Here is a 118,749-nt window from a genome sequence, read left to right as displayed (position 1 = left end):
TCTGGTTGCAAGACATATGGGATCTCAGCTCCCTGACCAGGGATTAAACCCATGCCCCCTGCATTGGAAGGTGAAGTTTTAACCACTGGACCACCAGAAAAGTTCTGATAACCAATGTTTTAGTTGCCAGCTCCAATTCTCTGTCAAACTAGTGCTCTAAGGTGGGTATCTCTCTGCTCATTGTTGGACATCATAGGCTCCAGAGTGAGTTCCTTGGTCTGAGGAAATGACAATTAGCCATCCATATTGATGCAGTATTTTCTCTTCCAGTTCTTTCATAATGCTGTTAACATTCTCATCTACCACCAAGTAATCAAAGCCCAGTCCAGAATCCGAGTCTATTCTTGTCAGGACCCATCTGCTGCCCCCAGGGTTACCAGCATCCACCTGATTTACCAGCTGTGTTTACCACCTTCCCGCCAGGGAAGCTGTCACAACACCATCTGCGGTCTCTTGTCTCTTTTGCTGGCAGACAGAACAATCTTTTTGACATTTTATGTCTTAGAAGGTGTGATACAAAGGAGTCCCCAAATGGAGTCATCTTTGTTAGGTTCCCACATCAGCAAACCAAGACTTAATACATCACTAATTACAGTTTCAATCTTCCCCAGGAATTCAACCTTTAACCAGATAATCTGGAATTTCCTGGTCAGCATTAGGAATAAATCTGCTGATAAACTCCTTCTGTTCCCTCTTAGAAGGATGATGATGATGATGAAGTTGCTCAGTCGTGTCCAACTCTTTGCGACCCCCGTGGACTATAGCCTACCAGGCTTCTCCGTCCATGGGATTCTCGAGGCAAGAATACTAGAGTGGGTTACCATTTCCTTCTCCAGGGGATCTTCCCAACCCAGGGATCAAACCCAGGTCTCCCACATTGGAGGCAGACGCTTTAACCTCTGAGCCTGACCTTGCCTAAAACAAGGCTTTTTTTGATGATAGTTTCCTTTTTTCTGTTCCCTCTCTGACTTTGAAACCTTTTCTTATCTGCAGCTTGACGGAGCTCCTTTCTATTGCTACATGAGATGCTGACTGATTCACGAATTTTTTTTCCATTTTAAAAGTTTTTAATGAAAGCTATAGACAAGATGACTTTATTCCCGCATCTTCTCAATTGTTTCTTCCTTATATTAATCTTGCCTTGTGTTCAAGGATCTTTGTGTGATCCTTGCCAGTTTTAGTCCGGTGATAACCACCTTGCTGGGGTGAATGCCCACATGGACAGTCTTGCCACTAGCCTTCTCCCACTGCACTTGCTCAGTGTAGATGATGTATTTCTTCCTGTAACCCTGGACTAGTTTGCCAATTTGCTGCCTTTTGTAGTGCCCTTATATAGCCTGAACTTCATCATCCTTTCAGATGGGTATGGATCAAACGTTGTACTTCCGTCTCAGCTCTTAGAAAGAGAAGACATCATCTTCCTGAGAATGTGGGAAGGTGCACTGAAATGCCTTTTTCAGTTCTTACTTCTGTCAGAAGTCACGAAGGGATTGAACTTCATTTTGGTCATTTTAGTGAGGCCTTAGAAGGGAAGAGACTCATGAATCATTTTATAAAGTCATTTAGATCTTTAAATTTTACTTGTTGGAACTTTTGTTATTGAACAGGTACAAAAACAGGTCTAGATTCAGCCCATCTCTGCATTGATACAGTGCTTCCTTGGTGGCTCAGAGGTGAAAGCGTCTGCCTCCAATGTGGGAGACCTGGGTTCGATCCCTGGGTTGGGAAGATCCCCTGGAGAAGGAAATGGTAACCCACTCCAGTATTCTTGCCTGGAGAATCCTATGGATGGAGAAGCCTAGTAGGCTACAGTCCACGGGGTCGCAAAGAGTTGGACACGACTGAGCGACTTCATCATCATCATCATCATAGAAGGGAAGAGACTCATGAATCATTTTATAAAGTCATTTAGATCTTTAAAATTTACTTGTTGGAATTTTTGTTATTGAACAGGTACAAAAACAGGTCTAGATTCAGCCCATCTCTGCACTGATACAGTGCCCTCACATCCCCTTATTTCTGGACCCAGTGGCCATCTCAAGAGGTCACATGGGGATATCTGCTTGTCAATTACAGTCACTTTCCAAACTTGGAAAGTAGTTCTTCCAGTGGGCATAGACATATCCTGATTTAATGCATTCCTCCAGTTTTCATAGAATCACACCCCTTATGCTGCTGCTGCTGCTGCTGCTAAGTCACTTCAGTCGTGTCCGACTCTGTGCGACCCCATAGACGGCAGCCGACCAGGCTCCCCCATCCCTGGGATTCTCCAGGCAAGAACACTGGAGTGGGTTGCCATTTCCTTCTCCAATGCATGAAAGTGAAAAGTGAAAGTGAAGTCACTCAGTCGTGTCCAACCCTCCGCAACCCCATGGACTGTAGCCTACCAGGCTCCTCCGTCCATGGGATGTTCCAGGCAAGAGTACTGGAGTGGGGTGCCATTGCCTTCTCCCCAGCCCTTAGGAACATCCCTTTAATAGTCCAGGTTTCCTTTAACCTACCACCTGACCAAATGGATAGGCCATTGACCACTGCCTATGAGGCATTAAAAACCCAAATGATGGTCCAGTGGCTAAGACTCTGCACTCCCAGTGCAGGGGGCCTGGGTTCAATCCCTGGTCAGGGAACTAGATCTCACATGCCACAACTAAGACCTGGCACAGCCAAATAAATAAATAAATATAAATATTTGTTTTCTTAAAAGAAAACAAAACAAAAACATAGGGACTTTTAACATGGGTCAACTCCTCCATCACTGCCTGGAAAACAGCATGCAATTCAACATAACATGCTGATTTCTTTTTATCTTCTTCAATCAGACTGGTAGCCTTCCAACAAGAATCTTGTCCATTTACCTTGGAATGGACATCCACAAACCAAAGAGCTCTTTGTCTGTCAGTGGAAAGCTGTGTATGGGGCACTGCCCAAGTGATAGCAGAATCCATCAGCTCCTCACACAGTTCCAGAGTCAATCCTGGAGCAGGCGGGGTGGGGGAAAGTCTCCCTGCTGGTGAGTATCTGTTTCTTCCTTGTATTCTTCCCCAAACTGAGACCCTAGATAAGCAATTTCCATTTCACTATGAAGCTATTCCAAACTGGGAAAGGAGTACATCAAGGCTGTACATTGTCACCCTGCTTATTTAACTTATATGCAGAGTACATCATGCGAAATGCCAGGCTGGATGAAGGACAAGCTGGAATCAAGATTGCCAGAAAAAATATCAATAACCTCAGATATGTAGAGACACCACCCTTGTGGCAGAAAGCAGAGAAGAACTAAAGAGCCTCTTGATGAAAGTGAAAGAGGAGAGGGAAGAAGCTGGCTTAAAACTCAACATTCAAAAAAGTAAGATCATGGCATCCGGTCCCATCACTTAATGGCAAATGAGGAAACAATGGAAACAGTGACAGACTTTATATTCTTAGGCTCCAAAATCACTGCAGATAGTGACTGAAGCCATGAAATTAAAAGATGCTTGCTCCTTGGATGAAAAGCTATGACCAACTAGACAGCATATTAAAAAGCAAAGACATTACTTTGCCAACAAAGGTCTGTCTAGTCAAAGCTATGGTTTTTCCAGTGGTCATGTATGGATGTGAGAGCTGGACATAAAGAAAGCTGAGTGCTGAAGAACTGATGCTTTTGAACTGTGGTGTTGGAGAAGACTCTTGAGAGTCCCTTGGACTGCAAGGAGATCAAACCAGTCCATCCTAAAGGACATCAGTCCTGAATATTTATTGGAAGGACTGATGCTGTAGCTGAAGCTCCAATACTTTGGCCACCTAATGTGAAGAATTGACTCATTGGAAAAGACCCTGATGCTGGGAAAGATTGAAGGCGGGAGGAGAAGGGGACGACAGAGGACGAGATGGTTGGATGGTATCACTGGCTCAGTGGACATGAGTTTGAGCAAGCTCTGGGAGTTGGTGATGGACCAGGGAAGCCTGGCATGCTGCAGTCCATGGGGTCACAAAGAGTTGGACACGACTGAGTGACTGAACTGAACAGAGGCAACTATCCTGGGCACTGCCATGTTCATTAGATTGTTTTAACTCTCTAGGCCTAAGTCCCAGTAGGCATTGCTCATAGGGTTTTGCCATAAGCCCCAGCTAGGTTCCATGTAGGGTTATCTCACACAGGGCTATCATAGGGAGAATCCGTCCCCACCAACACTCTGGCTTCTGTTGTATGATGTGTGGGCTCAGGGAATCTTCCTGGTTTCCATTTAGCATGTCCAATTAGCATTGCTTGAAGGGAAGATTTACATGTCTTCTATTTTATACAATACTAGGTAGGGGAAATATTCCCATGAGATTCAACATGGGAACACCACCCTGGAATATAATCAAGTATAAAAAATGCAACTGGAAACTTCCCTGGTGGTCCAGTGGTTAAGGATCCACCTTCCAATTCGGGGGATGCTAGTTCAGTCCCAAGTAGAGGAACTAAAATCCCACATGCAGGTCAACTAAACCTGCAAGCCGAAACTACAGAGCCTGTACACTCTGGAGGCCATAGGCCACAATCAGAGAAGCCTGCACACTGCAACAAAGATCTCGTTTGTTGCAAGTAAGACCTGACACAGCCAAATACATACATTTTTTTTTTTTTAAAACAAGAAGACTTCCCTGGTGGTCCAGTGGTTAAGAATCCACCTGCTAAGGCCAGGAACACGGGTTTGATCCCTACTCTGGGAGGATCCCGCATGCTGTGGAGCAACTAAGTCCATGCAGCACAACTACGGAGCCCATGCTCTAGAGCCTGTGAGCCGCAACTAGAGAGTGGCCACCACTCACCACAACTAGAAGAAGCCTGGAAGCAGCAACAAAGACCCATCACAGCCAAAAATGAAAAAAAAAAAGTAATCACTATAAAGACTGTTCAAACCCACCAATTCTCCTACAAACTTTTACCCTACATTCCTTTTGTTTTATTATTATTGTACTTCACTGTGCATTGCAAATATTGAAAGGGGTTTTTTTGTTTGGTTGTTTTTTTTTTTTTTTTTTAACAAATTGAAGGTTTGTGGTAACCCTGTGTGGTATATGTTTATCGGCACCATTTTCCCAGCAGCATTTGCTCGCTTTGTGTCTCTGCCTTACATTCCTAACTGCAGCCTCCATTAAGACTCCATCCACCACACTAGATAGGAAAAGTGTTCTACTGCCAAAGATAATATCCAGTGCCATAGAGGGAGACACAGCTTCTTTATGTAAAGCCTGTTTCAGCATTCCAACTTTCATAATCCTATCAATCATTACATGTTTACATTCTCATCATCTAATTGCTGCCTGTGTAGGGGCTTCACCAATGGATGTGGCTTCCCTCTCAAGGAGTCCTGGAAACTTCTCCACCCTCTGACCACTTGGCCCACTCTTGTGCCAAAGGCTTTTGGTCATCAGTGAGGGATTGAACCAAGGCCCTTGTGTCAATCTTTACCCTGATAAACCCATCTAACCACTGTACCAAGCAATGACTGGCCAGGTTTCTCATCATCATTCCTGCAATCTGACTTTTGCCTTTTCCCCTATTTTCTCTTTTTTCATTATTTAGAGAATACTTTGTTGGTTTCTGTAATCAAATCCATATAGATAAGACCTTACATATTTAATACAGATGGAAAAATTTATGTTTAATGTTTCTAGGCCAGATGGCTGCTGACTTTTTCAATTTCTCCAAAATCTAAGGATTTCCTTCTGCTGGGACAAGTCTCGTGACTCTCCCCTTTCTGTTTCCTCTTCATTTTTTTCCTATCAATATTTGCTTATTCACCTTAATTCCTAATAGCCATTTAAAATGTTTCACTCTGTTGGGAAGTCCCTTGAATCTCCCCTTGGCCTCTTCTCATTCTCTTGTTAATTAACTTAATATTTTTATTACCATCTGTGAAACTGAGTCTTCCAAATTCCCTTTCCAATTATTAATCTCTTAATGCAAAACTTTATTCCCCGTTTCGTGCCCTCTAGGACTTAGTGACTAAAGAGAGAGAGAACCTCAATTCTGTGCTAACTGAACACGAATCAGCCAGAGTCACATGACTAAAATTTGGCTGCTGTCGATAATGTCGTTCATGTACTTAAATTGTTATTGTAGATAAAATCATCAATGTACAAACTCAGGTTGTTTCTTTAGGGCAAGATAAGCTAACAGACTCCCGAGTCATATGGACCACCTGACCAGAGAATCCTACACCAGAGACATCCCAGCTTCCAAAACTATGATTAAAAAGTGTCACAAGGGCTCAGTGGTAGGAAACCTGCCAGTACTGGAGACACGGGTTCGATCCCTGGTCTGGGAAGATCCCACACAGCACGGGACAATCAAGCCAGGGCGCCACAACTACTGAGCCTGTGCTCTAGAGCTTGGGAGCTGAAACTACGGAGCCGTGTGCCTCAATTCTTGAAACCCACATGCTCCACACCTGCTTTGCAACAAGAGAAGCCACCAAAATGAGAGGGCTTCACACACAACTAGAGAAGTGAGCGTGCAGCAACCAAGACCCAGCACAGCCAAAATAAATACATTTTAAAAATTATTTTTTAAAAAAGAAATGTCATAAGAATTGATTAATCCCAGCCTCTTTGTTACTTACCCCAGGAAAAAAAAACGAAACCCTTTAACTCACAGACCAGGTTGGAATGGATCCGAGGCTTGTCTGCCATTCCCTTGCTTGGCGCCCTGCAATAAATCCTTACCTTGCTGCAAACGCCTGTTGTCACAGCGTGGCTTTCTGCGCCTTGGGTACCTGAGCCCTTTACTTGGTTGCATCTGTAAGACCTATGAGGAAAAGCTGAGACAGGAAATTCAATAAAGCTTCCTGCACTGTTTTGGGGTTTTGCAACAAATGCATTATATGGGGTCCCTTCTAACCACAGCATTTACCATGACCTGGGTAATGGGCATGTTCATCAGGTAAATATCTCAGTCATCACAAAGCCCGCCCCACATGGTTTACATTCATATATATCAGCTGCTTCATTTGGGGTATTCATTTGGCATCCATGGGCTTCCCAAGTGGCTCAGTGGTAACGAATCAGGCTGCCAATACAGGAGTTGCGGGTTCGATCCCTCCACAACTACCAAGCCTGTGCTCCAGAGCCCGGGAGCTGCAACTTCGGAGCCTACATGCTCTAGAGCTGGTGCTCCATAATAAGAGAAGCCACCACAGTGAGAAGCCCGGGTACCACAACTAGAGAAAGCCCGGGTGCAGCAACGAAGACCCAACACAGCCAAAAATGAATAAATCAAAAAGTAGTGATTGATTATGTAAGTTTAAGACTGCTTTGCTGGAACTTTTTATAAGGAACTGCAAATGGACTTTAAAAAACTCTCGAGGTCAGGAAGGTCAAGCCAAAGTCCAAGCAGTCCTTCAAGCTATCGGGTCACAGCTGAGCCTATACCGGGCCATAGCTGAGTCTATGCATCTCTCTCTCAAGTGTATTTATTTATTAGCTAAGCCTTTGGGTGTCTCAGAGCCACACCAGTACCTAAAAGGATATGCCACTTGGTTGGAGATCAGACAGTATTTAACAGTTTGCCTCACTGCATAAAAATTTTCTGGACATTTTGGCAGGTGACCTACTGTCAACCTAACTCATTCTGTGACCAACTTATCCTGCCACTGTGACCCTGGGATCTTTGAGTTAGGTGGCAGGAAACTGCTTGATCCCTTCCCACCATTTTTTTTTTTTGCAACTTTTTGGCTTCTGAGATTGCCAGCAGTCTTTATCTCTTGTGCTCACTGACAGAAACCGACAGTAACTGAGGACCTAGAACTGTGGACACTACCAGTAGTCAAAAGACCAGGGACTGGTGAGGGGACTTTCCTGGTGGTCCAGTGGTTAAGAATCTGCCTTCCAACACAGGGGACACGGGTTCAATCCCTGATCAGGGAACTAAGATCTCACCTCCCAAGGAGCAACTAAGCCTGCTTGCTGCAACTAGAAGACCCCGTACAGCCTTTTTTTTTTTTAAAGAAGCATTCTTAAAAAAAAAAAAAAAATAGGGACTGGGGAAAGGGTTGAACCAGCAGTCTTCAAAGAATGGGGACTGCAAACTGATTCCAAACAAATGGGGAACTAAAGACTAAACTGCCAGCAGTTCCCAGCATGGAGTCCGAGGTCAGAATGAAGGGCTGAGTTTAGAATGTACTGCAGGCTGGCCAACCCTGAGCCTCTTTTAATCTCTGGGAGACTCTGGAGCTGTTTGAGCCCAAGTGGCATCAAGGCCATGCCCCTTCTGGGGGGAGGGGCACTCATCCCTCCAGCGCTGACCAGTTCATGTTCACGAGTTCCAACATGCAGACATTTCTTTCCCAACTCACTTCCGGAAATCTGGACTCAGATTCTCAGCTGAACCGCTTCCTTTCACCTGTAGAAATGAAGGTGACAGAGAGGCACAGAGCAGCTTATGCTGTGTGCTCCAAAGCCAGACTTTTAGAAAGAGAATTGGATTTCTAACATCAAGCTGGCGAGTTCAGAAGTTACACTTCGAGTGGTGGGGAGCCGCCGAAGATGGATGAAGATGCAAGCCTGGCTCGGTACTGTATTTTAGAGAGGTCATCAGTGGTTAGCAGACAAACGGAGACTGGAACCTGAGGCTCTCATCCATGGATTTCTAGGTAGAAATTCCAAGTCAGGTCCTCAGGGGGCACAGCAGGGATCCTGTCCTGGGATTTCCAGTTGGAGCCTTGATAAGACCAATGCCCCTCCAAGGCATTGTGCAAACACAATGCATCGTTCCAAAGGCAGAAAGCGGCTGATCCCAACTCCCCTCGCTTGGAATGCTTCTTCCCCATCAGGCCTGACGGGTGAGAGTAAGAAGGCCAGGGAACCTCTCAGGGCAGAGCAGATCCCAAGGACAACAGGAGGTAGTTTCTTATTGTACAACTTGGGGGTCTCCTGTTTCATTTTCTAGGACAGTCTGTCCGTTTGCTCTCTTCATTATTTCCTTGTACTGACGTTTGAAGAAGCCAACCTGCTAAGGGAGGAAGGAGAAAGAAAATCGCTGGGGTCAGTGTAGGAACCTCACCTGAGGCAGTCCAGGCCCATCTGGAGACCTAGTGACCAGCCTGGCCCCTCCCTGGGTGGCTGGTCTCACTTCTGCTCCACTCACTCCTTTGCCAACATTATCCAAATTCTAGACCCTCAGAAGGGCTCCCCCAGACACCTCAGCTTGTCCCCTGAGTGCCCCCACCCAGAGAGTCACAAGTGAACAATACCACTGAGCCATAGAGTCACAGGCATGGTGTGTCCCGCTTGTGGGTCCCCTGCAAGCAAGTGTGACAACCCCAGCACACACACCAGCAAGCAGGCTCCCAGCTTGCACCTGCCTGGGCTGAAGGGGTGTGCAGGACTGAAGGAGAGTGTGAAACCCTGGGCAGGAGGATGTCACCCAGGAGGCCCATGGGTGGGAACAGCGGTGGGGGTAGGGGGACCCGGGTTAAGCCACCTGGGCCTGTTTCACGTCACGAGTGCATAGATCTCACAAAAGCAGGGGTTTGCGTCTGGTGTTGATGACAAATAGGGGCCCCAAAACTCTTTGCTGAATGACAAGTGAATTTACAGCAAGCCACAGCACCCTTCCTGGAACACAGCAGCTACTAGGAAGGTATTTGTTGAAGGAAGGTGTCTGCTCAAGCCCCTGACTTGACTCCTTAGCATCACACACCATGTGCGCCCCTCCCTGGGCAGCACGGAAGCCCTTTTCCTTTCATTAAACTTTTCCCTGATCCCCAACCTCTGCAACCAGCAGGTCATCTCCTTCTGTCCTTCCCAAAGGAGCCTGGGAAAGAAAGGATGGGTAGTTATAAATACCCCGCAGGGTGTCAATCTGTTCTTGGGATGAGGAATCATCCTGCCCAGATGCCAAGGGTTAAGCCCAAAGCCACGGACCTGTCAATGTTTAGCTGAAGCCTCCCCACCTCCATGACAGGAGGCCCAGGGACCCCCTCTCTGCCTCCTCGGAAACTCACACATCCTCAGGACACAGAACCTCAGGGAGGCCCCTGATGAGATTCTGCTTTGTATCAGGGTAACACTGCTCTCCCAATAAGGCTATAAGAACCTTGAAAACAAGGTCACATCTCATGTGTCTTAGGGGACCTGGGACAATCTTGAGGCTTTTTAAAAAATACTGATTTATTAGTTTGGCTGAACCAGGTCTAAGTTGCAGAAGGTGAGCTTTTTATTTGTGGCATGTGTGATCTAGTTCCCTGACCAGGGATCCAACCCGGGTTCCCTGCATTGGGACACAGTGTCTTAGCCGCTGGACCACCAGGGAAGTCTAATCTTGAGGCTTTTAAGAAAGGCTTCTGAGAACTTCAGCCTCTAATAAATGTAGGATGTATTGATAATAATTTCACAATTATTATTATCATCAATAGCCCATAATAAGCACTCGATTGATTAGTAAGTGCTTCTAGTACTGTCAACTACCAATTGAGAGCGTGGCAGGAAAACTTAAACTTGGCTGATGTTCAGCTCCTACAGAGAGAGAGAATTCCCCACGCCGCACAGCCTGATGGGTGAGGACCCCTTGCAGGTCGTGGTGTGGCACCCGCTGATCACGGCATAAATGGCATACTTCACGGGGAGCTCCAGCTGGAAGGCGGTCTTGCTTGTCTTGGGGCTGTTATTCTCACTGGAAAAAGAGGAGGATCCCAGCTGGCAAGTTCCCCAGGGGAGGAGACTGAGAGGGAGGGGGCGCTGCCCTGGGCCTGGCCCAGCTCACCTGCTCACATTGGCGGCAAGAAGCAGCTTGTCTCCCAGGGTGGCCGTGGGAGAGATGTGAAAGGTGATCGTGAAGGTGACCTGGGGAGCAGGCAGAAATGGGAGGAGGTCACCGAGGAGTGGGACCATGTTGGGGCCGGGGAGGAGTGGGCAGAAGCGAGGCTGACCTGGGCCACATTTACTTTATATCATTCCAATCTTAGCCAGTCCTGACCACACACAAAATGCCTTTTCAAAGATGTCTTTTTCATAAATCTTTTTTTACTCAAAACACACATCCTACTTTTCTTGCATACAGAGATGTTTTCTTTATTCTTGTAGCTTTAATCACATATATTAGAACTTCTAACCTTTACAAATCTTTAATTTTTACTGAAAATTAAAAGGTAAGCAATCGTGAACTGTCTTCTCCGTTAGCATTTTGTGGATTGGCAGGCTTATAAGTACGTTTTATAATTTCTAGAAACAGGTGCTTTCTCATAGAAAAGTTCTCAGCATGGCACCCAAATATCATAAGTTTTTATGTAAAAGGAAGCCAGAAGTATATAAACCTGTGTTCAATAATCAATGTTACAGTATTTTATCTTATTTGAGAATGATCTAGATAGTCAATGACTAGCCATCACTTAGAATGATGGCAGAACCCACCTGCCAATACAGGAGACATAAGAGTTCAATCTTTGAACTAGGAAGATCCTTTTGAGGAAGGCAAGGCAACCCACTTTAGTATTCTTGCCTGGAGAATCCCATAGACAGAGGAACCTGGTGGGCTATAGTCCATAGGGTTGTAAAGAGTCAGACATGACTGAAGCGATTTTGCATGCATCCATCATTTGATTTAACTTAGCATATCTTTCAGAGAAGGCAATGGCACCCCACTCCAGTACTCTTGCCTGGAAAAATCCCATGAACGGAGGAGCCTGGTGGGCTGCTGTCTATGGGGTTGCACAGAGTCGGACACGACTGAAGCGACTTAGCAGCAGCAGCAGCAGCATATCTTTAAGGTTTCAAGTTACCAAAAAGATTTGGGGAAACTATTTTAAAAGTTCACCTAGAAACTTTTTGTCTCATTGACAACCATTTAGTTCATCTGTTTAGATTATCTATGTAAATATTGTCATACCAAGTTATTTTTCTTGCTGACAAATTTTGTTACAGAGAAACATGAACTTTTTTGATTAATAAACTCAGTTGGAATAAAAGTTGTATGTCTACATGATACATGTTGATCATTGTTGATCACTCTACAGACATGCTTGTTTTAATTTAACCAAAAACCATAAACTAGCTTTTGTTTATTCAAGATTAATCCCAGATCATGTAAACTTGAAAGTCATTTGGGCAAGTTTCCGTTAAATTTAAACTCATGTTAGTGCTTGTTTGTTTTTAAACCAATTAAATAGAGCTCTTTTACAAATTAATTTTAGTAATACCAACTGCAGACGAAAAATAGCACATATCTACAACACATATACATAGATACTTATGAACACACAGACATGCAAAAAGAGAACTTGCAGTTTCAGTTTAATATTTTAGTCATGAAACAGGCATAAGAATATAAAGTGTACTAGTTATAAAACAAGTTAGATCTAAGTCATTTTTCTATCAGATAGAGTAAGTTAAGATTACCAGCTCAGATAGCTAAAGCGTTTCACTAGTATCTGTGGAGAAACACTTAAAAGATTTTTTTTATTACCTCTCTTTCATTCTGTTCTCTTTCTGATAAGAAGTTTCTCCCCAGTTTTCATTTCAAAGAATTGGCTATCTGGTCCTAGAGAAAATGGGGCCAAAAATTTATATTACAAAGGCATAGAAAAAACGTCCAAGTTTTCTTCAAGAAATTTCGGGATTTATTTCCCTGTTGTCAAAGTCGTAGAGTAATTATTATTTAAACTTTCCTTCTTTTCTTAGTGTAGGCCATATTCTGTCTCCAGTGACCCAATCTTTTACAGTGTTTGTAAGCATTTACAGATGACAGACTTCCCTGATGATCCGGTGATTAAGACTCCACGCTTCCACTGCAAGGGGTGCACGTTCAGTCCCTGGCCCGGGAATTAAAATCCCATGGACCACTCAGTACTGCCAAAAGGTTAAAAAAAATAAAAATAAATTAATAAAAATGAAAAAGGAGACTTTGAGGGATGGTAAAGTTTTCTAGAGTTGTATTCACAGTTTTATAAAGATGTGTAAGGTAAAGACAGCTTCTTTCACTTTATCAAGGATTTAGCTCAGGCGGTAAAGAGTCTGCCTGCAATGCAGGAGATCAGGGTTCGATGCCTGGGTTGGGAAGATCCCTTGGAGAAGGAAATGGTAACCCACTCCAGTATTCTTGGCTGGAGAATTCCATGCACAGAGGAGCCTGGTGGGCTACAGTCCATGGGGTCGCAAAGAGTCAGATACGACTGAGTGACAAACAGTTCACTTCACTTAAATGACATCATAGCTTGATAAGCCCACCCAACTTGCTCTACTCCCTCTGGGTATATAGCTTTATTTTAGTTTAGGGGAGAAGGCCTAAAAAAATTTCCTATCAGCCTCTGAATATCAGCTTCCAATCTCTGGCAACTTTAAAAACATATTACTTTTAGTTCCCACTTGGCTGTTTTAGAGAATAATGTAGCAGTTTACCAGAAAATCTCTCAGGGTCTCATCAACTCTGGATGGGAGTCCTCCTTCAACACCACTAGCTTGGTGGATTTTTGTTTATGGCCTTGTAGTCTCTTCAGAATGGAAAGACAATTCAGATAGAGGATTAGAATGAGATAGCAAATTAAGGAGGAAAGGGACTCCCCTGGATGGTCCAGTGCTTAAGACTCCGTGCTTCCACTGCAGGGAGCATGGGTTAGATCACTGGTCAGGGAACTAAGATCCCACATGCCACTTGGCCAAAAAAAAATTAAAGGAGGGGAAAGGGGAGCAGTAGGATCTATCTCATAATCTTTTAAGTACATCTCATTTATTCAATATTTTATTAGTTTCTTGCAATGAAACTTTCAAGGAAGCTATTTGAGGATTTCAAAGTATTCTTCTGGGAGCATCTGTATACCAATTAAAATAGGTATTATATTCTGTTTGATTTAAGAACTATTACTTTTTTTAACACAATTTTTAAAGGTTGCACTCCATTTACAACTATTACAAAATATTGACTCTATTCCGTGCCGTTGTAAAATACACTCTTGCAGCCTTATAGCTAGTAGTTTATACCTCCCACTCTGCCACCCTTGTATTGCCATTCCCACGTTCCCCAAACTGGTAACCATTAGTTTGTTCTCTGTATCTGGAGTTTTACCCTCATTTGCAGCTAGTCTTGCTTGAGCAGAAGGCTAGTGTGGTCAGCTGACTTGTGTGGTCAGTTGCTCAGTCATGTCTGATTCTTTGCAATCCCATGGACTGTAGCCCACCAGGCTCCTCTGTCCATGGGATTGTCCAGGCAAGAATACAGGAGTGCCGTTGCTGTTTTCTCCCCCAGGGGATCTTTCCCACCCAGGGATCGAACTCATGTCTCTTGAGTCCCCTGCATTGGCAGGCAGATTCTTTACCACTGAGCCACCGTCTCATTACGTAGACATGATGGATTAAATCATTAGCCATTGGTGATTGAACTCAATCTCCAGCTCTTATCCCCTCTTGAAGCTGAAGGATGGGGCTGGAAGTTTCAAACCCATTATCACGTGGTTGGTTCCAGTGGCTACCAGCCCCCATATTTAGTTGCTTTCCAAAAGTTGCCTCATTAACATAACTATCTTTATCTCTCACTATCTTGGCACCCACAGTATCAGGCCTGGCAGAAAGTACTTCCATGGCAACGTGTGGGTGGCAACTCAAACAAATATTTGAGTATCTTTTTGCCAGTTGCCCTAATTGTTGTTTAAAAATGAGTGAGAAAACAAGACTTCTGCTGATACAAGTGAGAATACATTTGAAGCAAAATTGGAAATTTTACAGTTGCTGGAATAGTCAATTAACCTCAAGCCTTGCTTGTGAAGACAAGTCTGAAATTAAAGGTGACATATAAAATGTGATACATTCAAGAATGTTTCTAAAATATGAGGTGTGGTGAAGATGGAGGAAATGAAGAGAACTTTAGATTTTTGGATTGAGGAGAATTGTCAAAAAATCATCTTTGGACTTCCTTGGTGGTGCAGTGGTTAGGAATCTGCCTGCCCATGCAGAGGACGCAGGTTCGATCCTTGGTCCCAGAAGACTTCACATGCTGCGCAGGGCAACTAAACTACAGCGTCTGCACATGCTCTGCAGCAAGAAAAGTCACTGTAATGAAAAGCCTGCCCATGGCAACTAGAGAAACCCTCGAGCAGCAACAAAGACTCAGCACAGGCAAAAATAAATAAATAAATTCATGTGAAAAACTTAAAAAAAATTAAATTATTTTTGTGGTTCCAAACACAGAGAGAAGTTCCCAGGTCCGCAGAAGTGATGACGGGGAGCTGTTTGTTACTGACCCCTCAGCACAAGAGGGAGAAAGCTATTGCTCAACTTGGCCTTGACCATCTTTGTAGGAAGTAAGTCAAGCCTCAAAGTCAGCACTCATGATCTTCAGCCCCATTCCCTACAAGGGCATCACCAATGCCCTTCTCAGCATCTAATTAATTTCTTCTGACTGTTAAATGTCAGCTCAAGTAAATAAAGCTAATATTTTTGTTTTGAAAACTATTTGATATTGTCTCTACAGGATTCCTCATATCCCTGGGGGTTCTGTTCCAAGAACCCCATGGTTGCCTGCAAACTTGTAGAGTTCTGAGCTCCCTGTATTGTATGTTTTTCCTACCCTTACATACTTGTTGGGCTTCCCTGGTAGTTCAGATGGTAAAGAATCCGCCTGCAATGTGGAAGACCTGTGTTCTGTCCCTGGGTTGGGAAGATTTCCTGGAGAAGGGAATGACTACCCACTCCAGTATTCTTGCCTGGAGAATCCAATGGACAGAGGAGCCTGGCAGACTACAGTCCATGGGGTCGCAAAGAGTCAGACACTGAGAGACTTTCGCTTTCACTTTACATACCTGTGATAGAGTTTAATTTATAAATTAGGCCCAGTAAGAGATTAACAATATTTCCCCCACTATATGCACAGGACCTCATCAATCTTGTGCCCCAGTTCATGGGGGTCTGTCCAAACATTAGATTTTTAATCTTTGATAGTATGATATTACAAAGAAATTGCTTTTCTTCTGTTATTGTTCGGCTCAGGCATCTTCACACATGCTTAAACCTCACTAGTCATTTGTGTTATTTCATTTTCTTCTGTTTATTTTTTTATTTTTTTTCTTGGAATAGCAATGTCTTTGTTACTGGTTTCTAAGAACTCATTTATTTATTTATTTTTAGGGTTTTTTTTTTATGTGGATCATTTTTTAAGTCTTCAGTGAATTTGTTACAATATTATTTCTATTTTATACTTTGATTTTTTGGCAGTGAGGCATGTGGGATCTTAGCTCCCTGACTAGGGATCGAACCCTTACCCCCTTCATTGGCAGGCAAAGTCTTAACCGCTGGACCACCAGAGAAGTCCCATAAGTCCCATTTATGACTGAGGATGTTAATCATTTGTCATGTGATGCAAATGAAATACTGTATTTAATTGCCATCCAAACAGAGATTAACAACAGTAACTAATAATAAAATAGAACAATTTTAACAGTTATAATAAAAGTTATGTGAATATGGTCTCCCTCGCTCTCTCAAAATACCTTATTATCAAGATTTAATGCCTTATATCCCCTATGATAATGTTTACTGCAATGTCATTTATCCTGCAAAAGTGAGTGTAATTTCTTTATTGTGGCTTATACTTTTCATCTTCATGATTACTTTTATCTCATATTAATGCTTTGTCTTAGAACTTCCCTGCAGCTCACAAGATAAAGAATCTGCTTGCAATGCAGGAGACCTGGGTTCGATCTCTGGGTCAGGAAGATCCTCTGGAGAAGGGAATGGCAACCCACTCCTGTATTCTTGCTTGGAGAATGCCATGGACAGAGAAGCCTGGTGGGCTACAGTCCATGGGCTCACAAAGAGTTGGACACGACTGAGGGACTAAGCACACGATGCTTTCTCTTAGGGTAACAGAACTTATATTTTTGTTTGTTTGCACTTACCAACTTCTTTCCTATAAGTCTTTTGGAGTCATTTTATTTGAAACATAGCTTTTATAAAGAAAACATAATGGTAAAGCAATTTTTAAAATTCTTTTTATTTATTTAATTAATTTATTTGGCTGCACCAGGTCTTCAGTTGTGGCATGTGGGATCTAGTTCCCTGACCAGGGATTAAACACAGGCCACCTGCATTGGGATCACTGGAGTCTTAGCCACTGGACCACCAGGGAAGTCCCTAATTGCAGAGATTTTCCAAAAGCCTTTTCCATCTTAACTAGGGACTTACCATGCACCATGACCGTAATTTTTGCAGCTGGAGGTGCGACAGCAAAACTAACACAAATATTTTTTTCGTTTTTCACAATTTCACAGGTAGAAGAGGTGTACTTGTTGTAGGTTTTAGCAGCCTCAGCATATGATTTTTTTTCTTCCTTTACTTCGTCAAGAATGTTCACCTTTTCACTTAAAAAAGTACTTTACAGCTTCTCTTCGGCACATCTGAATTGCCAGTGTCACTCCTCTTGCACAATAGGGCCATTTTTAGTAAAAAAAAGGTCACTTGAACCCAAGCACTGGGATACCTCATCAATCTGATAACCGAGCTGGCTACTATTAATAAGTGACTAAAGGGGAAGATACGCTGGACCACTGATGATTCACGTCCTTTGCGGGTTGCAGTAGATGGTAGGAGATCCCGTCACGTAACTCAGAAAAGGGTGCAATTTCAAACATATGAATTATTTCTGAAATTTCTTATTTCATATTTTCTTGGAAATCGAACCAAGGGTAAGGGGTGTACTACTGTACTTGACATTTAGTCTACATTTTAAGTGCTTCAAATGACTGTCACATATACACATGAGATAGTATGCCCCAGTTAGGGATTTTTGTCACATATTTTAACCTTCTAGGTCTCCTCCTGGGCTTTTATACATTGTACCTTTTGAGAGATATTCATTTATTGTGGAATATTAAAGACACACACAGGAAGTTCCCTGGTGACCGAGTGGTTAGGATTTGGTGCTTTCACTGCAGAGGCATGAGTTCAGTTCCTGGATGGAGAACACAGCCTGGCCAAAATACAAACACACACATGCAGATTTGGTTACCAAAGGGGAAAGGAGGGGAAGCAATAAAATTAAGACTTCAGGATTAACATATACACCCTACTATACATAAAATAGATGACCAACAAGGACCTACTGTATAGCACTATAGGGAACTATAGTCAATATTTCATAATAACTTATAAGGGAAAAGAACCTGAAAAAAAATAGATGTCTATGTATGTATAACTGAATCATTTTGCTATACCTGAAAGTAACACAGCATTGTAGATCAACTATACTTCAGTGAAAACACATCAGAGAGAGAGAGAAACCTATAGAGAAAATAACAACCACCCATGTATTTACCCCTCCCCAGTGTAACAGATGTTAAAATATTGTGTGTTGAATGTTAAATTTAACACGTTAGACATCCCCACCCCTCGAGAAGCCATCACTCTTCTGATTTCCAGATTCCTAGATTAATTTCACCTGTTCCTACAAAAGGATTCATATTATACAGTTCTGGTGTCTGTCTTCTTCTGCTTATGACAAAGTTGAAATCCATCCATGTTGTTACCCATATCTTTGGTCTGCTCTCTTTTATTGCTGACTAGTAAGTGCTCTGTAGGAATTTACCAGTTTGGTTGTCCATTCTCCTCTTGCTGGGCTGTGCTTCTTTATTCTTTAAAAAAAAATTTTTTTTTTAAGTATTTTTTAGCCGTGCCGCCTAGCGTGTGGGATCTTGGTTCATCAACCAGGGATCGAATCCTCACTCCCTGCATTTGAAGTGTGAAGTCTTAACCACTGGACCACAGGGAACTCCCTGGGCTCTGATTCTTTAAACAACACCCTCAGCCATGCTCCAGCCCCCCCAAGTACCCAGGCAGTGGTCTGCTCTTCTCCAGGCTCATGTCCATGCAGAGGGTCTTCTGCAGCCCTCTGTCCTGCCTCTTCCACTCATATGTAGCCCGATTCCTGAGGCCCCAGAGAGTTCCCAGGACCCTGGGCATCAAGTGGGTCTCAAGGGCCAGGGGAGGGTGGTCTGGGACAGCCAGGGAAGCCAACTCCCTGGACGTAGAATGGGAAGGAGTATGGGGGCTTTGCCCCAAGGTGTCTTTGGCCCCCGCCTTTTTATAAATAACCAAGTACTTCCTCACTGAGCCTTCCTCCTGCCACGTCAAGCCCTGACTCGTTATTTTAACTCCCCCGGAGACACTGAGCACCCTCCAGTGCTCTGCTGCCAGCCCTCCCTCCTCTTTTTCTCTGATGAGCTGCTTGGGGATGGCCTTTGCAGTTGTGCTGTTCCTGACTGGTGAGTGGGGCTCCTCGGGGCTGTGAGAAGCCTTCTTGTGGGTTGGGCGAGCAGTGGTCTCTGCCTGGTAGGCCAGGCAGGAGGAGCTGAAGTAAAAGGAGAGGACTCCTGTCCAGTCTGGTGTGGTGGGAGGAATGGCTTGGAATCTGGGGAGGGGCAGGAGCTGGGCAAAGCTGAGGGAAGTAGGCTCACAGGTTATGCTTGGGTGGAAGGTGAGCTGCTCTCCAGGTTGCCCATGGCTTCTGTCTCCCTTCCTCTCCAGAGGAAGTCTCGCTTCCAGACTAGGAATAGAATCACCCTTTGTGAGGAAGATGTCGGACGTGAGGCTCCCTTGCATGTGGCCCCAGTAAGGACCAGCACCCTAAACATCTGGCCTCTGCCCAGAGCCCCAGGGTTCAGGTGTCTGGATCCTCCTTGTCCCTGCCTGTGCTGATGCCTGGTCTCCTTAAAGCTTCCCTACTCTTGGGGCTGGAGGCAGCTCCTCCATCCAGAGACAACCAGGCTTCTAGGACGAATGGAGAGGAAAGGTGATTGATTGGGAGAGAAGGGGTTGGGAAAAGCTCTTGAAATGTAAAGTGTCTTCCCCTGGGGCTTTCTAGCTTAGCCACTGGGACGAGTCAAGAATCCCAAGGGAGAGGGAGTTGGAATCCTGGCTGTGTCAGTGACATGTTGTGTGGTTCAGAGTCAGTCAGTAAATGCTAAAGTCACCTGCTTAGGGCTGGGCACTGTTCCAGGTGCCAAGACAAGGCAGGTGGGGCTGTCCTTGTCCTCCTAGAGCCTGGCACCAGGAACAAGGACATGGAGAATACAAAATGACAAATAATAAATCACAGAATTCTAAGTCTGTTCCCCAAGCCTAATGGGAAGATGGAGCAGGACAGTTTTTAAATGGAATGACCATACACCCTAGTTTGCCTGGAGGCAGTACCAATGTCCCTGGTGTAATTATTAATGGTGCCCCCTCCCCTCTTGGGAGGTCCCAGTTTAGACAATAAATTGTACTGGTCACTTTATCTTTAAGGGATATTCTGCTCTGTCTAACCTACCAGGAGGTGACTGGCCTAATTTCAGACTGTGGGTGAGGGGCATTTCTCTGGATGGTTGCCCTCTGTATTGTAATTAGACTATTTTTAAGGGAGGAGGAGACATGGGAACCACATGGGTGGCAATGATAAGAATGCCTTTCTCCCGGGCAGATGGGGAATCAGGGCTGAGCGTGGTGGGTGTCAAGACCCCGAGAAGTCAGGGGTCCAAAGGAGAAGGAGCTTCTCTGACTGTTCTCCCCACCCCCATCTCCACGTATTCCTCAGGCCTGGCTTCTTATCATGGATTCAACTTGGATGTGGAGGAGCCCCTGGTCTTCCGAGAGGACGGAGCCGGCTTTGGCCAGAGCGTGGTCCAGTTTGACAGATCTAGGTAGGCCCCGCCCACTTTCCTCAACTCCGCCCCCTTGGCCTGCAGGCTGGCATTTTGATTCCTACTACCTGGAGGAAGGGCAGCGTGGGCTACAAACCTGTCCACAACACCTGCATGAGGCGGGCAAGGTTAGGGTCTGCTGTACCTGGCTTGCCCAGCCTCTAAGGATCTATGCTGTATTCCTGGTGTATGAAGGAGTGTGACACTAAATAGCAAATAGGAAACACCAGGACAGCAGAGAGGGCCTGTAGAAGAAAGGGAGATAAAATCTTTTTTCCAAGAACAGGAGGGAGGCCTCATAATTTTATTTTGCATTGGGATCAGCAAATTATGTACCCACGCTGCCTCCAGAAGGGCACATTCTTGGGTCCCAGAGACAGAGACCCAAGGAGTTGAAGTCACAATGTGATGCAAGCATAACCAAAGTCTGGGAGCCACAGGAAGGGAGATGTCAAACCCAGGACGGAACTCCAGGAGGACTTCACAGAGGCAGTGGCACTGGCAATGACCCTGAGAGCACAGGAAGTTTCAGTTAGCCAAGAAGGTCAAGAAGCACACAGAGGTCACTGAGTCCTAAATGTACATCCCTCCTCCTTCTTCCTCGACTGGCAGGCTGAGGACATGGAAGCAGATGTCAGGCCCTAGAGTTTTATTTTCTTTGTTTTGACATATAACACAGAGATTGATATGCACGAATCTAGAAGGTCCAACTCAATAAATTTTTCACATATGTGTATCCAGGTAACAACCACTTAGAACAAGATGTAGAATCTCTCCAGCACATCCCCCCACTGGCTTCCCTTGAGCCCCACACGACCACACAACACCCAACAAATCCAGACAGCTTCTGTCCCACTTACCATCAATTTGTGTTCAGGCCCTATTTTTTTCAAAAATGAAACTTGATTATCTGCTGTTCACCAGTACTTTAGTCCATGGGGTCACAAAGAGTCGGACACAACTGAGTGACTTTCCAACCAAGTATATAATATATATTGGATGACATTCTGATTGCTACAAAGCTACTGTTTTTCCTGGTTTCTGCTGAGTGATAATGAAAAGGTTGAGCTGACATGTAAGGAATGGGTTGGGGTAAAAAAAAAAACCCTGTAGGTCAATAGTTTAAGACTAAAAGTTTATTTACCCGATTGTGCCAGAAGAAACCAAATGGCTACATCTCCAACCACCTGATTCAGTGTCATCCTCAAGTCTTAGACAAACAAGGATTTCAGGTTTCCATAAGGGAATGGTCCTCTAGAATGAATCTTTAAATGCCAATTCAACAAGTCTTGCATGGCTAATCAGTTAAAATATATTAGTATTTGTCTAGTTCCCTCATCTGAATAGTGAGCTTGTTGGTAATGAGAACATTTTTCCAAATTAAAAAATTCTCTCCTCCCAAGGTGTTTTGCAAATAAATAGTTGCATTTATAAATGAATATAAATGATATGAAGCAGTTTCTGATACAGCTGCTTTAAATTAAATTGTTTATCATATTTAAATTATCCAGTTTGGGAATTTCCTTGTGGTCCAGTGGCTAAGGCTTCTATGCTGCCAATGCAGGGGACCCAGGTTCAATCCCTGATCAAGGAACTAGATCCCACATTGCTGCAGCTAAGACCCGGAGCAGCCAAATAAATAAACAAAATTGTAAATAAATAAATAGTCCAATTAATTACAGAATTATCTATTGGCTTCAGGACATTTTTCCATTTAACTTGAGGTGACCTATTTCTTGGAATAATGGCTCTCTCAGAATGATGGCTCCTAGGAGACAAACTGCACTGACTTGTGGTTGGGAAATGCTATTTTTTGTTCTGAATAGTTTTATTCTGGGCGAATGTTAAAACACACACATACAAACTCCACAACTATTTGCATACACAAATACACGTATATTTATATACATGCACATGTACCCAAACAGGCAAACAGAAAGCCCAGCATGGCCTTTCAGCCTCTGTGGGTTAGGCTCAGGCCCTGATTTTGAGTAGCCTCATACAGTCCCAGGCCGAGAGCTCCCCTCGTGAAATCTCACTTCCCCATGACACTTCTTCACCCAAAGCACCCCATGCCCCCACCCCTCCTGCGACTGTCTGTCCTGGTTGTACCTCCAGACTCGTGGTGGGAGCCCCCTTGGAGGTGGTCACAGTCAACAAAACAGGACGTTTGTACGACTGCACGCCTGCCACCCGTCGGTGTCGGCCCATCTCGCTGAACAGTGAGTGACTCGCCCCAGGGATTGGGTCCTTCAACCCTCCTACACAGGACTGCCCCCTCCTCAGCCTCCAGCCCGGACTGTGCCCCCAAGTGAGGGTGTACCCATGGGTGTGACCCTGTGTGTCTGCCCTCTCAGCCACCTCAGAGGCTGTGGACATGTCCCTGGGCCTGTCCCTGGCGGCCTCCACCCATCTCTCCCAGCTGTTGGTGAGTGTTTCTGGGTCCTGGAGGGTCTTGAGGGAGAAATAGGTTGACAGGGGGTTGGGGGGGAGAGGAGGCTGGGGCTGAGGGAAAAGGCGGGGGAGTGTTATGGGGGCCCCCTCACCCACACAGGCCTCTGCCCCCAGGCCTGCGGCCCGACCGTGCACAAAGCCTGTGGGGAGAACATGTACCTAAAAGGCACTTGCCTCCTGCTGAGCTCCCACCTGCAGATCATCCGGACGGTCCCCGCCGCCCTGCCAGGTAGGTCCCCCAGAGATGCCAGTTCTGGGTGGAGCGTGTACTGGAACCACTCATGCGAGCAGAGCATGAAACTTGGGTCTCCACCTTCTAGGTCTTTGTTTTCCTGCGCCTCTTGTGCCCCGGGCGCCCTCCCAGAGGGCTCAGCAAGCTCAGCAGGGGCTGGGGGCACAGTCTGGCCCAACAGGAAGTGTAGTTGCAGCGGGACCCCCTAAGCTGGGCGAGCCATGATGACTCTGACGGGGCAGGAAGGAGCCTCAGGGTGCTGCTGCAGGAGGCATGAGGGTCCCACATCAGCCAGCAGGTGCTGGGGTACCTCCTGGTTTCCAGAGGAAGGGTTTTGGGTGGTGAAAACGTGAGGTGAGGACCATAGATCCAAGAATCCAAGAGGGAGGCAGTCCTGGGGCATTCTGCTAGTCTGCCAAGACACACCCAGACTCACTCTTCCCCTTACAAGGGCAGAAAAGGACCTGATCACGGGGAGTGTGAGGCACAGTTTTGCCAGCACTGATGTCTCCCACAGAGAATGGTGCCTAGGCGGGCCCTGCAGCAGTCTCTCTCTCTGAGAGTCAGTCTTTTTTTTTTTTCCTTTCTTTCTTTCCTTTTTAAAAAAATTATGGCTGTGCTGAGTCTTCATTACTGCACACAGACTTTCTCTAGTTGTGGTGAGCAGGGGCTACTCTCTAGCTGCAGTTGGAGGGCTTCTCATTGTGGTGGCTTCTCTTGTTTCAGAGCACGTGCTCTAGAGCACATACAGGTCTCAGTAGTTACAGCACAGGGGCTCAGTAGTTGCAACTCCCGGGCTCTAGAGCATATGGGCTTCAGTAGTTGTGGTGTATGGGCTTGCTCCGAGGCATGTAGAATCTTCCCAGACCAGGGATTGAACCCAAGTATCCTGTATTTCAAGGCAGATTCGTAACCATTGGGCCACCAGTGAAGTCCTCTGAGGGTCAGTCTTTACAAGTTCATCTTCTGTGTCCTTGAGCAAGTGGCTTCATTCCCTGGGCCTCAGTTTCCTCATTGGTAAAATGGAACTTAATAATTGAGGTGGTTATTAGGATTTAAAAGATTTAATATACATGTCTAAGTGCTTAGACTCCAGCCTGGCATGTGTATGTGATTGCCTTTATGACTGATTTTCTAACTGAAGACTATCTGTTTGGACCAGGAGGAAGGCACAGATAAACAACCCTGTGCGTGGCATCAGAGGAAACAATGGGCCCCCAGTGAGAGCCAGGGACCGCACAAGGCACATGTTTTGTTGCTGTTGTTTACTTATCTATCTATTTATGGCTGCACTGGGTCTTCATTGCTAAGCAGGCTTTCTCTAGCTGCAGTGAGTAGGGGTCACTCTCTAGTTGTGATGTGTGGGCTTCTCCCTGCAGTGACTTCTCTTTTTGCGGAGCATGGGCTGTAGAGCTTGGGCTCAGGAGCTGCGGCACACAGGCTTAGTTGCCCCACAGCATGTGGGTCTTACCGCCCCGACCAGGGATCAAACCCATGTTCCCTGCATTGGCAGGCAGATTCTTAACCATGGGACCACCAGGGGAGTCCCAAGGCATATGTTTTGGCCCAGAGAAAACAGAAACCCAGACGTCGTGGGCTTTTAGCCAAAAGTGAAGCAGCAGCAGTAATAGCCCCCAGACAAAGTTGTGAGAGCAGAGTCTACAGAGGGGACAGAGAGAGTGGCAAAGACTCTTGTGGGTCCCAGGCCCCACCGGGGATGTCTGTGCAGCAGGGCAGGAGAGGTGGATTTGAACGCTAAGTGGTAAATGTCTTCTCTTAGTTGTTTCTGGGGCTTATGAGTGTGATGTCTGATGAAAATGGGACATACATGTGTAAAACTGGTGCAGACAAGGCAGGTTTGAATAGATGTGGAAGGACTGTGCACCAGGCAGTGCTGGGTACTGGGTTCTGGGTGTGCATCCCCTTCTAGGTCCTCATAAGATCCTCGTGGAGGCCAGGATGATCCCCATTTTATAGATGAGAAGACTGAGGCTCAGAGAGATGAGTTTCCACTTTAGGAAGTGGCAGAGCCCAGAGCTTGAACCAACCTTGCCTGACTGGCTTGGTTCTTTTTCCAGAAGGCAATCAGCTACAGCCAGGTGCCTGCTGTGGGATACAATAAAAAGAGCAAGAAACAGAAGTGACATTTCAAGGGCACTGGCCACAGGCCTGGTCTGAGAGAGCATGTGGAGGGGGAGGAGGATTTTGTCATGCAGCTAAAAAAGTGGGTATGAGTACAAGATATGGTTACAGAGAACACCAGCTACCCAGCTTGGGAGCACCTGAGCACACACTCAGCCTGCCCTGTGGGTGGCTGGATTTCCTAGTCTCCAAGGAAGCGGGGAGGAAAGTGACCTTTCATTCTTCCATTTCTTTTCAGCACTGGTGATACTGGTTGAGCAGGCAGGGTGGGGGAGGAGTGAGGAGCTGGGAGAAGGCATTTTTGCTTCAGTGACCTGAGGCCGGCTGCCACAGCTCTGCCTCACACCTCAACATTGTGGTGGCCTGATCTCTTAGCACCCCGAGACCAACACAGGATGTGGGGTGCTGGTAAAGGCATCAGCTGGGTTTTGCACGGAGACCACAACCCCCTACGTAAGTCTGGGGACAGCCTGAAATGTCTTATTTCTTCATGTGCATATGCTGTGTCTCTCCACTACTGTGTGGACTCCACAAGGGCAGGAATGAGATTTTTTATAAAACTCTGGCCTTCAATCAGATTTCCCTAGAGACGGACTCTGAGGCTCCGTTGAGAATATTCTCAGGAGCAACCCCCATGAGAGTATGAGGGAAGCAGGACTGAGTAGTAGATGGAGAGGGTAGACTGTGAGAGGCCTCAGCCGCCCCACCGGGAGCTTGGAGCATGGCTGGGTACAGGTTGCCCCCTGGAGCAGGAAGTGTAACCTTGGGCAAGACACCTCCCTTTTGAGTAGGGTGACACTAGGGAGGAACTCCATCGGGAGCCATTGACAGCCAACTCCCTACAGCTGGGAATGAGCACGTCCATCCTGATGGGGGACAGGTCTTGGGAGCACACCTTAACATGTGTTCCAGGTGTGTCCTTGGGCACAGAAAAATGCCTGGTATGTGGTGGTGATGGTGATAACACCTATCCCTTATGGGGCGCCAAGCCCTGTCTTAAGTACCTCAGGTCCGTATTCATTCCTTTCTTAAATTGGAGTAGGACTCCTTTACATTGTTGTGTTAGTTTCTGCTGTACCACAAAGTGAGTCAGCTGTGTGTGATCATATATCCCCTCCCTCCTGAGCCTCCCTCCCGCTCCCCCATCCCACCCCTCTAGGAGCTCCCTGTGCTGTATAGGGCACAGCACGGGAAGGAGAGGGTGGGACGAATGGAGAGAGCAGCGCTGACATATCCATTCTTTTTATCTTTGCGATAATCCTGTGTGGGTGCCCAGGTGGTTACATGGTAAAGAATCCCTCTGCCAAGCAGGAGACAGGGGTTCAATCCTTGAGTCAGGAATGTCTCCTGGAGGCGGAAACGGCAATGTTTAAGTATCTTGCCTGGGAAATACCATGGACAGAGGAGCCTGCTGGGCTACATTCAGTCCATAGGATCGCAAAGAGTTGGACACAACTGAAGCAACTTAGCGCACGTGTGCGTGCTCACACACACACACACACACGAATGCCACAGTATCTCTGACATGTGTAATCAATAAATATTTATTGACTAACAGAGTGAGGAGCCCACCCCGCCCCCATGCTCTACTTCTTTCTCCCCTTTTGTAAGCCTTGTGGGAGGAGGGGAGAAACAAGGAGTCTGCTAAAGGGAGAAGGGGCTGAGACAACAAATTTGGACCTCCTCTGTGGATAGTGTGGGGATTGGTCCCTGTGCCAAAAATGGCCCCTTGACTCTGTGGAGCAGAAAGGGTTTCTGGGCCCCAGGAAGTGGCTGGGACCCACACATGAGTTTCTTGTTTTTAAATTTATTTATTTACTTTTGACTGAGCTGGGTCTTTGTTGCTGCGCGCAGGCTGTCTCTAGTTGCAGCAAGCAGGGGCTACTCTGCAGTTGCGGTGTGCAGGCCTCTCGCTGCAGTGGCTTTTCTTGTTGCAGAGCACAGGCCCTAGGGTGCATGGGCTTAGGAGTTGTGGTGCACAGCTTAGTTGCCCCGAGGCATATGGAATCTCCCCGGATCGGGGATCAAACTCATGTCCCCTGCATTGGCAGGCAGGATTCTTAACCACCGGACCACCAAGGAAGTCCCCTCAAACATGTGTTTCTGATTCCTCTCCCCCTCTCTGCAGAGTGTCCAAATCAAGAGATTGACATCGTCTTCTTGATTGATGGCTCTGGCAGCATTGACCAAACCGACTTTAAACGGATGAAGAACTTCGTCAGAGCTGTGATGGACCGGTCCAAGGGCACCCACACGCAGGTGAAGACTAGGTCCTCTGAGGCCTGGGGAGTAGGATGGGGGAGGGTCTACCTCTGGGAAGGTCAACCTGGGAGGCTGCCTGGCGTCACTGGGGGCAGGATCGATAGGCCTGTGCCTTGAGGAAGCTACGGTCCAAGGTCAAGGCATGGTCCCCATGCAGGGCCAATTGGAGACCTGACCTGAGAGGAGGTTCCTCCATCACATTTACTATGTCCCCATGTGTCACAGGAAATAGGTTTTTGCTATTTAAATACATTGAAAGGAATATCTAATAATTTTGCTGTGAAATTTGACTGAAGGTAACTTGGCCAAATAATTGATGATTTCTTTATCATGTTTTCCATATAACTCATGATTTATCTTATTATTTTATTTCCCAGTAACCAGTGTGTGTGTATATGTGTGTGTGTGTGTGTGTGTGTGTGTGTGTGTGTAAATTCTTGTTGCCCCTCTGTCCATGGGATTTCCCAGGCAAGAATACAGGAGTGGGTTACCATTTCCTTCTCCAGGGGATCTTCCCGACCTAGGGATCAAACCAGCGTCTCCTGAGTCTCCTGCATTGGCAGGTGGATTCTTTACCATTGAGCCACCTAGGAAGTCCATTAATTCTTGAGAAACAAGGAAATATAGACTTCAAATTGATTTTGCATATTATAAAAATTTTTTTAATCTAAATTTAACAAATATGGTAGTCGGCAAGGTTATTCTTTGTAAACCATGAAAGAAGCAATATTTAGCTTTGATTTTCCAGTTTTCTTTTTCTGGGTTTCAATATATACTTGTCAGGCCTCAAAATCACATGGAACATGGTTTCTAAGTGCAAAGTTATTCCAAAATTTAAAATTTACTAAAAAACACACACACACACAAAAACAACTCCTGAGCTCCAGGGCCCTTTTCTTGGCCTTCACAGTTCTCGCTGATGCAATATTCAAACCTTATGAAGACCCATTTCACCTTCAACCAATTTCGGACCAGCCGGAGCTCTCAGAGCCTGGTGGATCCCATCGTCCAGCTGAATGGTCTGACCTTCACAGCCACCGGCATCCGGAAAGTGGTGTAAGCTCCGACCCCGCTACCTGCAGATAAAATGCTTCCCCGCCGCTGTCTGGCGCTGGGTCTGCCCAGCCCTTTCTAGTGTTTGAAGGAGGATCTGGAGAAAGGGCTCACGGGGAAGCGCAGGCGGAGTCTTCCTGGAGTGTTTCTGGTCCCCTCGCTGGTTGCAATCCCCTGAGCCAGGGCGAGGACTCCTTTGCGGTGTGTTTCCTCTTTGCCTGGCTTTGGATTGGCTGGACTCTGAGCCCACTTGGGTTTGCTTCTTGGTTCCCAACCTAGCTCCCGGCTTGCTACCTGGGTCACCGTTGGAGTAATAGGCTTTTTCTAAGTCTTGGAAAACTGTGAAATGAGGATAAATTCACAACTTGGTTGGAAGGATTAAACGAGATAACAGCGCAGTGCTTCTGCCCAAGAAGTCGGAGATAAACGGCTGTGGATTTTATTTAAAAAAAAAAAAAAAAATGCAGCTCCTCTTTACCTCCCTGGACTCAGGAATTATTGCCAAGTGTCTTCTTTGGGCCTTTCTCCCCACTCAGCTACTTTCTCTTCCTCATCCCTCCTCCATTCTTGCTCTCTATGTACTACTGCGTGCCTGCCCAATACTGGGGATCAGGTGGCCCAGGAAGAAAACGGCTTAGATGCTGGGGCCAGTAATTTTTGTCACTATGAATCGATGACTTAACATGCCTGAGTCTCAGGGTACCAGGCCTCCGCGGTCTCTCCAGAGGAGCTTCTGGTGCTGCAAATGAATGCTTCCCAGAATCTCAGTAGAGTTATCCCCCTTTCTTCCTTGACAGGAGAGAACTATTTCACAGTAAGAATGGGGCCCGTAAGAGTGCCAGGAAAATCATCATTGTCATCACAGATGGGGAGAAATTTAAAGACCCCCTGGAATACAAAGACGTCATCCCCGAGGCAGAGAAAGCCAACATCATCCGTTACGCTATTGGGGTACGTGCCTTCCTCCTGGCTCCCCCAGACTCAGCCTTCACCTCCCCCAGGTAGAAGGGCTGGCGGGCCCCTCCTCCTCATGTGCCTCTCTGCCACAGGTGGGAGATGCTTTCCAGGCACACGCTGCCAAGGAGGAGTTGAAAATCATTGGCTCCATGCCTTCGGAGGACCATGTGTTCAAGGTGGACAGCTTTGCAGCACTCAGCAGCATCCAAAAGCAGCTTCAGGAGAAGATCTTTGCAGTTGAGGGTAAATGGGGAGTGAGTTTGGGTGTCGGAACTGAAAGAGCCGAGATTCAGCTGTCCCCCACAGTCTGGAGGATCTGTCCCTACCCGTGTTGTTGTTGTTCAGTAGCTCCGTCATGTCCAACTCTTTGCGACCCTGTGGACTGCAGCACTCCAGGCTTGCCTGTCCTTCACTATCTCCCGGAGCTTGCTCAAACTCATGTCCAGTGAGTCGGTGATGCCATGCAACCATCTCATCCTCTGTCGCCCCCTTCTCCTCCCGCCCTCAATCTTTCCCAGCATCAGGGTCTTTTCCAATGAGTCGGCTGTTCACATAGGTGGACGAAGTATTGGAGCTTCAGCATCAGTCCTTCCAGTGCACGTTCAGGGTTGATTTCCTTTAGGATTGACTGGTTCGATCTCCTTGCAGTCCAAGAGTCCTCTTTCTGGATCCCTACTCTAGCTCGCCCCGAATCGTTACCCAGAACCCAAGCCCCAAACCACGTTCTCCTCTCTCTGCTCTGAATCCTCACCGTCTCTAGGTCTCTGGGAGCCTGAATGACCCATTTCCCCCACAGGAACACAGTCGAGGACAAGTAGCTCCTTCCAGCATGAGATGTCTCAAGAAGGCTTCAGTTCCATCCTCACAATGGTGGGTGGAGCGTGTGCTTGATTAAGAGTTTCAGGCACCAGCCTGGGGCTGGGAGCCGGGACTCAGAATAAACAAGAAAGTGGACTCAATCCTCAAGCTCACTGTCTAGTCTGGGAGAGACACGCAGGCAGTGAATATAGGTGCTAGAAGCACAGCAGAGAATGGGATAGCTGAGGTCCCTGCTTTCCTGGAATGCATAACTAGTGGGAGGAGATGATAAAAAAACAAAGAAATGAGACTTTCAGATGGTGCTAAGCACTGCAATAGAAGAAGAGAGGTGATCAGAGGAGGGCTAAGGAATAACTACTGAGGCTGAATGATGAGAAAGGGTGAGGCCTGGAAATATCTAGGGAGAAATTGCTCCAGGTAGAGGAAACAGCAGGTGCCAAGGTCCTGAAGCAGGAATGGGGTTACTACACTAGAATGAGAGAAGGGCCAGCGCAGCCAGAGCAAAGGGAGCTAGGGGCAGCATGGAGAGAGGGCTGAAAGGTTGAGAAAGACCAGACCACAAAGACCAGAGAAGTGACGATCAGTTCAGTTCAAAATAATGATAGAGACAGACAGTTGTCTGAAAGGAGGTATGTGTTCAAAATATCCAGAAGGATATTATCCAGAATAATGTTTATTGGTGTATTTATTTGGCTGCACCAGGTATTAGTGGTGGCATGTAGGATCTAGTTCCCTGACCAGGGAATGAACCCTGGCTCCCTGCATTTGGGGTGCAGAGTCTTAGCTCCTGGACCACCAGGGAAGCCCCTTACCCAGAATAATTTTGAGGGCAATTGAGGGGGACAGAGAAATGGAACTAGGTTTGTCATGAGTTAATCAGTGATGCTAGGTCACGGGTACTAATGGGTTCATTACACGTTCCTTTTGACTTTTGTATATGTCCTAAGTTAGCCATAATCAAGAGTTTGAAAAGGCAATAAACAAAGTATTCAGAAGAGGAAATGCCTAGCACTTTCTGAGGGAGCCAGGAACATCTCACAGACGTAACTTTGAGGTTGACTCCTCCAGAGAGAGGAGCTGAGTCCCAGAAAAAGGAGAGAGGAGTGTCCAGGTCAGAGGGTTGGTGTGTTCTGGAACACAGGGTAACTCCATAGACTTGATTGCGAAGGATGCTAAATGCCACCCCCGGGGGTTTGATGACAGGGAGTCACTTTGGTTTGCCAGCAGGGTAGTGGCTGCACATTTAGGTTTAAAAAGCCCAACTCTGGGACGGTAGATGAAGCAGAGGAGAACAAGCGAGGAGGCAGAAAGGACAGTGGGTGAGAGGCGCTGGGGTGGCGCTGACAGTGGCAGTGGGGATAGACTGAGAGATGTAGGAGTCAGGGACACGAGGCTGCTGATGAGAGCTAGAAGTGACAAGAGAGAATTCCAGATGAGTGGGCGGGGTCAGCGGCAGGCATTTCTTCAGAATAGGCTGTCTTCTTCCCACCTGCTCACCCCTGGAATCCTTTCTTTTCTCCCAGGATGGACCAGTTCTGGGGGCTGTGGGGAGCTTCAGCTGGTCTGGAGGTGCCTTCCTGTACCCCCAAAATAAGAACCCCACCTTCATTAACATGTCCCAGGAGCACGTGGACATGAGGGACTCGTATCTGGGTGAGACAAGGCTGTGGTTGGGGACTGGGCAGAAGATGGGCTGCCTGGGAAGGACAGGGGCTCCGGGGGTGGGGGATGAGGGGACAGGGGTGGGGAAGTCTTGGTGCTGACCCTGGCCCCTTCAGGTTACTCCACAGAGCTGGCCCTTTGGAGGGGGACACAGAGCCTGATCCTGGGGGCCCCCCGCCATCAGCACACCGGGAAGGTGGTCCTCTTCACCCAGGTGTCCATGCAATGGAGGCCGCAGGCTGAAGTCACAGGGACCCAGGTTGAGTGTGGAGGGGGTCTCCAGGGGCAGAGAAGGAGGAGAGGAAGGGGTGCAGGGCCTCTGGGGGAGGTGTTGGTGTCTGGGGAGAGGCAGGACTTGGCCCAGGGCGTGACCCTGGCAGAGGGCAGACAGGATGACTCCCAACTCTGCCTTCCAGATCGGCTCCTACTTTGGGGCCTCCCTCTGCTCCGTAGATGTGAATGGAGATAGAAGCTCTGACCTGGTCCTCATTGGGGCCCCTCATTTCTACGAGCAGACCCAGGGGGGCCAGGTGTCCGTGTGCCCATTTCCCCGGGGGGTGAGTAGTGATGAGACCCGGGCTGGGTGGGGTCTGGCTGTGGGTGAGCCCTGACACCATTCCGTTCTGCAGAGGACTAAGTGGCAGTGTGATGCTGTCCTGCGAGGGGAGCCTGGCCACCCCTGGAGCCGCTTTGGGGCAGCCCTGACAGTGCTGGGAGATGTGAATGGGGACAGGCTGGCGGATGTGGCCATTGGGGCTCCGGGAGAGCAGGAGAACCAGGGTGCTGTGTACCTGTTTCACGGAACCTCAGAACTGGGCATCAGCCCCTCCCACAGCCAGGTGAGGCTCCCCAGCCTTCAACCTGTTCTGTTCATCCCCTCTCCCGTGTCTTAGGTTCACTGATGCCACCTCCTGTCCCAGTCTTGGCAGTGACCATTCCCCTGCTCCTTTTAGTGTTTTATTTCCCTGAATTGCCGCTGGCCCAGCTAAGCACAAAGGCTCTCTCTTCTCTCCTTTGACTCCAAACAGACTTCAAACTGTGTGGGCAGCTTAGTGGTTAAGAGATCACAGGCCCCAGGTCAAATGCCTGACCAGCCCTGTGGGCTGTGCAGGTTTAGGCAAGTGACTGACTTAACCTCTGTGAAGCTTGATTTCCTTCTGTGAAACATAAAAGGATCAGCAAATTCCATTGACTTCTTGTAAAGATAACTCGAGGACAGCACTAAGCTGTCCATTCCTCCAATATTTATGAATGAACGTACAGAGGACAAGTAAATGAATCTGTTATGCTGTCTTCATTATGCTTTGATTTTGTCATTAACTTGCATCCTCAAGGTCTTCACTGGACCAAAAGTGCTCCGATCTCTGTCTGGGGACCCTGGGGACCTCATTTTGTTTGCTCTCCACTCCTCTCCTCTTTTTTTTAATTTTATTTTTTATTATTATTGTATTTTTGGCTGTGCCCTGTGACATGTGGGATCTTAGTTCCCCACCCAGGGATCAAACCTGTGCACCCTTCACTGGAAGCGTGGAATCTTAACCCCTGGACCACCAGGGATGTCCCCTCCCCTCTCTTTAACTACTCTATTCAGTGTCCTTTCCAAATTTTCCTTCTCAAACCTTTCCCATCCCCTTCCCCTAACTTGCACTTCTTTTTTCTCTCTCTGGCCAGCGGATCGCAGGCTCCCAGCTCTCCCTGGGGCTCCATTATTTCGGGCGTTCGCTGAGTGGGGGTCAGGACCTCACACAGGATGGACTGGTGGACCTTGCTGTGGGGGCCCAGGGACATGCGCTACTGCTCAGGTGACAACTCCCCCCTCCCCCCTTGCCTGCCGCTTGCGTCTGATTCACCAAGCTGCCCCCTCCTTCGTTTTCCCCGCCGGAGGCCAGAGGCCGGTCCTCAGCCCCTCATGCACCCTCAGGAGCCTGCCGGTGCTGAAGGTGAACGTGACTATGAAATTCACACCCCCGGAGGTGACAAAGGCTGTGTATCAGTGCTGGGATGAGCTGACCACCACCACGGAAGCTGGACAAGCCACAGTCTGTCTCACCATCCACAAAAGCTCACAGGATCGCCTAGGTGAGCTTCCTCCTGGTAGACCAGACCCTTACCTCCCAGAGGCGCCCCTACCCAGCCCTATCCTCAGGGCAGAATGGAGCCAGGAACCCCGATCTCACCTCCACATCCACCCAACTGCTCTTCTCCCTCCCTCTTCCCACGCCCAGGCCTTTAGGTTCCTTCTCCAGGATACATCGGAGGTCTGCCCTCTTTTCCACCTTGCCAGAGAACAAGGCTTCTCCATCCAGCCCACTTTGAGCTGTGTCCACGGCTATTCTTGCTCCCTCCCACCCACTCTGCACTGGGTGTAGTTACCCTGATTGGTCCTGAACACAGTTCACCTCTCCTCACCCGCTCCCATGTTGCATTTATAAAGACTAAAATTCTTGCCCACTGTGACCCCACTAATTTGGCCCCTCTGCCTCTCCAGCCTCCCTTACTCCAAGCACTCCCCACCCCCTTTTTTTTCTGGCCACACCAAGGGTCTTGCTAAATCTTAGTTCTCTGATCAGGGGTCAAACTCCTGGCCCCCAGCAGTGAAAGCATGGAGTCCTAGCCACTGGTCTGCAGGGGAATTCCATCCATACACTTAAAAATTTTTTATTTATATTTGGCTGTGCTGGGTCTTCCTTGCTGTGTGGGCTTTTCTCTAGTTGCAGTGCAGAGGCTTCTCTTGGTGTGGAGCACAGGTTTTAGGGCATTAGGGCTTCCGAAGTTGTGGCGAATGAGCTCAGTTGCTCCACAGCATGTGGGATCTTCCAAGATCAGGGATCAAACCTGTGTGTTCTGCATTGACAGGCAGATTCTTCACCACTAAACTACCCAGGAAGCCCTCCTCAGTATAGTTTTTAATTAATGTACCAGCCTCCCTCTCCCTTCTGGTCTTAGCCACTGTTCCCCAAATATGGGATTTTCCCCTCCCCACTTTTCACCTGACCCCTGCTCATCCTCTAGGTTAGAGCTCAGACAAGGTCCATCCAGGAAGGCATCTCTGATCGCCAGATCTGAGTTAGCAAGCCTTCTCTGGTACCACTGAGGATCTGGCCCTTGCAGGGATCACACTATGATGTTATGTCCTTCGTGCTGGTCTCCATTTCTAGGCTGGGAGCTCCCGAGGGCAGGGACCATATTTCTTCATCTTCTCCACCTGTATCCCAGCACCTGGTACAGTTCGTGGCCCACAGAAACTGCTCAGCGAATCTCCATTGCATGAAAAAATGAAAACAGAATCTTCGCGTTTCTCTCACTTTTCGTCTTCCATCCCTTCTGCTTCAGGTGACGTCCAAAGCTCTGTCACATACGATCTGGCATTGGATCCAGGTCGGCTGATTTCTCGTGCTGTTTTTGGTGAGACCAAGAACTGGACTTTGACTCGAAGAAAAACCCTGGGGCTGGGAGAGCACTGTGACTCCATGAAGCTGCTTATACCAGTGAGGACTGTGGGTTCTGGGAGAGGGAAGAAGGAGCCCAGGGCCAGCCTCTGACACCTCCACTCCCTCTTGAATGAGGCAGGAAAGGCGGGGAGCCTGGGGTGGGAGAGGAGAAAGTTGGGGCTAGGGAACCGGCTTTCCACGGCGTGGATGTGGTGGAGGAGAAACCTCACCGGGGTAGCCAGTAAGGAGGAGGAAGCAGGTTCTTTAAAGCTCCTTCTTCTCCAGGACTGTGTGGAGGACATGGTGAACCCCATTATCCTGCGACTCAACTTCTCCTTGGTTGGGGAGCCCATCGCCTCATCTCAGAACCTCCGCCCCGTGCTGGCTGTGGGCTCCCAGGACCTCTTCACAGCCTCTGTGAGTCTTCCTAGGAAGTCCCAGGGACGTGCTGACTCTTGCTGTGTCTCTGTGTGCTGAAGAACCTAGGGTGGCTCCCAGGTGCCCACGAAACCACATCACATCTAACATGCTTCCGCCCTGTTCCCACAGCCCGGCCCAGCATGTAGCCTTACCCACATCTTGGCTGATTATCCACTTTGCCCCAACATAAACTCTCTGGTTCTCATTCTGCAGACCCTTTGAACTTTTTCTTTTATTTTTTTAAACCCAAATTTTAATTTATTTATCAATTTTTTTTTATTTTGACTATGTCACTTGGCCCATGGGATCTTGGTTCCCTGACCAGGGATCAAACCTGCACCCCCTGCAGTAGAGTATGGAATCTTGTTTGTTTTTTTTTTTTTGAGATATAGTTGAATTGGGCTTCCCAAGTGGCTCTAGTGGTAAAGAACCTGCCTGCCAGTGCAGGAGATGTAGAAGACGAGGGTTCGATCCCTGGGTTGAGAAGATCCCTTGGACAGGGGCAAGGCAACCCACTCCAATATTCTTGCCTGGAGAATCCCATAGACAGAGGAGCCTGGAGGGCCACAGTCCATGGGGTCACAAAGGGTGGGACACGACTGAAGTGACTTAGCACGCACACACACACACAGTAGAATTACAATGTTGTGTTAATTTCTGCTGTACAGCAAAGCGACTCAGTTATACATACATATGCATGTTTTTCATATTCCTTTCCATCATGGTTTATCACAGGATATTGAGTATAGTTCCCTGTGCCATACAGTAGGACTTTGGTGTTTATCCATTCTGTATATACCAATTTGCATCTGTTAATCCCAAACTCCAATGCAACCCTCTCCATTCTCTCCCCCTTGGCAACTACCAGTCTGTTCTCTATATTCTTGATTCTGTTTCTGTCTCGTAGATAGGTTCACTTGGGTCATATTTTAAACTCCACATATAAGTGATATCAGGTGGTGTCTGTCTTTTTCTGAGTGACTTCACGATCATCTCTGCTGCTGCTGCTGCTAAGTCGCTTCAGTCGTGTCCAACTCTGTGTGACCCCATAGATGGCAGCCCACCAGGCTCCCCCATCCCTGGGATTCTCCAGGCAAGAACTCTGGAGTGGGTTGCCATTTCCTTCTCCAATGCATGAGAGTGAAAAGTGAAAGTGAAGTCGCTCAGTCGTGCCCGACTCTTAGCGACCCCATGGACTGCAGCCTACCAGGCTCCTCCATCCATGGGATTTTCCAGGCAAGAGTACTGGAGTGGGGTGCCATCGCCTTCTCCGCAGGATCATCTCTAGTCAGATGCAAATTTTTAAATTGGAGGATAATTGCTTTCCAGTGTTGTGTTGATTTCTGCTGTACAACATGAATCAGCTATAAATATACATAGATCCCCTCTCTCTTGAGCCTTCCTCCAGCCCTCCCATCCCACCCCTCTGGGTCATCACAGAGCACCAACCCGAGCCCCCTGTGTCATATAACAGGAGGCATGGAGTCTTGACCATTAGACTGCTGGGGAAGTCCCCCAACTTTTCTCCTTTCTACCTCTATGTCTTTGTCCATGTTGTCTGTCTTTCTTTTTCATGTTACAGTTCCTTTCTGTTTTCAAGAGGAGGCCCTGTCAAGTGACTACAGATACCTGTAATTGCTCATAGTGTTCCTAGTAAGGGCAGCATAATAAACAGATGAAGACATGGTTTGGCAGTTGATTTCTATATCCTTCCTGCATGTCATATTTCTTATTTGGAAAAACATCTTCTCTCTACCTGAAAGATCTCGTCATCCCCAGAGCCCCAGTCTTATCTGCTTCTCTTTCGAAAACCACTGCTCAGCACATCACTTCTTCTCTGGCCTCCTACTGTGTCATGGTGATACCAGGCCAAATACCACGTGACTGGACTGATAGCCATCTGCCTCTACTTCTGTGGATCCCTCGGGATTGTAGGTTCCTTGAATGTAAGAAGCACCATGTCTAATTCACCTGCAGTTGCCACCTTTCTGAGTGCAGAACCTGTCTCATTGTTGACTGTTAATAATGTTTGCTGAACGCTTGTTCCAGTTGAATTTGACTCCTCAACTAAACGTTACGTTCTTTGAAGCCAAGGACCTTGTCTTCTCTTTCTCTTATATCCTAACTGCCCCTTTCGCATTGTCTGCCCCACCTCCTTGCCAGAGTCTAGGACAGTGAGTGCCAGGACAGAGTCTAGCACAGGGTGGGCGCTCAGTAATGCTCAGTGTTGACTGGTATTCCTAATGAGACTGGGGATGGATTGAGACACGGATGGGAAGAGAATGTACTGTTTTGCTGCAGCTCCCCTTTGAGAAGAACTGTGGGCAAGATCACCTTTGTGAAGGGGACCTCAGTGTCAACCTGAGCTTCTTAGGGTGAGTGTGCTCTGTCTCCTTTCATAGCCATACACTAAAGCTTTGGAGGCTCCCATCCTCATAGGATGGGAAGTCCCTGTGTTTCCCTTTGCCTCTCCTTCTAACAAAGAAGTGCTTTTGACGGGAAGGTCATCAGCAAGTAGCTCATGCGTTCCCACAGCCCTGCCCCCACTCCTGATTCAATTCCAACCTGTTTCCTCGGAGTCTCTCTTCCAATCTTGTCCTTCCTTGTTCAGGCTGGAGACCCTGGTGGTGGGGAGCTCCCTGGAGCTCAATCTTGCAGTGATGGTGTCCAATGAGGGCGAGGATTCCTATGGAACGGTGATCAGCTTCTACTATCCAGCAGGGCTGTCCTATCGACGCACGTTAGCAACCCAGGTAAACAGCTCCCTTGGGCTTCAGTGGCTGGGACCTCTCTCCTGCTCCAGGTTATAATAGGTTCCTTTAATTTTTTCTATGATGAAATATACAACACACACAAAGAGAGAAGTGCACAGGGCATATGTATAGTTTAATAACTAAATATTAAGCAAAAATCTGTGCAATTAACATCTAGATGAAGAAATAAAGCACTCCAAAGGATTTTTTAAAATAATAATAAATTTAAAAGATGGGGAGGATTTTCCTGGTGGTCCAGTGGTTAAGACTCTGTGCTGCCAATGCAGGGGGCAGGGGATCAATCCCTGGTCGGGGAACTAAGATCCTACATGCTGCATGGCAAAGTCCAAAGATTAATAAAAAGAAAAAGAAAGAAAAGAAATAAAGCACTTCTAGCACCTCCAGAAGCCCTTTATATAACTTTCCTCATCCTAACCTCATACTCTCTGCAAAGGTAATCACTATTCTGCTTTGTAATACTCAATTCCTTGTATTTCTTTACCACCCATAAATATATCCCTAGCTTACGCTGTTGAGTTTTGCCAATATTTGAACTTTATATAAATGGAAACGTGTTCAGTTCAGTTCAGTTCAGTCACTCAGTCGTATCCGACTCTTTGCAACCCCATGGACTGCAGCATACCAGGCTTCCCTGTCCATCACCAACTCCTAGAGCTTGCTCAAACTCATGTCCATCGAGTCGGCAATGCCATCCAACCATCCCGTCCTCTGTCATCCCCTTCTCCTGCCTTCAGTCTTTCCCAGCATCAGGGTTTTTCCAATGAGTCAGTTCTTCACATCAGATGGCCAAAGTATTGGAGCTTCAGCATCAGTCCTTCCAATAAATATTCAGGACTGATTTCCTTTAAGATTAATTGGTTTGATCTCCTCGCAGTACAAGGGACTCTCAAGAGTCTTCTCTAACACCACAGTTTAAAAGCATCAATACTTCCGCACTCAGCTTTCTTTTTGGTCCAACTCTTACATCCATACATGACTACTGGAAAAAGAATAGCTTTGACTATATGGACCTTTGTTAGAAAAATAATGTCTCTGCTTTTTAATATGCTGTCTAGCTTGGTCATAGCTTTTCTTCCAAGGAACACGTGTCTTTTAATTTCATGGCTGCATCACCATCTGCAGTGATTTTGGAGCCCAAGAAAATAAAGTCTGTCACTGTTTCCATTGTTTCCCCTTCTATTTGCCATGAAGTAATGGGACCAAATGCCATGATCTTTGTTTTTTGAATGTTGAGTTTTAAACCAGCCTTTTCATTCTCCTCTTTCATTTTCATCAAGAGGCTCCTCGCTTTCTGCCATAAGGAAATATATTGTATGTTCCTTTTTTCTGAAACTTTTAAAGTACTGTTGATTTACAATCTTATATTAATTTCCGGTGTACAAGATAACAATTCAGTATTTTATAGATTACATTCAATTTAAAATTATAAAACACTGGTTATATTCCCTGTGCTGCATAATATATCCTTGCATCTTATTTATTTTATAAATGGTAGTCTGCATCTCTGACACCTGATCTGTATGCTCCTCCCTTCATTCTTCTCCCCACTGGGGACCACGTTTGTTGTCTAGATCTCAGTCACTACAGCGTGTCTGACTCTGCAACCCCATGGACTGCAGCACACCAGGCTTCTCTGTCCTCCACTATCTCTGGGAGTTTGCTCAAATTCATGTCTGTTGAGTTGGTGATGCTATCTAACCATCTCATCCTCTTCTACCCACTTCTGCTTTCCCAGCATCAGGGTCTTTCCCAAATGAGTCAGCTTGTCATATCAGGTGCCCCAAGTATTGGAGCTTCAGCATCAGTCCTTCCGATGAACATTCAGGGTTGATTTCCTCTAGGATTAACTGGCTTTCCTTCCCTAGATGGTCTTAATTTGATTGTGGTTGATTTTTATCAAACTTTTCCTTTGTATTTAGTATTTTATGTGTGTATCATGTTTAAGAAGTACTTCCCTACTCTATGGTTATAAAGACCTTCCCCTCTATTATCTTCTAAGAGATTTATGATTTTGCCTTTTACATTTAAGTTGTTAATTCAGTTGGGATTTATTCTAATGTATGGAGTGAGGTAGGGATCCAGTGTTTGTTCGTTCGTTTGTTTGCTTGTTTTGTATGGGCCAGTTTTCCCAGAACCATTTACTGAGAGCTTCCCCTACGGCTTTGCAATGCCACCACTGTTTTGCATCCAGTCTGTATATGCATGTGGATAAGTTTTTAAAAATTCCTTCTCCTCTGAAGCAACCTGGTCAGCGTCCCCTGCGCCTGGCATGTGAGGCAGTACCCACCGGAAACGAGGGCCTGAAGAGCAGCAGCTGTAGCATCAACCACCCCATCTTCCGTGAGGGCATTAAGGTCAGAGCTTCCTCCAACTCTCATTGCTCTTCTCCCTCTTCCTGACCCCATTTCCTTCCCTCTCTCCACCATGGCCTTCCCCATCCTCAACCCTTCTTTCTTTTCCCTCAGGGCACCTTCATAGTCACATTTGATGTCTCCTACAAGGCCACCTTAGGAGATAAGTTTCATCTCAGTGCCAACATAAGCAGGTGAGCTCAGGCCAGGTAGGGTGTGTCTCTCTCTCTCCTGTTCCATGCTCCAGCCAGAGACTCTTCCTGGGTTCCTTCCCAACCAGACACCCTTCTCTCCCTCCAGTGAAAATAATAAACCTACATCCAACAAGACCACCTCCCAGCTGGAGCTCCCAGTGAAATATGCTGTCTACACAGTGATCAGCAGGTACTTAATCCCTGTCCTCCCCTTGGACCTTCTTCCAAACCTAGTACCTCCTCCTGCAAGCCAGCCTGCTCTTTTGAGGATGAGTAACTAAGCTAGCCCCTCTGATTTCTCACATGAAAATTCTTGTTGATCAGCTATATCCTTACAGCATAGCACCATAGCTTCCCTGGTGGCTCAGACGGTAAAGAATCTACCTGCAATGCACGAGACCTGGATTTGATCCCTGGGTTGGGAAGATCCCCTGGAGAAGGGAACAGCTACCCACTCCAGTATTCTTGCCTGGAGAATCTCATGGACAGAGGAGCCTGGTGGGATACAGTCCATAGGGTCGAAAAGAGTCCTACACAGCTGAGCAATTAAGCACACCATGTCCCATAATTCTTTTTTTTTTTTTTTACTGCTATATTTATTTGCTATTTGTTTATTTATTTTTGGCTGCACTTGGTCTTCTCTGCTGCCTGTAGGCTTTCTCTAGTTTTGGACATCAGGGGCTACTCTCTAGTTGCTGTGGGTTCTCTTGTTGCAGAGCATAGGCTCCAGACAAATGGCCTTTAGTAGCTGACACACAGGGGCTCACAGGCCCTAGAGCGTGCAGACTTCAGTCATTGTGCCTCACGAGCTCGAGAGGGCAGGCCCAGTAATTGTGGTACTCGGGCTTAGTTGCCCCAAAGCATGTGGGATCATCCCAGACCAGAGATCGAACCTGTGTCCCCTGCGTGGGCAGGCAGATTCTTATCCACTGCACCACCATATCCCATAATTCTTGGTTCTCCTCTGATGAATTGACCTGCTGGTGGGACACACACACACACCTTGCCACCCCTATGCATCCTCTCTTCCCTCTCCAAGGTGTAGACTTCCTTTAACATGAAGCCAATTCTAGCCTTTGTGCCAAACACAAATACGCTGAACTGGATCTACTAGATTAAGAACTGAGGCTTTTCTGAATACTCTGAAGTGGGGAGCTTGTCTCGAACAGGATATGGTCTGTGACCACACAGAGCAAAGAAAGGTCTTTGCTTTCACAAAACTCAGGGGAGAACAGAGATGTGCGAAACTATAGGGGTGGTTTGTAAGAGCACAAGCCTCAGCAGGCCACAGGAAAGGCAGGTGAACGGCTGCTGCTCTGGGCTCTGAAAGTGGAGGTGGAGGGAGCAGGGACAGACCAGACCAGAAGCAAGACAGCCTCACCTACCTGGCTAAACTCCAGAGACTTTAGAGTTGGTCATAAGCTTATAATACTGCCATGGGACAGAGTTTGCTGCTGCTGCTGACGTACCAATTTTTAGCGGAACTGGGAGGGGGGGTCAAGCAATGTCATTGCCCTTCCAAACTCTGTGTGTGAATTTCCCCTTCTATCCATGGGAAAACACTAAAACCCACAATAAGAGCTTACATTTATAAACTTATGACATGCCAGGCCTTGTTTTAAGTACTTTACCTGTATTTACATAACTTAACCCTTCTATTAGTAGCAGTGTTAGTCCCTCAGTTATGTCCAACTCTTTGTGACCCCCAAGGACTGTAGCCCACCAGGCTCCTCTGTCCATGGAATTCTCCAGGCAAGAATACTGGAGTGGGTAGCCATTCCCTTCTCCAGGGGATCTTCCCAACCCAGGGGTTGAACCTGTGTCTTCTGCATTGCTGGCAGGTTCTTTACCATCTGAGCCACCAGGGAAGCCCAACCCTCCTATTAGGTCTATGATATGGTTATTGTTATACCCCCTCTTTAAATATTTATTTATTTGCTGCACAGGGTCTTAGTTGTGGCATGCAGGATCTTTCAGTTGCACATGTGAGATCTAGCTCCCTGACCGAGGCTAAAGTTGAGGCTGCACAGGCACGTGGGGACCATCACCGATCCCCTGGGTCACCTGCTGGGCCCCTTCCCCAGCAGGTGCAACCAAGGATGGTCCCCGGGCTGTTTTTCACCCATAAGCCCTCTCTCTCTCCAGGCAAGAAGAATCCACCAAGTACTTCAATTTTTCAGCTTCTGACCAGAAGAGCAGAAGAGAAGCTGAGCATCGATATCGTGTGAGAGGCCAGGGAGTATCCACGTCTGTCCCTACTGTGGGGATGTAGGGAGCTGGTGGGGGAAGGATGGAGAAGAGCTGGAAGCTGGAGCCAGGAAAGGGGAGGGACTTGGGATGCTCCAGGGACCACAGTCATGTTTTGTCTCTGTTTTCTGCAGGTGAATAACCTGAGTCAGCGTGAACTGGCCATCAGCGTTCATTTCTGGGTCCCCATCCTGCTGAATGGTGTGGTCGTGTGGGATGTGGCATTGGTGGCCCCTTCACAGGTGCCTACCTGCCTTCCGTCACTCCCTAGAGTCTGATCCCACTATGCCCATACCCTCCAACCAGCGGATCATCCTGTAGCTATTTCTCTCTTTCCCTAGAGTCTCCCCTGTGTGTCAGAGAGGGAACCTCCCCAGCAGCCGGACTTCCAGACCCAGATGCCAAGCAGTCTTGTGCTGGTGAGAAAGGTCCCACTGCAGGACTAGCTGGGCACTGGAGGCTCCCGGGAAATGGACTGCTAAGCTTCAGAGCCATGTTTATGTCCTCTGATGGTTTATCTATTCCCCATCCCCAAATCAGCTAGATTTCATTCTCGCTTGTGGTTCCTGCTTAAGTGAAGATCCTCTTCAACTTCACTCTTCTCCTGTTCCCAGGACTGCTCCATCGCTGACTGCCTGAGGTTCCGCTGTGACATCCCCTCCTTCGGCATCCAGGAGGAACTTGACTTCATCCTGAAGGGCAACCTCAGCTTCGGCTGGGCCAGCCAGGTACATCCTTCCTCGACTCAGATGGGGCTTGAAGTGTCTGTGCCCCCTTAGGCCAGGGTGTTTCTCTATCCCTGAGCTGCCTGCGTGCCCCCCTGCCCCCTATAGAGCTAGTTCCCAGCTCTCTCTTTTGCAGTTGCTGCAGAAGAAGACATTGGTCGTGAGTATGGCTGAAGTCACATTCAACAGATCCGTGTACACCCAGATTTCAGGACAGGAGGCATTTTTGAGAGCCCAGGTAATGACCGTGTGGTAGGCAGTGGCTGGGCTGGTCAGGGGGCTCCTGATGCTAAATCTGTGATGCTGAGTGGTTGGGGGGCGGGGCAGGGCTTGCAAGTTTGGAGAGAGGAAGAAGGGATGGAGGCCCCTGGATGGGACAATCGTCCCTAAGCCCATGAGGGCTTCTGTATGTCACCTCTTAAGGCAGAGCCTGATGAAGGAAGGGAGTTAAGGACTGGGAAACTGAGGGACTTCCCTGGTGGTCCAGTGGTTAAAACTCCACACTTCCAATGCAAGGATGCAGCGGGAGAGGGTTCAATCCCTGGTCGGGGAGCTAAGATCCCACATGCTGTTGATGCAGTCCAAAAAAAAAAAGGGAATGTGGGAGGCCTGATACTTTCCGACCCCCAAATCCCCAAATCAGGTAGAGATGGTGCTAGAAGAGTATGAGGTCTACAGCCCCATGCCCCTCCTTGTGAGCAGCTCCATGGGAGGACTGCTGCTCCTGGCCCTCATCACAGCCTTACTGTACAAGGTGAGTGTTTTCATCCCACTCCTGAGACGACCAGCGTCCAGCCCTGCCCTCCCACAGATAGGATCGTATAGAGGGAAGAACTCAGGCAATGGAGTCAGGCTGGTCTAGGTACACATTTTGGCTCTTACTCGTTTAATGTCAGGCAAGTTGCCCAACCTCTCTGAGCCTGTTTCCTCATTTTTGAAATGATAACAATGCCTATATCACAGAATGGCTGAAACAAGACAGACAAGAGGCCAGCGTATGCAGAATCTATGAATGATGTGTACAGATCAGAGCTCGGCACACAGCAAACACTCAGTCGGTGGTAACTGTTGTTCACATAAGTATCCTAGCACACAAGTACAAGGCCACTTAGTTCCCTTCTGTCTCAGCTTCCTCCTACTCCCAACTTCCCATTCTGCCCCTTTATCCAGATTTTCTGATTTATTTCCCTTCATAGTGTGGCTTCTTCAAACGTCAATACAAAGAAATGATGGGTAACAAGCCTGAAAACACTGCTGCACTCAATGGGGAAGATATCCACAGTGAGACCCCAGATCCACCTTTGTCTGAATAATCCACTTTCTCATTTATGTCTATTCCTATTGGCTGACCTTGGCTTCACCTACCAATCCACTTCCGGGAAAATAACTTCTGTGGGGACAGGCCTGAGCAACTTACCAGGTGCCAAGTCATCTTCCCAAGGGGTCAAAAGATTTTTATATTTTCCCATATCCACCAGACTTCTTCGGTGATGACCCACTTTTCACAGAAGCGGGCATGATGCCAATGTGAATTCTCTTATGTATAAGAACTGTCACATTAAATGAGGATGCTTATAAGATAACTATGCTGTAAGGAAGAGCGCTAATCCAGGAACCTCAGCGCTGTTCTAGGAGGGTGGGGCTGCTCGTGGGTAGAGATGTTTCTTACTCTCTCAGTTGACTGGGACCTGTGAGCATAAGTACACTGTAAACAGTGTTAGAAGAGGAGGCCAAAAGTAGTTCTGTGTGTGTGTGTGTGTTGGTCATGGGTTTCCGCTCAGGCTCCCTTGTAATGACAAGTGAGCTGACTGTCCTAGAAGGTGAATGAAATATCCAGAGCGTGAACCCTTGAATGGGGTCCCCGGAAGCTAGGAGAATCAGACTTCCAGAAAAGAAGCATCTCACTTCCCCCAAATAATACAGAAGACCCGCGAACGATGGTGTAGAGCATGACTGAAATATTCCAAATCCAAAATTAGCTCAAGAAGCCTCTCACATGGGTCTGTAGATCTGTGTTTGAAATCACTATCGTCTCCACACAGCGGGAACTCAGAGAGGCCCTCAGGGCGTGTCAGGCAACGCGGGTTACTTCAGGGCCTGCAGCCCTGAGTTCCCACCGGGCCTCTGTGAGCTGCCTGAATTTCAGTCATTTAATCTCTGAGCATCTCAAATTCCTCCTCTGGAGAAAAGAGAACCGAAATTATACCTTGCTCTCAGGGTTATCATGAGAAATCAGTGTATGTGAAAGCCTTTTACAACCTAGAGCCTTAATCATGAATAGGTGAAAGGGGAGGGGCTATCTCCTACCTGTCCATCAAGGATGCTCCCTGGAGTCCCTGGGGAGTCAGGCTCTCCGGAAGAGCACGTGGAGCACCCACTGCACTGTGCGCATGCGCCCAGCTCGAACCAGCCCCGCCCCGTGGTCCCCAAGGAGCCGCGGACACACAGCTTCCACAATTTTATTGTGTCTGGGGGCATCAGCCAAGCCTCAAGGCTTTTCGTAGCCCGTGGGCAGAGGGTTGACCCGGGGATTGTGGAAAAAAGTGTGGTTGCCGTCTCCCCATGAGAAGGGCTGTGGAGAGAGAGGGAAGGGGAGCGAGATGTCAGTATGGGGGTCCCCCATCCCCTGGCTCACCCGCCCACTCGCGTCCGCAAGGGGTCGGTGTACCTTGGTGCGGATCCGGAGGTGATGGTAAGGAATGAACGCCGGGCGCTCGCGGTGGCCCGAGTGGAGCCAGGAGTTGAGGGTGCAGAGGGCCACGCTCGGGAGCGCCAGCCCGAAAGTCAGGAAGCGCCAGGTGCGGGCTGCAGCAGAGGGTGGGGGAGGAAGCCAGAGGTGAGAGAGAGATAGGAGGGTCGCCAGGACGCTGAAAGGCCCCAGGAGCAGGGGGTGAGGGGGAAACCAAGGGACAAGGTCAGGAAGCCACAGGGTCAGGCCCCAGCTGCACTCACCTCCTGTCCCGCCATGGTCTCCCTTGGCCGCACTGGCCAAGCCCCGACTCAAGGACTTCAGAGGCAAAGCCATGTCGGTGGCAGAAGCTGGGGACAAGGGCACTGTCCTTTCCTTCTCCTTCAGTGAGGCCTCGGTTCCCCTCCCCTCTGTTCCTGCCAATCACCTGTTGAGTCCCTTGAATTGGTGGCTATTTTTAGGGGGGTTCTATATTTAAAATGAGGCCTGACTGGCAAGAGGTCTTTCTCTCCAGGAGGCTTGCTCTACTTTGCCTCTTATTTTGGTAAGGGGGCATTTAAAGTACAATATGCCTTTCTTTTTATAGTTGGAGGGAATTAATTTTGCTCAATACTCTAGACCCAGTGATTGGCACAGAGTAGGCCTTTAATAAATATTTGTAGAATGAATGAAGTGTCTTTTTGGATCTCAGGTCTTTTCAGGTGTATACTGTATAATAATTTGTACCTTAAATGATCTCAGTGAAGTTTAAGTAAAGTAACAGAGGAAGTTTTAGTAACTTGTTGAACAGTTAAATGTTATGTATAGTATTGCTAAATTATTCTGGGGCCCTCACTGAGCTATAATGAAATTCTTCCTACAGTCGCTTTTTCCCAGTTGGACTTTGGAATTGCTACTGAGAAGACGGGGCCCTATTTCATTTACAGTTACTTGATTTCTTTGTCCACACGCAGTCCAACTCTTAAATCTCCTCCCTATTCAAGATTATGGCTCTTGGTAAAAACAAAAAAAGGAGTATTTTTACCCGAAAAAGTCCTAGGTGCCTCTCTCCCACTCAGAGTTTTGATGGTCATCACCAAACAATTCCTTGGGGATTCCCATCCCTTAGTCTCACCCTGGAAAATCCCACTAAGAGCTCTTCTGTCTGGTGCTTGGCCATTGGCCCAAGGGCTTCTAGCATCCTCTGCTGTTGTCGCCCTCTTGTGGCGCACATGCTCAAGTACACCTATTGCAGAAACTGATGAGACCATCCTGGCAATTTGTGATAATCTCATTACTACAGATGCTGGGCTTCCTGGATGGCCCAATGAGTAAAGAACTTGCCTGCAGTGCAGAAGACACAGGAGACGTGGGTTTGATCCCTGGGTTGGGAATATCTCCTGGAGGAGAAAATGGCAATCCACTCCAGTATTCTTGCCTGAAAAATTCCATGGACAGTGGAGCCTGGTGGGCAACAGTCCAAAGGGTCACTAAGAGTCAGATACGACTGAGCAACTAAACACAGATGTGTGGGAAAAAGGCACTGGGCCCAAATAAAAAGCACTTTTTAGTTGCTTTTCTATGTTATTGCTATAGAAATAACCACGATCTCATTGACTGGCAGGCAAAGCGACTGGGAAGATTTAATTACGTGTGGTCACTTCGTTGGTCACTTTGGTTAACTTTCCAAGTGTGTCCACATTGGAAAGAAAGCAAGGATAAAAGAATCTGAGTTTGGGGACTTCCCTGGTGGTTCAGTGGCTAAGACTGTGAGCTCTCAATGCAGGGGGCTTGAGTTTGAGCCCCGATTGGGGAGCTAGATTCCACATGCCACAGCTGAGAGTTCATGTGCCACAGCTAAACAGATCCTGCCTGCCGCAACCAAGACCCAGTGCAGCCAATTAAAAAGAAAGAACCTGAGTCCTGGCATAAGTGATTGCTTGATTGAGTTAATATTTATTGAGCGCCTACTGTGTCATACACTAGGCCAGAGACTCTGGGGGAGTCAGACAAGTGACCTGATGTCGTGATGATTCCTAATGCCAAGAAGCAGACAACACATTGAATGTGATAGGAGAGTTTGGGAAAACTTTCAGTGGAGCTGGGGTTCATATAATTAGGACATTAGGTGATAGAAAAAGGGGAAGGGCATTCTGGGAAGTCAGAAATAAAATAAGTACAAAAGCATGGAGGTGTGAAAGGCCAGTAAAGCTGCAGAGGTGGGGCAAAGCTAGGGTGAGGATCTATGATGTTCGTGCTGGAGCATTTGACTCTTGCGCAGGCCCACGCTGGGGGTGGGGCTTAGGCACAGATGCTTTGAAGCAGGGGAGTGACCTCAGATTTGATGTTGGAGCCTGGGGTTTAAGGGAGTGCTATCATTGGTGGATTATACAGATGATGAACCAGAACACAAGGACTAGATGCAGGGAAGGCTGATGAGGAGTCTTTTGCAATAATGCAGGCAGGTGATAACAGCAATAGGCATGTAAGGTACTGGCAACAGCAAGGAAAGGATGGACTTGAAAATCTTCCCTGAGTAGAACAAAAAGGATGGGGACTTCCCTGGTGGTCCAGTGGTCAAGAATCTGCCTTCCAATGCAGGGGACATGGGTTCGATCCCTGGTTGGAGAACTAAGATCCCACATGCTGTGGGGCAACTAAGCCGGACCTCACAACTAGAGAAGCCTCTGAGCACTGCAACTAGGGAAAGCCCGAGCACTGCTCTGAAGACCCAGAGCAGCCAAAAAATGAATCAATAAAATAAAAAGGATGTGGTGCCTGAAGGAACTTGAGTTGGAGCTGCAGAACTACGGGAGAAAGAGGAATCAAGGACTCGGGTAGTAAGCCTGGAAATGCAATGGGCAATGCTGTGAGGCATCTCTGTGCAGTCTGAATTCTCACTAGCTAACTGGACTTTTTTTATGCTAACAACACATTGTTAGGAAAACCAACAAATAATTTTTATAAAACACAAGGGAAGTCATTTATCACTGATGTTGAGACATCATTTAATATTACACTTGTCCATACCAAGAAGATATGGTTTTCAGTAACTTACCTTTGCCTACCGCCTCTCTAAATCCTTTTGTAAACTGTGAAGTTTGAGGGACCAGAGAGAAGTTGTTCCTTTTCAATCTCAAAATGATGTTAGACCTCGGGACTTCCATAGTGGTCCAATGGCAAAGACTTCACGTTTCCCCATGCAGGGGGCAGGGGCTCGATGCAGAGTGAGAGATCTAGATCCCACATGTCACAATTAAGAGTTCGCGTGCTGCAAATAAAGATTACACATGCCACAGCTAAAAAACTAAAATATACCACACATACCACAAGTGCAACAAAGATCAAAGATCCCATGTCCCGCAACTAAGACTCAGCTCAGCCAAATAAATATGTATTTTTTAAAATAATAAAATAGTTAGCACTTACAGAGTACTTACTATGAGCCAGGAGCTGTTCTGACAATTAACCGAGAGAGAGGCTTTCCCACTTTACAGATGACTAAACTGAGGCACTGAAAGGTCTTAACCTTGCTCGTGGATCATTCATGTGATAAATGGCAGAATCAGGACCCAAAGGGTCTGGCTCTAGAGAGTTTCCTCCTAATTCCTCTGCTACAAATGCCTGTCTCATTAGGACAGTTTTGAAATAGAAACTCCCTTTTGTCCATAATTCCACCAATTCTAACACTAATACCTTCACATTTTCTTCAGCACGTTTAGCACTAATACCTTCAGCATGTTTATTCAGGCTTTGCCAACACACCTTCATATTTAGACTCTACAATCACAGTTTAGCTACTGAACAAGAGAAAACTACTATGAGTCTAAGTTTCTTTCCAAAAAGAATATGTGCACTCCTTTTATTTTTAATTCTGTTGTACCAGGTCTTAGTAGCAGCCCCAGGAATCTTTAATCTTCCTTGCTGCATGCGGGATCTTTAGTTGTAGCCTGTGGGATCTAGTTTTCTGACCAGGGATCAAACCTGAGTCCTCTGCATTGGGAGCACAAAATCTTCCCCACCAGGGAAGTCCTTGTGCACTCTTTTTTTAACTCGTGAACATTTTCTGGCTCATTCATATTCTTTTATCATGATATTGTAATGGCTACATACAATTCTTTCATTTAAAAGACCACATTTTATTCATCTCTTTTATTATTGGAATATGTCACTACTATAGAAAATGCTGGAACGAGCATCTTCACACCATGCACAGAGCTTATTTTTTGAATCTCACATAGGAATCATCATCAGGAGCATAGCTGATGCCCCATGTAGGCAAGGGCCTTTGGTCTTCATAAGGGAGAAGTTCTTATAAAAACATGAATGGCTGCAGTTCAATTTGCTCATGTCTGAGCCTGAGCCAAGCTTGATGACTCTAGCCTGTTCATGGTCTTGGGAGCCCTAGGTAAAGCTCAGCAGCTCTGGGAATGCTCCTGAGTCAGCAGGGACATAGCTAGTGCAGTCAGCTCTTCTGACAATTAAAAGTGTCACAGGTTTGCAAGAACTTTGATCTAGTTAGCCACCTTAATCCATTACTCTGTGACTATCACAGCTGTCTCCTCCTATTGGGTTGGCCAAAAGATCATCAGGATTCTTCCGTACCATCTTACAGAAAAACCTGATTGAACTTTTTGACGAACTCATTACATTCCCCATCTAGCCCAGGCTTTCCTTTCCCCTTGCTGGGATTAGTTTGTTTCCTACTTGGCCTTTCTCCCAATTGCCTTACATAAGGCTGTCAAATATATTTCTTACTACAAGGCAGAGCTTCCTTTTCGCACAGCCTGGGACACATACAAAACGTGAACAGTGATTTGTGAACCACACTGGGATAAAGGGTGGAGGCTGCTCCCAGCTGGAGGTGCCTGGCCCAGTGCTTCTGGCCATCCCAGGCCCCACCCATCTGCCCTAGGAGATAAAGCAGTGGTCTCAACCCTGGCTGCACAATAGAATTACCCAGAAGTTTTGCAAAATTCTTTAGAAGGCAATGGCACCCCACTCCAGTACTCTTGCCTGGAAAATCCCATGGACGGAGGAGCCTGGTAGGCTGCAGTCCATGGGGTCGCTAAGAGTCGGACATGACCGAGAGACTTCCCTTTCACTTTTCACTTTCACGCATTGGAGAAGGAAACGGCAACCCACTCCAGTGTTCCTGCCTGGAGAATCCCAGGGACGGGGGAGCCTGGTGCGCTTCCGTCTATGGGGTCGCACAGAGTCGGACACGACTGAAGTGACTTAGCAGCAGTTAGCAGTTTGCATACATTGCACCCGGGGATCAAAATGACATACAGGTGGCTCAGACCGTAAAGAATCTGCCCACAGTGCAGGAGACCCATGTTCGATCCCTGCATCGGGAAGATCCCCTGGAGAAGGAAATGGTAACCCACTCCAGTATTATTGCCTGGGAAATCCCATGGACAGAGGAGGCTGATGGGAGACCATGGGGTCGCAAAGAACTGGACACAACTGAGCAACTAACACACACATAAGGTTGAGAACCTTTGAACTAAAGGAGTATCTGTTGGTCCTCACTGCAGTGCTTCCCTTCTGAGCCACGGGTCCAGGGTATTAAGAAACTAAGATCATGGTCCTGAACTCGGGTGTGCACAGCTCTCAGTAGCTGGATTCAATGCCACATGATGATAAAATTTAACTTCACCAAACCATCTAAGTCTAAATGGCTGTCTCCCTGCTGGGGGTACCCAGTGGCCTTGTGGAAAGTTGAGAGAGAGAGGGTCCTGATGGAAGGCGGGTGTTTAGGTAGGTGTGAGGGGTGTGGTGGGTGAAGGCAGTACTCGGCTGGAGACCTTAGGAACAGTAGTTCAGTTCAGTTCAGTTCAGTCGCTCAGTGGTGGCCAACTCTGTGACCCCATGAACCCCAGCACGCCAGGCCTTCCTGTCAATCACCAGCTCCTGGAGTCCACCCAAACCCATGTCCATTGAGTCGATGATGCCATCCAACCATCTCATCCTCTGTCGTCCCCTTTTCCTCCTGCCCTCAATCTTTCCCAGCATCAGGGTCTTTTCCAATGAATCAACTCTTCGCATGAGGTGGCCAAATTACTGGGAGTTTCAGCCTCAACATCAGTCTTTCCAATGAACACCCAGGACTGAACTCCTTTAGGATGGACTGGTTGGATTTCCTTGCAGTCCAAGGGACTCTCAAGAGTCTTCTCCAACACCACAGCTCGAAAGCATCAATTCTTCGGTGCTCAGCTTTCTTTATAGTCCAACTCTCACATCCATACATGACTACTAGAAAAACCATAGCCTTGACTAGACGGACCTTTGCTGGCAAAGTAACGTCTCTGCTTTTTAATATGCTGTCTAGGTTGGTCATAACTTTCCTTCCAAGGAGTAAGCGTCTTTTAATTTCATGGCTGCAATCACCATCTGCAGTGATTTTGGAGCCCCAAAAAATAAAGTCAGCCACTGTTTCCCCATCTATCTGTCATGAAGTGATGAGACCAGATGCCATGATTTTCGTTTTCTGAATGTTGAGCTTTAAGCCAACTTTTTCACTCTCCTCTTTCACTTTCATCCAGAGGCTCTTTTGTTCTTCTTCACTTTCTGCCATAAGGGTGGTGTCATCTGTATATCTGAGGTTATTGATATTTCTCCCGGCAATCTTGATTCCAGCTTGTGCTTCCTCCAGCCCAGCGTTTCTCATGATGTACTCTGCATATGAGTTAAATAAGCAGGGTGACAATATACAGCCTTGACGTACTCCTTTTCCTATTTGGAACCAGTCTGTTGTTCCATGTCCAGTTCTAACTGTTGCTTCCTGACCAAGAGGCAGGTCAGGTGGTCTGGTATGCCCATCTCTTTCAGAATTTTCCACAGTTTATTGTGATCCACACAGTCAAAGGTTTTGGCACAGTCAATAAAGCAGAAATAGATGTTTTTCTGGAACTCTCTTGCTTTTTCGATGATCCATGGGATGTTGGCAACTTGATCTCTGGTTCCTCTGCCTTTTCTAAAACCAGCTTGAACATCTGGAATGGTAGAAAGATGCCCGGATTATAAAGTGGGTGGAGCTGGAGTTGCTTAAGGGACTACTGGGAGATGAGCTAATGGAATAACAAGACTCCAGGAAGAGAATGGAGGGTGGGAAGCTGAAAAGGGCCATGGAGGTGCTCGTCCCGCCCCTGATAACACCCATGTGCTTTCGGGTCTCAAGGCGCGCCTCATCAATGGGGCTCGGCGGAGGCGAGTGTTCAGAATCGCCCCCCTGCTCCGGGAAAAGGTGGCTGCCCGGGCGGCTGATCGTCGCACCCACGTGTCTCTTGCATGACACCCGAGGGTGCAATGAGCTAAAGTTGTTCGTCCCCAGCTCAAGGAAAGCCACCCGCTGCGTGGCAAGGGGCGCTACTCCACATGGCAGAACCCAGAGGGAAGCCGGAGGGGAAGACTGCGAAGGACGCCGCCAACTCTCCAAGGCCGGCAGCCTCCGCCGGGCCTGCTGGGAAATGTAGTCCGCAAGGTGACCTGGGAAAAGGAGGTGCGTTGACCCCCTAGTGCCAAAGACCCCGAGACCCGGATGCGGAGGGTCCCGGGCATCCTTACTCAGCCTCCGGCAGGGGGCGCTCCACCCACGGCCGCCCAGCTTGCTTAGCACTTCCCCACAAACCGCCCCGCCTGTCCCACAACCTTCCCAAGATGGGCTGAAACGGTCAGAGCAATGAACGCACCACAGAGAACCGCGGAGAAACGGCATCCCAGTCCCTAATTAGAATGTGAGAGGAAACGGCTAGGAGCGGTCTTTCCTCAAGCGAGAGATTTTTAGATGTCACCGCACCACGTTAAGCCATATCACCTTGGCCAGGGCTCGCTCCCCTGGGCGTCCCAGTCGCGCGCTTTTGTTTCATTTGCTATACAGTCTATTACTGGAATCACTGGTGTAATAAGGTCCGTTCATTAGATGATAGTACTGGAGCATCGATAATTTCCTGACTTTGATAATGTCCTTGTTTTTAGAAAATACACATTATTTAGGAATATAGAGCGATATTAGCATTTTGAACTGGGAGGAAATAAGAGAAAGGGCCAGGGTATCCTGAATCCTACGGAAGAGAATCGGCAAATCACCCGGGCAGTGATCAGCCCTTTCTAAAGTTGATTTGCCCCTGTCCCATGTGGGATGCAGGGACTCAGCAGACATAGAGTTCCTGTTCTCCCGCAATGTGACTAGCGAAGGGACGGAGGGAGGAAGGGGTTGTGGCTTGGGGCTGCGGTGCTGTTCCCATCCCCAGTGCACGTCCAAAGCACTTGCCAGCCACTGTTGAGCTTCTACGTGGGCGGGAGTCCAGCTGCCAGCCTATGGCATACCCAATACATAGCACCAGCCTCTGTACCGCCCATGAGGCTCAGACGTGAAACCTGGATCCCAGGAGTGGATGAGATCAGAGACAGAACTGGATGGAGTCCAAGCTCATGTCCAGAACTAAGCAGAAGCACAGCCAGCCCAGGGGAAATGGTATTACTGACTCCCCCTCCCTCTGAGCCCACTGGGTGTCTCCACACTTTCTTGCTTCCCAAAATAGCCCTTCCAGGGATGTCTGCCAGGGGTGATTTCCCCCACGAGGCTCACAGGGTCCAATACTCACCCTCTGACCAAGGCACACGGGTTTGCCTTGCCTTGCCAAATCTGTAAGCTCTATCCCTATTCCCTCGCAGATATGGAAAGGAGTTTCAATATTGGAGGGTGATATCTCAGATGGGGAGACAGAGGATTCAGGGGAGGAGGGAAGAGGAGAAAAAATGATTGGGGGAGGGGGCAGGAACGGGTGACGAAAAAGAGAAACTGCCTCCACTGCATGAAGAGTCTTGGTCACCCATGAAAGTGTAGGGTGGGGATGGTCACCCCCAAACGCCTTTCTGTAGCAGTTAGGCAAGTCATACAAATGAAACACACTGATTCAGGGATACAGCATGGAGCAGCGTGGACTGTCCATGTCCCAAGCAGACATTACTCGACCCTGTCAAGAGCTGTTGCTGGAGAGAACCAGTGTTGCTGAATTTTCTGATCCTCTCCCCTCTCCCCAAACCCCAAGCCAGAAATTTAAATCGGGAGATTTCACATCACAATCTAGAAATGTTGGCTCATGGGGATTCCCTGGAGGTCCAATGATTAGGACTTCCTGCTTTCCCTGCTGAGGGCATGGGTTTGATCCCTGGTCAGGGAACTAAGATCCCTCAAGCTGCACAAGTGCACACACACGTACACACACACACACACACACACACACAAAGTTGGCTCAATAGTTTACACACACACACACCGTGAAGGCCAAAACTAACGTGTTTGCCATCCCTGCCCTGAGCACTGGTCACCTGCCTGGGCAGTGACACTGCCTCCCTCCCAGCTCAGGGCACAGTGAATGCTGAATAAACATTCCTGTTTCCAAGGTCCGGTCTGCCTCCCTGCTCCAGGAAGAACCTGTTTCTACAACTGAGAGGAGGAGCGCAGGGCTACTTACATTAAGGTGAGAACCAGCCTCAGTTGATGGAAAGGGATTTTGCAAACAGATCCCCCTCCCATGCCCATCTCCACCATGAACCTCACGACCATCTGCACCTACAATTTTGCAGAGAACAGAATCCAGCTTTGAGGAAGCTGAGGCCCCAAGGCCACGAGTAAGAGTATAAACAGGAGCTGATCATAACATCCATTTATTGAGTGCTTACCATGGATGTGCCCAGCTCAGGCCTCCCGCTCAAACCCTGGTTTGTGCTCTTTGAAATGGTGTCAACAACGGGGAACATTCCAGAACCCTTCCCTTCATCACAGACCCAGATTGAGGAGACAAGTGGCATCCATTAGATGCACCTTCATGAAGCCTCTTAGACTCGCTGCAGGTGATGCCCTTTCTCCAGCGCCGGAACTGGGTTCGGGTCCATCTCCTTCATGACACCATGCTACCCCAGGACTGGGGCTATCTCACTCATTTCTGTAACCTTCAGGAGGAGGCAAAAAGTGCACTGGTGCAATGCCTGCAGACTGACACCCCCAGTGACAGGGTTGGCAAGCAGAGTTGGCAGCCGAGTTTTGCCGAGTTACCTCCTCGACCCAGGTGTTTCAAGTCAGTGATCCCATGGGAACTTACTACCATCCTGGGAGGCAACCATCACCCTCAGTTTTACAGATGAAGAAACTGAAGCTCAGAAGAGGCAGACCTGTCCAAGGTCATGCAGTTAGGAAGAGATACTCTGTGCTAGAAGCTCACATCCCTTCCCTTTGGCCCTTATTCTCTGCGGTACAGTTCTAGATGCACCGAGCTGCTAAGAGGCAAGACTTTGGGACAAGGCACCAGAGGCGTGGGTCTCATGATTCCTTGGGGCAGGCACTAGGCCTCCCCCAACCTCAAAAGGGCTGCGTTCCGTGCCCCTCCCAGGAACAGAGCCGGCTACAGGGAGGACAGCAGAGCCTCACAGCTTAGCCTCTGCTCTGGGCACACATTGTGTTGTGCTTCGAGAAGCCTCCCTCTGGCTCCCACAGACTGTTTTACCAACAGAAACACGTTTGTTTACATAGGCAGCCCACCCCAGTGGTCAGACTACAGTGCTATGTCCAGTCCCCAGTGTCTGGGCACACTAGATTGTCACCATTTTCTCCTCTTTGACGGATCAGAGAAAGAACCTGGGAAACCTTCGAAGGAAGAGGCTAAAGGAAAGGAAGGGGCAGATGACCAACCTCTGGTCTTTTGCCCCCGCCTAGAAATGCCACCAGGCTTCCTGGTCTGTTACTTTGGTCCTGGGCCCCACCAGTTTCATTTCACCAGTGTATGATCAGAGAGATCATATATCCCTGAGCTCACCTAATGGTCCCCAGTTCAACCTCTCTGAGCCCTGTGCTAGGACACACCCTTCCTTATGGTCCCCTCTGGAGGTGAGGCCCTCCCCGACCTCCTTCTTCTCCACTGTCTTCCTCATGGGGGTTTGCCTGGCATCTGGCCCCATTCTTCTGGGCGGAGGGGGCCACAGTTCCTGTGTAATTCGCCCCCTCACTCCCTGGACCTGTGAAGGGATCTGATCAGCAGCTGCCAAAGGTGCTTTGCATCTCAAAGCAACCTGGCCAGTTCAGTCCATCCCCAAACTCTCCCTCCAGCCGGAGTCCCATCTCCAGGGCCTCAGAGAACATGCCCAACTTTTCTGTCCCAATTCCTCCAGCCTGGGCTTCCCTGATTCAGCCCACAAATCAGCAGCCCCGGAGGAGCAGAAGAGGCCTGCTGAGAAATTCTGTTCCCCTCAGTCTCCTGAAGGACTGCACCAAAGTCAGAGCTGCAGTTTGGGCTGCAACTTAAGCCAGGGGTGTTGGCAGGGGCTGCCACCCTGGTGCATCCGCTGGTGCTGGCCCAGATAGGGAGCTGGGGGCAAAGGCCTTGTCACTCTGCCGGCAGACGGAGGGTTCTCTCCGCGGTGCGCCACCCGGTGGATGAGCAGGGGAGAGCTCTGGCGGAAGCTCCTATCACACTGGCTCAAAGCCTAAGGTTTCTGGCCCGAGGGAGTGTTGGTGCGGCAGCAGATTTGAACTGTCTACAAAACTCTTGCTGCAGCTGAGTTTGGTGCACTTATTTCTTGCCTGTGTGCGAGCACTGTGTTTAAGAAGCTTGGAGCTGTGGAAGAAGGTTTTGCCACATTCTGGGCAGGCGTGGGGTCGTTCGCCCATGTGGACTTGCTGGTGCTTGGTGAACTGGGTGAGCTCCTTAAAGCCACGGCCACACTCAGGACACTTGAAGGGTCACTCTCCACTGTGGGTGAGTTGGTGCCTTAGGCAGCCGGAGCTGTGGGTGAAGTTCTTGCCCCTCCTCCATGTGCGATCACTGGTGCTTGAGCAGATAAGAGCTGCACCCAAAGCGGTCACCACACCAGATACAGAGGTAGGGCTTCTCACCGGTGTGGCAGCGCTGGTGCTGCGCCAGGTTGGAGCTGAGGCTGAAGCGCTTGCCTCAGTCCCCTGCAGCTGTAGGGCTTCACCCCCGTGCGCGTGCGCTGGTGCTGGATCAGGCTGAAGCTAACACAGAAGTCTTGCCACATCCGGCACAAGTGTCAGGCTTCTCGCCCATGTGCCCCCGCCGGTGTCCGAGCTGCGGCCAATTATAGGCTCCTCGCACTCCAGACACATATGAGGCCGGAGGCCTGAGTGAGAGCGACGGTGTCGCATGAGGTTAGAGCTCAGGCTGAAGCAACGGTCACACTGGGGACAGGGGGACGGTTTCTCGCCGGTGTGTACCCCGTGCTGCTTAGCCAGATCTGAGCACCGTCGGAAGCTTTTGCTACACTGGGGACAGCAGTAGGGTTTATCACCGCCGCTGCTTTGGTGATGATTGAGATCGGGGAGGTAGGCTGCAGTCAATCCACACTGCTGGCACTCGAAGGCTCCAGGGACCGCAGGAGAGTTGGTCTTGGCAGGAGTTAATCTCTCCCCAGGGCCAGAGACTGACCTACGTAGGTACCGCAGGCCCAGCATCATTTCCCAGGCGGCCGGCTGCCCCGGCGACACCAAGGGCCGCTTGTGTGAAACAACTCCGCAAAGGCGGACCTTGGGATTTCCTGGGATCCAGACAACCGGTTCCCCGGCTGCTCGGCGCCATCGGAGTCCTCCCTTGCAGTTTCTGGAGCCCGCGACTCCATAGCCGGAAGAGCGTCCCGTTTCCTAGATACCAACCACTCAACTCACAAGCACAACCAGAGCTGAAGACTCTCGGGACCCAGGAATCCAGCACCGGAAACGGAAATGTCCACTAGCTCGTGCCATTCTAGGAAGTGGTAGCGAACGGTCTCTGTGGGTTTAACCCTCTCGTTCACCTGGCGGAGCAAGTGCTCCCATCTGCAGCCGCTATCAGGAACTTGACACTTTACTCTTGGCTGGAGGTTCTGAGCCCATCGGCGCAAACTTCAGTGCCCCGGCCACCGCTGGGGGGCGGCAAAACGAGCTGTCGTTGCCAAGGACACGCTGGGGGCGGAGTAGACACGTCACCTGGAGTAGCACCTTACTGAGATGCCAAGGTCGGAGGTACTGGTCCACCTGAGGCCCTTTAGAGTTTCCCATCCATCCTAAGCTAGGCGTGTTAAACTTGGCGCAGACTACATATCCCAGCATGCACCGCAAGCGCCTCTAGTGCACTCACAACGATCAGATAGGTAACCACTACTCTCAACATTTTTTCTGCGACTGTGCAAGTCAGAGCACCAGGATCGAGAACTACAACTTCCGACCTGCAGAACAGCTGCGGCGCTATTTAAAAAGCGTCAGAGAGGCGGTGCCTGGCCACTCCCCTCTTTTCCAGTTCCGCTCACTTGGACGAGCTGCGAGGAGAGGGGCGGAGCGTTAGGCCTGAGCCAAGATGGCGGCTGCGAAGTCAACCCCCACGGACTCGCTCTCGTTCTGCCTCGCGCAGCTCACGGCGGCGGCCGGGGAGGGTCTAGGTGGGCGAAAGGACACAGCTACCAGCGAGACACCCTTGGGCCGTGCGCTCTTATCCCTCCGTACGCGCCACGTCAAGGCAGCCGGGGGAATAGAGCGCTTCCGGGCACGCGGCGGGCTCCGCCCCCTTCTCGCGCTGCTACGGCGAGCGGCTGCAGCGGGTCCCGCCCCGTCCCAGGCCGGCGCAGGCTCCGCCCCCTCGTCGGTCGAGTCAGCGGCTTCTTCTGGCCCCGCCCCTTCGCCGGGCTCCGCCCCCTCTGCTGCGTCACCAGCGACACCCTCGCCACCAGCGCGCCTGCGCAAGACGCTGGACTTGGCGCTCAGCATCCTGGCCAACTGCTGTACTGAAGGGGCGTGCCGGGCTGAAGTGCGCAGACTCGGAGGCATTCTCCCATTGGGTAAGTGCTCCGCCCTCACTTCCTAAAAGGTTTCCACCCATACCTCTGTCTGGGCCTGGGCGGAGTCTCGAGTTCTTTGTGCTGCAACCTGGAGGGTTGTGTTTTAGGACGGCGCAGCGCCCTCTGTTTTCTTGTCGTCGAGATACGTGACGTCACTTCTCTTTCTAGAAATTATATGCTAGCCCTGCTAGATCCGATAATTAAAGCTAATTACCTGGGTATTGATTAAGGATCACCTCTGTCGCATCTGGGCTAATGGAGGCCAAAAAGTTATTTGGTGACTTTGAAATGATTCTTAGTCTTCATTTATGTTCATAGCAGGCACTCAGTGCCTGCTGTGTCTAGCCTTGTGCAGAGCTCTGAAATCCCATTTGATGAGCTAGACTTCAGGTGTAGTGCTTCAGAAAGTGGGCTCTGCAGTCAGCTAGACCCATCAGAGACTAGGATTGTAAAGTGGGGTAATAATAATTACCTGAAAAAATTGGAATAGGGAGAAAATAAAATACAAAGACGGAGCACAGATACTCAAAGTATCTGTGACTGGGTACTCCCAGTTATTGAAAACTAGCACGTTAAGAACAAATCCTGGAAATCCCTGGTGGTCTAATGGTTAGGACTTGGTGCTTTCACTGCTGGGATCCAGGCTCCATACCTGGTCGGGGAACTGCAAGCCTCCAGGCACAGCCAAAAAAACTAGAACAAATCCTAAGCCAGTGTTATAACTATAAATGGAATGTAACCTTTAAAATTTGGGATGAAAGTGGAGAGTGGAAAAGTTGGCTTAAAGCTCAACATTCAGAAAACGAAGATCATGGCATCCGGTCCCATCACTTCATGGGAAATGGGGAAACAGTGGAAACAGTGTCAGACTTTATTTTTCTGGGCTCCAAAATCACTACAGATTGTGACTGCAGCCATGAAATTAAAAGACGCTTACTCCTTGGAAGGAAAGTTATGACCAACCTAGATAGCATATTCAAAAGCAGAGACATTACTTTGCCAACAAAGGTTCGTCTAGTCAAGGCTATGGTTTTTCCTGTGGTCATGTATGGATGTGAGAGTTGGACTGTGAAGAAGGCTGAGTGCTGAAGAATTGATGCTTTTGAACTGTGGTGTTGGAGAAGACTCTTGAGAGTCCCTTGGACTGCAAGGAGATCCAACCAGTCTCCAGGCTGAAGGAGATCAGCCCTGGGATTTCTTTGGAAGGAATGATGCTAAAGCTGAGACTCCAGTACTTTGGCCACCTCATGCGAAGAGTTGACTCATTGGAAAAGACTCTGATGCTGGGAGGGATTGGGGGCAGGAGGAGGAGGAGACGACAGAGGATGAGATGGCATCACTGACTCCATGGACGTGAGTCTGGGTGAACTCCGGGAGTTGGTGATGGACAGGGAGGCCTGGCGTGCTGCAATTCATGGGGTTGCAAAGAGTCGGACACGACTGGGCGACTGATCTGATACTGAACTGAACTGATATTGTACATGTGTAATTTATATAGTGTACATTTTTAACTTATACAATAGTGCTTCTTAGGTGGCTCAGTGGTAAAGAATCTGCCTGTCAATGGAGGAGATGTGTGTTCAATCCCTAGGCCCGGAAGATCCCCTGGAGGAGGAAATAGCAACCCACTCCAGTATTCTTGCCTGGAAAATCCCATGCACAGAGAGGCCTGGCAGGCTGCAGTCCCTGGGGTCACAAGGAGTCAGACATGACTGAGCAACAGAGCACGCAACTTATATAGTATTGTGCATTATCTACATTTTAGTTTTTCAAATAAGAACAAACCCAGAAGATAGCAAGCTTTTCTGTTTACCAGCTAACTTGGCGCCTTCTAGTGGCAACATTGTGAACACAGCGTTCTTCATTGCCTGCCAGCTATAAACTTAGGCCTATTTTTATGAAATCTTTATTGTTTTGATAAAATAAAACATTATTTTCAGTTTTCATAAAATGTATCTGGACCATAATGTATTTGACAAGAGGCCTGGCACATTAAGTCCTCAATAAATATAAGTTTTGTTGTTAGTGTATAACCCCCATCATTCATTCACTGTTCTGTACTTTAAATATCTCCTGAATCCATCCCACTGCTTTGCCTTCTTCCATCACGTGCCCAGAGACTGTGCTGGGCTGTGCTGGTATCTGGGTCAACCCATCTTCTGCTCCTTCTGCCTTACTGTTTTCCCCTGTAATCCATTCTCCTCATGACTGCCGGTTTAGATCATGGCCTGTCCATTCTTAGAACCCTGTATGGCTCCCAGTGCCCTCACATTCAAGTCCTCATCTCTTGACCTGATAAGGCCCTTTGTGAAGTCATAACATAGACACTAGATCTCACTTTTGGGCCTTTGCAAAGGGTGCTACCAAACGCGAAATGTCCCTTAACACTCCCATCCACCGTCCACCTAGCAAACACCTACCTATCGAACTTTCCAGATCCTGCAAGTTTTAGGCCTATTCTGGAGGCCTTCCCTGACTCTCTGAGGCCACATTCTTTTTTTTTTTAATTAATTTATTTATTCTAATTGGAGGCTAATTACAATATTGTAGTGGTTTTTGCCATACATTGACATGAATCAGCCATGGATGTACATGTGTCCCCCATCCTGAACCCCCCCTCCCTCCTCCCTCCCCATCCCATCCCTCAGGGTCATCCCTGAGCACCCTGTCCTGAGGCCACGTTCTTGAGGTGATTAACGAGAGAGACAAGAAGGAGTAGAACCCTCAAGAGGCCAAACTCTCTTGCAGTGACTATTCTTCAGTGTGTGAAGACAGACAGCATCCAGAACCGAACCGCCCGTGCTCTGGGGAACTTAGCCATGGAACCTGAGAGCTGCGGGGACATCCACTGTGCTGGTGAGCGGGCTTTGAGGGTGGAGCCAGCTAGGGCTTGGGAATTAAAGAAGGGATGGGTGGGCCAGGGGCTGTCCTCACTCGCCCTCCATCTCCTCCCCCACCCCCAGGTGCTGTTCCCCTGCTCGTGGAGAGCCTGACGGCTTGCCAGGACTCCCAGTGCCGCCAGAGTGTGGTCCGCGCCCTCCGCAACCTGGCGGACTCACCCCAGCACCGCCTGGCCCTGGCCCAGCAGGGAGCAGTGCGCCCACTGGCTGAACTTCTGGCTGCAGCGCCAGATCCCGCGCTGACCTTGGCCTTGGTCCGTGCCCTCCTAGAGCTGAGTCGAGGCTGCTCCCGGGCCTGTGCTGAGCAGCTCAGTCTGGGTGGGGGACTTGGCCCACTGGTCAGCCTGGCCTCCCATCCCAAAAGAGCCGTGCGTGAGGCCACCATATTGATCCTCGCCAACCTGTGTGCCCAGGGCCTGGTGCGGCCTGCCCTGGGCAATGCTGGGGGCGTGGAGGTGCTGTTGGGTGAACTCCGGCGGCGCCGGGGCCTCAACGGGGCAAGCCCAGCCTCCCAGCAGCCCCTGGTGCGGGCCGTGTGTCTGCTGTGCAGGGAGGCTATCAACCGGGCCCGGCTGCGAGATGCTGGGGGCTTGGAGCTGTTGATGGGCTTGCTGCGGGATCCCCGTGCCAGTGCCTGGCACCCTCGTGTGGTGGCTGCCCTCGTGGGCTTCCTATATGATACAGGGGCCCTGGGCCGGCTTCAGGCTCTGGGATTGGTACCTCTCCTGGCTGGGCAGCTGTGTGGTGAGGCTGGCGATGAGGAAGAAGAGGGAAGAGAAGCTGCCTCCTGGGACTTCCCTGAGGAGAGGACCCCAGAGCGGGCAGAGGCCGGAAGCTTCCGAAGCCTCCAGTGAGTTCCCACCTGATGCTATGGGGTGGGGCCTCTTCACTACCCTCACTCACCCCGCCCCCACCCATTCTGTCTTTGTAAGACTTTGATTCTGACTCCTAATACCTTGTTCTCACTGAACATGACTGCCTTCCAGACCCCAAATATACCTCTTCTCTCTTGGAGCCACCTTTTGTTTGACCTTGGCTCTCCGCAGGTGGCACAGTGGTAAACAGCCCACCTGCCAATGCAAGAGATGCAAGAGACCTGGGTTCAATCCCTGGGTCAGGAAGATCCCCTGGAGGAGGGTATGGCGACCCACTCCACTATTCTCACCTGGAGAATCCCATGGACAGAGGAACCTGGCAGGCTATGGCCCATAGTGTCGCAAAGAGTCAGACACGACTGAAGGGACTTAGCATGCATGCACACGTGCTGGGCCTCTTTGCTTACTGTTCCCTGTGCCCAGGGCACTCCTCCTCTGAGATGCCGTGATTAGAACTTAGGTTCATGGGGATTTGATTTAAAACGTCAGCTCTTTCCTTACCACCCCCCTCCCCATGTTTCTGTTCCCTTTTATTTTTTCTCCACACATATCGCTTCACAACACGCTGAACAGAAACTCTAGAAGGTCATGATCTTTTTTTGCTTTTGCTTCTCTGTAGTACCTGAAATGCACTTAGCATACACTAGGCAATAGGCAGTCAGGAATTGCTGAACGGGGTTGGGGGGGTGGGTGTTGGGATTCCCTTTTCCCCTGTCCTCCTCAGGCTGCCTTCTCTTCTGGCCTCAGTCACCTCTTGGAGGACCGCTCTTTTGACCTGCTCCCTCCCCTCGGCTCCGGGTTCCATATCCTTTGTCCCCCCTGCAGGTCCTGGCTGATCTCCGAGGGTTATGCTGCAGGCCCGGGAGACATCTCTCCCGACTGGTCCCCGGAGTGCTGTCCGCCGCCGCCAGAACCGGCCGATCTGACCAGCCCCACCTCGCTGCGGACGCCCCGCGCCCTGCGCCCGCCCGGCCGCAGCCCCACCGCCTCTGCCGCCGAGGAGCCCTGGGGCCGCGAGGGGCCGGCACTGCTGCTGCTGTCGCGCTTCTCCCAGGCTCCCGACCCCAGCGGGGCGCTGGTGACCGGCCCGGCCCTGTGCGGCCTGCTGGCCTATGTGACGGGCGCGCCGGGCCCGCCGAGCCCCCGCGCGCTGCGCATCCTGGCGCGGCTCACCTGCAACCCAGCCTGCCTCGAGGCCTTCGTGCGCAGCTACGGGGCGGCGCTACTGCGCGCCTGGCTGGTGCTCGGCGTCGCCCCCGACGACTGGCCGGCGCTGCGCACCCGGCAGGCCCGCCGCAGCCAGCACCAGCACCGGGAGTTGGGTGGGTCCTGCGCCCTTCTCACCCTTCCCCTCCCACTGTGCCTCAACTGCTCTCTCACTGCCATCCCTGGGAACAACAGCCACCAAGTGGTGGCCGGGAAGGACTCCCTTCTCCATTGCCCCCACACATAGTTCTTCAACCTCTGACTGTGTCTTGGGGCCCAGGAACCCCAGCACCAGGCTTGGCCTGAACAACTTAGAATCTGCCTCTCCTTCCCCAGTCTCTTCTCATTTCCCCGTATTCCTAACTTCTGCACTGTCCTTGACTCCACTGGGCACACTGATGTGAACTGCGGCTCAGGCACCACGTCTTCCCAGGCTCATGTCCTCCGAAAGTCCCCTTCCAACCCTGCCAGGGACTGCCCAGTCTTCTGTGCCCTGTTTTGGCCCTCAAGGGCCCAGAGTCATTCCCTGACCATCCCACTTCCTGTTCTGGCCCTTAACCTTCCAGTTCCTAGGGTTGGGTTGCCATCCCTCCAGGGCCTGAGGTCATCACCCTCTGCCTTGCCCTGAGGTCACCCCCTCCTTCCTCTCGGGGACCCAGGGGCCTCTCTTGCCCACCCCTACCCCCACCCCAGCTGCCAACCTGACTTGCCCTGCCTGCCCCTGCAGGTGAGATGCTGCTGCAGAACCTGACTGTGCAAGCCGAGTCACCCTTCGGAGTGGGGGCCCTCACCCACCTGCTGCTCTCTGGGAGCCCGGAGGACCGTGTGGCCTGCGCCCTGACCCTGCCCTTCATCTGTCGGTGAGGGAGACTTGGGTACCTCGTGGGGGCAGGGGACGCAAGATTGCTGTTCTCCAGCGCTGCCCTTTTCCAGCTTCTGAAAGATTCTCTTTTCCCCTCAAAGGAAGCCCTCTCTGTGGCGCCGGCTACTTCTGGACCAGGGCGGCCTCCGGCTCCTCCTCTCGGCGCTTACCCGGCCCGCTCCGCACCCGCTCTTTCTCTTTTTCGCCGCAGATTCCCTTTCCTGCCTCCAAGGCCTGGTGTCTCCCACGGGGAGCCCAGCCGTCCTACCTGCAATCCCCTTGGACCTAGACCCACCTTCCCCTTGCCTCTATGAACCTCTGCTGGGCCCAGCCCCCTTGCCAGCCCCCGACCTCCACTTCCTGCTGGACTCAGGCCTCCGGCTCCCTGCCCAACGAGCCGCCTCAGCCACTGCCTCCCCCTTCTTCCGCGCCCTGCTGGCTGGCAGCTTTGCCGAAGCCCAGATGGACCTAGTGCCCCTCCGAGGCCTGTCGCCCAGCGCGGCCTGGCCCATCCTGCATCACCTGCATGGCTGCCGGGGCTGTGGGGCCGCCCTGGGGCCTGTCCCTCCGCCAGGCCAGCCCCTGCTGGGCTCCGAAGCCGAGGAGGCTCTGGAGGCTGCTGGCCGTTTCCTGCTGCCAGGGCTGGAGGAGGAGCTGGAAGAAGCCGTGGGCCGCATCCACCTGGGACCCCAAGGTGGCCCAGAGTCAGTGGGGGAGGTGTTCCGCCTGGGCCGGCCGCGGCTGGCTGCCCACTGCGCACGCTGGACCCTGGGGCCGGGGCAGTGCCCCCGGAAGCGGGCCCTGGCTCTTGTGGGGCTTGTGGAAGCGGCCGGCGAGGAGGCTGGGCCCCTGACCGAGGCCTTACTGGCTGTGGTGATGGGGGTGGAGTCAGGGGGCAAGGGTCCCAGCCTAGACTGTTGATGTACCCTGGGGGGAGACCCAGGGATGAGTTAGCTAGAAGGAGGTCTCTCTCAATGGGAGGAGGCTGAGCAGAAGAAGTCACTGTTGAGGGCCCATGAGAGGATGGACCTGGAGCCCGGGGTGTCTGAAGACTCAGGAGTGAGAAGCCAAGGCCAGGGTCTGGGCATGGGGCCCTCGAGGTGGAGAACAGCCCAGGGCCCCAGGCACCTGGCCTGGCCCAGCTTTATGGATTTGGAATTAAAAGCTTTGGAGTCGGCTCCCCCTGTTGTATGGTGTCTCTGCTTCCTTTCCTGTGGGAGTACCTGCACATCTTAACCCATCCAGCAGGGTTGTGTCCAGGTGTCTGTGGCTCAGTGGGCCTCCCTGGTGGCTCAGCGGTAAAGAACCTGCCTACTCGTGCAGGAGACGCAGGTTCAGTCCTGGGGTCTGGAAGATCCCCTGGAGAAGGAAATGAGAACCCACTCCAGTATTCTTGCCTGGGAAATCCCATGGATGGAGGATCCTGATGGGGCTCGTAGAGAGTCGGACATGACTTAGCAATTAAACAACAACTGTGTCTCAGTACAGGCCACCCTTGGCGTGCAGGAGTTTAATAAATAACAATGTGCAGGTTCCTGGAGCCCTGGGATATGCTGCAGTTGCCAGGCTGCTCCTGAGGATGTGGTTTTGGGCCCCAGGGGAAGCCTGCTTCCTGCTCAGGCTACTTCATTGTTCAGCCACCCACCCAGCTGGACACAGACCTGGATTGAGGCTGAGGGGATGTGTGGGTGGGGATGGATGTCCAAGACCTTGGCACTATGGTTTCATCACCCATCACCCATTGTGGATCTTCTGTCTCTGGGTCCATTTTCATCTCTTGGTCAAGTGTCCTGCTGTTTTTCTGAGGGAAGACCTATTGTGTTTTTCAAGTCCCTGAGGCCACTATTCATGCCCAGAGGGAGCTGGAGCCCTAGGCTGGCATTGCTTTGTTTGCCCAGGCGGGGTCTCCATAAACCTGGCTCCCAGATCATTGACCACTTAGGTGGCAGCCTGACTTTGAGGACAGGGCCTGGACTGGGGCTGTCCACTAACTTCTGGGAAGCCAAGGGGGTCCCTTGCTGCCTCTGAGAGTATCCAGGTCTTTGTTCTCATGATGTCCTTTACAACCACCCAGAGAGCTTTTTTTTAAATGGAATATATAAATATTTATGTAAGGACTTACTCGTTTCTCTCTCCAGCTTTTTTTTTTCTTTCTTTTTGGCTGCATGGACGGCTCATGGGATCTCAGTTCCCTGACAAGGGGTCCAATCTGTGCCCCCTGCAGCTGAAGCTTGGAGTCCTAACCACTAGACCACCAGGGAATTCCCCAGAAAACTTTTTTAACAGTGCTGATGCCCGGGCCCTTTCTAACTGAATTGGACTGAGGGGAGAGTGCCTTGGGCATCAGTATTTTTTAAATTTATTTTTAATTAGTGGATAATTGCTTTACAATGCTGTGTTGGTTTCTGCCATACAACAATGCATATCAGCCATAAGGATACGTATGTCCTCTCCTTCCCAGCGGAGCCCCCTCCCCCCACATCAGTATTTTTTAAAAAGCCCCTGAGTTGCCATTCCAGTGCTCAGTTCTCGACCTGTGTCTGAGTTGAGACCCACAGTCTGTCTGCAGCACTGCTGTGTCCGTCCACACCTATCTCAAGTTTCTCATTTCCAACTTGATTTCTCAGTCCAGGGGAAGCCTCTTGTTCCTTTGTGGCCAGAGTCTGTGTCTTGCTTTCTTCTCTATATTCATCAGTATCTTGGGAAAGGGCTCTTGGGGGACAGGTCTGGGTCATCTCGGTGCAGGGGACAGTTGGCTGAGGTCTGGCTGCCTGGCAGCATTTCTCCTGAGTCTGCGTGGGACTTGGGCCTCCAGTTCTGTTTACCTGTGTCTGTATGTCTGTTTCCAACTCTATGGCTTAGAGTCTGTGGATGGGTTCATCATCTCTGTCTCTTGGAGATTTCTTTGTATCCAGTTTGTATGCCTTTTGGGATCTCTGTTATATCATTGTCACAGTCTCTTAGGGAAGATCTCTGAACCTGGGACCTGACAGATCCTTAGAACATCACCACTGCCTCCAACTCCAAAATTCTGTCTAGAGCAATCTTCTGGGAATAGCAGGGGGTGGGAGAGGAGCTTTGTCTAGGACTCAAAGTACTAACTTTGGGGATGGGGGGAGGTGGGCTTGGGGGCCTCATTCTGTGTCTAAGAGTCTCACTGAGCAGAGGATCCCGGGCTTTTTCTGGAGGAGCCACTTCTCTTACTCCGATTCTGGCCGCCTGGGGCTCCCTGCAGCTGAGGCCAAGGCTGGGGTGTGGCCGTCTGCGCAGCAGGCAGGCGGGCTGGGCCTGGGTGGGCCGGGGCCCTCCCTCCCTTACAGGCCCCCACCCCGGGTTCTCCCGTTCTTCCCCCTCTCCACCCCCCCCGGCCCCCCTCCAGCCTTATCCCAGCGGGTCCCGGCTTCCTTACATGGTCACGGCTGGGCCTCCAGCTCCCGGACGTCCCCCGCCCCCCGCCCCCACCGGACACGGCCCCCGCCCTGCTCGCCCCGCGCGGTCTGCCCGCGCCCCGTCATGGAGGACCTGGGTGAGTGGGGTCCGGGTCCCCTTGTCCCCAAGCCCCTCACCACTGCCTGGACCCGCTTCCCCATCCTGGGGCCCCCTCGCACTCCCGGCATCTCTCCATCCCTGCCTCCCGGTCTTCTCGCTTCTGGTCTCTGCCGGCGCCTCCTTTCCGACTCCACGTCCCCCTTCCTGCCGCTCCCTTCCTGCCTTTGCCAGACTGGTCGCTCCCTCCCTTCTTCCTTCACTTCGCTCCCCCGTCGCTGGCTGCATATGGATGGGCAGGGAGGTGCAGAGCCTGCGGGCGCCTGTGCTCGGGAGTTCTGGGAAGGGAGGAGTTAAAAGGACCTTGGGTCCAGGGACTGGGAAAGTAGTCGGGAAAGGAGACTATGACAGTAAGTTCTGGAGAAGAAAATGGGCTTGCCCTAGGGTTTGGGAAACGAAAGAGTTAAGGGCCCTTAAATAAGGTAGGGTCAGGTCCTTGGGGCAGAAAGTAAATATAATAGAGTGCCGAGATGCCAGGGAGAGGTTAAGGGTTCCATCAAGGCGCTCAGAGATGCAGAGTAAAGGGGCAGGGACTTCTAAATTCTGAAAGGTAAAGAGTTCAGATTCTGGATCTGGGGATGGAGACGGGGAGAGTTGGGTTGTGTGTGTTGGGGGAGGGGGGTGTGCTGTCTGTCCCTCCGACTTGGGGCAGAAAGGAGGACCCACGCATCTCATCCTCCCTTGTCGTTTGGAACCGGGGCAGGAAGGCAGTGCGCTCCGTGGAGAGAAGGAGTTCCAGCACCCTGCGGTAGGGGGTGCTGCTCAGAATGAGTACCGAGCACTGGTACTGAAGAAAAAACCAATCAGAAAGCAGGTCCCGGCAGACTCACCAATGAGGTGCATAGGGTGGAGCCCAGTGGCATCTGGAGGTGGGCCAGGGCTGGGAGGGGCCTGTTTAGGTGTAGGGGGTGTGGCAGAAAGAGCATCCAATCAGAAAGCAGGTGTCAGGCATACAGCCAATTGAGCAATTTGGGGTGGAGCCATATTTGCCTCCAGTAAAGAGCCAATTTTGACTGTATTACCGAAGATTCATAGAATTAAAGAGTCAGGTAGATGAATTAGTAAATGACTCTCAGGATAAGCCACGTGGGATATTGTGACCGTAAATAGTCCTTGCTGCCCTTGGTCTGCCTTGTATTTCTTCTGATTCTTGACCTCTACTCTTAATACTCGCTTCTGTCCTCCTCAAATACTGCCCACTTAGAACACTTATTCTCTGATCTCTTAAGGCCCTGTCTCTGCCTTAACCTTGACCTCTCAACCTCTCACCTTTGACGGCCTCTCCCTGCAGATGCCCTGCTATCTGACCTGGAGACCACAACCTCACACATGCCAAGGTCAGGAGCTCTAAAAGAGCGGCCCCCAGAGCCCCTCACGTCTCCTCTGACACAGGTGAGCTCAGATGCTGGGGAGAGGGACAACCACTCAGGCCAGGTTTGGTGAGAGGAAAGGAAACCCGGGCCTGAGTAGGGCAGAGTACGGGCGTATCATCCACATACATGTCCTTCTCTATAGATGGGGCCTGGGGAATCTTCAGGAGCCTCCGGGGACAAAGACCATCTGTACAGGTGAGAAGACTGGGGATGGGGGGATGGGGTGGCCAATTAAGACTCAGGCTTGTATTCCCCACCCCTGAACCCAAGCTCCCACCCTCTTTCCCAGCACGGTATGCAAGCCTCGGTCCCCGAAGCCTGCAGCCCCTGCCACCCCTCCATTCTCCTCTTCCTGCGGTGTCTTGGGCACGGGGCTCTGTGAGCTAGACAGGTTGCTTCAGGAACTTAACGCTACTCAGTTCAACATAACAGGTACCAGGGTTACTGGGACAAGCCTTGATGGGATGGGGGGCAGGGCAGGGCTGGGCAGAGACTAAGGGGGGTAGCCATTTCCTTCTCCAGGGGATATTCCTGACCCAAGGATTGAACCAGGGTCTCCTGCCTTGCAGATGGATTCTTTACTGTCCAAGTCACTAAGGAAGCCCATAGACTTCCCAGGGTAGCAGCTAAAGGGATGCGAGCCTTAACTGGGAAGGAGGCTAGCACATGGCCCCATGCCCAGTGCCCTTCTCTCCTCTCTGCAGATGAAATAATGTCTCAGTTCCCATCTAGCAAGGAGACAGCAGGGGAGCAGAAGGAGGACCAGTCTGAGGACAAGAAAAGGCCCAGCCCGTGAGTCTGGCATAGCTGGCAGGGTTGGGAAAGAGGTGGTCAGTTCTGGATGCTGGGGTTACTGGAGGAAGTGTTACCCTGAGACTCTGAGCTGACACAAGTTGTGTTCTTCACAGCCCTCCCAGCCCCTCCCCTGTTCTCCCAAAGCCTTCAGCCACCTCAGCCACCCTGGAGCTAGATAGACTGATGGCCTCACTCTCTGACTTCCGTGTCCAGAACCATGTGAGTTACTCAGGGAGTGCGGGGTAGACCACTATGGATTTATGGCTCTCGACCCATCTGAGACCTTCTCACACATGCTGCCCTGCTGACTCAACTCCCCTGTCCTCACTACTGCAGCTTCCAGCCTCAGGGCCCACCCCACCACCAGTGCCAAGCTCCATGAGTGAGGACGCCCCCTCCCCACCAGGGCCCACCAACAAAGGCAGCCTGGACACCATGCTGGGGCTGCTTCAGTCTGACCTCAGCCGCCGTGGCGTTCCCACCCAGGCCAAGGGCCTCTGTGGCTCCTGCAATAAACCCATTGCTGGGCAAGTAAGTGTAGCTCTGTGAGTAAGGGGGTAGAGACCTATGTGTGCCAAGTCACTTCAGTCATGTCCAACTCTTTGCAATCCTATGGACTGTGACCCACTAGGCTCCTCTGTCCATGGGATTCTCCAAGCAAGTGTACTGGCGTGGGTTGCCATGCCCTCCTCCAGGGGATCTTCCCCATCCAGGAATCGAACCTGCATCTCTTATATCTCCTGCTTTGGCAGACAAGTTCTTTACTACTAGCACCACCTGGGAAGCCCAGAGACCTATAGACTCATTTCACTGAGAGCCAGTGGGTATTACTGTTATTCATATTTTGCGGATGAGGAAATTGAAGCTGTGAGTCAGAGAGCAAGTGAGTGGCAGAGTAAGAATTCCAACCCAGGTTTTATTTATTCTAGTCCTACTGTGTGCCAGACATTATGCTAGCTCCTTTACAAACCCCCATGTAATTTTTTAAATTAGTCAATTTATTTCGTTTCTGGTTGCACTGGGTCTTCATTGCTGTGCGTGGGCTTTCTCTCCTTGCAGAGATTCGGGCTACTGTCTCGTTGTAGTGTGCAGGCTTCTTATTGAGGTGGCTTCTCTTGTTGCAGAGCACAGGCTCTAGACACAAGAACTGCAGTAGTTGCAGCCCATGGGCTCAGGAGTTGAGGCTCATAGGCTTTACAGCATGTGCTCAGTCGTTGTGGTGCTCAGGCTTAGTTGCTCAGAGGTATGTGGGATCTTCCTGGAGCAGGGATCAAACCTGTGTCCCCTACATTGGCAGGCAGATTCTTATCCACTGCACCACCGGGGAAGTCCCCCCTCTCATTTAATCTTCACAAAAGCCTCATTGGCTCCACCCACCATCTCTTCAGGACCCACAAAGACTTTCTCCTCTACCAGTCTGGTTTGGGAGCTCCATTTCTTGGCTTATTGACTGAGCAGATGTTATGGGCAACTGTGCCCAGTGGTTGATCTAGATCCTCCTGCTAGATAAAGTGCCCTACCGCCATCCATTTTGGTGAGAATTTCCAATCTCAGCAGAGCAGGGTGACATTATGAATTTTCTAAGCACTTTCACCTTCATGGGCCCCTTCCTCCATTAAAAAATATATAAATTGCATTTTATGACAGTTGGAGTGAAGATGAATACATTAATATATATTTAGTCATTTTCTTCTAGCTATTTTTTTTCTTCTAATTTTAAAAGAAATTACAACATTTTTGTGGCCTACAGAAAGTATGGTGGGCCCTAGGTACTGTGCTGGAAGCTGGCTTAAATCTCCATAGCTTTGGGTTTGAGTTACTTGGACATTCGATACTTCATCCTGACTTCTCAGAGATAAGATGTGAAAAGTGCCACGTAAACCTTGGCTCACTGGGCATCTGGCAGCCCCAGGCCCACTCTGACCCCCGCCTCAACCCCCAACTCGCAGGTGGTGACGGCGCTTGGCCGTGCTTGGCACCCTGAGCACTTCGTTTGCGGTGGCTGTTCCACCGCCCTGGGAGGCAGCAGCTTCTTCGAGAAGGATGGAGCTCCCTTCTGTCCTGAGTGCTACTTCGAGCGCTTCTCTCCGCGATGTGGCCTCTGCAATCAACCCATCCGACACGTGAGCCCCGCCTGGACCACAAGCCCCGCCTCTGTTTCACCCAAGGAGCCTGTGGGATGAGCCTCATCCACTTGCGCGATTCCCATCCCCACCCCAGGCGCTTCCAGGGTTCTCTTCCGCAGCTCTTTAGACTCCGCGCTCTTTGATTCCCAAGTTCCTGCTTAGGTCTCCCGCAGCTTCAACTCATACTTCAAGCCACTCATTTAGGTTCAGGGTGGAAGAGGGAAGGGAGAGGAAATGGCGGGGGGTGGGGGGGGGGGGGCGGGGGGCGGCACGCTGAGTGTTCAGTTTCATTTTCCGCAGAAGATGGTTACTGCCTTGGGCACCCACTGGCACCCGGAGCATTTCTGCTGCGTTAGTTGCGGGGAGCCCTTCGGAGATGAGGGTGAGAGCTTGACTCCCATCTCTAAAGCCGCGGGTCCGCTCGACATCCCGCCCCGCTCCCTTTGGGCCCGCTCACTAGGACTTTCGAAATCCTCGCGGGCCTGAATTTTCTCCTGCTCTCTCCGGGACCCGGCCTATCCCACCTGCGAATTCCCATCCCACTCGCTCCCGCTCTGCTCCCCACCCAGACCCTGTCCCTCTCCACCGACTGCGTCCTCTCACTGCGCTGCTTCCGGCCCCCCAGTCTCAGATCTTTGTGGGCTCCCGGAGCCACCTTGCACCCTTTTCCTTCCTCCTTACTCTGTTCCCGCTCCTAGGTTTCCACGAGCGGGAGGGCCGCCCTTACTGCCGCCGGGACTTCCTACAGCTGTTCGCGCCGCGCTGCCAGGGTTGTCAAGGCCCCATTCTGGACAACTACATCTCGGCGCTCAGTGCGCTCTGGCATCCGGACTGTTTCGTCTGCAGGGTACTCGACTGTGAGGGGCGGGACCTTGGAGGGAGGGGCCAGTAGGGGCGGGACTAGGAGTCGGGGCGGGGTTAATAGTCGGAGCGGGGTCCCGGGAGGCGGGGCTTCATGCTCGCTGGAGGTGCGAGGGGCTGCTGGAGTCTCGGGGGGTTATTCAGCTCCAAAAGGGGGTTATTTGGTCTGTAGGTTGGCCCTGACCCATCATTTCGTGGTTGCCCTTCCTCAGGAATGTTTCGCGCCCTTCTCGGGAGGCAGCTTTTTCGAGCACGAGGGCCGCCCGCTGTGCGAGAACCATTTCCACGCGCGGCGCGGGTCTCTGTGCGCCACGTGTGGCCTCCCGGTGACCGGCCGATGCGTGTCGGCCCTGGGCCGCCGCTTCCACCCGGACCACTTCACCTGCACCTTCTGCCTGCGCCCGCTCACTAAGGGCTCCTTCCAGGAGCGCGCGGGCAAGCCCTACTGCCAGCCCTGCTTCCTCAAGCTCTTCGGCTGACCGCCTGCCGGGCTCGCCCCTCCGGGAGAGCGGAGCCACAACAACTTCGCCTTTCCCCCCACCCCCTCAAAAGATCGGGCTCTCTAGACCCCAAGGCCTTGCTGTTGGAGCTTCGGGCTCCACCAGCCCGGCTTCTTGAGGCCCCACCACACTGCAGGGACTGGCCCTGAAGGTACTGTACGTTCTCCGTGGGCGAGTTCAGAAAAGGCTCAGTGAACCCTTAAGGCCACTCGCCTCCCGAAGTGGGTCCGTACACTGACCGATCCCACGTGAGCCCTTCACTTTGTTCTCAGCCTTGAGGGAGCCCCCGGACTGGAGGAGGGCCCCTGCAATTCTCACGAATCCAAGGCCAGGCCAAGACGTCCCTCTCCCCTCGCCCCTCACTGTTCTGTGCACTTTTTTCTACCTACATAAACACACATTCCACGTCACATCGGTGCTGTGTCTCTGCGCGGAAGTGGCTCGCGTCGCGACGCCCCGCCCCTTGTACTGCTCTGGCCGCGGGCTCTAGGCCGCCGCGTTGCAGCGGGAGCCGGACCTGCAGCCTCAGCCCTTCAGATGAGCCTGAGGCTGGAAAGGTCGGCCACGTGCGCAGGATCGTATAGAAGGCTGCCCACCAGCCGGGATGGGAATTCAAGCGGAGCCCCATCAAACCTTCCGGTCCCCAATCCCCCACCCTTCAGCTCCTTATATTCTTGAAATAAGCACTTAATCTGTACCCACTCCCTCCACCCTTGCCACCTTGTCTGGTCTCCAGATTTCCCCCCCTCCTTTAATAATTTAAAATTTTTTTTTTTACTTTTTGGCCACACTGCGCGGCATGTGGGATCTTAGCTCCCCTACCAGGGATCGAACTTGCACCCCCTGCATTGGAAGTGCCGTTTTAACCACTTGGCCATCAAGGCAGTCCCACCCCCTTAAAAGACCCTCAGAGATGGGGCTCCATTTGAAAGTGCCAATTTATTCCCACCCTTTGGATCTGACCATTAAATTTCAGCTTCTCTCATATTAGTATTGACTTATAACATCTGCTTTAGGCAGAAGATGGCACTTAGGGTGGTCAGGAGACTGAGGGAAACTGGGAGCTGTACAAACTAGAAAGAGGCTTCTAACTCAGCTTGGAAGTCAAAGAGGGCTTCCTGGAGGAGGTGACACACAAGCCAAGCCCCTGCAGAGAAGGGTGAGACCAGGGGTTCTTAGGTGTGGAGAGGTTCAGGCTGCATCTGAATCCCCAAACCCCAGGGGTCTTTCTAAGCCCAATATCTTAGACCCTGCAGTTCCCTAAGAAGGGGGCCTAGATTCCTGCTCTAACTACAGGGACCTTTGAGACTGGAAACAATGGCTCCCCAAAGGCCCTTCCAGCTCAAAGAGGGGCTAACAGCCAAGGAGAACAGCTGTGGTATGGGCAAGAGCCAAAGGTGAGGTTCTCTGCCTTGGCTTTGGGCAAATCACCTTCCCCAGATTCTTTCCTCTCTGAAGCTCCCCTCCTGGATCTTCCTAAGCCTCCGACTCTTCCTCTTTCACAAATCCTCCCTGGAGAGTGCTGTCCATCCCTTGGCTTGTAACTGCCTCCTAGTCTTGAGCCGTTTATTTCCCAAGAGTTCATTGACCACATATTGTGCTAGGGTCCATGCTGGGTGCTGAGAAACATGTTCCTTCAACTCCTGGTCTCGTAGGAGAGACAGATGGGGAAAAAAAAAAGAAAACCGCAATGACAAGTGTAATAAAGTACAGAAACTCCCCTGATGGCCTAGATAAAGCTGGTTCTTTTCCCTAGTTTCCACCCATAGCACCTCCCTAGTCCCTCACTTATCACTAATGCAAACAGGTATTTGTTGCTTGTTCATTTATTTATTTTTTTTACTGGCCTCTGTAGTTGCAGCAAGTGGGCTTAGGTGCTCCTAGGCATGTGGGCTCTTAGTTACCCGACCAGGAATGGAATCCTTGTCCCCTGCCTTGAAAGGTGGATTCTCAAGCACTGAGCCACCAGGGAAGTCCCATGCTTGTTTATTTCTGAAATGAAGGCAAGCTCCTGGGAGCTTGTCTGTCAAATGACACATTTGTTTTGCTGTTATCTGTCCAGTGTCCAAATTGCTGTCCAGCAGGTGGTAAGTGCTCCAAAAATGTTTGCTAATGGAAGAAGGAATGAAGAAGGAAGGGAAGGAGGAAAGGTGAGAAGGAAAAAAATAGACAACTGAGAAAAGGTGGGGAAGAAGTTATGACATGAACCAGAGCATCAGAGAAGGCCTCTGTGAATATGTAATATCTACATTGAGACTGAAGGTTGAGCAAAGAGCCTGAGGAGAGCACCCCAGGCAGAGGAAAGAGCAAGTGCAAAGGCCAGGAGGTAGTAACGAGCTTGGTGTATGTGAAGAAAGGAAAGAAGGCCAATGTGGTTGATTAGAGCCAGCAGGGGAGAGTCATAGGAGATGTGGTCAAAGAGGAACAAGCTGCCACATCACGCAGCACTCTGCAGGCTCTGATGAGGGCAGATGTGTGCGTGCTAAGTCACTTCAGTTGTGTGTGACTCTCTGAGACCCCATGGACTGTAGCCTTCCAGGCTCCTCTGTCCATGGGATTCTCCTGGCAAGAATACTGGCATGGGTTGCCATGCCCTCCTCCAGGGGATCTTCCCTACCCAGGGACTGAACTCACGTCTCCAGCGGCTCCTGCATTGCCGGTGGACTCTTAACCGCTGCGCCACCAGGGAAGCCATGGAGATCTGATTTTAAGTGCCTACAACTCCAATGTGTCCTCTGATACTTGCCCCTAGATTTCTTCCTGGCCCTTCACTTTTAAAAATTATTTTATTTGGCTGTGTCGGGTCTTAGTTGTGGCGCATGAGCTTCTCTCTAGTTGTGGTGCTCGGGCTTTGTTGTCCCATGGCATGTGGGATCTTATGCCACCCAACCAGGTGGGATCTTGACCAGGAATGGAACCTGAGTCCTCTGCATTGCAAGGTGGATTCTTAACCACTGGACCACTTGGCCAGACACTTCAAATTCATCACCTGCTGAAGCAGATACTGTGGGTGTCCTGCCTGTATCCACCTGGCCCATCTGGGAAGTCATATGCAGACACTTCCCAGACCCTCAGTGTCCCCAGATGCTCCCTGAGTTTCTGTCTGGACGAGGTCCTGGGTGGGTGGGATTCTGTAGCCTCAGAACCTCCAGCCAGTTAGAGATAGGGATTGGTGAATAACTATCCCAGCTCTGTGGTTCCTGGGGGTCAGTTCTGAGGTGAGTTCCCCACAGTGTCTCAGAGGGTCCCCACTGGGATTGTCAAAGGGGTAACTTCTTTAAAAAATATTTTATATATTAATTATTTATTTATTTGGCTGCACTGGGTCTTAGTTGTGGCATGCAGGGTCTAATTCCCTGACCAGGAATCGAACCCCAGGTCCTCTGCATTGGCAGCTCAGAGTGTTGGCCACTGGACCGCCGGGGAAGTTCCACAGTGGTAACCTTTTCATCAACACACCCTTTACTGGCTTTTCTCCTTTCTTTGTCTCTCTTCCTCATTCCTTCACAGCCCTGACTGTGATCAGCTCCCCAATACAGTTCTTGCACCCCAATTCTCATCTTAGAGTCTGTTTTTGAAGGGACCATAATGAAGGCATTCCTTAAACAACTCATCACCTTCCCCTAAAATATTATTCTCTGTTCTCATTTCCACCATGAACCCTACTACCATAATCAGACACCCAAGTCTGGGCAATTCTTCTAGAAAGATAGAGCAGCGGGTGTCTATTTATCAAGCCATTCCCTTCTCGAGTCCAGCCCTGTGCTGAGCAATGGGACTCCAGGGATGAATCTGATCATCTCCTGCTCTTGAGGGAGTCGCTGGTCTATTGGGAAGACAGATCTGGATCCAGGCAAGGTCCACACAACGTGCTCAGAACTGTGTCAGGAAAGTCAGAGAAGTCTTTCCCGAAGAGATGCCATGGGCTGAGCACTGAAGGCTGAGTAGGGGCTGGCCATTTGGGAGGCAGGGGGGCGTTCCAGGAAGAAGGCATAGCTTATAGAAAAGTTCAGAGGGTATGAGAATCCAGGGGCTGGGGAGGGCAAGGGCATGGGAAGGAAATGTGATTTCATTCTGGGCTTGGTGTGGAGGAACGAGGAGAAGTGTGGGCAGGGGTCAGGGCATGGCAGGCCTTAAACCTCAGGATGAGAGGCTCCTGCCTCCTCCCGGGTTTGATGGAGAGCTCTGGAGGTTTCCTGAGCAGGGGAGTGTCACTGTCAGATTTGAGTCTGAAAATAATTCCCTGGGACTTCCCTCGCAGTCCAGTGGGGCAGGACTCGGGGCTCGGGTTTGATCCCTGGTCAAGGAACTAGATCCCAAATGCTGTAACTGAAGATCCTCCATGCCGCAAGGAAGATCGAAGATCCCATGACACAACCAAATAGATAAATATTTCAAAAAGAAAGAAAAAGGCTCAGTGGTAAAGAATCTGCCTGCCAATGCAGGAGACACAGGTTCGATCCCTGGTCCAGGAAGATCCCACATGCCATGGAGCAACTAAGCCTGTGCGCCAACATTACTGAGCCTGCGCTCTAGAGCCTGGGAGCTGCAATTAGTGAGCCCACACACAGCAACTACCAAAGCTCAAGTACCCTGGAGTCCATGCTCGGCAACAAGAGAAGCTGTCGCAAGAAGCCTGCGCACCGCAACAAAGAATAGCCCTTGCTCGCTGCAACTAGGGAAAAGCCTGCACAGCAACGAAGACCCAGCACAGCTAAAAATAAATAAATAAAATTATTTGTAATCAATTTTTTAAAAAAGAAAATGATTCCTCTGAATTAGTTTGAACTGGGGGGCTAGCTCAGCCAGGTTCCCTAGGTCAAAGCTGAAGGATAGGCATTTTTAACCAGTGAAAGAAGTCATTTTCAGCCCAAGTCTCTGGAGAATAGGCAGGGGCTAAGGCCCAGGAAGGGGAATACCCTTGAATTTGAAAGTGTCCAGCTCCCCAGGACCACAGCCTTCAGCCTCTGTGAGGCCTGATTCAGCTAAACAAAGCTGGGGAGCGGGGAAACTTGTCGGCTCACTGCCCCCAAGGTAACCATTAATCCTTCCCGGGGGGAATCCAGGGGCTAGTGCCCTGAGGGGCAGATCTTGGGCAGAATGGAGGAGCACACAGAGGCAGGCTCAGCACCAGTGCTGGGGGAACAGAAGGCTCTAATTGACAATCCTGCTGACATCCTAGTCATCGCTGCTTATTTCCTGCTGGTCATCGGCGTCGGCTTGTGGGTGAGAAGCTGGGAGATGTTGCTAGGGCCCCGCTTCTGGAGCCTGGGGGGAAGTCTCAGGGAGCCCTGTGTGTGGCAGGGGAAGGATGCCTGGATCTTTGAGAGAGAAACCCGGTGTGGGACAAGTAATTCTTCTTTTGATAGTTTCAGGGCGGCCCAGTCCACACTCATTCACACCTTGTCTGCCCACTTTGGGGCTGGACTCGTTTTAAGGGGTTAGTGGCTTTTCATCGGGACAGCATTCTAAATGAGGTCTCTGTTCCCCTGTCTACATAACAAGTGGCTGAGCAGAAACCTGTATCCAGGGCCCACAGGAAAGTCAGGCCCCATCTAGCCACAGTAGGGCTTGGGGAGTTGGATGCTGGGTTAGGGCCTGGGTGGATCTGTGTCTTGGGAGGAAGCTGGGGGTGGGGTCGGGTGGGAATCATGAGGGGAGCTGCATGCTGGTTAATATTCAGCCTGGAACAAGGCTGAGGAATGTGTTGAGGAGGCTAATGAGGTCCAAAGATGTCCCCCGAACCCAGGCCTCTCCCCACTCCCAACCCCCAGTCCATGTGCAGAACCAACAGAGGCACCGTCGGCGGCTACTTCCTGGCGGGACGGAACATGGTGTGGTGGCCGGTGAGAGAGGCGGGGCTGTGGAGCGGGAGGAGGCCTGTAGAAACAGCGTGGCTCACCCCCACCTCTGGCCACCCAGGTCGGGGCCTCTCTCTTCGCCAGCAACATTGGCAGTGGCCACTTCGTGGGCCTGGCAGGGACCGGTGCGGCAAGCGGCCTGGCGGTGGCTGGATTTGAGTGGAATGTGAGTCCCTCCTTTTGTCCAATAACCCACTCCCCACCCCGGGAACACCTGGAAGGGTCACACGTGGAGAGGCTCCAGGTGGAGGTGTGAGACCAGAGTTGGGACTTCCCAAATGTGCTGTGAGGCTAGGCTTCAAGTGATGCTCAGGCAGCCAGCTTGGAGGCAGAAGCAGGTGGGAGATCCCAGGATCAGGGCAAGGGTAGGTCTAGAGGAGGTGTATTAGCTGATCATATCAGCATTGGGGGTAAGATGCTTGAATTCATAGGAACGAGTCTGTTAGTAAGCAGTGTTTTAATAACAAAGTTGATCATAGTATGGCGGTAAACAAAACCAATCACACGAATAATAGTGTTCAATACTGGGATATGGCAGGTGGTTTGATTCACTATTGCTATGTGAGCCTAAACCAGCCACACCCTCATTGGCCTCAATTTACTCCTCTCTGAAATGGGGTGAACAGTCTCAAAGTTGGTACAGTGCTTCTTCTGACACTCTCCGAAGCAGGCCTGTGAGCATCTTTAAGCCAAATGAAAGCCCCTTGCAGAAAAGGGCAGGAGAGGAAGCTCTGGGACTGAGGCTTGCCTCGGAGACTTGGAAAGATCAGGGCTTTGAGCTCAGGGCTTCCTGGAGGAGGAGGCCTCTGAGCTGAGCCTTGAAGGATAGATGGTTTGGGTGGGTGGAAAAGAGAGGGGAGGCAGAGGCTGGGGTTGGGCTGAAGGGTCTGTACTTGGATTCAGGTCCTGGGGGTGGGAGGAGGAGGAGTCTAGGGGTCATCTTGGGAGAGATGGCCAGGGGTCATGGCCTGGGAAGGCAAGAAGGGCTGTAGTTAAGGGCCCAACGAAGTATCAAGAGCTTGTCCAGAAAGCCCAGAGCCCAAGGTCATCGTCTGTATTTGTGTCCTCTGGGGCCCTGGTGTGACCTTGCCTTGGAGTAGCATATTCCCCAAGAGAGGAAGGTTCTTCAGACCCCTTGGGGGCGGGGACGGGCTCAAAGCAAGATCTTGGGCGGGGAGTCACCCTCCGATGTCGCGTTGTGCCCACAGGCACTGTTCGTGGTCCTGCTACTTGGGTGGCTCTTCGTGCCAGTGTACCTGACCGCAGGCGTCATCACCATGCCGCAGTACCTGCGCAAGCGCTTCGGCGGCCATCGTATCCGCCTCTACTTGTCCCTGCTCTCGCTTTTTCTGTACATCTTCACCAAGATTTCGGTAAACACGCTTGGTGGGTTGGAATGGGCCCCTGGAAGGGTGGGACCACCCAGTGGAGGTCTCTAGAAAGCCCCCGAGGGGGCGCAGCTGAGGAACAATTGCTGTAACAACCGTAATGGAGGCAGGGCCTGGAAGGAATCAGTTTCTGGGGCTACAGCCATAGTTCAGTTCAGTCGCTCAGTCGTATCCGACCCTGAGACCCCATGAATTGCAGCACGCCAGGCCTTCCTGTCCATCACCAACTCCCAGAGTTCACTCAGACTCACGTCCATCGAGTCAGTGATGCCATTCAGCCATCTCATCCTCTGTCATCCCCTTCTCCTCCTGCCCCCAATCCCTCCCAGCATCAGAGTCTTTTCCAATGAGTCAACTCTTCGCATGAGGTGGCCAAAGTACTGGAGTTTCAGCTTTAGCATCATTCCTTCCAAAGAAATCCCAGGGCTGATCTCTTTCAGCCTGGAGACTGGTTGGATCTCCTTGCAGTCCAAGGGACTCTCAAGAGTCTTCTCCAATACCACAGTTCAAAAGCATCAATTCTTCAGCACTCAGCCTTCTTCACAGTCCAACTCTCACATCCATACATGACCATTGGAGAAACCATAGCCTTGACTAGACGGACCTTTGTTGGCAAATAATGGCTCTGCTTTTCAATATGCTATCTAGGTTGGACATAACTTTCCTTCCAAGGAGTAAGCGTCTTTTAATTTCATGGCTGCAGTCACCATCTGCAGTGATTTTGGAGCCCAGAAAAATAAAGTCTGACACTGTTTCCACTGTTTCCCCATCTATTTCCCATGAAGTGATGGGACCAGATGCCATGATCTTTGTTTTCTGAATGTTGAGCTTTAAGCCAACTTTTTCACTCTCCACTTTCACTTTCATCAAGAGGCTTTTGGGGTGGTGTCATCTGCATATCTGAGGTTATTGATATTTCTCCCAGCAATCTTGATTCCAGCTTATGCTTCTTCTAGCCCAGTGTTTCTCATGATGTACTCTGCATAGAAGTTAAATATGGTGACAATATACAGCCTTGACGTACTCCTTCCTATTTGGAACCAGTCTTTTGTTCCACATCCAGTTCTAACTGTTGCTTCCTGACCTGCATATAGGTTTCTCAAGAGGCAGGTCAGGTGGTCTGGTATTCCCATCTCTTTCAGAATTTTCCGCAGTTGATTGTGATCCACACAAAGGCTTTGGCATAGTCAATAAAGCAGAAATAGATGTTTTTCTGGAACTCTCTTGCTTTTTCCATGATCCAGCGGATGTTGGCAATTTGATCTCTGGTTCCTCTGCCTTTTCTAAAACCAGCTTGAACATCTGGAAGTTCACAGTTCACGTATTGCTGAAGCCTGGCTTGGAGAATTTTGAGCATTACTTTACTAGCATGTGAGATGAGTGCAATTGTGCGGTAGTTTGAGCATTCTTTAGCATTGCCTTTCTTTGGGATTGGAATGAAAACTGACCTTTTCCAGTCCTGTGGCCACTGCTGAGTTTTCCAAATTTGCTGGCATATTGAGTGCAGCACTTTCACAGCATCATCTTTCAGGATTTGAAATAGCTCAACTGGAATTCCATCACCTCCACTAGCTTTATTTGTAGTGATGCTTTCTAAGGCCCACTTGACTTCACATTCCAGAATGTCTGGCTCTAGGTGAGTGATCACACCATCGTGATTATCTTGGTTGTGAAGATCTTTTTTGTACAGTTCTTCTGTGTATTCCTGCCACCTCTTCTTAATATCTTCTGCTTCTGTTAGGTCCATACCATTTCTGTCCTATATCAAGCCCATCTTTGCATGAAATGTTCCCTTGGTAGCTCTAATTTTCTTGAAGAGATCTCTAGTCTTTCCCAATCTGTTGTTTTCCTCTATTTCTTTGCATTGGTCGGATGCTGTAAAGAGCAATATTACATAGGAACCTGGAATGTCAGGTCCATGAATGAATGCAAATTGGAAGTGGTCAAACAGGAGATGGCAAGAGTGAGTGTCAACGTTCTAGGAATCAGTGAACTAAAATGGACTGAAATGGGTGAATTTAACTCAGATGACCATTATATCTACTACTGTGGGCAGGAATTCCTTTAGAAGAATGGAGTAGCCATCATCGTCAACAAAAGAGTCCGAAATGCAGTACTTGGATGCAATCTCAAAAATGACAGAATGATCTCTGTTCGTTTCCAAGGCAAACCATTCAATATCACAGTAATCCAAGTCTATGCCCCAACCAGTAACTCTGAAGAAGCTGAAGTTGAACGGTTCTATGAAGACCTGCAAGACCTTTTAGAACTAACACCCAAAAAAGATGTCCTTTTCATTATAGGGGACTGGAAGGCAAAAGTAGGAAGTGAATAAATACCTGGAGTAACAGGCAAATTTGGCCTTGGAATACGGAATGAAGCAGGGCAAAGACTAATAGAGTTTTGCCAAGAAAATGCACTGGTCATAGCAAACACCCTCTTCCAACAACACAAGAGAAGACTCTACACATGGACATCACCAGATGGTCAACACCAAAATCAGATTGATTATATTCTTTACAGCCAAAGATGGAGAAGCTCTATACAGTCAACAAAAACAAGACCAGGAGCTGACTGTGGCTCAGATTATGAACTCCTTATTGCCAAATCCAGACTTAAATTGAAGAAAGTAGGGAAAACCACTAGACCCTTCTGGTATGACCTAAATCAAATCCCTTATGATTATACAGTGGAAGTGAGAAATAGATTTAAGGGACTAGATCTGATAGATAGAGTGCCTGATGAACTATGGATGGAGGCTCGTGACATTGTACAGGAGACAGGGATCAAGACCATCCCCATGGAAAAGAAATGCAAAAAAGCAAAATGGCTGTCTGAGGAGGCCTTACAAATAGCTGTGAAAAGAAGAGAAGCAAAAAGCAAAGGAGAAAAGGAAAGATATAAGCATCTGAATGTAGAGTTCCAAAGAAGAGCAAGAAGAGATAGGAAAGCCTTCCTCAGCGACCAATGCAAAGAAATAGAGGAAAACAGCCATAGTGGGAGGTATCAAAAAATAAGGGCACTTTTGAGGTGTGGCCAAAAGTTTGGCCCAAAAGTGACCCAAAAGTTTTGGGTCGTGATTCTGGGCAGGAGGTGGACCTGGGTCCCCACCCTGGCGCCTGGATCCTGACCTGCACGCTCGTTCCTTCCCCCAAGGTGGACATGTTCTCCGGGGCAGTATTCATTCAACAGGCTCTGGGTTGGAACATCTATGCCTCCGTCATCGCGCTCCTGGGCATCACCATGATCTACACTGTGACAGGTGGCGGGGGCGGGGTCTTAGGGAAGGGAGCCGTGCTAGGGGCGTGGACTGTAGGCGGGGCTTAGGGAAGAGAACCGTGCTAGGGATGTGGAGTGTGGGCGGGGCTTAGAGGAGTCACCAAAAATAGAAGGCTGGAGAAGTTAAGTGTGATGTGAGCAGAAGGATCTAAGTCTTTGGAAAGCAAACTACACCTCCCCCGCCCCGACCCTCTACCCCCTCCCTCTACCTCCTCCTCCTTCCGCCCCCACGTTCCTTGGATTGGTCCGGAAGTTCATAGCTCCGAGCCCCTCTTGGGCTTGGACAACAAGGAAGACTTAAGTTTTTATTAACTTCTGGCGGGGGGAGAGTGGACTTGGCCAGACTCCAGGATAGCTCACCAATCCCAGTGTAGGCCCAGGGAGCCCGGGGTAGGGTCTGAGGCCTGACGCTGGCCCAGAGTGGGCGGGGCCTGGTGCCAAGTCCGGCTGTACGGCCCGGCCCCTCGGGGTGGGATGGAACTGAGAATTGGACCTTACAGGATCACCTCCTTCTGTTACATACACGAGAAAACCTGGACTTAGAGGAGGGCCTGTAGTGGAGGTCCTACACGGGGGGCACCTGGCATCCGTGAAGCCCGAAACTCAGCCCCACTGTGCTCACCCAGCCCTGCCTCCTGACACCGGAGTGCAAGAGCTCGGAGAATGGGTCATCATTTTGAAATTTGCCCTCCAGGAAAATTAATTGGAAAGGGGGAACCCTTTTCCAATTCCCCGCAAAGACAGTCTGTGTACTAGAGGCAGCCTGTCTGGGCTGTGCCCCCTGACCCAGGCCGGTTGCAGGAGGGCTGGCGGCGCTGATGTACACGGACACGGTGCAGACCTTCGTCATTCTCGCGGGGGCCTTCGTCCTCATGGGTTACGGTACAGGCTCAGCCCATGGCAGAGGGGCGCGGAGGGCGCAGCTCGCAGAGCTCTCCACTCGGGAGCAGGGACATCGCGCGTCTTAGGCGGGGTGGTCCGAGGGAGGGCCTTGTCGCGGGCGCCGGGTCCCCTGACGGCCGTGCCCTCACAGCCTTCCACGAGGTGGGCGGGTATTCGGGGCTTTTCGACAAATACTTGCGGGCAGTGACGTCCCTGACGGTATCCGAGGATCCGGCCGTGGGCAACATCTCCAGCTCCTGCTATCGACCCCGGCCGGACTCCTACCACCTGCTCCGGGACCCTGTGACGGGGGACCTGCCATGGCCCGCGCTGTTTCTGGGGCTTACTATCGTGTCCAGCTGGTACTGGTGCAGCGACCAGGTGAGGGGTCGGGGCTGCGGCGGGATGGGAGGCCGGGATAGAACCTGCGGGGGTGCCGAGCTGAGATGGGTGGAGCCTGAACCCACCTGGGAAGCCAGGTGGAAGGAGTGGTCCGAGGTGGGGGGCGGGGGGGAGGCCTGTCAAATAGACCTACCCAGATGCAGGCGGATCCAAGGGGCAAGGTCCGTTCTTGGAACTGATTTGTCCACCTCGAGGGGCCAGAGGCGGGGCCCGGATTAGAGAGGCGTCTTGGGGCAAGGCCAGAGAGACGGCGACTTACCCGGGACTGGACGCAGGTAGTTTGAAAGCTCCTCGTCGCAGGTTATAGTGCAGCGCTGCCTGGCTGGGAAAAACCTCACCCACATCAAGGCGGGCTGCATCCTGTGCGGCTACTTGAAGCTGATGCCCATGTTCCTCATGGTCATGCCTGGAATGATCAGCCGCGTTCTTTACCCGGGTAACGTCTGCAACCCGCCCCGCCCCCGAATCCTGAGCCGCATCCAGCCCCTTTCTCAGTGGAGTCTCCCAATTCCGTTCCCGTCCGAAGATTTGGGCCACCCAGTCCCGCCTCCCACCTGGGGATCCCATCTCTCCACTGGGATTCCCGGTCCCCACTTGGGCGATCCGAAGTTTCAGACCCGGCCCCGCCCTAGCCGCGTGGCGCCCTCCTTCCCGCAGACGAAGTGGCGTGTGTGGTGCCCGAGGTGTGTAAGCGCGTGTGCGGCACCGAGGTGGGCTGCTCCAACATCGCCTACCCGCGGCTCGTCGTGAAGCTCATGCCCAATGGTAAGGGCGGTCCCCGGGTTGCCCTCCATGTCCATAGGCGCCAGTGCGAGGGAGTCACCCCTCGCCCAGCCCACACCCTCCGGTCGCCCCCTCGCGACCGCATGCTCACGGCTCCAGTCCTCCCGCAGGTCTGCGCGGACTCATGCTGGCGGTCATGCTGGCGGCGCTCATGTCCTCGCTGGCCTCCATCTTCAACAGCAGCAGCACACTCTTCACCATGGACATCTACACGCGCCTGCGGCCCCGCGCAGGCGACCGCGAGCTGCTGCTAGTAGGACGGTGGGCCTGGGTTTTCCATCTCCGGCCCCACGACTCGGCCCCGGGGGAGGGGCAGTAGGGACAGGGGGAGACCGGGTCCTGGGTGAAACCTCCCGATGGCCGCCCACCGCAGGCTCTGGGTGGTGTTCATCGTGGCCGTGTCGGTGGCCTGGCTGCCCGTGGTGCAGGCGGCGCAGGGCGGGCAGCTCTTCGATTACATCCAGTCGGTCTCCAGCTACCTGGCGCCGCCGGTGTCGGCCGTCTTCGTGTTGGCGCTCTTCGTGCCCCGCGTCAACGAGAAGGTGAGCGTGTGTGCACATCGGGCGCTGGGGCCGGACTTGGACTCCCGTGGAGGCTGACGCGCTCTCCGGCCCCGCAGGGCGCCTTCTGGGGACTGATCGGGGGCCTGCTGATGGGCCTGGCACGCCTGGTTCCCGAGTTCTCCTTCGGCTCCGGCAGCTGCGTGCGCCCCTCGGGGTGCCCCGCTCTCCTCTGCCGCGTCCACTACCTCTACTTCGCCATCCTGCTCTTCGTCTGCTCCGGCCTCCTCACCCTCGTGGTCTCGCTGTGCACACCGCCCATCCCGCGCAAGCACGTAAGTGCAGGCCTCCCGTGGGAGCACTAAACGCGGGTGGGTGTGGCCCCTCTCCAGCCCGAGGCTGCAGTCTGCTTCCCACGACTCCCAGTGGGGAGGACCTGATGTCTGTAAGGAGGTTTGGTGAGGACAGACCAAGGAGTCCAGTTTGAAGCTTTCCTTGCAAAGCAAGCACAATGTTTTGATTCAAATCAAGTTTATTTGAGGTGGTTTGGAGGTGGCCTGAAGATCACGGGGGAGATGAAAGCCCCCCAGAGTTTTGGCCTGAGTGGTGGCCGGGAGGGACCGAGTACTACCCCAAAAGCCCCCAAAGGGCTTGGTCTTGTGCTGCAGGAAGGTGGGTGCCCCAGAGCAGAGCTGATTGGGGAACAGGACAAAAGAGCCGGGGCCCAGAAGGAGGGGCAGGACTCCACAGGTGCAGAAGGGGCAAAGGCAGCAAGAGGAAGCCCTGGGAGCAAACACCCGCAGGGAGGAACACGGCATTGGCAGGACTGGAAGACTAAAGTACTAGAATTGAATTGTGAGTGTAGATGGGGGACATGGGGGTGATGAAGCCGAGGGCAGAGCAGGGCCAAGAGTTTTTAAACACTTAGTTGAGCAGCTTGGGTTTAGCCTGAGGGCAGCCATGGAAGGTGGTCCCGAGCTGCTGTGCAGGTTGGACAGAGAGACGTGAGAGAGTGCTGGTGTGGACGGGAGACCTGCTCTGGGGCAGGGTCGGGGGACAGCCTCCCACTCGGCCCCTGCTCCCTCCTTCCCCAGCTCTACCGCCTGGTTTTCAGTCTCCGGCACAGCAAGGAAGAGAGGGAGGACCTGGATGCTGAGGAGCTAGAAGGTCCGACCGCAGCCCCCGTGCAGAACGGGCGCCCTGAGCACGCAGTGGAGATGGAGGGTAAGGCACTGCCCCCGGGAGTTGCGGCGGGGGAGCTGCGGGAGCAGAGTGTCCTCAGACTCACTATCAGGCCTCAACTTCTCCCAGCGCCCCCGCCCCCAAGGCCAGGCCTGTTGCGGAAGTGCCTGCTCTGGTTCTGTGGCGTGAGCAGGGGTGGGGCGGGCAGCCCCCCAAGCCCTACCCAGGAAGAGACGGCTGCTGCAGCCAGGCGGCTGGAGGACATCAGTGAGGACCCACGCTGGGCCCGCGTGGTCAACCTCAACGCCCTGCTCATGATGGCCGTGGCCACATTCCTCTGGGGCTTTTACGCCTGAGGCCCACTGTGTTGGACACTCTGAGCCACAGCCTTAGATGAGTAGGGGTGGGGAGCCAGCTGCAGTGAGAAGGGCCTGGGGCCAGAGAGTAGTGGGGAGGCCCCGGGACCCCTACTCTCTGCCTTGTTTCTGCCTGGGACCCAGTCCATAGCCACACCCTGTGAGGCCTTGGCCAGCTGGCCACTGTAGTTCCCCTAAGAACAAATAAAGCTGCGTTGCCTAGTCCTGCTGCAGCCAGAGTGTCCTTGTTCCAAGCCCCTGTCCTGAGACCTGGGCCTCCGGCGGGGCTGCTCACAAGACCTTCTTTTCTGGGCACAGGAGCCACGTGGCCCTCCACTCATCCACCTCTAGCTGGTGCTTCTCAGTGCTCCAGCCCGAATCCTGTAGACCTGGGGAGAGGGCAGAGGGGTGGTGCTGTGGGGGAGACTCTGGGCTAACCCTGGGGAGAGGGGTAAGGTGCAGCACGGGCTGGGTGTACTGCTCAGGCTCCCCTTGCCTCTGCGGGGTGATCTCTGGTGTAAAATGAGGCTAAAACCTCATCTGGTTGCCGTATGATTTCACTAAGCAGCAGAGGGGAAAGGGCTAGAATGGAGTAGGGGCTAAATGAAAGATCATCATAAGTAATTTGTGAGCCTTCCCCCTCCCCCAGAACCCACCACCTCACTCCTCTCTCCAGTGCCAACTGGGCTTCCATAGTCTGTCAACACTGAGTGCCTCACAGACCGTCCTAACCTCCCCGTCCTGCAGACAGGGAAACTGAGACCCAGACTTGAGATCACAGAGAGAAATCCAGGTCTTCCACCTCCCAGATAGAGGGGTCGGGATGGGGCTAGGCAGGGCCTCTGGGGAGAAGGTCCAGGAGCCGTGGAGCAGAAGGATGTTACCTTTCAAGAACTTTGGGAAGAGCTTGTCCAGCACTTGGTATGTCTCCCTGACAATGACCCAGCTCTCTTTCTCAGGACCTGGACAGGGGCGAAGAACCAGAAGCTCCCAGGTGTCCCAAGCCGAACAGGGTCCTTCCCCTCTCCACCCAGCTTTGGTCAGAAGCAGCCTGGACTGCGAGGCATTTACCTGCCCGTGCTTGGTTCCTCAGTTCCTCCAGCTCTTCTGGGAGGGGTCCATCTCCCCACAGGGCTCCAAGCACCAGCCCGTGAGTGGCAGCCCTTAGAATGGCTTCAGGTCCTGCCATCTGACTCAAGACAACCTGTACCTGGTCTGGAGAGACCCAGGGACAGAGTGATTCCAGGGAGGGGCTAAATCTGAAACTCTCTCAGGCCTACCAGCCTGCTTCATCCCTGTCTGGCCCAAAGGCCTTGGCCTGGCATGAAAGGCCAACTCCCACCCTTTCCTTTCCAACTTCATCTCCTGTCACTCCCCAGTGCTCTGGCCAAGCTAAAATGCCCAATTTCCAAGATACAACTTCAAAGCAGCTCCCTGAGGTGGGCTTATCTTGCATGTCTTTAATAGTTAGTGAGAATAAGCATCTTTTAACACACAACCAGCAGACCATTAAACTTTAGTGCCTGCTTCCTCAAGAGGTGACCTGAATAGGAGACGAAAGAGGTTCCTAAGAGAGAACCAAAGGTCACAATCTCATTTGTATGTGCTGCAATGTAAAAGTGCTTTTATATAATTGCCTTTTCTGATCCTCATAAAAACCCTGCAGATAATAAGACAGGTATTATTAGCTCCACTTTACAGAGTGCTCAAGGGAACTTTACAGGGGCATGCAGCTATACAATTTGAATGGATTCAATCTCAGCTTCAAGCTCCTTTGAGGACAGCAGGCAGACTCCGAACTGTCCAGCGTGCGTCCAGAGCTTGGGGCCCAGGGGCTGAAGGAATGAGAGGCTGAGCCCAGGAGGGTGAGTCTGAAGCTGGGAGAACACCGCACACTTACTTCGTGACTGGTCCCAGCGAAGGAGGTAGGGTTCTTGGTGCCCCTCAACCAGCTGCTGCAGCTCAGAGACACTGAAGGAAACAAGAGTGTGCAGTCAGTGGCGGGGGAGAAGACAAAGCAGGCATGACCATCCAGTCACTGCACAGCCACCTAACTGTTAACCTGAACTGTCCTGCACCTCTTTCCCATCCGCCCCTCAGCTGTTACCCTCCCCGGCATCAACCCTTCCTTTCTTCCTGCATCCAACAAACACATCAACAAACATGTCTTCTTTGTCTTACAAGAGTCACTTGAGTAGCCCTACACTCAGGCAAGTAAACATCCACAGAGTAGAACTACTTTATTTGGTGGTTCAGAAAGGCCAATCTGGGATTTCTCTAGTGCTCCTACTACAAGGAGCATGGGTTCAATCCCTGGTCAGGGAACTAAGATCCCACATATTCATGTTATACACCGCCTGCCCTCAAGCACCCACAGTGATACCACCCCCCCACCCCCGCCTACCACCAATAGAAATGAAGAACCTGGGAGGTAGGGCTTGGTCAGGGGAGGCAAGTGATAATCAGAACAAGGAGCACAGGCTTCCCTGGTGGCTCAGTGGTAAAGAATCCGCCTGCCAATGCAGGAGACATGGCTTCGATCCCTGATCCAGAAGAGCCCACATGCCACGGGGCAGCTAAGCCTGTGTGCCACAACTACTGAGCCTGTGCTCTACAACCTGGGAGCTGCAACTGCTGAGCCCAAGTACCGCAACTACGATGCCCTCGAACCCTAAAGTCCGTCTCTGCAACAAGAGAAGCCACCACAATGAGAAGCCCCCACACTGCAACTAGAGAGTAGCCCCTGCTCTCTGCAACTAGGGAAAAGCCCATGCAGCAATGACCAAAAGACCCAACCAAAAATAAATAAATACACTTATTAAAAAAAAAAAAAAAAGAACAAGGAGCACATGGGGGGAAGGGTGACAGCGGTGATGGTTGGGAGATGTTGGGACACTCACCTGGACGTCACGCGGTGTAGGGGGGCCCCCAAGGATAGAGACACAGATGACCAGAAACCTGTGGGAAGCTGGAGTCAGGATGCCCAGGCAGAGGAAGGAGCTAGGAGACATAAGACTTGAGCCCAAGGGGTTGGGTCACCTGTCCACAGTGGCTCCATCTGATTGGCTGATGTGGGGCCAAGTACCTCTCCCCGCTGAAGGAAGTGCCTCAGGACCAGCCAGAGCCGCTGTTCATTCAAGGTCTCTATGACAAGGGCCCGGACCGCTCGGTAGTTGGCGTAGATGTGCAGGGCAGTGAGGAAGAAGAAACAGCCGAGGCTTAAGCTGGGGCAAGAGAGTGAGCTGGTCCGTGGGAGCAGAGGCCCAGCTGGGCGCCTCCTCCCTGCCTTAGATCCCGGCTTACCTGGGGCTATCGGACACCAGGGGCAGCATCAAAAGGCTAACCAGGAGCCCCGTCAGGTTTACCAGCGTCTCCTGGAAAATGGCAGAGGGGTTGGGAGCTGGAGGGCTCCCCTCCAGGCCAAACTGAACATCCCTGAGTGCCTTTCACCATAGTCCTCCCTGCCCCAGATGCTCCCTACACCAATATGGGTGCCTAGGAAATTTTTAACATTTTTGATGAGTGAGCCATCCTTTGAGATACCATCTGCTTCTCTGTCCAGCTAGATGCAATGCCCGTGGAACATTTCTTTGTTTTGCAAACATCACTTGTGTAGCCCTACACTCAGGCAAGTAAGTGTCCACAGAGAAGAATGACTTTATTTGGTGGTTTAAAAAGGTTGATCTGGGACTTCCCTGGCGGTCCAGTGGTTAGGACTCCATGCTTACACTGCAGGAGCCATGGGTTCAATGCCTGGTCAGGGAACTAAGAATCTACATGCTGCATGGTGTGGCCAACAAAAAAAGAGGCCGATCCCCCCCAGCCCCTTGGTATGCAATAACAGGCAGACACTTCTGCAAAGAGGTCAACGAACCTAGGAAGAAATGCACAAAATCCCAACTTCCCTGGAAAATCAATGTTATCAGACCCCACTGATGGCCCAAGATGGCCTGACTGAGCCTACCTTAGGGGAAAAGACCCATGGCCACAACCCCCAACTCATCAGGAGGGAGGAGAAGTCTGAACTGGGGTCCCTGACTATGGGGGTCCCTGGGATAGGTGGTCCTGGTGCAGAGGGGTGGGCTGTGGGTGTAAACTGGGGATCAGGGGCCTTGGGAGCTCAGGAACAGAGGGCCCTCCCCAGGGTGAGAACAGTCATCTCCAGCAGCCACACGGAGTGGGCAGCAAAGCAACAGCTTCAGAAAGCAGGGGCCTGGTCCCGGGCTGAGCACCGGTCTCGGGTACCCCAGTGACCTTACCGCCTCTGTGAACTGAGGAAGCCCCGGGGCCCTGGAAAATAGGCCTGGGGTGGAAGGGGCTAGAGGTTAGAAAGAGAGCAGGCGAGACAGCAAGCACGGGGCTGGGAGATCCTAAAGACCTGGGCCTGGTGTACTCACTCCCTAACAACTTTGGAAAGACAATAGGGAAGAACTCGTTCAACCATTTCTTGAGAGAAGGGACAAGCCCAGGGGGACCCAGGGAGAATCAACCTTTCTGGGTCTTTTTTGCCTCAGCTGTGGAGCGGTGACAATGACACCCTGCATGAATCCATTGTAAGGATTTCATGAGTTCAGACAAACGAAATACTTGGCACATGGTTAATGCTTAAAAAATATTAAATTGTGTTGGGACTTCTCTGGTGGTCCAGTGGTTAAGACTCTGCTCCCAATGTAGGGGGCACAGGTTCAATTCCTGGTCAGGGAACTAAGATCCCAAATGCTGTACAGCATGGCAAAAAAAAAAAAGAACTTGTGTTAATATGATTGAAAACAGTTTTAATTTTTTTTAAATGAAGTTCTATTTCACAGAATCATATAAGAGAAGGCCACAAAGTAGGATTGGAGAGAACAGAGGTTTTTTGTTTGTTTGTTTTGGCCATGCCCCCCACCCTCACCCCAGCATGTGGGAGCTGAGTTCCCTGATCAGGGATAGAACCCAGGCCCCTGTACTGGTACGGAGTCTTAACCACTGGACCACCAGGGAAGTCTCAAGAATAAATGTTTCTAAATTGCTTCAATGTCAAAGAACCCCGTGTCACACTTGTGACCTCCCTGGGCCTCACTTTCCACATCTGTAAAATGGAGATAATAATAGTATCTATCTTAGAGGCTTGGTGTGAGTTAAACAATTTACATAAGCACTTAGCACGGGGGCGGGGGGTACAGAGGGATCCCATTCCTTAAGGGTTTGGACCTAGGAATGTCCCCATCCCCACTCCAGGCTCCTTTGGTCAGGCGAGGGGCTGGGCGGGAAGGGCCTGCTACGCTGCCAGGGGGAAGCCTCAGGCCAGTGACTCTAGGCACCTCACTTTCTAACTTGCCAGGAGCTTTAACATGTAGGGTCTCACGTGGTCAGAACACGTACCTCACAGGGTGAGGCTCTGCTTAAAGAGGACGAGGTCCAGGGCAGGGGTCACTCCTGGCCACAGGGGCAGCGGGCAGGGCCTGGACTTGTTGCCACAGAGTCGGAGCCCTCACAGCTGATGACCTGTCCGAAGACTCACCGACGCCTCCTCCCGCCTGTCTCCCAGCGCTGCCCTGGAGCCCTCAGCTGCGTCACTTCCTATTCCCACACTGTGCCCCGCCCCTTCCCTCCGACTCGGCCGCTCACCTGGCTGCCATCCTTGGCTGACACGTCGGCCATGTTGTTTCTCCGGGCCTGATGCATGGTCAATGCGGCCCGAGTGGCCCCACCAGCCACACCCACGAGGCACTGGGGGGAAAGGGAGAGTAAAAGTCAGAGGGGCTGTGAGCTGCGGCAACACAAGCGTTTCTGGGGGTGAGCAAACAAATGGCTCAAACCAGCTTGAAAAAGGTAGGCCTCAGGCCACCCCACAGTGAAACCCTGAATGCTGTCCATTCTCACCCCGCATTTCCACTAGGCCCACCTCCCCTGTCTTGTTCCAGGAGAAAACTAAAGGTGTGCCTGCCATGCCACCCTGTGGAGAAGAAACTCACTTTCTTCCCCCAAGGTGGAGACCCGAAGGCCATTTTTAATCCAGAACTTCCCCAGCCTCCAGTGTCTGCTTTAGCTGCCTCCTCCCCTGGGGGAGCTCCCAGGCCCAGTCTGGCTTGCAACTTGGCGCTTACGTTCTCCCTGCCTGGAACTAACTCCACTTTCTTCCTGCCCCAGTCGAGGCCTAGCCAAGCCTTCCAGGCCAGTTCAAAACCCACACCAGTGGCCCTGACCACCTAGGGCTCTCCCTCTGAGATGGGAGAGCTCATCGACTAGGACCACTGAAGGCTTTCATTCATTTGTCAAGTCTCTTAGATGTTAGATACACATTTTGGTGCTGTGGTAGACTTCAGATACAACTGCTGCCCTCCTGGAACTTAGAAATCATCAGATAGTAAACAAATAAACCAGTGATGACATGGTCAGCATTTGTTCAAAGGTAAGAGGAATGAGGTATGAAAGGAGGCTGCGGTGATGGGTGGGGACCTGATCACACAGAACCACAAAAGTCTCATTAAGGTCTTTATACCAAGAGCAACAGGCAGGGTATTGACCTGATTTGATTTCCACTCTAATAAGGACTATGGGGTTGCTCTGAGGACTGAAGAGGGGTGATAACAGATTCAGGGAGATGACCTCGGAAAATTACTGTGCTTTTTTTTTTAAGCAACAAGGATCCACCAGGTGACATGGGGATGCAGTCATAAAAGGACTGGAGAGATTTAAGAGGGGAAAATACAGTCTTGAATGGAGGCTTAGGTGAGGGTGACAGGTGACAGGGGGAGGAGGCGAAGGCATGGATGATAGCCAGGCTTCTGGTTGTTGCATCTGGGGGATGGAAGTTCTGGTCACTGGAGACTAGAACCCTGGAGAGGGGTGGGAAGGGCAGAGGGGGAAGCTCACAGCCGTGTTGGAGTCCCTTATTTAACAGATGAAGAGACTGAGGCCCTCAGAGCAGAGCTCAATGCAGTATTTTGGCAGACGTCACAATCTTTTTTTCCTCTGGGGTTTCCTGCCCTCAAGGGGGCGGGGTGCTCACAGCATTCAGTCCTGGGCCAGGGAGCTCAGTGGCCTCCACCTTGAAGAGCTGTCGGCTCCTAAATGTCAGTCATGCCATGTGGAATAACACACATGATTTTGAAGGGATGGTTGGGCCTTTGTGATAGGTCTTAGCTCTTTTTTTTTTTTTTTTTTTTTTGCCACACCACAAGGCATGCAGAACTTCCCTAACCAGGGATCGAACACCAAGCCTCCTGTGGTGGAAGTGTGGAATCTTAACCACTGGATTGCCAGGGAGATCAATTACATGTCTTCCTGACTCTTTGCTCTGCGTCTGGTATTTAACCCTGTGGGGAAGACAGGCTGGGCCTCAGGTTCCATCTTCGGATGAGGCCAACCTGAAGGAACCACCAGGGTGAGCGGCCTGGCAGAGAGGAGGAGCCCAGATTCACCCCACTTGCCCCTCCAGCCTCACTGTCTGGTCTGCACTCTTGTCTTGCCATTGACTTTGACCTGCAGTGCTCTTTCTGCCCACAAGGCCCACCCTGCAGCTCACACTCATTCTTCAGGGCCCACTCTCAGGGAAGACCTTCCTACATCCCCTGAGCAGGCCAGAGTCCCTGCTGAACCCTCCTGCAGCCCCTATACTTCTCATCTGGAATACCTATAGCTATCATTCAATAAATATTTAATTACGTGTAGCTTTCTTTCAAAGATGGGAGGGCCTGTGTTCTGTGTCAAACATGCAGCAGACACTCTAAATATTTTATGGAAAGAATGAAAGGTGGATAGAGGGCTGGTCCCACGGTGTTGACAATGGATCCCCTGTTCTATCTCTTGCTCAGAGGTCCCTCACCCACCCCCGGCTCCAGACACCACCTTAGACCATCTCAGACTCTAGAGGGTGTCTGGCTGGAGAGGAGGATCAGAATACACTGCTGGGTCTGAGAAGAAACATCTGAACTTTTTCACTCTTTTAGAAGTGCCTTGAACACAGGGCCCAGGCTGGGCTGCCCTTGGGGCTCCAAGTGAGCCCCCACAAAGCACCACTAGGGCAGGAATCTTGGGTATAGGGGTGCCCCAAGATGGGTACCTTGGCCAGGTTGCTGATGCAGATGGTTATGGTGAAACAGAAGGGCAAAATGGGAGCCATTATCTCGAGGAACATGGCGATGTCGTTGAGGATGTCAGCAAAAAGCCTGGGGAAGGGATACAGGGTCAGAGGTCAGAGACCTTCATGCTAGAAGACTCCCCTCTCCTCAGTTCCAGCCCCTTCTCACCTCCACTGCTTGGCATTACAGTCCATTTTGCTCCTATGGGGGAGAAGACATTGGTCAACAATTTGGATTTAAGGGGAAAACACATCCTGTGGGCAGTGCGGGCCATCCTCAGGACTTGGGAAGGTCCAAGGGCTCAGAAGAAGAACCCACACCCCAGCCAGACTTCTGTCCCCACACTGTCACTGCTGCCTGAAATGCCACCATCAGCAGGAAGGACCGTGGTTACGAGTGGTTACTCACATTCAGTGGTCACTCACATTTCCCCCTTACTAACCCATCAGGCACCGAAGGAAAAAACTGATTGTCCCGTGGCTGCTCCCCATCCCCTGACCCTCCTAGGAAAGAGGCCATCCCTGGGTTCCTCTGCCATCTGCCCTCCTCTCTTCCTCCTGCTTCAGAGGGTACCCAGCAAGAAACCCGCATATTCTGTAAGCACTACATTTAGCGTAAATGCTACCCTGCGTGTTACAGACAACCAGCCTGGAGAAGGGTAGGACTTCCCTCAGATCATGTGGAGAATGGGGGTAGAACAGCCAAGAGAAAGAGCCAGCTCTGACACCCAACCTAGAACATCTCTATTTCGTGACACCATGGACAGTTCCCTCCTCTGCAGGTGGAGTGACTCCTGGACCCTTGTACAAACCCCCAGGGACCCCTTCTCCAAGATCCCAGTGGCAGGAGACATTATAGCCCTTGGGCGAGCTTAGACTTTACAGCATTAACACTGACCCTGACTTTGAAATCTAGACAGAAAGAAAGCATTCCTGGGTAAGGCATGGGGTGCACATGGAGAACTCCTGAGGGAACTAATACATGACAAAGGCAGGACTAGAACATGGGGGCTCCGATGCCTCAGAAAGAGTATAGGCTTTAGGTTCAAATCCCATCTCACCAGCTACAAGCTCTGTGACCTGGTCTATTTTACATCTGGACAAGGTACACATTCGATCCTACTCTACACAGTTATTAGAAGGATTAGAGAGGATACACAGAGAGCTGGTGAGGCCCAGTTTGGGCTGGTAATCGCGGCTGGCATTCGCTGAGCACTGATTACGTGCTAAGCACTTTAGATACACTAGCTCGCTGCACCTCACAACCACGATTGATGGCAGATATTAAATCATTCCTGAGGTCCTTCCAGTACTGACCAGAAGAGGAAGCAGGCAGCACAAGGCCCTCAGTCCCTTCTGGATAGATGGTGACATGTATCCCATGTAGGACAGGGATTCCGATGACCTCCCCAAGCCCACTCTCTACAATTCAACCACGTATCTAAGCCACCACACTGCAGGAGGGTCATTCCTTTTGAGCTGAGCACTGTCCCACCCAGGCATCTCTTTTAACAAACCAGCAAAGGATGCTCAGAGCATCCTGGCTCCCTCTGTTTTTCCCATGATGGGCAGCAGAGGGGCCAATCAGTGCTCTTAAAGGCAGATCTCATCCCGGCAGTGGCTCTGTGGCTTCACTGCTTGGTGACCCCAGGAAGGCACCTGTACTGGGTACTCATTAAAGACTCCTTAGCTCTGATGTACCTGATAAATTTCCCCTCCCTTGGAGATGGGTAGGAAAGAGGCGGAGCTGAAAACACAGCCAGGGCTGAGACAGACATGACTCTGAGGATCAGGAAGAAAAACTCACCCCATCCACCAGGCAAAGACGATGCGGCCCAGCATGCCAGTTGAATCTGGGGGAAAGAAGCATTGGTAAGGAACAAGCAAGAGCCTTGGGTGCTGTGGGGCCTGGCACCAAGATGGCTTTCCATCTTGGGTCACTGCCTTTGGGAGCTTAGTCCAGTTTAATAAGTTCTAGCTGCATGATGGGGTCAGAAGTGCCTAGACTTAGTAGTCCCTCAGCACGTACCCCAGAGAACTAGGTACCCACACACATCAAGAGACATGGACCAGAAGGATTCTTCGCAGCACTGTTTATAATATCAAAAAACTATTAGGTTGGACACCAAATGCTCACCAACAGGAGAATGCATAAATGAATTCTGGGTCATTTACTCAGGGGCATATTAGATAGCTATGAAAATCCAATGGACCACAACTACTCACATCAGCATGGATGGATCCTAGTATCATCATCCTACATGAAAAAGTCAGTCATGAAGACTACATACAGCACGAAGACTACATACAGCACAATATGCTGTTTGTAAAAGAAAAAAATTCCTGATGCTTTCATTAAAGAAAAGACCCTGATGCTGGGAAAGATTGAAGACAGGAGAAGGGGGCAACAGAGGAAGAGATGGTTGGATGGCATCACTGACTCAATGGACACGAGTCTGAGCAAACTCTGGGAGATGGTGAAGGATAGGGAGGCCTGGTGTGCTGCAGTCTACGGGATGGCAAAGATTCAAACACGACTTAGTGACTGAACAAATGCTCTTCATAAAGCTTGAAGACAACTGAAACTATAGTGTTGAGGTATATATATCAATATGGTAAAACTATTTTTTTTATAAAAGCAGGAAACGCTCTGGAAAGTTCAGAGGTTATTGTTGATATTCTAGCTATTAGGTTGGGCAGTGGGTTCACAGATGGTCATTAGAGTATAAATAAATGAAAAGGATTTGAACTGCAGGTTAGTGACAAGAGAGCTGGGAGTATATGCTTCCTCAGGCTGGGGTAAGTCAGAGAAATTTCTGGAATCCACTAGACTTTCATTTGCACAAGGGCTTACTGGCTCCCTACTGTGTGCCAGGCACTACGTGAGGGTCTGGCCAGGAGGTGTATGTGTGGCGGGGTGTAGCAGACCACAGTGAACCAGAGAGTCATGGTTCCAGGCTCAAAAGCAGACAGCAACCATGATGAAGGACATACACACCTGACAAGGGGACCACTCTATTGGAGGCCATGTGCAAAGCCCTCGTCAGCTGTGGAGGCTGGCGCTAGGGCACAATACTGACACACAGCCTCGCTGTCTTTCAAAGTCTACACTGTACACCACTCTGCTGCGGCTGCTGCTAAGTTGCTTCAGTCGTGTCCGACTCTGTGCGACCCCATAGACGGCAGCCCACCAGGCTCCCCCGTCCCTGGGATTCTCCAGGCAAGAACACTGGAGTGGGTTGCCATTTCCTTCTTCAGTACACCACTCTAGGAAACTTAATTCTGACCTGGTCCTCTTTGCCTCACTTACAATTAGCTGAGCTGCAAGATCTAAAAACTTCTGAATCCTAGTAAGGGATCAGCTGTCCACAAATTGTACTTGGCTCCCTCTGAAAACTCTAACTGGCAAAAGGGTATGGTGGTTAAGAGTGGGACACAGGGGCTTCCCTGGTGGCTCAGTAGCAAAGAAACCACCTCCCAGTGCAGGAGACATAGGTTTGATCCCTGGTCTGGAAAGATCCCATTACTGAGCCTGTGTGCCTAGGGTCCAGGCTCTGCAACAAGAGAAGTCCGTGCACCAGAACTAGAGAGTAGCCCCCGCTTGCCGCAACTAGAGAAAAGTCTGCCAACAGCGAAGACCTAGCACAGCCAAAAATAAATGATTTTTAAAAAAACAGCTGCTAAAAAAAAAGTAGGAGGGGACATATGTATACCTATGGCTGACTCATGTTGATATTCAACAGAAGACAACAAAATTCCATAAAACAATTATCCTTCAATTTTTTAAAAATGTAGGACACAGGAGTCCGTCAGTGTGGGTCCAAATCTTGGCCCTGTGACCATAGGCAAATTGCTAAACCTCTCTGTGTCCCAGCTTCCCCCTCTGGAAAAGGAATTCATAAAAGCATCTACCCAGTATGGCTGTTGCAGAGATTACGCTATATATTACATGTCAGTGTGCAAAATGCCTGGCACACAGCAGGCTGTCAAAATACTGGCTGCTCGTAGTATTAATATCACTAGTTATGACAGTTAACATCATGTTCCATAAAGAGACCTGTAACTAAAAATGACCATATCAAAAAATTCCAAGGGAGTTTTTTATGTAAAGTTCTGCATGCAAATTTCTCATGTTTGATGGAAACAAGTATGTAACATCCTTTCTAATGAATGGGGCTTCTTTTAATGTCAACAACAGGCTTTATAGTAAGTGGCTGTTTTTTCGTCTTAAAATGGTCTTGTTTTTTTCTTAATAACCTGCCTGAGCTGAAGACATATATAAATATGTTGGTGATTAGACTAGAGTGCTTAGAAATGACACGAAACTACTGACCCCAGCACCCGCTGCATTCCAAACACTTAAGCCACAGGGGTGCAATAGAAAAGATCCAAATTAAACAGTGTGGAGGTATGAAAATGTACCCTACAACTAAAACTGCTGGGTTCAAATCCAAGCCCCACCACTTACTGGCTGTGACCCTGGGCAAGTTACTGTTCTATGTCTCAGTTTCCCCGTCTACAAATTGGACACAATGACAACACCCATCTCAGAGCTATTGTGAATGCTGAATCAATACATTTAAAGACTGGTATATTGAGACTTCCCTGGTGGTCCAGCAGTTAAGATTCTGCCTTCAAATGCAGGGGATACAAATTTGATTCCTGGTCAGGGAACTGCTATCCCACATACCTAAGCCTGTGAGCTGCAACTACTGAGCCCTCAGGCTCTGGAGCCTGTGCTCGGCAACTAGAGAAAGCCTTCATGCTCAATGAAGAGCCAGAACAGCCAAAATTTAAAAACAAACAAACAAACAAACAAAGACTGGTACATAATAAGTACTGTGCAGGAACTATTATTAATATTATTAAAAGAAGAGACAACTCAAACAAGAGCCACAGATCACCACCACTTTTCCACTGACATGTACTCTCAGAGAAAGAGCTTCTTTCCAGAGGTGACTTACATTTGGACAGTTTGGTTAATGCTAAGGGTACAAGCAGGAGCCTCCAGATTCTTCAAAAGATCCAGGGAGGCTCACCAGAGCCGTGGCCAGGCTGACACTAGGAGCAATGAGCCTTGGGTCTGATTGAAATCCCCACTGGGAACAACAGTGAAAGACAAAGGATGGAAGAGACAACCAAGGGCCCTCCTGATGGAAAACAGTTCCCTTCTTCTTTTCTGCTTCACTCTCTAGAGGGCATGGCACCAAACTGTATCTCTGTGCACTCCCCACCCCTGCTAATGGTTTTTCAAAAACCAGTATACAATCAACAGATGGTTAATATAGTTATTATTTATAGATCATCTACTTTCCCAGAGGATCCAAAACACCTTTCATTCTTACCCAAACTTCCTCTCTGCCACTCAGGACCTATTACAAAATTGTTTTTTTCTAGAATTAACTAATTTCCCAAACCCCCGGCAGTTGGCAGTTTTATTCAATACTTGAACTTGTAGGCAGTCCTCCACAGATGAGGAGTCAAGGGAAGGGGAACGTTTTGCTTAGGGATCTGGGCTCCAGATGATTAAGGGACACTGAACAGCATGTATGGGGAACAAAGTGCAGGTTCAAGGCTGGTGGGCGGGATAAGGGTATTCCTGCCCTGTGTTATTCATCAGTTGTCAATAAAGACAACACAAATGTTTTACTCAGTTGAATTTTGCTTTTAAACGGTACAAGGCACTCTTCGAGGAACCGGGGAGACTTGGCTCCTGGATTTAATCAGACAGGAATGCATAAACATACTCATCACAGCTCAGAGCTAGATGTCACAACACTGGGAGAAGGGAAAAGGAGGGGTTGGGCTTCCCCGTCGAAGGAAAAAGACGACAGAGATGATGGCAGGGCTGAGACGAGCGATGGGTGAGACTTCAGGGGCCCAGCTCACCTTTCACGAGCCAGGTGGCCGTGGCAGCTGAAACAGAGGCTTTTGCGTCCCCTACCCCTATGCCCAGCAAGACTGCGTGGGTGGCCAGGGAGCCCGAGAGGCTGGAAGCAAAGGCCTGGAGAAGAAAATAAGTGGGGTGAGGACTAAACGTAGGTTCATGGAGGTCTGAGATCTATCATCAGCCCCACATCACCGGGGTGTGTGGCCTGGGACGTGTCACAGCTCGTCTCTGGGTCTCAGTGTCCAGTCTGTAAGTGGGAAGGGACAGGTGGCGCTCTGTCTCCCCTGCCCCGGCTACGTGTCTCTCCCTTTCCCGGTCGGCCAGGCTGACCTGCACGGAATCCCACAGCTGGTAGGGCAGGTAGTCCGGGCTGACGCTATCGGGGAAGCCCTGAGGCAGGAACACGGCCAACAGCCGGGAGAAAGGTGGGGAGGCAGTCCCGGGAGCCACCCCTCTGCCCCCATCTCGTCCTCCGGGTTTCGCTGTGAAGGCTCCGGAGAACCCCCACCAGCGGCGCCCCCAGGCCTCCCACTGCAGGCTCCCGTCGGGGGCGGCACGGCACCCCCGGGCCGCCCCGGAGCCGAACTGCTCGGAGCACAACACATCAGCCATCCCGAGACCCTCCCTCAGCCCTGCAGGATGGGAAACGTGGCCACAGGGCACTTCCGGCTCCACTACGGCGGCTGCAGAGGGACAATCTTCCTCCGCGAAAAGGGCCTCCTGCTTCTGTGTCTGATTTCAACCAGCGACATGGTTCCTTTCCAGCCTCCCGGCCCTGCCTCGACCTCCCGGGGCTGGTCGTTCCTCGTCCTGGTTCTTTGTAGCATCTTGTCTGGGGCCGCGGGAGCCCTTTGACTCGCCAGACGCTGGAGGTACTGGCTTTGCTGTGACCCACGACTTCCGGTTATGGGGACAAGGGAAGAGGGCGTCCCTAGAGGATTGGTTTTGACCCAGTGCAGCCACAGAATTTTTAGCTTGTGTGGCCTTGGGCAAGTCAGTGTCCCCTCTGGGCCTCAGGTGCCTTCTCTGCTGTGAGGACAGAGACTATATTTTACTCCTGTTCCTAGTACCCAACACGTAGTAGGTGCCTGAACGGTATTTATGAATCAGTGAATGCATGCGTGTTGAGAACTTGAACCAAATGATCGCAGAGGCCCCGTTAAGATTCCCTTTTGGTTGGTTTGTGGGTTTTTTGTTTGTTTGTTTTCCTTCTGGTGTCTCTGACCCTCCACTGGAAATTTTTTGCCCTTCAGCCTTCCAAATAAATGAATAAAATAAAATATGAACTTCTTGTCATGACCCACAGAGCTCTGTAGATGAGGCCCTGCTCCATTGCTCAGACTTTACTGATTCATCCTCTCACTGCCCCCACTAGAACATAAACTCCCAGGGGAGAAGAACTTTGTCTTTGGCACTGAACTTTGTCTTTGTCCCAGGGCCTGACACAGATCAGGTGCCAACTACCTTTTTGTGAAATGATTGAATTTATTTTCTCAGTAGCCCTTGTAGGTATTATTTCTCATTTGAACAAGGAAACTGGAGTTTGCATACCCAAACTGGAGTTTGATGGGACTTCATCAAACGGATGAAGACAGAGCTGAAAAGCATCAAGTGTTCACCTAGTCATTCAACAGTTATTTAGTAAGAAGCTGCTACTCTTCTGGGCTCTGAGGCACGAGTCCAACTGGAGGCTAATGGTTTAAGAACTACATCATCTTTTTTTCCTTTTTGGCTGGCCCTGTGGCTTATGGGATCTTAGTTCCCCAACCAGGGATGGAACCCGGGCTGTTTGCAGTGAAAGTGCAGAGTCCTAACCACTGGACCATGAAGGAATTCCCTATTTTGTATTCTTTTTAAGTATTATAAAAATAATAGAAGGATACATTCTTATTGTAAAATAATTCAAATGATAATGTAGATGGAGAAGGTCAAATTCTCCCTTGACATTTATCCCTCTTTCCATTTTCAACAGATACCAGTCAATGCCCAGAGGTAAACACTGTTTGCCATTTGAGAGAGAGAGAGAAATATAGTTTAATATTTAATGCCCACTGCCATACTTTCAGCCTGAGGTAGCCTGCTCTAACTGTAGTTCATGGAACATCTTCGATACCTTTTCGTATCAACACATGTGTAGCTGTCTCATTATTTTAATAGTTGCAAGTCATACCTTGGTATGAATGTGCCAGTTTCTATAAAGATTCCCCATAATTACTTTACAGTGTTGTGTTCGTTTCTGCTGTACAACAACGTGAATCAGCTATAGGTATACGTATATCCCCTCCCTCTTGAGTCTCCCTCCCACCCCATCCCACTCCTCTAGGTCATCAGAGAGCATTCAGCTGGGCACCCTGTGCTATACTGCAGCTTCCCACTAGCTATCTGTCTTACAAATGGTAGTGTGTATATGTCAATGATACTCTTTCAATTCATCTCACTCTCCCCTCCCTGCCCTATGTATTTTAAAATTTGAACAAGTATTGTTAAATTATCCCTCTAAAAAATCATACTGGAGCTTCCCTGGTGGCTCAGTGGTAAAGAATCGGCTGCCAATGTGGGAGACATTTTGATCCCTGATTCAGGAAGATCCCACATGTCTTGGAGCTACTAAGCCCATGTGTCTAAACAAAAAGAAAAAGAAAAAAACCTTACCAACTTACACTCCTACTAACAGTGTATGAGAATGCTCATCATAGTGAAGATATATATTTCTATCTAAAAAAGTTCCCTTTGGCACATTTGCATTTTAAGCTCCACTCTTGTATTCTGGCCACAGATAACCACTGACAATGCTTTCTGCCACTATAGATTACTTTTGCTTATTGTAGAATTTCGTAGAAATGGAATTCCACTGTATATGTCTTCTATGCTTGGGCTTCTTTTGCTCAGCCTAATGATTTTGAGATTCATCCATGTTGTCATGAGTACAGCATGTTTCTTTTTATTGCTGAGTCGTCTGTTGATTAATCTGTTTCTTATTTCTTGCTGAGTAGTATTCCATTGTATGAATATGCCACAATTTGTATATGTACTCACTGGTTATTAGATATTTGGGGTTGTCCCCAGTTTTGAGTTATTGTGATAAAGCTGCTATGAACATTTGCACTTGCGTGCAAGTACTTTTGTAGACTTGTATGGTCATTTCTTATTAACTCCATTTGGAGTGGGATTGCTGGGTTATGTGGTCAATGTACGCTGAACTTTATAAGACATTGCCAAATTATCTTTCAGACTTTTCATTTTACACTCCCACTTGCAATGTATGAGAATTCTAGTTCTCTCAGATCCTTACCAACACTTAATCAGTCTTTTAAACTTTTAGTCCTTGTAGTTGGTATGTAGTGGTATCACATTGTAACTTTCATTTGCATTTCCCTGGTGAGTAATAGTGTTGAATATCTCTTTATGTGCTTATTGGCTATTTGCATATCTTCTTTGTGAAGTGCATGTTCCAATCTTTTGGCCATTTAAAAAGCTGCATTATCTTATTGAACTATCAGAGTTAATTTTAAATTCTGTATACATGTTCTTTGTCAGGTTGCATTGCGATTATTCCTCTCTGTGGCAACAAATCCTTTCTACCCTAAATAAATAAAAACACGCTCACACAAAAACCTGTACACAAATATTTATAGCTATTCTACTGATGCTTACCAATAATTGCAAACAATCCAAATATCCTCCAGTGGGTCAATGAATAAACAAGATCTAGTATATCCTTGTCGGAGAAGGCGATGGCACCCCACTCCAGTACTCTTGCCTGGAAACTCCCATGGATGGAGGAGCCTGGTGGACTGCAGTCCATGGGGTCGCAAATGGGGTCCCAAAGAGTCGGAGACGACTGAACGACTTCACTTTCACTTTTCACTTCCATGTATTGGAGAAGGAAACGGCAACCCACTCCGGTCTTCTTGCCTGGTGAATCCCAGGGACGGGGGAGCCTGGTGGGCTGCCGTCTATGGGGTCGCACAGAGTCGGACGTGACTGAAGCGACTTAGCAGCAGCAGTGCATCCTTGCAGTACACACTTAGCAATGGAATGGAACAACTCACTCACTGTTACTCACAACAACTTGGATGGAGCTTGAGGGCATTATTCTGAGTGAAAGAAGACAGTCTCAAAGGTTACATGCTGTATGATTCCATCATAGTGTGTGTTAGTTGCTCAGTCATGTCCAGCTCTGTAACCCTATGGACTGTAGCCCGCCAGGCTCCTCTGTCCATGGGGATTCTCCAGGCAAGACTACTGGAGTGGGTAGCCATTCCCTTCTCCAGTGGATCTTCCCAACCCAGGGATCGAATCCGGGTCTCCTGCATTGACGTCCTCAAAAACACTGAACTGTAGTGATGGCAAATAGATCAGTGGTTGGCAGGGTTTAGGGATAAGAGGGGACTACCACATAGCTCAGTCAGTACAGAATCTGCCTGCAGTGCAGGAGACCTGGGTTTGATGCCTGGGTTGGGCAGATCCCCTGGAGAAGGAAATGGCAACCACTCCAGTATTCTTGCCTGAAAAATCCCATGGACAGAGGAGCCTGGTGAGTTACAGTCCATGGGGTTGCAAGAGTCGGACACAACCTAGCGACTAAACCACCAGGGATCAGAGTGGGGAGCACATAGGAATTTGGGGGGTGATGGAAATGTTCTGTGTCCTGATTATGGTAGTAGTTACATTAATCTACATATTGAAATCCATACATTGTATACCAAAAGGAAGTTAATTTTGCTGTATGTTAATTAAGATAATGGAATAAACAAAAAGCATATCAACAAACTGAGTGTACAGGTGCCTGTGAACACTGGTGTTTGTTTTTAAGATTTTTTTATGTGGACCATTTTAAAAATCTTTATTGAATTTGTTATTGTTTTTGAATTGCTTCTGTTTTCATTTTTTGGCCTCCAGACATATGGGATGTTAGCTCCCCAACCAAAGATTGAACCACGGATGAAGTCCACAACCCCTGCATTGGAAGGCAAAGTCAACCACTGGACTACCAAGGAAGTCCCTGAACATTGGTTTTTGAATGGAGAAAGATGTGACGGAAAATACATATCTCTTTAATGTTGGCTATTTTGTCGGGGGAAGGAGCAAAAATGATCCATTTTTTCAGTGTGTATTTTTATAATGTTTCATTTATTTCAATTAGTATATGGTGATTTAGAAATTTGAAAAAAATCTATTAAAATGGAAAACATTAGGAAAATATTTTTAAAGATGGAAAAGGGTATTTTTGCTTTGTCAAGTACCTGATGATATGGTAGAGAATAAGACAAATGTGTGTCCATTCCAGTGGAATTCAGCCTGGTAGCATCCAGTCCTCCCATCTTACAAATGGCTCATCTGCAAAATTATGACTGTTATTGGAACTGGCCTAATGGAAGCTTTTATAAGAATACATACTTTGTGAGGGTTTTTTTTTTGTTGTTTTTTTTTTTAATGCCATGCTGTGTGGCTTGCAGGATCTCAGTTTCTTGACCAGGGATTGAACCTAGGCCACAGCATTGAAAGCCCTGAATCCTAACCCCTAGGCCTCCAGAGAACTCCCAAGAATAAATACCTTAATACTTGCTTGAAACAATGCCTCGCGCAAATCATCACTGTAATGTTAGCTGCTATGAATATATCATCTATGAATTGGAAGAATAATTGCCATCACTTGTAGGGGGATGATTTTTAAAGTGCTTGTCTTGCAATGGGGGATCAGTCACTGTTAATTTTGTTAGGCTTTGGAACCTGGCTTCTGGGATGTGGCAGGGAGGGCAAGGCTGTCCCTGATGTGGTTTTCTGGGTCTCCCCACTTATCTGTTCTCTTGGCTTTGCTATCTTCCTAATTTCAGGGGAACCTCTCCCTCCTTCCCCTCCCCTGGTTAACATATCACCCTCCCTCAGGACCGAAATGCAGGGCGTTTCCCTCTTTGGCTGACACTGGACCCCTTGTCTACATCTAGCTTGGCACAGAGGGAAAGCCAGAGCCTGAAAAGTGTGGCTGAGACCTACACAGCACCGTTGGACTTGAAGGTGAGCCAGCTGGGGAGAAATGTGATCTCAGGGCAGTTCAGAGTCAGAAAGGTGGTGTAGGGGAAGTGACCCTGCAGGGCACCAGGGATCCTCGGGTGGGAGTGAGGAGATTGGGAGAAAAGGATATTTAAATTTCATCTCTTTCTCTAACCACGCAGATGGCCCTTATTCAGACCAATAAGGATCTCATTTCCAAAGGATTAAAGGAATTCAACATCCTGCTAAATCAGCAGGTAAGCCTGGTGCTCTGTTTCAGAGGACAGGCCTGAAGTGTTGGGAGGTGGGCAAGGACAGAGAAAGGAGAATAACTTGGAACGGGGAGGGTAATGGTGGACTTGATGGAAACCATGAGAGACAGGGAATACAAATCAGAGCAAAAAGGAGGTCAGAGTTGGTGGTTATTCCTGAATCACATGTCTGAGCCGGGTCTCCTTTGCCAAATTCTGATCGCCCCCCACCCTACGTCCCCTCCAGGTCTTCAGTGATCCTGCCATCTCTGAGGAAGCCATGGTGACTGTGGTGAATGACTGGGTGAGCTTTTACATCAACTATTACAAGAAGCAGCTGTCGGGAGAGCAACAGGAGCAGGACAAGGCTCTGCAGGAGTTTCGGCAAGAGCTCAATACCCTGTCTGCCTCTTTCCTGGACAAATATAGGAACTTCCTGAAGTCCTCGTGAGCAGCCCCTCACACGCTGCCTTTCTCCTAGCCCAGAGACCCAGGCTGCAAGTCTAAGAAACCCTCAAACGCTGCCTCTGTGTTCTAGTCTTTGGGCTCTGCTCCTTCATGGTGTTGCTGCACCCTGACACCTCAATAAAGACCAGTTCTGGTTGTGGTGGTCTTCCTGGCTCATTGGCTCTTCTTTGGTTCCGATCCCTGAATCGTGGAGACAGTTGGTCCCTTTTCCTTCAGCCCTGCTTCCTAAATATGGTCTTGAAGATCAGACTCCTTAGAGCAGAGGTTTGCAGCCTTAAGTAACCACTGGGAAGTACTAAAATAGCCTGAAGGAGGGGCCAGCCGACAAACTCTAAAGAGTAAGTGCTGAGGGACAGGGAAGGGGACAAAAAGGAGATAGAGGCTCACCAGAAAGCATGGTCCTGTGACATGCTGTCTAGAAGAAAGTTTTTGGAATCTCCCAGTCTTGTTTATCTCACACTGCAGCGTGTGACAAGAGAATTAAACTATGACAAAAGTACGAGACAACGTCACTGTAGGGGGTTGGGGAATGAAATGTACTAACGTATCGGACTGTGGAAATGACGGAATCTATAAGACTAAGCCACAAATAATTGCATGCAAGCACTGTGCTTTAGTGCTGGTTAATAATTCTGATACTGTTGCACATGCTCATTGGAACTGAACAATAGGCGTAAATACACAGTGAATAATGGGAGTTGAGTTTCTCAATGTCGGAGTGGGAATTTAGGGATAAGCAAGGTGGGGGGTGGCTAGAATAATCTATGTGGTAATGGGTTGGAGTTAGAAATATCAGCACAGACAGATGGTGTGATTGATGGCATATAGCCGGTGGTTAAGTTGCTCCTCTTTTTCCTCCCTGTCCCCTTCCTCCTTTTTTAAAAAAGATTTATTTATTTGGCTGCGCCAGGTCTAAGTTGCAGCATGCAAACTCTTAGTTGTGGCATGTAGGATCTACTTCCCTGACCAGAGATCAAACCCAGTCCACCTGCATTGGGAGCTCAGTCTCAGCCACTGGACCACCAGGGAAGTCCGCCCTCTCCCTTTTTAAACAACTAAGTAAACATCCATAAGGGAACAAAAGTGCCTCTGCACACTCCATCAAGGAGCCCAGGAGGTTTCTAACCCACCTGTGTATCTGAAAATTAACAAATAGGACCTCAGTAAGGGCTGCAGATCCAAGGAAGATACAAATCTCCTCTATCTCCACTGGTCACAAGGGAGCAGAGGATGGAGGGGTGAAGCCTGGAGATGGCAAACTGGGAAGAGACCAAGAGACCCTTCTGGAGAGAGAGACTTTGTGGAAGTCCAGACTGCCTGGAGGGGACGTCAGCATGTCCTTAGAGCAAGGTAAGGATGAGTCTGGAGGCGAGAGGAAGGAACTTGCCAAGGTGGCCTGTCTCCCCAGGGCGACTCCACCAACGTTGAGCTTTTCACAGCAGCAGGGGTGCCCTCCTCTGGCAAAGGAGGTGGAAAGCCGTGACCCCTCTCACAGAGTGGGTGGGAAGGGCGAGGGGTGAGTGACTGCCTCCCATTCCTAGCTGCACACATTCCAACTGGAGAAGCCCATTTCTCTCTAGCAGTACCCAGATTTCTGAGGAGGGATCTCCATAACTGAGGGGAGAGAGGAAAACATGGAAGGAAACATAAGAACCTTGGCTTTAATGGTTCGGTTCCTGCTGTCCGCTCCAGTACTTCTGCAAGAAGTCTGCCCATGAACCAGTTGGAGAACCTCAGCCAAGGAAATCCCTACAAACTGTGGGCACCCCAAGAACCCCAAGGGCTAAACCCATACCTCCTTGTACTCTGCTGCCAGGCACCTCTGCCAGAGTGAGGCCAGGCACCTCTGCCAGAGTGAGCCCTAGTAGACACAGGGCGCTCAGGCCAAGGGAGAAAATACAAAGGGGCTGTAGTGCCACCTTCTGGAAAACGAAAGAAAGGATTCTAACAGCCTGCCTGTTGAATTGTTAAGAACAGAAGACTTCAAAGCTTAGTTAAGGAGGTTTCTGCTATTTGTAACCTGAATTCTAACCTGAAAGCAAGAGGCACATACCTACAAACGCTATTTAAAAATCAAGGAAATATGATGGACCTAGAAATTATCACACTAACTGAAGACACTACATGTAACATGTCAGATGGTGAGCGCTGCCGGGGTGAAGAAATCAGTTATAAAGGAGACAGTAGACAAGGAGTGTGATTTTTTTTTTTTCTTTTACTGAGTGTTTAGGTAACACCAGCAAACAAGGTGACTTTTTTTTGTTTTTTGGCCACACTGCGAGGCATGCGGAATCTTAGTTCCCAGACCAGGGATGGAACTAGCGCCCCCTGCAGTGGCATTGCTGAGTCTCAACCACTATACCCCCAGGGAAGTCCCACATTTGAACACAGATCTCAAAGAAGACAGGGTTAGATCCAGGAAGTTATCTGAAGTGTATGCCTCAATGCAGGAATGGCCAGCACAACAGCTCCCAGAAAGGTGCTTGTTTCAGAAAAATCAAGGCTCCAAAGGAACGAGGTATGTCAGAGAGGTGTGAGCAAGAAGGTGCATGATGAGAGATGGTGTTAGAAAAATCTGAGGAATCAGGTGGCTTCCCTACTGCTGCTAAAAGGAAGTCAGGGGGAATCCCTCATCCACACTATGGTCCTCTTCCATACTCTTAATTTTGTTGCAAGGGCCTCCCCTCAATTGATTGGCTCTTTAGTACAACCTCAGAGAAGGCAATGGCACCCCACTCCAGTACTCTTGCCTGGAAAATCCCATGGACGGAGGAGCCTGGTAGGCTGCAGTCCATGGGGTCGTAGAGTCGGACACGACTGAGCGACTTCACTTTCACTTTTCACTTTTCACTTTCATGCACTGGAGAAGGAAATGGCAACCCACTCCAGTGTTTTTGCCTGGAGAATCCCAGGGATGGGGAAGCCTGGTGGGCTGCCATCTATGGGGTCGCACAGAATCAGACACGACTGAAGCGACTTAGCAGCAGCAGCAGCAGTAGCAGCAGTTAGTACAACCTATTGGTTTATTTATGGTGCCTATAATGTAAGAATCATCTTGGAATTATGAGGCCATATACAGGAGACCCGAGTTCAATCCCTAATCCGGGAAGATCCCCTGGAGAAAGACATGGCAACCCACTCCAGTATTCTTGCCTGCAAAATCCCATGGACAGATCAGCCTGGTGGGCTACAATCCAGGGGTCTCAAAGACTCTGACACAACTTAGCAACTTAACAACAACTCTGCCTTCTCATCCCCCAAGGTACACAAACACCCAAACACACGCACACATCTAACCATGGTCTTCTGGGCTTTTACTACCATGCCTTTTCCATTCCCAGGCTTACTGATTAGGTGAGGAGTAAATACAACTCCAGAAGTTCAGAAATCAGAAGACGATTGCTTCTTGGCAGGAAAGCTATGACAAACCTAGACAGTGTGTTGAAAAGCAGAGACATTACTCTCCTGACAAAGGTCCATATGGTCAAGGTTATGGTCTTCCCAGTGGTCATGTACGGTTGTGAGAGCTGGACCATAAAGAAGGCAGAATGCCAAAGAATTGATGCTTTAGAAATGTGGTGCTGGATAAGACTTCTAAAGTCTCTTGGACAGCAAGGAGATCAAAGCAGTAAATTTTAAGGGAAATCAACCCTGAATATTCATTGGAAAGGCTGATGCTAAAGCCGAAGCTTCAGTGTTTTGGTCATCAGATGTGAACAGCTGACTCATTGGAAAAGTCCCTGATGCTGGGAAAGATTGAAGGCGGAAGGATAAGAGTGTATCAGAGGATGAGATGACTGGATGGCATCACTGATGCAATGGACATGAACTTGGGCAAACTTGGGAGGTGGTGAGGGACCAGAAGGCCTGGCGTGCTGCAGTCCATGGGGTCGAAAAGAGTCAGACACAACTGGGAGACTGAACAACAGCAACAAATACAACTCACACCAGCCAGATGTATTATTTTGTCTCTAAGAATGTAGAAATGGTACCCAGAATTCCCAATTCAGTAGCCTCTCATACTAAGTGGAATAAACCAGACAGAGAAAGACAAATCATATAATATTGCCTATATTTGGAATCATTTTCTTAGGAAAATGATAAAAATGAACTTCCATACAGAACAGAAATAGACTCAGAGACATAGAAAACAAACTTATAGATACCAAAGGGGAAAAGTGGGGGGATAAATTAGAAGTTTGAGATTAACATACACACACTGCTGCTGCTACTGCTAAGTCGCTTCAGCCGTGTCTGACTCTGTGCGACCCCATAGACGGCAGCCCACCAGGCTCCCCCGTCCCTGGGATTCTCCAGGCAAGAACACTGGAATGGGTTGCCATTTCCTTCTCCAATGCATGAAAATGAAAAGTGAAAGTGAAGTCGCTCAGTCGTGTCCGACTCCTAGTGACCCCATGGACTGCAGCCTACCAGGCTCCTCTGTCCATGGGATTCTCCAGGCTAGAGTACTGGAGTGGGCTGCCATTGCCTTCTCCGATACACACACTACTATATATTAAATAGATGACCAACGAAGACCTACTGTTTAGCACAGGGAACTATACTCAATATTTTTTAATAACCTATAAGAGAAAATAATCTGAAATAAAATATATATATACACATATATATATATAACTGAATCACTTTTCTGTACACTTGAAACTAACACAACATTGTAAATCAACTTTTTTAAGCCTTTCATGATAGATAAATTTGGGCCTCCATATTGGTATGGCCATTTTCTTTCATGTACTAAAATTATATAAATACATATATACAGTAGTTATAATTATGTATATCATTATCTTAATTATATCATTATCAATTTGCTGTTGCTGGGTGGGGACAGATGGTAGAAAGTTCCTTACTGTTGTCTTGTTGACATCATTCTAAGAAAGTCCTCTACTTCTTCTATTGCCTGTATATTTTAAATATTTGCAGTTTATTTTATGTCATTATGGAGACCTGGGTTTGATCCCTGGGTTGGGAAGATCCCCTGGAGGAGGGCATGGCAGCCTACCGCAGTATTCTTGCCTGGAGAATCCCCATGGACAGAGGAGCCTGGCGGGCTACAGTCCATGGGTTGCAAAGAGTCGGACATGACTGAGCAACTAAGCACAGCATACTCTAGTAAATTAATTAACAAGAAGAAATGATGCATGACTCATCTAGGATCTTCTTTTTATTGTTGTATAGTTGCTTCACAGTGTTGCGCTAGTTTCTGCAGTACAGTGAAGTACAGAACCAGCCATGTGTATGCATATATCCCAGCCCCTCTGGATTTCCTTCCCATCACCACAAAGCATCGAGTAGAGTTCCCCACAATATATAACAGGCTCTTATTAATTAGCTATTCCGTGCATAGCAGTGTATACTTGTCATTCCTAATCTCCCAATTCTTCCCACCCCCCTCAGTATCCATACATTTGTTCTCTACCTCTGTGTCTCTATTTCTGCTTTGTTAATAGGTTCATCTGTACCACTTTTCTAGATTCCACACATATGTGTTAATATATGGTATACGGTATTTGTTTTTCTCTTTCTGACTTATTTCACTCTTTATGACAGTCTCTAGGTCCATCTATGTCTCTGCAAATGACCCAATTTTGTTTCTTTTGATAGCTTGCTGCCCAAAATCTTGGCTACCTATCTATTGAGGCCAAATAGAAATACGTAGAGTTTGGAGGAAATAGAAGAGAGTAGCTGTATTTTGCCTGGCAAAAGAGAAATGCGATAGGCTAGCACCTCAAGAACTGTGTCCCCCTTCCTGGGGAATTACATGGGGTTTTATAGGTGGAAACTTGTAGTCCAGGGTATGTGATAAGGAACAAGGTGGTGAAGGTTTTGCATTCTTCTGTGGGCATTATTATAAAACAGTCACTTTTGGCATCATGTGGCCTGGTACTTGGGTCCAACAGCCCCGTAATTGGGTCCATTCATCTCTGGCTTATTGGCCTGCAACCTTCTTTCTGAAATGCAAACAGCTATAAGTGGTGACCTGCTAGAGAGTGAGGGAGAGGAAATACCAGGTGCAGGAGGTAATTTATATAATATTAGGGATGATAGGAGGTAAGCTTTGAGATGGACAAATCTAGTTATACGCACTACAGATTAGTAACAGTTAAAATAAAACTAAGATTGGTTAGCTCTTTCAGGCCATTTTATGTTTCTTCTCTAGCCTGTTCACTGTTCTCTTTATTTTCCTTGTTTTTCAGGAGGGAAAAAAAAACAACAACTCATTTCTATTTTTGTTGCAGCAGGCTGAGTAATATTCCTTTGTATATATGTACCACATCTCCTTTACCCATTCCTCTGTTGATAGGCATTAAGGTTGCTTGCATGTCCTGGCTATTGTAAATAGTGCTTCAGTGAACAATGGGGTGCATGTGCCTTTTTGAATTATGGTTTTCTCAAGGTATAGCAGCAGCAGCAGCAGCAAGGTATATGCCCAGTATTGGGATTGCTGGGTCATATCATAGTTCTAGTCTTGGTTTTTTAAGGAACCTCTGTAGTATTCTCCATAGTGGCTGTTACATTCCCATCAACGGTGCAAGAGGGTTCCCTTTTCTCTACACCCTCTCCAGCATTTGTTGTTTGTAGATTTTTTGATGATGGCCATTCTGACAGTGTGAGGAGATATCTCACTGTAGTTTTGATTTGCATTTCTGTATCAATAATTAGTGATGGTAAGCATCTTTTAATGTGCCTCTTGGCCATCTGTATGTCTTCCTTGGAGAAATGTCTGTTTAGGTTCTCAGCCCATTTTTTTATTAGGTTGCTTATTTTTTGATATTGAGCTGCATGAGCTATCTGTATATTTTGAAGATTATTTCCTTGTTAGTTGCTTTGTTTGCAAATATCTCCCATTCTGAAGATTCTGTTTTCATCTTATGTATGGTTTGCTTTGGTGTGCAAAAGCCTTTACGTTTAATCAAGTTCCATTTGTTTCTTTTTGTTTTTATTTTCTTTACTCTAGGAAGCTGGGTCAAAAAAGCTCTGGCTCTAATTTATGTCCAACAGTATTCCTTCTATGTTTTCCTTTAAGAGTCTTACAGTGTCCTGTCTTACACTTAGGTCTTTAATCCATTTTTAGTTTACTTTTGTGTATGGTATTAGGGAGTGTTCTAATTTCATTCTTTTACATGGAGCTGTCCAGTTTTCCCAGCACTGTGTATTGAAGAGACTGTCTTTTCTCTGTTGTATATTCTTGCTTCCTTTGTCATAGATTAGGTGACCACAGATGCATGGGTTTATCTCTGGACTTTCTATCTTGTTCCGTTGTTCTTTATTTCTGTTTTTGTGTCAGTACCATACTGTCTGATCTTGATCACAGGTAGCTGAGTCACATTGAATAGGTATATGATATATGTCTTCTAACTGAGAAAAAGGAAAGTGTTATTTATGGCTATATGTACAATGGAATTAAATTAAGGCAATTCACATTTTAAAGACTCGTTTTCTTATAGACAAAATTAACCCCAATACAAAAATGAATGGACTGACTGTAACTGGGTTTGAGACAGAAGAGCACTACAGCAATGCACAGATTCATAAAT

General features: G+C 49.7%; 7 protein-coding genes and 2 pseudogenes across 12 annotated transcripts; 5 read left to right on the top strand and 4 right to left on the bottom strand.

Annotated features, from left to right (window-relative positions):
• Positions 1–952: 952 nt before the first annotated feature.
• LOC123331635 lies at positions 953–1,619 on the bottom strand (annotated as a pseudogene).
• A 17,456-nt stretch (positions 1,620–19,075) lies between these two features.
• Positions 19,076–46,076, top strand: LOC102394511 (integrin alpha-D). Its single transcript, XM_025274750.3, has 30 exons — positions 19,076–19,211; positions 20,522–20,627; positions 22,746–22,849; positions 22,985–23,055; positions 23,196–23,310; positions 27,584–27,714; positions 28,628–28,773; positions 29,568–29,721; positions 29,820–29,970; positions 30,524–30,597; positions 32,070–32,199; positions 32,325–32,467; positions 32,625–32,765; positions 32,838–33,047; positions 33,880–34,010; positions 34,130–34,287; positions 35,542–35,696; positions 35,925–36,056; positions 38,361–38,434; positions 38,671–38,812; positions 41,074–41,187; positions 41,299–41,378; positions 41,485–41,568; positions 43,524–43,602; positions 43,760–43,867; positions 43,967–44,044; positions 44,240–44,353; positions 44,487–44,588; positions 44,994–45,104; positions 45,547–46,076. Exons 1-30 carry the CDS (start codon positions 19,166–19,168, stop codon positions 45,661–45,663), a joined length of 3,501 nt encoding a protein of 1,166 aa, XP_025130535.3. The 5' UTR covers positions 19,076–19,165; the 3' UTR covers positions 45,664–46,076.
• Positions 46,077–46,793: 717 nt separating this feature from the next.
• LOC102395257 (cytochrome c oxidase subunit 6A2, mitochondrial) lies at positions 46,794–47,462 on the bottom strand. Its single transcript, XM_006070378.3, has 3 exons — positions 47,303–47,462; positions 47,019–47,155; positions 46,794–46,922 (listed from the first exon to the last, which is right to left on the bottom strand). Exons 1-3 carry the CDS (start codon positions 47,373–47,375, stop codon positions 46,839–46,841), a joined length of 294 nt encoding a protein of 97 aa, XP_006070440.1. The 5' UTR covers positions 47,376–47,462; the 3' UTR covers positions 46,794–46,838.
• A 9,215-nt stretch (positions 47,463–56,677) lies between these two features.
• On the bottom strand, positions 56,678–59,749 carry LOC102394202 (annotated as a pseudogene).
• Positions 59,750–60,367: 618 nt separating this feature from the next.
• Positions 60,368–67,867, top strand: ARMC5 (armadillo repeat containing 5). Its single transcript, XM_025275370.3, has 6 exons — positions 60,368–60,845; positions 63,594–63,701; positions 63,809–64,595; positions 65,446–65,942; positions 66,554–66,686; positions 66,790–67,867. Exons 1-6 carry the CDS (start codon positions 60,368–60,370, stop codon positions 67,607–67,609), a joined length of 2,823 nt encoding a protein of 940 aa, XP_025131155.3. The 3' UTR covers positions 67,610–67,867.
• Positions 67,868–70,070: 2,203 nt separating this feature from the next.
• On the top strand, positions 70,071–76,299 carry TGFB1I1 (transforming growth factor beta 1 induced transcript 1). Of its 2 annotated transcripts, none has more exons than XM_006070373.4 (11): positions 70,071–70,214; positions 71,526–71,626; positions 71,750–71,802; positions 71,897–72,039; positions 72,312–72,399; positions 72,516–72,621; positions 72,739–72,933; positions 74,352–74,525; positions 74,829–74,910; positions 75,227–75,375; positions 75,602–76,299. In XM_006070373.4, exons 1-11 carry the CDS (start codon positions 70,202–70,204, stop codon positions 75,866–75,868), a joined length of 1,371 nt encoding a protein of 456 aa, XP_006070435.1. In that variant the 5' UTR covers positions 70,071–70,201; the 3' UTR covers positions 75,869–76,299. The 2 variants fall into 2 exon arrangements, with proteins under 2 accessions (XP_006070435.1, XP_006070433.1); XM_006070371.4 differs by lacking the exon at positions 70,071–70,214 and adding an exon at positions 70,338–70,584.
• Positions 76,300–76,445: 146 nt separating this feature from the next.
• On the top strand, positions 76,446–90,747 carry SLC5A2 (solute carrier family 5 member 2). Of its 2 annotated transcripts, XM_006070367.4 has the most exons (14): positions 76,446–81,115; positions 81,664–81,735; positions 81,812–81,916; positions 82,959–83,123; positions 86,295–86,400; positions 87,219–87,299; positions 87,451–87,680; positions 88,002–88,137; positions 88,359–88,466; positions 88,595–88,745; positions 88,858–89,026; positions 89,104–89,319; positions 90,079–90,208; positions 90,296–90,747. In XM_006070367.4, exons 1-14 carry the CDS (start codon positions 80,990–80,992, stop codon positions 90,520–90,522), a joined length of 2,022 nt encoding a protein of 673 aa, XP_006070429.4. In that variant the 5' UTR covers positions 76,446–80,989; the 3' UTR covers positions 90,523–90,747. The 2 variants fall into 2 exon arrangements, with proteins under 2 accessions (XP_006070429.4, XP_025131156.3); XM_025275371.3 differs by having other exon boundaries at positions 90,079–90,747.
• On the bottom strand, positions 89,513–105,221 carry RUSF1 (RUS family member 1). The gene is made up of 13 exons (XM_025275376.3): positions 104,808–105,221; positions 104,477–104,591; positions 100,395–100,440; positions 98,757–98,789; positions 98,570–98,675; positions 96,133–96,234; positions 93,826–93,896; positions 93,562–93,746; positions 93,423–93,480; positions 92,423–92,493; positions 91,594–91,737; positions 91,407–91,484; positions 89,513–90,911 (listed from the first exon to the last, which is right to left on the bottom strand). Exons 1-13 carry the CDS (start codon positions 105,087–105,089, stop codon positions 90,814–90,816), a joined length of 1,389 nt encoding a protein of 462 aa, XP_025131161.3. The 5' UTR covers positions 105,090–105,221; the 3' UTR covers positions 89,513–90,813.
• Positions 105,210–111,334, top strand: LOC102392484 (alpha hemoglobin stabilizing protein). Of its 4 annotated transcripts, XM_044936212.2 has the most exons (5): positions 105,210–105,349; positions 109,380–109,586; positions 110,426–110,495; positions 110,654–110,728; positions 110,970–111,334. In XM_044936212.2, the coding sequence occupies exons 2-5, from the start codon at positions 109,501–109,503 to the stop codon at positions 111,171–111,173; spliced, it is 435 nt and encodes a 144-aa protein (XP_044792147.2). In that variant the 5' UTR covers positions 105,210–105,349; positions 109,380–109,500; the 3' UTR covers positions 111,174–111,334. The 4 variants fall into 4 exon arrangements, with proteins under 4 accessions (XP_044792147.2, XP_025131163.2, XP_044792149.2 ...); XM_025275378.3 differs by lacking the exon at positions 109,380–109,586 and having other exon boundaries at positions 105,211–105,349; positions 110,367–110,495; XM_044936214.2 differs by lacking the exon at positions 109,380–109,586 and having other exon boundaries at positions 105,213–105,349.
• The last annotated feature ends 7,415 nt before the right edge of the window (positions 111,335–118,749 follow it).

This window comes from Bubalus bubalis, chromosome 24 (genome assembly GCF_019923935.1).
Source record: "Bubalus bubalis isolate 160015118507 breed Murrah chromosome 24, NDDB_SH_1, whole genome shotgun sequence".
NCBI lineage: Eukaryota > Metazoa > Chordata > Mammalia > Artiodactyla > Bovidae > Bubalus > Bubalus bubalis.
This window is presented reverse-complemented; position numbering and strand designations above follow the sequence as displayed.

Coding starts and splice junctions, on each gene's coding strand:
- RUSF1 (XM_025275376.3), bottom strand. CDS start 105,089: ATGGCTGATGTGTTGTGCTCCGAGCAGTTCGGCTCCGGGGCGGCCCGG. Junction 98,790..100,394: donor GTCTTTGCCTGGTGGATGGG/GTGAGTTTTTCT, acceptor TCTCCCCCATAG/GAGCAAAATGGACTGTAATG. Junction 93,897..96,132: donor CAGCCAAGGATGGCAGCCAG/GTGAGCGGCCGA, acceptor GCCATTTTCCAG/GAGACGCTGGTAAACCTGAC.
- ARMC5 (XM_025275370.3), top strand. CDS start 60,368: ATGGCGGCTGCGAAGTCAACCCCCACGGACTCGCTCTCGTTCTGCCTC. Junction 64,596..65,445: donor GGAAGCTTCCGAAGCCTCCA/GTGAGTTCCCAC, acceptor TCCCCCCTGCAG/GTCCTGGCTGATCTCCGAGG. Junction 66,687..66,789: donor ACCCTGCCCTTCATCTGTCG/GTGAGGGAGACT, acceptor TTCCCCTCAAAG/GAAGCCCTCTCTGTGGCGCC.
- SLC5A2 (XM_025275371.3), top strand. CDS start 80,990: ATGGAGGAGCACACAGAGGCAGGCTCAGCACCAGTGCTGGGGGAACAG. Junction 86,401..87,218: donor CATGATCTACACTGTGACAG/GTGGCGGGGGCG, acceptor GGCCGGTTGCAG/GAGGGCTGGCGGCGCTGATG. Junction 87,300..87,450: donor CTTCGTCCTCATGGGTTACG/GTACAGGCTCAG, acceptor GTGCCCTCACAG/CCTTCCACGAGGTGGGCGGG.
- LOC102392484 (XM_044936212.2), top strand. CDS start 109,501: ATGGAGAAAGATGTGACGGAAAATACATATCTCTTTAATGTTGGCTAT. Junction 109,587..110,425: donor AAAAATGATCCATTTTTTCA/GTGTGTATTTTT, acceptor GTCTACATCTAG/CTTGGCACAGAGGGAAAGCC. Junction 110,729..110,969: donor ACATCCTGCTAAATCAGCAG/GTAAGCCTGGTG, acceptor CGTCCCCTCCAG/GTCTTCAGTGATCCTGCCAT.
- TGFB1I1 (XM_006070371.4), top strand. CDS start 70,467: ATGGGCAGGGAGGTGCAGAGCCTGCGGGCGCCTGTGCTCGGGAGTTCT. Junction 72,934..74,351: donor ATAAACCCATTGCTGGGCAA/GTAAGTGTAGCT, acceptor CCCAACTCGCAG/GTGGTGACGGCGCTTGGCCG. Junction 75,376..75,601: donor CGGACTGTTTCGTCTGCAGG/GTACTCGACTGT, acceptor GCCCTTCCTCAG/GAATGTTTCGCGCCCTTCTC.
- LOC102394511 (XM_025274750.3), top strand. CDS start 19,166: ATGAGCTGCTTGGGGATGGCCTTTGCAGTTGTGCTGTTCCTGACTG. Junction 29,722..29,819: donor TCATCCGTTACGCTATTGGG/GTACGTGCCTTC, acceptor TCTCTGCCACAG/GTGGGAGATGCTTTCCAGGC. Junction 44,045..44,239: donor TGCCAAGCAGTCTTGTGCTG/GTGAGAAAGGTC, acceptor TCCTGTTCCCAG/GACTGCTCCATCGCTGACTG.
- LOC102395257 (XM_006070378.3), bottom strand. CDS start 47,375: ATGGCTTTGCCTCTGAAGTCCTTGAGTCGGGGCTTGGCCAGTGCGGCC. Junction 47,156..47,302: donor AGACCATGGCGGGACAGGAG/GTGAGTGCAGCT, acceptor CCTCTGCTGCAG/CCCGCACCTGGCGCTTCCTG. Junction 46,923..47,018: donor ACCTCCGGATCCGCACCAAG/GTACACCGACCC, acceptor CTCTCTCCACAG/CCCTTCTCATGGGGAGACGG.